General features: G+C 42.9%; 6 protein-coding genes and 2 non-coding genes across 11 annotated transcripts; 7 read left to right on the forward strand and 1 right to left on the reverse strand.

The window, feature by feature from the left end:
- The first annotated feature begins 23,536 nt into the window (after positions 1–23,536).
- LOC120066472 (lamina-associated polypeptide 2-like) lies at positions 23,537–30,533 on the forward strand. Its single transcript, XM_039017869.1, has 7 exons — positions 23,537–24,131; positions 24,554–24,671; positions 24,953–25,120; positions 25,384–25,496; positions 25,718–25,824; positions 28,198–28,611; positions 28,680–30,533. Exons 1-7 carry the CDS (start codon positions 23,898–23,900, stop codon positions 28,690–28,692), a joined length of 1,167 nt encoding a protein of 388 aa, XP_038873797.1. The 5' UTR covers positions 23,537–23,897; the 3' UTR covers positions 28,693–30,533.
- Positions 30,534–31,804: 1,271 nt separating this feature from the next.
- On the forward strand, positions 31,805–39,678 carry LOC120066474 (phosphate carrier protein, mitochondrial-like). The gene is made up of 8 exons (XM_039017872.1): positions 31,805–31,937; positions 32,311–32,474; positions 35,086–35,213; positions 35,803–35,982; positions 36,426–36,607; positions 37,738–37,910; positions 38,189–38,299; positions 38,930–39,678. Exons 2-8 carry the CDS (start codon positions 32,327–32,329, stop codon positions 39,088–39,090), a joined length of 1,083 nt encoding a protein of 360 aa, XP_038873800.1. The 5' UTR covers positions 31,805–31,937; positions 32,311–32,326; the 3' UTR covers positions 39,091–39,678.
- On the forward strand, positions 36,874–37,111 carry LOC120066881. The gene has a single exon (XR_005478860.1). It is a non-coding gene; the product is annotated as a small nucleolar RNA SNORA53 (small nucleolar RNA).
- Positions 38,552–38,784, forward strand: LOC120066880. Its single transcript, XR_005478859.1, has one exon. It is a non-coding gene; the product is annotated as a small nucleolar RNA SNORA53 (small nucleolar RNA).
- A 153-nt stretch (positions 39,679–39,831) lies between the features above and the next one.
- On the forward strand, positions 39,832–46,767 carry LOC120066473 (L-lactate dehydrogenase B-A chain-like). 2 transcript variants are annotated; one of them, XM_039017871.1, is made up of 8 exons: positions 39,832–41,428; positions 41,961–42,097; positions 43,352–43,469; positions 43,698–43,871; positions 43,979–44,152; positions 44,439–44,556; positions 44,831–44,954; positions 45,964–46,767. In XM_039017871.1, exons 1-8 carry the CDS (start codon positions 41,374–41,376, stop codon positions 46,129–46,131), a joined length of 1,068 nt encoding a protein of 355 aa, XP_038873799.1. In that variant the 5' UTR covers positions 39,832–41,373; the 3' UTR covers positions 46,132–46,767. The 2 variants fall into 2 exon arrangements, with proteins under 2 accessions (XP_038873799.1, XP_038873798.1); XM_039017870.1 differs by having other exon boundaries at positions 39,832–42,097.
- Positions 46,768–52,367: 5,600 nt separating this feature from the next.
- Positions 52,368–56,618, reverse strand: LOC120066478 (vesicle transport protein GOT1B-like). Its single transcript, XM_039017877.1, has 5 exons — positions 56,465–56,618; positions 56,055–56,146; positions 54,158–54,336; positions 53,775–53,856; positions 52,368–53,431 (listed from the first exon to the last, which is right to left on the reverse strand). Exons 1-5 carry the CDS (start codon positions 56,487–56,489, stop codon positions 53,393–53,395), a joined length of 417 nt encoding a protein of 138 aa, XP_038873805.1. The 5' UTR covers positions 56,490–56,618; the 3' UTR covers positions 52,368–53,392.
- Positions 56,619–56,666: 48 nt separating this feature from the next.
- Positions 56,667–67,332, forward strand: LOC120066477 (UDP-xylose and UDP-N-acetylglucosamine transporter). The gene is made up of 10 exons (XM_039017876.1): positions 56,667–57,053; positions 57,276–57,389; positions 57,529–57,631; positions 57,776–57,825; positions 57,986–58,067; positions 58,313–58,373; positions 59,259–59,368; positions 60,066–60,141; positions 63,957–64,032; positions 66,352–67,332. The coding sequence occupies exons 1-10, from the start codon at positions 56,977–56,979 to the stop codon at positions 66,602–66,604; spliced, it is 1,002 nt and encodes a 333-aa protein (XP_038873804.1). The 5' UTR covers positions 56,667–56,976; the 3' UTR covers positions 66,605–67,332.
- Positions 67,333–67,465: 133 nt separating this feature from the next.
- On the forward strand, positions 67,466–84,339 carry LOC120066475 (calphotin-like). 3 transcript variants are annotated; one of them, XM_039017875.1, is made up of 10 exons: positions 67,466–68,108; positions 73,390–74,136; positions 74,194–74,749; positions 75,070–75,160; positions 75,372–75,552; positions 76,393–76,407; positions 76,604–76,687; positions 81,601–81,671; positions 82,958–83,090; positions 83,206–84,339. In XM_039017875.1, the coding sequence occupies exons 1-10, from the start codon at positions 68,043–68,045 to the stop codon at positions 83,224–83,226; spliced, it is 1,965 nt and encodes a 654-aa protein (XP_038873803.1). In that variant the 5' UTR covers positions 67,466–68,042; the 3' UTR covers positions 83,227–84,339. The 3 variants fall into 3 exon arrangements, with proteins under 3 accessions (XP_038873803.1, XP_038873801.1, XP_038873802.1); XM_039017873.1 differs by having other exon boundaries at positions 73,390–74,749; XM_039017874.1 differs by lacking the exon at positions 76,393–76,407 and having other exon boundaries at positions 73,390–74,749.
- The last annotated feature ends 20,661 nt before the right edge of the window (positions 84,340–105,000 follow it).

The following is a 105,000-nucleotide window of genomic DNA, read 5'->3' on the forward strand; positions in this document are numbered from 1 at the left end:
GACAGTAGTAGTAATGGTTTAATAACATACTGTACAGTAGTAGTAGTAATGGTTTAATAACATACTGTACAGTAGTAGTAGTAATGGTTTAATAACATACTGTACAGCAGTAGTAGTAATGGTTTAATAACATACTGTACAGTAGTAGTAATGGTTTAATAACATACTGTACAGTAGTAGTAATGGTTTAATAACATACTGTACAGTAGTAGTAATGGTTTAATAACATGCTGTAACTGTACAGACAGTAGTAGTAATGGTTTAATAACATACTGTACAGTAGTAGTAATGGTTTAATAACATTCTGTAACTGTACAGACAGTAGTAGTAATGGTTTAATAACATACTGTACAGTCGTAGTAGTAATGGTTTAATAACATGCTGTAACTGTACAGACAGTAGTAGTAATGGTTTAATAACATTCTGTAACTGTACAGACAGTAGTAATGGTTTAATAACATTCTGTAACTGTACAGACAGTAGTAGTAATGGTTTAATAACATAATGTACAGTAGTAGTAGTAATGGTTTAATAACATACTGTAACTGCACAGACAGTAGTAGTGTTTTAGTAACTTGCTGTAACTGTACAGACAGTAGTAGTGTTTTAGTAACTTGCTGTAACTGTACAGACAGTAGTAGTGTTTTAGTAACTTGCTGTAACTGTACAGACAGTAGTAGTGTTTTAGTAACTTGCTGTAACTGTACAGCAGTAGTAATGTTGGTGGCACCGGTTTGATTCCAAAGGCAACCATCACCATGGCAACACCACAAGTCACAGAACATAAAACACCATGGTAGGTTTTTATGCTGTGTGTAAACTGCCACCACCAGAACCAAGAGAGCCTCCACACACACACACACACACACAAACACACAACCACCTCCTCAACCAACCTCTCACCCTCCTCCCTTCGTCCCTCAGACTTCATTGCAGAGCTATCTTTACTTGGGCACGGGGGTGGAGAGTGGGTCTAACTGTGTCTGACTGTGAGCTGTGCTGTGTGTTGCTTGGCGGTGCGGCTGAAGTTTATGGTAATGTTTTGGGTGATAGGTCGGTCGGGGGCAGTGGGTTGGCGGGTGGCAGGCCAGGCCAGAGCAGCCATTGGTGGTGGCTATGTGGTGACTGTGTGAGGTTTCAGGCCGTGTCCAGCTGGCCAGGGTTCGTTCTCTGAGGTCAGGGGAATGAGAGGAGGCAGGTAGCAGGCAGTTCGACCTGGAGCTGCTCGTGGTCAGGGTGGGCGGGCGGGGGGCGGCGAGACGGAGCCCCCCTCTCTTGTAGACCAGAGCACAGGGCCAGAGAGGGTCGCCACAGTCAGACACACAAACACAAACACACACACATAAACCCACACATAGTCAGACACACACACAGTCAGACACCCCCAATGCTCTCTCTCTTCCCACAAACAACATCTGCCAAGACTGAGCAATGCCACAGTGACCACTTCATGAGGCCAGGGCAGAAGGCTCGGACTCTGGGCTTCATTTTCTGCTTCTGAATCCCCTGAATCTATTTAAAGTACTGAGGTGTTATCACACAGGCACACACGCACATACACACACAGTTTAAAAAGGGTTAGCGACTACGGGAGCTCAACATTTTATAGATTTATCTACATAGTTTTCTCCATAGTTTTTTCTAGCAAAACTCCTTCCCCTGACCTTTAATACAAAGGCCTTTGTGAATTCACACTAAAGATTTTTTGGAATATTTACTGTAAATGCCTATTTTTAGTACCCATATATATAACATATCTGTTGCCACCCCATGTTATGAAATTTCTCTCCAGTCATCATCAGACCCACACATCTGGTCCCAAGGTGTTCCCCCTGGTTTACCTCCCTGCATCAATTCAAGCCACATTGTAGATGCTTTTGCTACAAAGAGGTGGGTGGAGAGATAAGAGCATCTGCTAAGTGACTCAAATGTTAAACATGTCAAATGCATACAAGGGGATGGGTGCGTTTTGAAGCTACAGGGTGAAAAGATACATCAAAGACTGTTGGCTAAATTTGTTCCAGGCTCTGCCCATATTTTCAATTTCAGTACAAAAGCTTCTGTGAATTCAAACTAAGAAAAAATATATATAAATAATACAACAAATAAATAATATTTATTTAAAAAATAATTTTTTAAAGAAATGAGACATAGAGAAAGGTAACAACAGTTGTTCCTCCTAGTTTCTCTCCCAGCACCACACTGAGTCTGACAAGCCGCTGAAAAATAGGACCAGCTCGAGTTTCACCCTCCAGAAAGAATGTGCTGTGAGGGGCTGTGACTGCTACCAACTACCAACCCTGTGGTCTAGCCCTGGCATGTTTGGTCTGGCTCTTCTGAAAATGATGTTGAGTGCCATTGAAGACCTAGCTAGGCTGGGTATGTACTGTACTGTACACCAAAGAGCTACTCTGAGAGTGTGTTCCAAATGGCACCCTATACCCTTTATAGTGCATTACTTTTAACCAGGGCCCATAGAGATCTTGTCAAAAAGTAGTGCACGATATGGGGAATAGGGTGCCGTTTGGGACGCACACTTATTCTGACTGAGGGTGTTTCTACTCTGGAACTCTGGAGAACAGACTTCGTCCACCAAGACCTAATAGTAGCACTGGTAATCAGTCTTAACCCGGGCCTCAACATCAAAGCATTTTCTCAGGGGCGGTTGGGGTGGTCGGTTGGTGACTTTGGCGGGAATGCGTTCTTGATCATTGGCACTGGGACATTATAAACACCTGGTATTAGATTGGCATTATATGAAGGCTGCACACTAACTGCTGAAAGAAAGAAATATCTTCAGGACAGGAGTAACACTTAGTTTAAAGTGTCAATGAAAAACAATAAAAGCTTTTAGGAGATTTAGGACCAGCAGTGTTTGTTGTACAGTGAACACTTTGTTTTGAAACAAAAGTATACTATCCCAGCAGTGCCCTTTATTAAAAGTAAAGAAAGAAGATTATACACAGACTAAGACAAAAAAATATAAAAAAATGGTCTGTGTGATGTAAATTGAAAACAATGATGTTATTGTATTATAAACATATTAATCTCCCATAAAACACAATTATACCTAATTCGGTCAATTCTGTTTTATAGTATACCAACTGTTCAGCGCTCACCTCTGGGCAGAACATCTCAAATCCTCAACCTCTCCTTTTATCAAAACCAGAAGTATTGGAAGCCGCTGGCCTAAGCAAGGCTGCGATCTGGTTCAGTTACATAGAGACATAAAGTCCCAACAGAGGAAGAAAAACACTCAAAGACAATTTGGTCAAAGCACCTGATCTCGACTGGAATGTATTAGGTGTCACCCCCCCCCCATAGATGCTTGGTACTTTACCAAATTGTATTCCTTACACCACGTCTGTCTTGCTATTGCACCTGTTCTGAATTTGCAGGAAGACAGAAAACACATACTATACACTAATGGGAGGAAGAGTATCACTCCGACTCAAATGACACCCTATCCTAATGGAAGCCCTCTGGGCCCTGGTCAAAAGTAGGGCACTATATAGGGAATAGGGTGGCATTTGGGATGTACCCTATGCCAATTAGAAAAAGGAGGTAAATCAGATCAAACCACCCAACATGCAGCATTTTCACTGTGAATTAATTCAAATTGATTTCCCCAGCAAGGCCAATATTTTTTGTCCTGCCTGCCACTAAACATTGGGCGATTTATCATCCAAACATCCTAAGCTAGGGTGAGGGGTTTTGTGTATAGGTACTCTTGGACCTCAGGACCAGTGGGTGTGATGTCCGGCCAGAGATAATATGGCTGTCTTGCCAAGAGCCCAAGCTGTGAACGCTTGTCTGAGAGTTACCGTAAATCCTTCTGCCTGCACCACTAAGAAGCTCAGAAAGCCACAGCCCTGCTATTCGCCACCCCTGTGGTCCTTTACAGGTAGCCTTGACTGACTTACAGACTGAACTATGATCTCCCTCCTCCGTTTGTAGAAGGGAGCATTGCAAGGACAGACAAAGCTCTCAATAGATATAGGATACTTTACTTATTTTGTATTATTATCCATAGGTGAAACCATGAGCAACAACTTTGCCTCATGGATAATGAAAAAATGAAATATTTCAAAAGCTTCTCTCTTAAAAAATATACAGTTCCTTCGGGAAAGTATTCAGACCCCTTGACTTTTTCCACATTTTGTTACGTTACAATCTTGTTAAAAAAAAGTATTAAACTTCCTCATCAATCTACACACAATACCCCATAATGACATCACAATACCCCATAATGACATCACAATACCCCATAATGACAAAGCAAAAACAGGTTTGTAGAATTTTTGGGACATTTCTTAAAAATGAAAATCAGAAATACCTTATTTACATAAGTATTCAGACCCTTTGCTATGAGACTCGAAATTGAGCTCATGTGCATCCTGTTTCCATTGATTATCCTTGTTTCCATTGATGTTTCTACTCCTTGATTGGAGTCCACCTGTGATAAATTCAATTGATTGGACATAATTTGGAAAGGCACACACCTGTCTATATAAGGTCCCACAGTTGACAGTGCATGTCAGAGACAAAAACCAAGCCATGAAGATGAAGGAATTGTCCGTAGAGCTCCGAGACAGGATTGTGTCGAGGCACAGATCTGGGGAAGGGTACTAAAACAATTCTGCAGCATTGAAGATCCCCCAAGAACACAGAGGCCTCCATCATTCTTAAATGGAACAAGTTTGGAACCACGAAGACACTTCCTAGAGCTGGCCGCCCGGCCAAATTGAGCAATCGGGAAGAAGGGCCTTGACAAGGCACATGACAACCCACTTGGGGTTTGCCAAAAGGCACCTAAAGGACTCTCAGACCATGAGAAACAAGATTCTCTGGTCTGATGAAACCTTTGGCTTTGGCCTGAATGCCAGCGTCACGTCTGGAGGAAACCTGGCACCGACCCTACGGTGACGCATGATGGCGGCAGCATCATGCTGTGGGGATGTTTTTCAGAGGCATTGACTTGGAGACTAGTCAGGATCGAGGCAAAGATGATCGAAGCAAAGTACAGAGAGAACCTTGATGAAGATCTGCTCCAGAGTGCTGAAGACCTCAGACTGGGCGAAGGTTCACCTTCCAACAGGAAGGACACAGACAAGACAATGCAGGAATGGCTTCGGGACAAGTCTTTGAATGTCATTGAGTGGCACAGCCAGAGCCTGGACGTGAACCCGATCAAATATCTCATGAGAGACCTGAAAATAGCTGTGCAGCAACGCTCCCCATCCAACCTGACAGAGCTTGAGAGGATCTGCAGAGAAGAATGGGAGAAACTCCCCAAATACAGGTGTGCCAAGCTTGTAGCGTCATACCCAAGAAGACTCGAGGCTGTAACCGCTGCCAAAGGTGCTTCAACAAAGTACTGAGTAAAGGGTCTGAATACTTATGTAAATGTAATATATCAGGTTTTTTTATTCTAAAAACCTGTTTTAACTGTGTCATTATGGTATATTGTGTGTATATTAATATAGCAAAAAAACTGTAATGTAACAAAATGTGGAAAAAGACAAGCGTTTTGAATACTTTCCAAATGCACAGTAAATATCTATCTATATCTTGAAGAAGTCTTGAATTGGAGGGAGCACTAGCCATGTAACAAATGATTGTATAAAGGGCATGTCACTTTCTGAAAGCCTGTCTCAGTTTTAGTACAGATGTAGGATCTTAATTTGACCAGTTTCTCACAGCAGTAATATAATCATGCAAAAGGAAACGTGAACTATTGTGTGGATTATAATTAATGGATTTGTGTCGGGATTAATTCATTTCTAGTATTAAAAATGTTAAAGTAGAAATTACAAAGTTTAGAAACCTTTTTAAACCTTGAATACACTACAAGTTTTCATTTTCTGTTATGCAGGAAATTTCCTACAACAACAGAGTGATCAAATTAAGATCCTACATCTGTAGCTGCTTGGTTCAGTCAATGGATCGTTATTTGCTTCCTCTCTCTTGCAATTGTTTCTGGAATTACCCTTTGTGTACACAAGTGCTTTCTTTGGCATTTTCGTACGATGGTCTTTATAGCATTCCTGGGTGCAAACGTTTTGTCAAGTACACCTGTTGGAAAAACCTTTTAAAAGGGGTTTGGGTATCCTGAGACCCAGCAAATATCCTTGTTTCATAGAAAGAGAGGGAAAGTAAGAAAAAACATAATAATATGAATATTAACAATAATTGTACTAGTTGATTCGAAAAGCTCAGAAAATATATCTGTATTATGAAATTGTATCTGCTGCAATTTGTCACCAAATTCTAATGCTAACTATATTTTATCAGCGTTTGCTGCTGATCATTGTACCTGCTGCTATTTGCTATTTGATTTGATTTCTATGTGATTTATGTGATTTATTTTTATTTATTTTTGTCTTTATAATTATTATAAAAACAATTACAATAATAATATTATTATTATTATTTTTCTAAGTGCACCTGTTCCCCAAGTTCATTTGACCTATTAGTTCCTTTGACATAAAGGCTTTGGAACAGCACATGACCCTTCTACGTGTTAAAAGGATACTTCGGGATTTTGGCAATGAGGCACTTTATGTACTTCATCAGAGTCAGATGAACCCGTGGATACCATTTTGGATGTCTCTGTGTCCAGTATGAAGGAAGCTAAGAGATATATTTGCAAGCCAATTCTAACTAGCACAATGGCTGGAAGTCTATGGGTATGTGCTAGTCAGCAATTGCGCTAGCGCTAGTTAACAACTTCCTTCAAACTGCACACAGAGACATAAAAATGTTATCCACAAGTTAATCTGACTCTGGGAGAAGTAGATACAATCCTGAAGTATCCCTTTAAAGTGGGATACATAGTACCCTGGAAAAAATATGCTGGACCTTCAGGTCTCGCTCAAGTGTTAGATCTATTTTAGTGTTAGAAATACAAATATTTTATACACAAGTTACGGCATGTTATGGACCAATGAAATGTGATGGTATCAGAGGACCAGGCAATCTGATTTTGCGTTGAGATATCATACTGTGACTAAGACCAGTAAAAAGGTCCTCCTGTATGCTGCAATTCCCATCTTTTCAGTCCATGAAAGTCCATTGCCTAATCTGATTGGGTTTTAAATTCAAATTCAATTCATAGTGAATTTATGAACTTCAGGAATTCAATTGTCATGGTATAATCAAGAGAGAACCTCAGATTTCAGATGCTCTCTATTTCTGTGACTTACATTAGAGATCACCCATGGCACACTGGCTCTGCATGGGAACTAAGGACGCGAAACAAGGAATTACCCAACTTTCTTTCCTTTGGATATCAAAGCCTGCCGTTTGGGAGGTAGGTTAGGAGGACAGGTAAGGTCCAACACTGCCCCCACCAGGAGTTATCATCCCAGCAGGGTCCCAGGATCGAACCCTCCATCCCGATCTGTCGCTGCCTGGTCCTCAACCCCAAGCCATAGGGACAGAGAGGGAAGGTAGACTTGGGAGGTGGCAGATTGGGAAAGCTAGGGGAGGTGGAGGTCTTAATCAGGACGAGAGAGACAGCACACCCTAGCTGCGTGTAACTAACTGCCATAACTGCACAGTGAATCCTTTCGCTCGCTGTCACGCCATCCTGCGACCACAGGATTGCAGTGTTTACTTAACAGCCGGTGCATAAGAGAAAGGCACCCTATTCCCTATGTAGTGCACTACTTTTGACCAGGGCCCATAGTTCTCCTACACCCTATTCCCTATGTAGTGCACTACTTTTGACCAGGGCCCATAGTTCTCCTACACCCTATTCCCTATGTAGTGCACTACTTTTGACCAGGGCCCATAGACCCTATTCCCTATGTAGTGCACTACTTTTGACCAGGGCCCATAGACCCTATTCCCTATGTAGTGCACTACTTTTGACCAGGGCCCATAGACCCTATTCCCTATGTAGTGCACTACTTTTGACCAGATCCCTATGGGCCCTGGTAAAAAAAAATGCCATTTTGAACGGACCTAAAAAGGGAAGACCACCGGCAGTTGCCACCCGTCGGGTGCTGGGCAAGACCTGGGGCTCATCTTTGTTGAACGTGGCTCTGGTACCTGCCTGCCTCTCACCTCCCACTGGGCAGCCCGTACTGGAGACTATATTTAGCAACAAACTGAAAAAGAAAAACCCTCTCATTCTTAAAAAAGCTTTCTGTTTATGTTTCCATTGAGGCGGGCTGGGGGTTTAAAAGAGGTGAGAGGAGAGGAGGAGAGGTGAGACACTGGGCTGCACTCTGATGCTCTGACAAAGTGGTGATTTGATTTGCACAGGGTGGTGGTGGTGATGGTGCAGATCAGTTTTTCCCCCGCAGCATTCACGTGTAGATGTTGTGTCTGTACTGCAGACAGTCACTCTCTGGTTAGAGCTAGATCCTCTCCAAGCTCATCTCCTTTCCTAAGCTAAGTACAAAAGCACAGGACCAGCCCGCACAATAAATGAAGCCATGGATAATTATTTCAAGACAATGATGGGATTCTTCATCCTGGACACATTTACATTACATTTCTTCTTCTTCTGTACATCCTGTCCAACAACATCGCATTTAAAGTGGCTGATTTTACGTTTTGTAAGGTGTTTAAAATAACAAATATAATGGAATCATTGGAGAGGAAAGTCAGGGGTTTGCAGCTCATTGAGCCACTGAGAGTCTTCAACCAAAACCACAGAAAATACCTGCTTTTAAAAGAAAGGGTTGAGGACAGCGACCAGTGTTGTCTTTCCTGCGAAACTTAAGTAACATTTTTTAAATAAAAGTATTATTCTGCTCCAACCTCCCCAACATGTGTGTACGTCTGTCTTCCAGAGGGATCGGGAGAAAGGAGATATTCGTCAGACATTCTTGGACATTGGACAATAAAGTAATCTTATTTTTCTAAGTTCCCAATCCATCTTTATAAGGATTGGACGGGATGCAGCAGGTTCTAAGGAGGACATTTCTTTAAGATATTAGTTCCATGTTCTTGTTCACCCCTACACTGGGGTGAACTAATGTATGTGCGCTCCAATCGAGAGACAATCCCTCTTTTCATGCCTCGCTTTCTTTCCATGTTTGATTCAGTGGTTCAGTGGGTGGTAAGACTCACAGCAAGAGCCTCACTGTGATTGGGGATGAGGGAGTTTGGCCTGGGAGCATGTTCCAATCCAAGGTGAGTAGGTGGCCTACCTACCGACGTAAGTTATGGGAGATGACTGGTGTGTTCTGTTCACTTACTGCCATTAGTCTAAGTGCAGTAGTGTCAGTTAACTCGCCACTGGCACCAGGAGCACCAGGACTACTTAATGCCAGATGGAGGGAGCTGTCCTTGAAGTCTTCACAAGCAAGACATAGAGAAACAAACCCTTTATTCAGTAGAGGAGAGCGTAGAAAAAAACGGATATCTTAGCAAGGTTACCACAAAGTGTAGGTTAAATCCCACATAGGAAAAGGGAGGGATAAAGGAGATGGGGGGGGGGGGTTGAACTTCCAATTCCATTCCAGAAGTGTATAAAAAAAACACAATTTGGATGTTGCTGACTGTAATTTTTTATTGCGTTCAAAATACAGGCTGAGATATAAAACAAAGCAGTGGTTGTCACGCTAAAGGGTCCTGCTGCTGAAGAGGTGTCGAATTATTGTACCTCAGCTGGATACGTGGGTGTTGGAAGCCAGGGGGGTGAGGATGGAGCCAAACCCAGTAGACTTTGGCACATCTGTCCCCTCACCGCTGGCACGGATCAACCCCGCTCGCTGTGAGGCTTCAGACCATCCATAGGCCTCTGGTGGATTGGCAACCGACTACTACCGAGAAACCATGAAAAACATGCAAGGGCTTCACTGACTGACTCCCAAATATTGATCTATGATGAAGAGGATCATTGGATTGGAAAACAAGTAAACATGACAACAACACTTGTCACTTCCTGTTGTAGGCTTATCTCCACCCAATCCCCTTGGAACTGACACTTACACTGACGTAACACTTCTTCTATGGTACAAATAGGTCAACACTAAACTAGAGAGGGGCCCGCCCAAACAGTACAAAGATGGAATGAAAAGTTTACGTTTTCAGGATTACATAAATAAAATTATAGCGGGAAAAATGCTATGCTGTTTTACCAGAGCGTGTGTTTTACCACAGGGTGTGTTTTACCACAGGGTGTGTTTTACCAGAGGGTGTGTTTTACCAGAGGGTGTGTTTTACCACAGGGTGTGTTTTACCAGAGGGTGTGTTTTACCACAGGGTGTGTTTTACCAGAGGGTGTGTTTTACCACAGGGTGTGTTTTACCAGAGGGTGTGTTTTACCACAGGGTGTGTTTTACCAGAGCGTGTGTTTTACCACAGGGTGTGTTTTACCACAGGGTGTGTTTTACCAGAGCGTGTGTTTTACCACAGGATGTGGTTTACCAGAGCGTCTGTTTTACCAGAGGGTGTGTTTTACCAGAGCGTCTGTTTTACCGTAGCGTCTGTTTTACCAGAGGGTGTGTTTTACCACAGCGTGTGTTTTACCAGAGCGTGTGTTTTACCAGAGCGTGTGTTTTACCGTAGCGTGTGTTTTACCACAGGGTGTGTTTTACCAAAGCGTCTGTTTTACCAGAGGGTGTGTTTTACCATAGCGTATGTGTTACCAGAGCGTGTGTTTTACCAGAGCGTGTGTTTTACCAGAGCGTGTGTTTTACCACAGGATGTGGTTTACCAGAACTTGTGTTTGCCTGCTTTGGCACATTGCATGAGCAGTGACAGCTCGGAACTGAATGAAAGCTAATGACTGGACCAAACCTGTTCTGATAAATTCCTTTGAGTAAGCAAGCTCTTGTTTAAGTAAGTGCATACAGTACATTTATACAATGTTTTTGTTTATTTTTGGAGGGTTTATCCATACCAACAATAAGCAAGGCAGTGACAAAACTGGCAAGACCATTGATGGCCTTGAGTGTGAGCCCCCCCCCCCCATAACCATTCAGTTAGAGCCCCCCCATAATCATTCAGTTAAAGCCCCCCCATAACCATTCAGTTAGAGCCCCCCCCCCATAACCATTCAGTTAGAGCACCCCCATAACCATTCAGTTAGAGCCCCCCCATAACCATTCAGTTAGAGCCCCCCCCATAACCATTCAGTTAGAGCCCCCCCCATAACCATTCAGTTAGAGCCCCCCCATAACCATTCAGTTAGAGCCCCCCCATAACCATTCAGTTAGAGCCCCCCCCATAACCATTCAGTTAGAGCCCCCCCCCCCATAACCATTCAGTTAGAGCCCCCCCATAATCATTCAGTTAGAGCCCCCCCATAACCATTCAGTTAGAGCCCCCCCCCCATAACCATTCAGTTAGAGCCCCCCCCCCATAACCATTCAGTTAGACTCTCCTCTTTATTTAACTTCTTTACTCAATTACAATTTCTTGTTTTGCTGAAACAGCAGTAATATTATAGTTTGTTTCATCTTTGCTGTAGTCAAAAGTATGTGTTTCTTTCTGTAGCCTATTTCAACTTCCCAATACCAGATCACCAGTGTTGGAGAGAAGAGAACAACATATCGTTTAACTGGTAATATAACTAAATATTGCAGTAGTTTGGTGGTAGTTGCACTAAATTCAAATCTTGGTAGTGTTTTTAGTAGTAGTTTAGTAGTTTAGTAGTTTAGTAGTTAATAGTCGTTTGTTAGTAGTTTTTTGCCATGTAGCGGTGTAGCTAACTACTGGAACTACACTCTACTTTTTTGGCAAAAATCAAATATGGATTTTTATGTTTAACAGGCCAAATTACACATTCTGTTAACTCAGATCTGACTCCAGAGTGACCAGTTATTGCAATTTGTAGTCAGATTTTAGATTTAAATATATTTGAATGTACTTTGGATGCAGTGAACTACTTTTTCAAAGTAACTTTAGTTAAGTAAACTATCTTTTTATCAATGGTAGCTATAGTGTAGGTTAACTTCTTCCAGTAATTGGTAGCTTGGTAAACTATATTTTCAGAGTGTCTTCCCCAAAACTGCAGACCACCAATACCAGACTTTTTTTTCCTTTCTCATGCTCTAGAGATGAATTGAAAGCATTCATGTTTCATACACGGAACCTTGGAAAAATACTTTTCAACACTGACTTCCGTTTCACTGTGAGACCTTTATTATTTCTTTAATATAGAACTGTAGACTAAAGGAACATTCTTTTAAGGTGGCGATGTCCGATTTCCTCTATAACATTCAATGCTCCGTTTCAAAGTGCTTCCTATTGCTTCTCTATGCAAACAACTCACTTCACGCTGTCCACTCTGATTGTGGGTGGGCAGTGGGCACCCATAGTTTCAACTGACTGACCAAATAAATCTGATCATTTTAAAACACATATTGAGAGTCTATGCTTGGCTTGTGATTCATGATCTGCTTTAAAATGTGAAAAAATATATATTATTGACATCTTTATTCCTTACGATCAAGATCATAATTTTTTCATATAATATCATCTCTTCAACTACATGTAGGCAAAGGTCTCCAGCCATGCATGCCTGACAATACTTTTATTATCAGCTATGGTAGACCCACTCTCCATCCACTCTCCAATTCATTTCTTAATTGAAAAGTTTAGGCTGGAGCTATGCCAAAAAGGGGAGAGTGGGGTAAGTTTAAGTGTTTTTTTTAATTCAGCATCACTCCCTCAAGGGAAATATAGTATTCTTTCCAACAAAGATGCCTACATATATTTCAGGATGTTATGTATCCCTGGAAATAATCATAATCCATGTAAATATTACAGTTTTGAAAACATAGCTTGTTCAAAAAAAGTTGTCTCTTGGCACAACTTACCCCGGGTATGAGGTAAGTTGAGACGCTGGACAGGGTAAGTTAAACCACCTACAAATGTATGTACTGAATGAAATATTACCACTACCTTTTAGCATTGACTTAACACCTAACAAAAACTTAACACAGGCCAGGCCCTGTTATTACCTCATATCCCATCGATAATGCCTTGCATTACGCCTGGGAAGAAAACACTTCCATTTGCTCAACTTGCCATTGGCTCAACTATTGGTTCAACTTACCCCATGGCCATTGTCTCTGCTTACCCCAAGGCAAACATTTTGACTAAATTAGCCCACACAGCTACAAGGATGCACTTTCATGCTAGGTTTAGGACCTAATATTGAAGCTTATAGAGACCCTAACTTATGTAGAGAACAATCTTAAAAGTATCTACTTTGGTTAAGATTACAAGCATCATGAAACCTCTAACACAATACATGAATTTGACTTGGTAACAAAATCTGTTTTTTGGACCTAACTTGCTGACTACTTTTTCCATGTAGTTTCCCACTGGGCACAGATGTCAGTTCAATGTCTAGTTTTGATTAACATTTTAAGTTGTCAACTAATGTGAATTCAATGTGAAATCAAGAAAAAATATCACCATATCATTGGATTTAGGTAAAAAGTTGGGTAAAAAAAAGACAAAATGCCCTTTCATTGATTACTTTATGCAAATCCAATCAGTTATCCACGTTCAATCAATCAATCAAGTTTATTTTATATAGCCCTTCGTACATCAGCTAATATCTCGAAGTGCTGTACAGAAACCCAGCCTAAAACCCCAAACAGCAAGCAATGCAGGTGTAGAAGCGTTGATTGAACGTCATCACATTTTTTGGGGGTTGAAATGATGTGGAAACAACGTTGAGTCAACCTGTTTTTGCCCGCTGGGTTCTTCCTTCACAGACTCCATGAAATTATGACTTCTTCCTAAATATTTGGACAAATCATAAATGTTGTTTATGGTTTCCTAGAAGCAAGGGTGTTGAGCAACTTACCCATTTGGCTCAACTTACCCCACTCTCCCCTACAGTGAAATGATAAACACATTGAGATGTTGACATCTCCCTCGATCTGGCCCGGTGTGACTGTGAGTGCTGCTTGTGTTTCTACTGAATGCTGGTTGATTAATTAGGTAGGGTTAACAGTGAGGCTCCAGACTGGTGGCCTGCTGGTGGCCTGCTCCCATGGAGGGCAGACTTGGGTTCAAATTCTATTTCAAATATTTCAAATACTTTGAGTGTTTGGCTTAGCCTGCCAGTAGTGCCAGATGGTGCCAGGGTTTGCCGTTTTGGGGCTATTCTATTGGACTGTTAAGCCAGGTGCACTCAATCTAGCCCAGCTCAATCAAGCCCAGCTCAATCAAGGCCATCTAAAGGATTTGAAATGGATTGTATTTGAACCCCAGTCTGCTGCTCCCAGAGGGCCGCTGGGCCAGGCTGGTGAGCTCAGAGTCCAGTCATCAAGGATGGAGAGGAGAGGATGGAGAGAGAGGGAAACGGACAGAGCCAGAGGGCAGGCTGATGCCATGGCTGCCACTGGCATATCACAGCACAGGAGTCTTTTGAGAAAGGTATTTTGCTCTTTGGCTTTTCCACACATCCGCCGGGGCCAGGCAGTTGGTTCGGTAACGATGTTCATTCAACCATGCGAGGCGACCGGTGGGCAGCGCAAAGAAACTGAGCAGAAGCTGGTCTGACTGCTTGCCCTGCCTGACTGAGGGTTCCTGGGCCAAGTTAAGCACAGAAATATTTATTTCCTGTAAATTCAAGAGCCTTCTAGGTTACCCTCTCTCTGTTCATCCTGAGGTACCGGCCAGCCACTCGGTTCAACCGTGTCAGTCAGCCACAGGACTGTAGGCTATGTATGGTCAACTGGGTTCGTGGCTTGGTAAAACCATGTAGCGGCAGGTAGCCAGGCAGTTAGAGAGGCGAGCCAGCAACTGGAACTGGAGGGTTTGCCAGTTTAAATCCCTGGTCCGACAGGAACAAATCTGTCAGGAAGTGAGCTGGCAGGGTTGCTGGTATCAATTCCTAGATGCCATTGCCTGCTGTTGTGTCCTTGAGCAAGACACCTACAACCCACCCTCACAACAGCTCCCCGTTGTCCCAGTGTGGCAGCCCCCCACACTGCCAAATAAAACAAACTGTATTTGTATGTGTGTCTTTCAAAGGGGTTGGGTTAAAAGCGGAAGTAACATTTTTGGTTGGACCTTGTGTGCAATTCACCAATAAAGTGATGTCAATCTTAATGTAGGTCGGCCATATTAATTTATGTTTGTTCAGTGAAGGTTTGAGACATGGTTAAACCATGTTTAGGTGAAGGGTTTAACTGTTTGTCTGAATTACCGTTGAGAATTTCAGTGATAAATTGCTTACACATCTGTTGTTCATTTTCAATAACATTTAGCATGCTCAGAATCTCCATTGAAATAACTTTATAGTCCAGGACTAGGAGTAATCTCTGTCCGGGAAACAGGCCCATAGAATTTAATCGAAGACTCTTTAGCTATGTCTATTATATCAGCTGTCGCCTATATAAGGAGACGTTCACTTAGCAGGGTGGTTTTTTGTTGGCCAGAGTAAAAGTTCCCTTAATTGTGCTGCAGGTATTGAGTTGCTGAGGGACGCTGGGAGGCTGAACGGCATAAGGTTGTCTCGGAGAGCCAGGTCTGTGCTGGGGGACACGAGATGGATTTATGTTTGGTCAGGGCTGCTGGGCTGGTGATTGTGTTTGGCGTACAGCACTGTAGCTCTCCTGGCACCGGCTATGCTTAGCTATGCACATAGGGCCCGTGATCTATTAAATTACAGCAAGGAGGATAAAAGATTTACAGGGTTGAAAGCTCCAACTCCTGTACTAATGTCTACTGGGATGTGAGCTGGGAGTCAGGGGTAACTTTAGGTCCTGTATTCAAAAAGTGTCTCAGAGTAGGAGTGCTGATCTAAGATCAGATCCCCTTTGTTCATGTAATCTTATTGATTATGATCCTTGATGGTAAAACTGATCCAATATCAGCACTCAGTGAGTCTTTTGTGAATATGGGCCTAGATATTGAATATGTATTGGGTAGTGTTGACCCTTGCATAGTATTTATTAGATATGATTCCATTACACTAGGAATAGACATTGGGTTCACACTTCAGTTTTCCTCTAAAAGGTGCTAATTTTAAAAACTCACAAAAGCTCTGACGAAGGCCGTGAGGTCGATACGTAAAGCTTATTAAAGAGCAGTGATACTATCAAGAGCAGTGATACTACCAAGAGCAGTGATACTACCAAGAGCAGTGATACTATCAAGAGCAGTGATACTATCAAGAGCAGTGATACTACCAAGAGCAGTGATACTACCAAGAGCAGTGATACTATCAAGAGCAGTGATACTACCAAGAGCAGTGATACTATCAAGAGCAGTGATACTACCAAGAGCAGTGATACTACCAAGAGCAGTGATACTATCAAGAGCAGTGATACTACCAAGAGCAGTGATACTATCAAGAGCAGTGATACTACCAAGAGCAGTGATACTATCAAGAGCAGTGATACTACCAAGAGCAGTGATACTATCAAGAGCAGTGATACTACCAAGAGCAGTGATACTACCAAGAGCAGTGATACTACCAAGAGCAGTGATACTATCAAGAGCAGTGATACTATCAAGAGCAGTGATACTACCAAGAGCAGTGATACTACCAAGAGCAGTGATACTATCAAGAGCAGTGATACTACCAAGAACAGTGATACTACCAAGAGCAGTGATACTACCAAGAGCAGTGATACTACCAAGAGCAGTGATACTATCAAGAGCAGTGATACTACCAAGAGCAGTGATACTATCAAGAGCAGTGATACTACCAAGAGCAGTGATACTACCAAGAGCAGTGATACTATCAAGAGCAGTGATACTACCAAGAACAGTGATACTACCAAGAGCAGTGATACTACCAAGAGCAGTGATACTACCAAGAGCAGTGATACTATCAAGAGCAGTGATACTACCAAGAGCAGTGATACTATCAAGAGCAGTGATACTACCAAGAGCAGTGATACTACCAAGAGCAGTGATACTATCAAGAGCAGTGATACTACCAAGAGCAGTGATACTATCAAGAGCAGTGATACTATCAAGAGCAGTGATACTACCAAGAGCAGTGATACTATCAAGAGCAGTGATACTACCAAGAGCAGTGATACTACCAAGAGCAGTGATACTATCAAGAGCAGTGATACTATCAAGAGCAGTGATACTACCAAGAGCAGTGATACTATCAAGAGCAGTGATACTATCAAGAGCAGTGATACTACCAAGAGCAGTGATACTACCAAGAGCAGTGATACTATCAAGAGCAGTGATACTACCAAGAGCAGTGATACTACCAAGAGCAGTGATACTATCAAGAGCAGTGATACTATCAAGAGCAGTGTGCGGGTTTCTTCTTTTTTCTAATTTTATTCAACTGTTACCATGCACCTGCAAAAAATATATCTCAGATGTGCCTTTTGAATTTGAATCCTCTAAATTACCTAACACGTCATGCCATACCCTGCCGGTGGCCTTGACAGGGATTTTAACAAATTAAATTAAATATTAATTTTGAGACTTGAAAGTTCACCTAACATTTGTCTGAACTGAAGCAACCCAGTGCAGTGCACACAGACATGAGCTGTGTTATCTGTATTCGACAGCCAAACAAAACTGGTATAAAACATTTTTTTAAACTATAATAACAATAATGCAAGTATATGGAGCACTTAGTTGGTATGGTGCCAATGAGTGGAGAGCCATATGAGCATCAACAGATGGGCCAAGAGAGAATCTCAGTTTCCCCTGCAGAGAGAAATGTCCACAACTAAGTGTGTGTCCTTTATGTACAGTTAGTTTGAATTGTCAACAGACGTAAATATACTGTGTGAGCAGCAGACTGAGTTGAACCACCACTGGATGGCTGGATGGCTGTTCTTAGGCCAGGACACACAAATCTCCTCTTCAGCTCCTGTGAAACGAAACACAGTCAGAGTGCCGGCGCACGCATCCTACCCTCCCTCCCTCCATCCCTCCCACCCTCCCTCCATCCTAGCTCCGTACCTCCCTCTGGAACAGGAAACGACAGGGTCTGATCTTAATTAGCTTGGCAGTTATGAATAACATCCTCAATGGATTAAGGGGATTGTTGTTGTTGTAGGTTTGTGTAGGGAGCAAGGAAAATGTCTCAACAACCAACCATTCTGATTCAGTTATTGTATAGTGATGGTACACACACATGCACACACACACCTTGAGTGTGTATCCAGTGCCACGGAACTGTTGGAACTGTTGGAACCCACCAAGGCATGATCAGGATCACACAAGGGGCCATATTCAATCAAACATCAAACCCAGTAAATGTGAGATTTGGGATACCAGAAAACAGGTTAGTAGATCACCTGTGGGTTACACACATAACGAACATAGTGTAAAGAATGTGTACTCCACTTGTAAACTCTATTCCTTGTGCAATGTACCCAGGTCCAAACCTAGCCTTTTGGGGGCCCTAAGCGATTTTTGTTTGGAGGGGCCCCACCTCACAGGTATAACATTACCGTGCCCCCACCCCTCTTGGCAGTGGATCCTTTTTTTCAGTGTTACATTTATTTCCTGCAACTCCGCACATTTTGCCATCGGGTGTAGAGAAAATGTTTCCGTTTTATAACTAATTTCATTCAATTCTACACATTTTGCCATGAGGTGTAGAGAAAATGTTTCAGTGTTATAACTAATTCCATGCAATTCTACACATTTTGCCATGAGGTGAAGAACTGCTGATGCACTACCAAATTTTGAAATTGCATCTTGTGTTTTCTACTTTTGTAACTCTCAACAATAAATTGAGACTCAGAGTGTGGTCGGCCACTGGGCCCTACGCGTAGTCTGCATATAGGCAGAGGCGGCACTGAATGTACCTGGCTGTCTCCATGCAAAATATCAAAGTGCTTTCATCAAGTTCAACCATTTACTGTAACGGCTTTCTTCCTGGGATGAAGGAGAGGACCAAAATGCAGCGCGGTTATTGTTCAACATGTTTAATAAGACGATAAACGGTGAACATTAACAAATAACAAAATAACAAACGTGAAAGCCGAGACAGTCCTATCTGGTGCAGAACACAAACACAGAGACAGGAAACAATCACCCACAAAATCCCAACACAAAACAAGCCTCCTAATATATGATTCTCAATCAGGGACAACGATTGACAGCTGCCTCTGATTGAGAACCATATTAGGCTGGACACAGAAACAGACAAACTAGACACACAACATAGAATTCCCACCCAGCTCACGTCCTGACCAACACTAAACAAGCAAAACACATAAGAACTCTGGTCAGGACGTTACAGTACCCCCCTCCTGAGGTGCGGACTCCGAACGCACCCCTAAAACTCAAGAGGAGGGTCTGGGTGGGCATCTGTCCGCGGTGGCGGCTCCGGCGCAGGACGAGGACACCACTCCACCATTGTCTTTGTCCCCCTCCTTAGCGTCCTTTGAGTGGCGACCCTCGCCCCCGACCTTGGTCTCGGAACCTTCACCAAGGCCCCCCCTAGATAGAGGAGATAGCTCAGGACAGAGAGGTAGCTCAGGACAGAGAGGTAGCTCAGGACAGAGAGGTAGCTCAAAACAGAGAGGTAGCTCAGGACAGAGGGGCAACTCAGGACAGAATGGTCGCTCCGGACGAATGGCAGCTCCGGACTGAATGGCAGCTCCGGACTGAAGGGCAGCTCATGACTGAAGGGCAGCTCATGACTGAAGGGCAGCTCATGACTGAAGGGCAGCTCATGACTGAAGGGCAGCTCATGACTGAAGGGCAGCTCATGACTGGAAGGCAGCTCATGACTGGAGGGCAGCTCATGACTGGAGGGCAGCTCATGACTGGAAGGCAGCTCATGACTGGAAGGCGGCTCTGGCAGCTCCTGACTGGCTGGCGGCTCTGGCAGCTCCTGACTGGCTGGCGGCTCTGGCAGCTCCTGACTGGCTGGCGGTTCTGGCAGCTCCTGACTGGTTGGCGGCTCTGGCAGCTCCTGACTGACGGACGGCTCTAGCGGCTCCTGACTGACGGACGGCTCTAACGGCTCGGGACAGACGGGCGGCTCTAATGGCTCGGGACAGACGGATGGCTCAGACGGCACTGGGCAGACGGATGGCTCAGACGGCACTGGGCAGACGGATGGCTCAGACGGCACTGGGCAGACGGATGGCTCAGACGGCACTGGGCAGACGGATGGCTCAGACGGCACTGGGCAGACGGATGGCTCAGACGGCACTGGGCAGACGGATGGCTCAGACGGCACTGGGCAGGCAGGCAGCTCAGACGGCGTTGAGCAGACGAGCAGTGCAGGCGACGTTGAGCAGACGGCCGACTCTGACCTGCTGAGGCGCACAGTAGGCCTGGTGCGTGGTACCAGAACTGGAGGTACTGGGTTGGAGACACGCACCATAGGGAGAGTGCGTGGAGGAGGAACAGAGTTCTGGAGACGCACTGGAAGCCTGGTGCGTGGTGTAGGCACTGGTGGTACTGGGCTGGGGCGGGAAGGTGGCGCCGGATATACCGGACCGTGAAGGAGTACACGAGCTCGTGAGCACCGAGCCTGCCCAACCTTACCTGGTTGAATGGTCACCGTAGCCCTGCCAGTGCGGCGAGGTGGAATAGCCCGCACTGGGCTATGCTGGCGAACCGGGGCCACCATTTGTAAGGCTGGTGCCATGTACACCGGCCCGAGGAGACGTACTGGAGGCCAGATATGTTGAGCCGGATTCATGGCACTTGGCTCAATGCTCACTCTAGCCCGGCTAGTGCAGGGAGGTGGAATAACCCGCACCGGGCTAAGCACACGTACAGGAGACTCCGTGCGCTCTTCCGCACAACACGGTGTCTGCCCATACTCTCGCTCTCCACGGTAAGCCCGGGAAGTTGGCGCAGGTCTCCTACCTGACTTCGCCACACTCCCCTTTAGCCCCCCCCCCCCCCCCCCCCCCCCCCCAAGACATTTTTGGGTGAGCCTCTCGGGCAACCAGCCGCTCTGCCTTGCTAGCGCCTCATAATGCCGCCTCTCCGCTTTTGATGCCTCCAGCTCCGCTTTGGGGCGGCGACACTCCTCTGGCTCTGCCCAGGGTCCTTCTCTGTCCAGAATCTCCTCCCATGTCCATTCCTCCTGGTACCACTGCTGCTGTCGCTGCTGCCCGTTTCCACGCTGCTTGGTCCGGGTTTGGTGGGTGATTCTGTAACGGCTTTCTTCCTGGGATGAAGTAGAGGACCAAAATGCAGCGCGGTTATTGTTCAACATGTTTAATAAGACGATAAACGGTGAACATTAACAAATAACAAAATAACAAACGTGAAAGCCGAGACAGTCCTATCTGGTGCAGAACACAAACACAGAGACAGGAAACAATCACCCACAAAATCCCAACACAAAACAAGCCTCCTAATATATGATTCTCAATCAGGGACAACGATTGACAGCTGCCTCTGATTGAGAACCATATTAGGCTGGACACAGAAACAGACAAACTAGACACACAACATAGAATTCCCACCCAGCTCACGTCCTGACCAACACTAAACAAGCAAAACACATAAGAACTCTGGTCAGGACGTTACATTTACATTTTACATCTTCTATCAATTTCACCAGTATTTATTTTGTTGTGTCAGTGGAATTGGATCAGACACATTCACTGGGTGGTAAAAGGTTGAGTTTTCTTATGCTCCTAACGCAGCGGCGGTTGGCTCGATTGGGATTCAGAAATGCTTAAAATCCAAGATAAACTGGACCAAGGACAGAGTCTTATGTTCAACATTTTTCCAAATGATCAAAAAATTCATTGGATCTTTGAGTTGGATTTCAGTCAAAGACCTCATCCGAGTCCCCACCCATCATGCTATTACATTCTTGAATATGGAGACTTTCTGAGTATATGAATCTTATCTGGGCTCATCTGAGACTATACAACTGTAATTATAAGGTTTATAATAATGTTATGCCTCTATGACACACTTAGTCACGATAATACTAGGATGATAATAACGTGTTGTAAGGGTGTCATAAAAGTCAAGTCTTATAATGCATTATACGTACAGGCTTTAAGTGAAATGTTACCAAACTCCACACAATAACTATATAGGTCACGGAGAGCCTAAACATCTCCCATATCTGGAGACAAACAAATTCACTGACAAAGCTAAAAGATGACAATCAAATACTTTGCATGCTCAGATGAAGGTCTTCATGACTGAAAGTTTGAACTGTATACTCATTGACTGTGCATTGATCTAAGTGCGCAGAGACTCGTCTACAATTTAATCAGGTGGGGAAATTTAAGAGAGGTTCAGTAAGTTCAGTAAGTATCTAAAAGTTAACACCATTGAAAAATCTTTATCTAGCCTCAAGAGGTTACAAACATTCATCCCAAAATATATATTATTAGCTATTCACAATCACTGTATGGTACTGTAGCCTAAGAGAGCAATGTCCTTATACAGTATTTCATTTTTACATGAACTCATTTTGAAAACGTGAACGTTGATAATTGCAGCCTCCACTTTGATCATTTTTCAGAGGGCACGACTGTTATGCTTAAGGAGGTACTTCCTGTGATTCTTGGCCCGCCGCGTATTTTCTGTGTAAATGACATACAAAGAAAACTTAAGAGGTGTTTCTCAAGGGCTCAACATTTTTTATGCTTACACCCCATTGGCAAGTCGGCTATGGAAAACCTGAACTATAAACTTCAAGCACTGTATTCTGTGTGGTTTGAGGCTGAAGGCTGAGGTGGGCTGTGGATCCATTGCTTGGTTTCTACGGTAGCAGCAGCATCCCAGAAAGGCCAGGGTTGTGTCCCAAATGGCTCTCTATTCCCGGTATAGTGCACCACATTTGACCAGGGCCCAATGGGCTCCAGTGCACTATAGGGAATAAGGTGCCATTTGGGATGCAGCCCAGGTCTAGGGGCAACACTCTGCCACCTCAAACCACTGTCACCATGGCATCATATGGCCTTCACCACCACAGAGTTTAAAGGCTTGGCAACTGGCATGCCCTGAAGACCAGAGCCAGACAGTGGTCAGAAATATTTTTCTATGACTGTGCTCTCTCTCTCTCTCTCTCTCTGTCTTTCTCTCTCTCAGCTGGTCAAATTAGTCATGGACATTTATTTCCTTGTGAGATAAGGAGGGACCTCTTATCTTACATTAATTTATAATTTATACTTCAGAACGATCTGACCAGCATGTACATAATGTTAAGAATATTCCTATGTACGCCTGTGTCAAACAATGTTTATAACGTTTAATGTAACACTGTTATAACAGCTTTCCTTTGTCTGTGAATTGTGAAGTGCTTAGGGGACTGCTCTCACAGAACACTGGTTTAAAGACTCAACCATATAGTGGATAACACTGCCATCTTCAGATGGGGATGCAGAGTTTCATCATCATCATCAGTGTTATAAAATTGTAAATTACCTCTCATGTCATTATAAAGGACTTTTGAACTATACCAAAAATCAATCTGGGCAGAAATTCAGACGACATACTATGTTGACTGCTGACTAGGCCTACTGATGTTGAAGCTCCTCTTTCTTTGTGGCAGGTGCATCTGTTATTTTCAAGACCGACCAATCACCATCTAGTTTATATTTCATTGCGGTCTACCGTCCAATAGCTCTCCTCTTTGTTGCCTTGGCTTGGTATTAACTGGTTTACGACTGCGGACAGACAGACGCAAATAGGCCGGGCTTTAATTAATAGGGCCTACAGTTCTTTAAATAGTTTTAAATCGGTATTTACTTGTTCAGTTTAAATATACAATTAAATTGCATCTGTATTTTTGCTAAATAATCGCAGCCTGAGACAAGCGATCGGAGGTGATATTATCTGAAGATAAAAAATAAGTAACTAAACCGGATAGCTAGTTCATGCTAGCTAAATTAAATCGCTGGGCGCCAGTCTTTTCATTTGCAGACATTGCTAGCTCTGCACGTTTCCTTGTTGTTGTTGTTAGCGACCGCGTTTGCTAACTGCTACATTTCAGCATTACTTGCTAGCTACAGTTTTTAGCTAGAAGAAAGCAACCAGGCATGGCGGAATTCCTCGAAGATCCGTCTGTTCTCACCAAGGATAAGCTCAAAAGTGAGCTCACGGGCAACAATGTCCCACTTCCCAGCTCCGAACAGAAGAAAGATGTTTACGTCCAGTTGTACCTGAAAAACTTGACCGTTCAGAACAAGAAATGTCCACCATCTGTAGACACGTTCTCCAGTGATGAAGAATTGCCTGCCCCTGTAGTCTCCAACAAGAGCCGATCTGGAAGAGTAAGTAATGAAATGTTTATGATATAAATGGTTATTACAGTGCTATGAGTGAATTGATATTCTAATCTTAGTCATAATGCATTAAATCACTAGATAACTGTGTTGTAAAATGAAGGTCGCTGTCCATGTGATGTTATTTACACACTTAAAAAGAACAAATGTGCTAAGAACAAATTCTTATTTTCAATGACGGCCTAGGAACAGTGGGTTAACTGCCTTGTTCAGGGACAGAACGACAGATTTTTTACCTTGTCAGCTCAGGGATTCAATCTTGCAACCTTTCGGTTTCTAGTCCAACGCTCTAACCACTAGGCTACCTGCCGCCCCAAGGTGGCAGATAACGTTAGATAGGCAAATATTTGGTCTCTATTAGATAATCTAATTAACCAGTATATGTATTGACACCCATAATCAATCCATAGAAAGCTACCAGGAAGACAGACAAGCCTCGCTCAGAAGAAGTGGAAGTCACAGACCTCACCGATGCAAGTTTGAAAGATGAGCTGTTGAAGCATGGAGTCAACGCTGGACCCATAGTTGGTGAGTCCTGCTTATATCTCTCACTTGTCTAAGGTGTTCTCCTCTCCTTTGTCTGCACTGATTGGAGAAGAGAAGTGAAAGCGAAATGGCAGAAGCCTACTGAGGAATCTGCTTTCACCTCGTCAGTTCTTTCAAACCTGTGCAGATGAAAAAAGGAGACGAGGAGAGGAAGCCACTTGAGACTATGGAGGTGTGTGCGCCAACAGACTCAGACAAACGGAGATATATTTTTAACCACAGTTCACTTCATCCCTAACTGGTTTCCTTTGCCTTTCCCTCAGGCTCCACCAGGAAGCTTTATGAGAAAAAGCTTCAGAAGCTACTGGATACACCTGCAGCTGAGACTACGCCCAGCCCACCTGAAACTGCCACAGTTAACGCTGCAGCCAAGGCAGATGGCAACCAGAACGGCAACACATACTCTGGCCAGTACAGTGACAAGGAGGAAGGTGAGAGCAATCATCTTACCACTGCACAAGAACATGCACAATTAATTAGGCAGCTCACCTATACAAATAAAGTTCATTCAGAGTTGGGATCAATTCCATTTCAATTCAGGAAGTAGGCCTAAACTGAAAAGCAATGAGGAAAATGTTAATTTCAGTCTACTTCCTGAATTGAAATGGAATGGATCTTTTTTACTTTATGATGTTTGACTGTCAGTTTAGATGCCTTGATTCTCACTGACTCATGTTGGCTTTGCCTGTGCCAGATGAGATAGGTACTGCTACGGAACCAGAGCCTGTTCCTGTTGTGGAGAAGCCTGTGAGGAGCGGAGGAAAGACTCCTGTCACTGTTAGGAACAGCAGCAGACGGAGCAGCAAGGTAAGTTTTCAAGTTCAACTTTATTTTCCATATAGAATAAATAATAAATAAATAATTATTAAAACATCTTAAAACATACAATGGAAATCAGAGCTCTCACATTAAAACCGCTTTCGTCTTCAACAGCAAGAAAGTTCAGCACAAATATGTACAAATAACATTATCTTGCCCCCATAAACTCCAGCCTCTCAATCATCTGTTGCTATTGTCAATGTTCACAGCTACAGGTGGTGGAGGTGAGCCTAGCAACTGGCGACCAGACCCCTAAGAAGACGAGGGAGAATGTTGAAGAGATTCTCGCTGAGATCCTTTCACCCACAGGCATCAGGTAAGTCTGTTGACATTTCACTTCATCAGCAAAGTAGCCTTGAAGAATGGTTGTTTTTCCCAGAAAGATTAAATCGAATTTTGGAAAAGTACTTATCTTTCCAGTAGGCCTGGCACAATTACTGTATAACCATGTAATCAACCGTTATGAATGAAGACTGTCATGAAAAAAAAATAACTGTCATAACCGCAACAACAACAAAAATGAACTAACAAACACTGACTGAAGACGGGATGGCTAGGTATTCGTGTGGTTGAGTCTAGAGGTCGACCGATTAATCGGAATGGCCGATTAATTAGGGCCGATTTCAAGTTTTCATAACAATCGTAAATCAGTAATTTTTTTTTTTTTTTTTACACCTTTATTTAACTAGGCAAGCCAGTTAAGAACACATTCTTATTTTCAATGACGGCCTAGGAACGGTGGGTTAACTGCCTTGTTAAGGGGCAGAACGACAGATTTTTACCTTGTTAGCTCAGGGATTCAATCTTGCAACCTTAGGGTTAACTAGTCCAACGCTCTAACCACCTGCCTCACGAGGAGCCCGCCTGTTATGGGAATGCAGTAAGAAGCCAAGGTAAGTTGCTAGCTAGCATTAAACTTATCTTATAAAAAACAATCAATCAATCATAATCACTAGTTATAACTACACATGGTTGATGATATTACTAGTTTATCTAGCGTGTCCTGCGTTGCATATAATCGATGCAGTGCGCAATCGCGAAAAAGGACTGTTGTTGCTCCAACGTGTACCTAACCATAAACATCAATGCCTTTCTTAAAATCAATACACAGAAGTATATATTTTTAAACCTGCATATTTATCTAAAAGAAATCCAGGTTAGCAGGCAATATTAATCAGGTGAAATTGTGTTTCTTCTCTTGCGTTCATTGCACGCAGAGTCAGGGTATATGCAACAGTTTGGGCCGCCTGGCTCATTGCGAACTAATTTGCCAGAATTTTACGTAATTATGACATAACATTGAAGGTTGTGCAATGTAACAGGAATATTTAGACTGATGGAGGCCACCCGTTAGATAAAATACGGAACGGTTCCGTATTTCACTGAAAGAATACATGTTTTGTTTTCGAGATGATAGTTTCCGGATTCGACCATATTAATGACCTAAGGGTCGTATTTCTTTGTGTTATTATGTTATAATTAAGTCTATGATTTGATAGAGCAATCTGACTGAGCGATGGTGGGCACCAGCAGGCTCGTAAGCATTCATTCAAACTGCACTTTCGTGCGTTTTGCCAGCAGCTCTGCTGTTTATGAATTCAAGCTTATCAACTCCCGAGATTAGGCTGGTGTAACCGATGTGAAATGGCTAGCTAGTTAGCGGGGTGCGCGCTAATAGCGTTTCAAACGTCACTCGTTCTGAGACTTGGAGTAGTTGTTCCCCTTGCTCTGCATGGGTAACGCTGCTTCGAGGGTGGCTGTTGTCGATGTGTTCCTGGTTCGAGCCCAGGTAGCGGCGAGGAGAGGGATGGAAGCTATACTGTTACACTGGCAATACTAAAGTGCCTATAAGAACATCCAATAGTCAAAGATATATGAAATACAAATCGTATAGAGAGAAATAGTCCTATAGTTCCTATAATAACTACAACCTAAAACTTCTTACCTGGGAATATTGAAGACTCATGTTAAAAGGAACCACCAGCTTTCATATGTTCTCATGTTCTGAACAAGGAACTTAAACGTTAGCTTTCTTACATGGCACATATTGCACTTTTACTTTCTTCTCCAACACTTTGTTTTTGCATTATTTAAACCAAATTGAACATGTTTCATTATTTATTTGAGGCTAAATTGATTTTATTGATGTATTATATTAAGTTAAAATAAGTGTTCATTCAGCATTGTTGTAATTGTCATTATTACAAATACATTTTAAAAAATCGGCCGATTAATCCGTATCAGCTTTTTTTGATCCTCCAATAATCGGTATCGGTATCGGCGCTGAAAAATCATAATAATCGGTCGACCTCTAGTTGAGTCCGTTTCTAAGGTAACATGGACTCTTAACAACGTGATGAAACTTTGTTTCTCTTTTCTGAAACAAACCAGGTGTTGTAGCAAACAAGCACACATAGAAATCTGCAAGCAAATTGCAGCAGCACACAGAAATGTAATCTATGGTAGCTCATGCAGTCAGGAGTGGAGGAGAAGAAAAAATGTGTGTAACAATAATATTTAACATTTCTTGCTATTCGAATGGTTAATGCGGAGACTTGCGGTCATTTGGCTGGCCAATTACCGTCATCCAAAATTCCATGACCTTCACAGCTCATTTCAGTGATATTTAAAGCAGTAGATTTAAATTACTTTAGTCACTCACCTCGTCCTCTAATCCCTCTCTCCCCAGCGCCAGCTGCAGGCGACCTATTCGCGGCGCGGCGGGCCGACCGGTGAAACCCAGCAACTACTGGCTGAACGAGACTCTCCTGGAGCGCTCCATCTATACAGAGTCTTATTCTGAATGCAGCTCCTTGGGCTCCAACGTGCCGGCCAGGCCCGGCTTCCTCTCTGTCCTACTAAAGCTCATGGTACTCGTCACTGTAGCTGGGTCCATCTACTTCGCCATTCAGCACCTCGATGCAGATCAGGTTCAGGCCTTCAAGGGAATGCTAACCAATGCCAAGGGTCACCTGAACAGCGCTAAGGGTCATCTGTGTAGCACGGTTGATAAGATGGTGGATGCCGTGTTCGATAATGTGATTGTGCCGCTGGGTATCGGGGGAGGCAGCAGCCAAGGTGCAGAAGCAGAGAGTGGCGGCAGGTAAGCAGTGCACCCTCTCCACCCTGCTCTCTTTTTTTATTGTATTTTTTTAACCTTTATTTTACCAGGTTGTCCAATTGAGGTCAGAACCCCGGTTATTCAACAGACCACCTGGCCACTGCTCTGCCATCCACACCTCACTAGCTCACCACACCCCCTCCATCGTCATCCTCTGGTCACCACATTGGAGGACTGACTGACTTTTAATCTGGGCTGGTAGACTATCACCCTGTCCCCTCCTTGTTCGCTTTTCCTCACCCCACGTGAGGAGAGGAGGAGGGGTATTCAACCCAACCAGGAGAGCAGGAGGGGTATTCAACCCAACCAACTCCAGCTTCCTGGAAAACCAACACTGTCTTGCCAAGACAGTCTGAAGAGACTTTGTTTTTATTATTAAGTTGTTTTTAATTGTAGTGTGAAGTCTATGTTGTGTATTCTTTGTGTGTGTATTTTTTAGAAAGGACAGACAAGTCGTATGCATGGTTGTAGTTTTTGAAGGACATGTTTGTAGTTTTTGGAGTGTCTGTGGTGCCAGGTGTTTTTCTGATGGTGAAGTGCATGCACAGTGATAGCACTTAGTGCCAGTGTAGGTGTCCATTACATTTCAATTCCAGTCAATTCAGAAAGTAAACAATTCCAAACGTTCCTCATTAAAAAGCATGGAAGAGAATTGGAATTCCAGTGTACTTCCTGAATCGACTGGAATTTACATGGAATTTACCTCAACCCTGCTTAGTGCCCTCCCACTAATTCAAGCACAAAGAAATGCTATTAATTACGGAAACATTTACAAGTATTTCTGTATTGGTTTTTGAATATACACTAGTAGTAATAATAAAGCTAGGTAGAATAATGGTGCTCAGGTCTATTCTAATCTGCTCTAAATTAATCTGATCAGTGCTGGGAGGAGTGACAGTGTCCAATAGTGTATCTTCAGGTCTCGTCACTGTATGAGGAAAAACCCTTATTTTCAAGCTATAAAGGTTATAAAACTGATTTTCTTTGGTTAAATTGCTCGTTTTTGGTATATGCTGCAGTAACTAAGTAAGTGGTCTGACCTTTGAATGGTTCATGATGGCACCTGACTTGACGGGCAGTGACCCAAATCCCAGTATAGCTTTGTGAGTTTGTGTGAGTTTACGTACATGTTTCATTTAGTAGTGATTTGTTGTGCTAAAGATTCCAGATCTTCCAGTCCCATCTCCCGGGTCATGTTCAGTAGGGCACCGTAGCAAAATGGGTATAATCCTCCCTGTTTTAATGTGTGTCCCTTTTAATGTCCCTGTTTGTTGCCTAAGGAACATGACCCAAGACTGGCTGTCTTTTTTAGTGCACCCACACTGCCCTTCTAAGCGGTTCTGCACACTACTGATCTGGGAAGAATAACGTTTTTGCAATAGGTAGTTGAGCAAATATACGAGTTAACAATGTATTCCATTTTGTTACTTGGATTATAAATTGAAATTTACTCTGCCTCATGTACACTTCATTGTCATAGAAGAGGTAACACTAAAGGGGACAGTAAAACAATTGACTGAGGAGAGACAAATGGTAATATTGATAGTAACTTAACTTATGTTGACCATTCATAGAATTTTGATGTCAAGATGTTGAAATTTTTGTCCAGTGTTGAAAATAAGTATTTTTTATTTCTGTAATTTTCTAATGTGAATTGTTAATGTTGGTCTTTTGTCTAGGTGAAAGTGATTTATTTTTATTTTTTTTAAATGCTATCCTAAAACTGAACCTCTGTTGACTTGTGGTTACACAGTGAATATATTAAAGATTCAATGTTTTTGACTTTAATCAGGCAGCTAGCTTCCCAACGATGGACAGATATGATAGGGATTGTGGGGGTAAGGATTTTGAATCTGTTTTTATTTAAAATACTATCAAGAAATAAATGTGGTAATTCAATTGTCTCCCCGTGGTTTTCTTTATTGAGATGGAGTGTGTACTCTGTTCGATGGACAGCTACTGTATTGATATCTGTAAGTGACGATTATGAGAACCCTTGTCTTGCCTGAGACTTGAAGATTTGTGTTGGCTCACTGAGGTAATGCCTAGGATTTAGTTCAGTGGGTTAACAGTCTTGTGGTAGGCGCTGTGCAGACGCCCACAGTCGAACCCAGTTGGTCACATGCATAAAAACACCTCAGAAGGATGCTCTTGTTTGAGAATATTTCAACAAAAACTGAAAACATTCATGCATGGTAAGATGAGCGTCCAACTCAAAGGTGAAAGAAGAGTGTTGAGTGGCATCCTTCAACTTGAATCAAATCAAATTTTATTGGTCACATACACATGGTTAGCAGATGTTATTGTGAGTGTAACGAAATGCTTGTGCTTCTAGTTCCGACAGTGCAGCAATATCTAACAAGTAATATCTAATAATTCCACAACAAATACCTAATTTACACAAATCTAAGGAATGGAATAAGAATATATAAATATATGGATGAGCAATGTCAGAGCGGCAGCATAGGCTAAGGTGCAATAGATAGTATAGAATACAGTATATACATATGAGATATGTAAACATTATTAAAGTGGCATTATTAAAAGTGGCCGATGATTCAAGTCTGTCTGTAGGCAGTAACCTTTCTGTGCTAGTGATGTTTTCTTTTTAACAGTGATGGCCTTGAATAGAAGCTGTTTTTCAGTCTCTCGGTCCCAGCTTTGATGCACCTGTACTGTACTGACCTCGCCTTCTAGATGGTAGCGGGGTGAACAGGCAGTGGCTCGGGTGGTTGTTGTCCTTGATTATCTTTTTGGCCTTCCTGTGACATTGGGTGCTGTAGGTGTCCTGGAGGGCGGGTAATTTGCCCCCAGTGATGCGTTGTGCAGACCGCACTACCCTCTGGAGAGCCCTGCGGTTGTGGGCAGTGCAGTTGCCGTACCAGGCAGTGATACAGCCCGACAGGATGCTCTCAATTGTGAATCTGTAAAAGTTTGTGAGGGTTTAGGTGACAAGCCACATTTCTTCAGCCTCCTGAGTTGCTGTTGCCCCTTCTTCACTACACTGTTTGAATGTGTGCCTGTCACAAAGGAAAGGGACAAATCAATGAATGAACAACACAAAAAATGACACAAATTGCCACCTGGGGCAGTCAGAAACTTCATATTGTATGCAGAAAAGCCTGGTATAGGTAGGAGGCCACAGAGCGCATCCCAAAGACACCAAAAGTGCGGAACTGACGTATCCTCTAACCTCAGGTGACGTAGTCTCTTGCACAGTTAGGACGGACACTTGCCAGACACATCGGTCTCTACGATTCGCCGGTGGTGAAGGACGGCGGCGCCATTTTGCGACTGAACGCGTGGAAGTAAAGAACATATAAAGATAACTTTTTGTGAATTTATACTTTACGTAGTAACACATTTGTTGATGTGGGATACATTTCTCAATACAAGAATATTGGTTGCTCCAGCAAGGATAATCTAAAAAATGTTCGCCGGCTAGCTAACGTTAGCTAGCCTAGCAACTAGCTAACACTCAGGCTAGCCAGCAGGCTTTTGTGTACTAACGACGTTAGCTAGATAGCTCTCTTGCTTTAAAGTAACAAGTACATGTTGAAACAACTTACATGACATGTAATTTCAGGCCAAGTTGGCCAACTATCTAACTAAATACATTTGTTTCATCCATTGTTTTTGGTAAAGCTAGCTAACCACGTTGTCTTTATCTGTTCCCCACAGCCACCCTTAAGGAACAATGTACCCCAACGCGTTAACACAGTTGGCGCGATCGAACCCGTTCAGCGCTCCCCTTTTCACTTTACAGAAAGTCGAGGAGCCATCACAAAGTCTTGTTGCCGATCATGGACCAAGAAAACGCACATTGGCTGCCGCTGCAGTGGCCGGTAAGAAGAGTGGTGTATGTTACTTAATATTAGCCAACTAACGCTAGCTAGCTTGCTAGCAAAGTCCTCAAAGAATTAGCTAGCTAAAATAGGTTTGATAGATAATTTTACCACTTATGTTTTTACTAGTCCATAGCGTTATGGATTTATGAACGAAAGCCAATTGAACCGTCTCTTATCTCTCTTTACTTATCAGTGAGTACATCAATGACTATGTTTGAACTACACCAATAAAGTTTAAATCGTCTGGGCCCAGTTTTTCTAAAATTATCTCCGGATTTCGGCTATAGGATTAAATGCGCATACATAGAATGAATAGAACAGACTAATCATTGACATGAATATGAACTAACGTTCTATTTCTATTCGTGTAATACTATCCAATAGCCGAAGTACAGATAACTTTTGAAAAACTGATCGCTGAATATTAGGCATCAGACATTTTTTAAATTTGCGTTTGGCTTCTGTACAGTCCCTTTGCACTTCCTTTTAGGCAAGGCCTTGCAGTCATGCATGGAGGACACTGTGAAGGGCAAAGTTTTGCAATAAGTAGGTCAGAAGCTATGACAACTTATTAGTAGAAGTTTGCAGAAAAATCGAGCTAGCTTGAGAATTGTTAAATAGGAATGCAGCTAATACCAAGGCCCAATCCCCTTTTTATGACGACTAAAGCTACAAGGCAAATCATATTGATAGACCTAAATTGTCTCGTGTTGTCTATAGCCCTGGCACAGGTAGCTAGCTAATTACAAAGTAAACACTAACAGCCTAGGACTGATTTTGTTGCAAATAAGTGGAATAATACATGGGGGCCTAATGTCATGGTTGAGTTGAAAGAATACTGTCATGAAGACGTGTGTGTGTGTGTGTATAGGGGCTTGCACATGGTGTGTCTGGATCTCCTTGCCACGTGAGTTTGGAAGTCTACCAATTTACTAAAGGTCTCATGCCCTTGTCCTGGGCTGTGCAACTAAAGGTCTCATTATGGCCTTGTCCTGGGCTGTGCTACTAAAGGTCTCATTATGGCCTTGTCCTAGGCTGTGCTACTTGCTTTGACAGTTTCTTCCATTAAGTCATATCAGTTAGTGATTTAATGGGAACCGTTGGGCTTCGTTATACTTGAGCCCCTATCAAATAGATTAGACGGATAGGCTACCGTTTACAACCCTCTGTTTACGTACTATGTAAGATACGGTGCCCTTTAACTACATGTACCCATATATAAATGGAATAATCCGCCGTAACGCCGTCATGAAGGTGATCTTTTTTGCCACCGTTGCTAGACTGTCGAGCTCAGGTATCGGCTTGAATAGAATGTGAGGCGCCAGTTAAAGACTCAGTACTAGAAAAAATATATGGTCTTCACTCTCGGAGTTGAACTGAACATTTGTATTCAGGTCTGCACCAACTACCCAACTAAAGAGTAGGCCTAATACTGCAGTGTACATTAAAAAAAAAATGTTTCTCCCCCCTCTTACATCTGTGAAAGAACCCCAATTCACTGTCTTTTCCTCAGAGGGAGACAGTTGTGAGTTTGGCTCATCGCATTATTTCATCATGTGTGGCATCGGTGGAATCCTGAGCTGTGGTACCACACACACAGCACTGGTGCCCCTTGACCTGGTCAAGTGCAGGTTGCAGGTCTGTGGCCCCCGACCACGGGTTGCATGAACCGTATATTGTGTTGTGGATTCCACTAAGACATTGACTTCCCAGTTAACAGTATTTTTCTGAAACAAGACTACATCCCAAATAGCTTTTATTTTCAGGAATGGTGTGTTTCCACTAATATGCAGTGGGGGGGGGGGAGAAGCAGCCAGTTATCATTTTATTTGCATGCTTGAACTAGAGATGTATTGAGGCCCTGGGAGCTAAAATGAGAGTAAAGTAAGTCACGTGAACTGGGAAGCTTTAACAGAATGCGAAGCTGGCATTCTTTAACTTTATGGTATGACCCCTAAATGGTCCTGGCAGGCCCTTGCCCTTTCTCTGTGCCGCTAACAGCAATTTGATACTGTACCCACATTCGTTCAACATCAGCGACCTTTAGCCTAGCAAAAACTGCAGTCAAATTCCTAGCCAGGACAGGACATCCTCCTTGTTAAAAACTGGACTGCCCTGCCTTGGAGTTGGGCCTATAATACTTGCAGAACAAGTTTTCAAAATGACGACTGGTGTCCTTGGCCAGTATTCACGAAGCGTAGGAGTGCTGATCTGGGATACGTTTTGACCTTTCGATCATAATGAATAAGATTACATTGATAAGAGGGGACCTGATCCTAGATCAGCACTCCAACTCTTGACACTCAATGAATAATGACCCTGGTATGGGAATAGAGGAATCACCCAAACACACCTTGCTTTTATTATTGAAGATTTGTTTTGTGGTATTACTTAACAATAAAAACATGAATGACTGTCAGTGTCGGGGAGAGAATATTCTCCACTGTGCTAGAGGGCATAATCAAGAGAAAGGCCTAGAGAGCGTATTATGATAATCCATTGCTAACGTTGTGGTGTGAGACACTCGGCATGGCTTCGAAGTGATGTTGACTAACAGCATGGTGTGTGTTGTCTGTCTCTATTCTGGATTGTGTTCGGTCTGCTCTAGATTCTGACGTTAGCTGTGAGTTTGGCTCTAAGAAATACTATGCCTTGTGCGGCTTCGGCGGCATCCTCAGCTGCGGGATCACACACACGGCGCTCGTTCCCCTTGACCTGGTCAAGTGCCGTCTGCAGGTCTGTATATCCGCTTGTCATGTGGGGTTCCGTCCCAAATGGTGCCCTATTCCCTATATAGTGCACAACTTTTGGCCAGGGTCCCATAGGGTTTGTGTCAAAGTAGTGCACAATGTAGATAATAGGTTACCATTTGGGACGCACTTCTAGTCTGTGATCAATGTGCTCTGCTGCGCTGGAAGAATGGATACATTGCAGCGTTGAAGGTCAATTCCATTTCAATCCAGGAAGTAAATTGAAATTCCTCTTATTTTTTATGATTTGAAATGGCATTGACCCCAACTTTAATAAATGTATAATAAATACATTGAGTGTGTTTTGGCCCTGTAGTATTGAGTGCATTTCTGTAGTATTGAGTGCATTTCTGTAGTATTGAGTGCATTTCTGTAGTATTGAGTGCATTTCTGTAGTATTGAGTGCATTTCTGTAGTATTGAGTGCATTTCTGTAGTATTGAGTGCATTTCTGTAGTATTGAGTGCATTTCTGTAGTATTGAGTGCATTGCCCTTACAGGAACCCTGCAGCACTATTTCCCCACTTTAATTTTTTTTTTTATCAGTTCAGTTTCTAATGTAGGTTCTGTCTCCAGGTGGACCCAGACAAGTACAAGAGCATCTTCAAGGGTTTCTCCATCACCATTAAAGAGGATGGCATGAGAGGGCTGGCTAAGGGCTGGGCACCCACCTTCATCGGTTACTCCATGCAGGGTCTCTGCAAGTTTGGCTTCTATGAGGTGTTCAAGGTCACCTACAGCGACATGATCGGAGAGGTCAGTACTGTAGTAGTGCTCATCAGTGAGACTAAGTCCACGTCCCAAATGGCACTCTTTGAACAAAAGTAGTGCTCTATACAGGGAGTAGGGGGACTTAGCCAATATGTTGATTCCTGTGTCCTTGACCCCTCAACTGTATTGGACCTTCTTCGCAAGGAGAGCGAATGCAAGGAATCAAGTAAAGTTGAATTGCGAAAGACCCAAAGAATAAGGTCGTCCTCCTCCCATTTTTATAATAATCCATCGGCTCTCTCTCAATTAATCTTTCCTTGATTCTTTGCATCCTCTCGCCTGCTTTTCAAAACGCATTGAATTATGTCTTGAAGTAAGGAATCTTGGCGCTTCTGTTCCAATGCAGGTGAGATGTGAGTCGTGGAAAGACTTAATTGAGATTGTGATTTTGCTCTTCACCTCCTACCCTGCCTGTCTGGTAAATGCAGGAAAACACCTACCTGTGGAGGACCTCTCTCTACCTGGCTGCGTCTGCCAGTGCAGAGTTCTTCGCTGACATCGCCCTGGCCCCAATGGAGGCGTGTAAAGTGCGTATTCAGACCCAGCCCGGCTACGCTAACACCCTCAGACAGTGTGCCCCTAAGATGTTCGCAGAGGAGGGACTATGGGCGTGAGTATCCCTACTGAATCAGCCGGTCACATTTTGCTACCTCCGTCTTAGCCCTATCCCTTTTGATGTTTTGTTATTCTGAAGGGTCTGGGTTGGTATGGTCAGTGAAGTGCTGGTGCTCTCAGATCTGCATCCATCGAAAGGGCTAGGGCCGAGGGTCAGGGAACACATTGGGACCAGCTGAATTAATATGGCCTTGTTTTGTAATGACTAGAATAAACTTGGCCCAGAATAAACTCCTCAATGACAAGGATGTTTCAAAGTCCAACACGCTCCTTAGATCCACCTCTGGGGGGCGCTCCTGGTCTGTTGAGTCTGCTTTCTCTCTCTCTGAGTGTTGACTGCAGCTCCAGCCCAGACGCTCCCAGCAGCTTTCTGGCTGTACAGTTGGAGGTGCTTGAGTCATTGGCGTGTGAGAACAGTCTACCTGCTCCTCAGCCCACTCCCTGCACTGGCACCCTCGCTGGAAAATGACCAGTGTAGACAGGCTGGGGAGCGGACAACTTTTCTATGTCCCTACATAACTTTTTCTTTACACAGGTCATAGACTATTTGGTTCCTGTTTCCTATACCCAGTTTAAGCCTACTCCTGGTCTTAAATACATGCTCATGGAATAATCTATTAAAACAGTTGTTTAGTCCAGAATTAGATTAAAGGTCCAACGTAGCCGTTTTTATCTCAATATTTAAACAACCTTACGTGTGATTGCTTTCATTTAAAATGGTCAAAAATAAAATAGCTTTTTTAGCAAAGAGACATTTCTCAAGCAATAATTTAGCTAGGACTATCTGGGAGTGGTCTGAGTTGAGAGGAGAAAACTAGCTGTTATTGGCAGAGTTTGGAACTTTCTTATTGGTTTATTAACTAATTTACCGACTGGTGATGTCACCAGGCTGGTCAAAACCCCATCCCACCAAAACAGGCTGAAATTTCAGGTGGTCTTTTCAAACAGCTCTTACACTAAAATGTCATTATTTTCACACTTATTTCAACCTCAGTGTGGAAATGTATATAAAACAAGAGGACAGTCACGTTTTTGACTGCACTGGGCCTTTTAATCCTGGCGAGGTAAAGGTCAATAACATGGAACAAGTCACTCACGCTCTGCCCCTTTGCTGCTGCTCTATAGTTTCTACAAGGGTTTAGTCCCTCTGTGGATGAGGCAGATCCCCTATACCATGATGAAGTTTGCCTGCTTTGAGAGGACCGTGGAGCTGCTGTACAAAAATGTGGTGCCTAAACCCCGTGCTGAGTGCTCCAAGGGTGAACAGCTGGTCGTCACCTTCGTGGCCGGATACATTGGTGAGTCCACAGTTCTAAAGAGAAGCGTATTGAAGTTGGTAGATGTTTGTTTTGGTTAGACTTCCAACCACAAATGGGTATACTGGGTATTAAATCATTTAAAGATGAGTTTTACAACTTATTTCCGTTGGTATGAGATGTAGCCTGTAACTACTCCTCCTAAGCCATAACTCATCCAAAATGGGGGGGTTTTCTTAATCGATTTAAGAATTTCAACTTATCTGATATTTTCTATGTTGTCCTGATCACATCTCTGATGGTTGTTCTGTCCCCTGCAGCTGGTGTGTTCTGTGCCATCGTCTCCCACCCTGCTGACTCCGTGGTGTCTGTGCTGAACAAGGAGAGTGGCAGCACCGCCATCGGAGTGCTCAAGAAGCTCGGGCCCAAGGGTGAGGAGTAGCACTGCATTCCTCTGTCAGAACCCTCCCTACCCCCATATCCTTTTCACTCTACTGAGACATACCAAATTGTAATGTGTTGACGCTGGTATTTCCCTTTCACCTTGTTCTGTCCAGTAACTTCTATTAACTGTGGCAGATGTGTAACCAGGCCAGCTCAGTACCGCTTGGTTTGGCTCGGTAGTGTGACTCAGCCAGTAGGATCTTTCAGATGGAAATATATTGTGTAGTAAAGAGGTTTCCAACACGCTCCTTAGATCCACCTCTGGGGGGCGCTCCTGGTCTGAGTCTGCTTTCTCTCTCTGAGTGTTGACTGCAGCTCCAGGCCAGATGCTCCCAGCAGCTTTCTGGCTGTACAGTTGGAGGTGCTTGAGTCATTGGCGTGTGAGAACAGTCTACCTGCTCCTCAGCCCACTCCCTGCACTGGCACCCTCGCTGGAAAATGACCAGTGCAGACAGGCTGGGGAGCGGACATAATTCAATATCGCTTACATCATCTGAGTACCACCATCAGACATTTTGATTGGTTGATATTTTTGATGTATATGCTGTAACATAAAGTATTACATTTTGACTTGAGTGTAAACTGTTGTGTTGCTTTCTTCCTTTCTATCTCCTCAGGTGTGTGGAAGGGTCTGGTGGCCCGTATCATCATGATCGGTACCCTGACCGCCCTGCAGTGGTTCATCTACGACTCTGTCAAGGTCTACTTCCGCCTGCCCCGTCCCCCTCCCCCAGAGATGCCCGAGTCCCTCAAGAAGAAGCTGGGGATCACAGAGTAAAGAAACAAAAAGGGCGGCCTTATCAACAAATATCTATTCAAAATGGCGGCCTTATCAACAGCAATATAAGATGGCGGCCTTCAAACAACACATCCTTAAGTTAACATCCACACTGCACACCGCTATCTGCCTGGTATAGTCATAGCTGTCCTGTTCTGTCTGTAGACCACCTACCCTGGTCTGAGCTACTTCAGCATATTACATTCAGAGCGACATATGCTATGTAGAACGGACATGCCGCTACGACGTGTAGAATAAAGAATCATGTTGACTCTATTAGTAGCGTTTCTATATGCGACGTTCCAAAACTTTTTCGTACTGAACATGGCCCTGGTCAGCATGAGTTGGGGTCCATTTCAATTAGATTCCAGAAGTAAACTGAAATTTCACTTCTAAATTATAATTTCTTAATTGGAATTTCAGTTTTTGGATTTGTTTGAAATGGAACTGAACCCAACCCTACTGGTCAAGAGGGAGGAGGGTTCGCTCCTGTGGGGGAATAGAGAGAAGACAATAGCACATGCCATCAGGTTAACACCCGACCGCAGTTGGTTAATGTTCTAATAAATAAATGAAAATGTGGAAACATTTTATGTCCTTGTTCTTCAACGGTGTGTGTGACTGATGTTGGATTGTAGTTCAGGGGATGTTTTATGCCCCTTTTTAAACAGATCATTGCTTGTTCTGTTATTGGTTGTAGTTTAGTTAGCAGGATTTTTGCACTAAAGTTATGGAACATTCTTATGATTTGTCTGATTCTTGCATTATTACCTAGAATACACATACATCCTACAGGTGAAGAAGCCTGGTGTGGAGGTCCTGGGCTGGTGGGGTTACAAGTAGACCGGTTGGGAGGCCGGTTGGATGTACTGCCAAATTCTCTAAAATGACATTGGAGGTGGCTTATGGTAGAGAAACCAAAGCGACTAATACGCCTTGCTCACAATGATTAGTGTCATATCACAAAACAGTATGCAGCATCATCTGGATGTGTGCAAGAAATGTTCAACATTCACCTTATGCTACCATTTCTGTCAAGCTGTCTACCTGTACAGTTTGACACAAATGTTTGATAAATCCAATGTACTGTACTCACTGCAACTGCCTCTGTACTGCAAATGCAGCGTTCCATTGGAAATTAATGTACTTCTAGTGTACCAAAATGCAAAGGACCTGTCGGTGTGATCGTAAACCACAAGGGATTAAAAAAAAAAAAGTATTTAACCTTTAACAAGGCAAGTCAGTTAAGAACAAATTCTTATTTACAATATCGGCCTACCAAAAGGTAAAAAGCCTGCGGGTGCTGGGATTAAAAATAAATTACATTTAAATATTGGACAAAACACGCATCACGACGGAGACAACACTACATAAAGAGAGACCTAAGACAACATAGCAACACGGTAGCAGCACAAAACGGTATAAACATTGGGCACTGACATCACAAAGGGCAAGAAGGTAGAAACAATACATCACGTAAAGCAGCCACAACTGTCAGAAAGAGTCCATGATTGAGTCTTTGAATGAAGAGATAAAACTGTCCAGTTTGAGTGTTTGTTGCAGCTCGTTACAGTCGCTAGTTGCAGCGAACCGTAAAGACGAGCGACACAGGGATGTTGCTATTCAAAATTGCTATTTGTCATTTTATTTAGAAGTGGCCATCCTAAAAGGACATATCACTCTTGAAATGTTTATGGACACAGTAATGCCTTGTTAGGATGAATAAATTTCACTACCCATTTATGCTTATGTGCAGATTTTAATATGAAGTCCGTTTAAAAAAAACAGATTGTCTTAATCTGTATCGGATGAATTGAGAGATGTGTCACCACTCAATGTCTTTTGTTTTACTCTTCCTGTTAAATTGATATCCCAAGTATACACAAAGGGTGAAAAAGTTTTTTTGCTTTGGGGGCTTTTAACAGAATGTGACTGCCAGAACGGGTGTTGTATGTGGAGGATACACAGTGTAGATCGCCATCTGAGGTGCACCAGATGGAGCCTGTGTCATTACAGACATTTGGCATCCGATTAGTAAACCTAGAGCGTTGTCCGGTCGGAGTAAAGCAGGAGGAGGAGCCGATTCTAGAGCTTTGTGCTGCTGTCACTGTCACATTCTGTGGTACACACTCGTTTTGGGCCTGCGTCACATGCTCCGACTCTAGCGCTGCAGCTCATCTACAGTATTCCTCCTGACCTGACTGGATAGAGGATACGGTCGTTGTGTGAGGTCCTGTGGTTGCAGGGAGAACGCACCTTAGCTCTCTTCTGGTCTAGTCAGACATGTTGATTACATGGTGGTATTTATATCTTACAGCTCGGGGCATCCTCCAACAAAGCAAGTATTTGTTTGTTATTGTTTGTGCCTAAAGTAGTTAAGGGTTTCCTGCTAGGATCGACAAGCTCTGCACGGTGATATGGTGTTTCTGTTGATTGAATGGTTGGTTGTGTGTGTGTGTTTAAGAATCGGGTGTAGGTGGTAGTAGGCGAAAGTCATGCAGGACTAAAGACTAGAATCAAATGTCTAAAACCTTAATCTCTAATCTCTGGGCAGTGCTGTCAGCCTGCCATTTTAAAGCGACGCAGGTTATTTTTTGAGTGCATCAATTATTTAATGAAACCCAAATGAATCCTAGCTGGGTCAGGAAAAGTGTTTGTCCTGCTTGTGTCTGATGGTTCACTATTGTGTCTCTTTGGACATGTAAAAGACTTACATTTTATGTGTCTGACCAGGTACATTCTCTCTCCCCCCTTTCTCTCCCTCTACCCTTCCCTCCTCTCACTCCCCTCTTTTCCTTTCCTATGTCTGCCCTCCCCTTGCATCTCTCTCTTCCTCTCTCTCCCCTCTTTTCCCATCTCCTTCCCCCCAGCTTTGAACATGGCCTCTATCCTTCAGAAGCTCATGACCCCCCTGGTCAGTGGGAACCCGGAGCCACCCAGGAACAAGGTGACGGTGGTGGGGGTCGGCCAGGTGGGGATGGCCTGTGCTGTCAGCATCCTGCTGAGGGTAAGACCCGACCTGCTCTCTGTTGTTGACTGACTCGTGTCAAAGACATTGCTACAGTATTATGTCTAGTCTAACCCCCACCCTGAGTTACAGTATAACCTGTCTAGTCTAACCCCCACCCTGTGTTACAGTATAACCTGTCTAGTCTAACCCCCACCCTGAGTTACAGTATAACCTGTCTAGTCTAACCCCCACCCTGTGTTACAGTATAACCTGTCTAGACTAACCCCCACCCTGAGTTACAGTATAACCTGTCTAGTCTAACCCCCACCCTGTGTTACAGTATAACCTGTCTAATCTAACCCCCACCCTGTGTTACAGTATAACCTGTCTAGTCTAACCCCCACCGTGTGTTACAGTATAACCTGTCTAGTCTAACCCCCACCGTGTGTTACAGTATAAACTGTCTAGTCTAACCCCCACCCTGTGTTACAGTATAACCTGTCTAGTCTAACCCCCACCCTGTGTTACAGTATAACCTGTCTAGTCTAACCCCCACCCTGTGTTACAGTATAACCTGTCTAGTCTAACCCCCACCGTGTGTTACAGTATAACCTGTCTAGACTAACCCCCACCCTGGGTTACAGTATAACCTGTCTAGTCTAACCCCCACCGTGTGTTACAGTATAACCTGTCTAGTCTAACCCCCACCCTGTGTTACAGTATAACCTGTCTAGTCTAACCCCCACCCTGTGTTACAGTATAACCTGTCTAGTCTAACCCCCACCGTGTGTTACAGTATAACCTGTCTAGACTAACCCCCACCCTGTGTTACAGTATAACCTGTCTAGTCTAACCCCCACCGTGTGTTACAGTATAACCTGTCTAGACTAACCCCCACCCTGGGTTACAGTATAACCTGTCTAGTCTAACCCCCACCCTGTGTTACAGTATAACCTGTCGAGTCTAACCCCCACCCTGAGTTACAGTATAACCTGTCTAGTCTAACCCCCACCCTGTGTTACAGTATAACCTGTCTAGTCTAACCCCCACCCTGTGTTACAGTATAACCTGTTACTACTCATCTCTCAGTAGTCTGTATTACACAAACATTCCCTCTTTATTAGTGTCATAACAAGGTTCTTGCTATGCTTTTGTGCTGTGTTATTGCTCATGTAGGAACACCTCGTTCATTGTGTGTTCAACTAATTTATAAAACATTGGTTTTTAGAAGCATACATGCAAATGATATGTAATCAATAATATTACCATTTACTTATATGAATGACCTGAATTGGGGCTATCTCTCTGCAGGAGCTAGCTGATGAGCTGGCCTTGGTGGACGTGATGGAAGACAAGCTGAAGGGAGAGATTATGGATCTGCAGCACGGCAGCCTCTTCCTTAAAACATCCAAGATAGTCGCAGGCAAAGGTGAGTCTATAGCAATGGGACACTAGGTAACCAGAGAGCCAAGATGGCCACCCTCTACGTGTCAAATGTCTTTGTGATATTCAGTACCCTTACTGACTGAGGGGACCACGATATAAATAAGTGTTTTGACTTTTTAGTATAATTCTCAATTTTATTGGTCACGTTGTCTTTTGATATGTTATACATGTCCTAATAAACTGAACTTGTTCATTTGTCTCCCGCGGCCAGACTACTCTGTGACGGCTAACTCTCGCATCGTCGTGGTAACGGCGGGCGTACGTCAACAGGAAGGAGAGAGCAGGTTGAATCTGGTTCAGAGGAATGTCAACATCTTTAAACACATCGTCCCTCAGATCATCAAACACTCCCCCAACTGCATCATCATTGTGGTTTCCAACCCAGGTACTCACTACACACACACACACACACACACACATACTAGTGTTAGTGACTCCAATTATTTGTTAAAGCAGTGTAGTCTAAGCCCAGAAGTCTCTCCCTGGCCATAGTTGATGTGCTGACCTATGTGACCTGGAAGTTAAGTGGCCTGCCCAAGCACCGCGTCATCGGCAGTGGCACCAACCTGGACTCCGCCCGATTCCGTTACCTGATGGCAGACAAACTGGGCATCCACACTACCAGCTTCAACGGATGGATCCTGGGAGAACACGGAGACACCAGCGGTAAGTGTCCGGTGTGTGTGTGTGGTGTGAGCGTGTGGTGCATAATTAGGACAAATTAAAGAACACACACTCAGGAAGTCAAGACAAGTGTGTGTTTTTATTCCATTCAAATATGCTTTAGAATTCTTCTACTATAAATAGTAGCAACCCCCTCCTTTAGGGTTACTGTGATAAAGGTGAGACGTGAGAGCCCTGCTAATCTATCTGGGCCTTAAGGAGTTAAGTGTTAATTAGGTTAACTGTGTGTGTGTGTGTGTGTGTGTGTGTGTGTGTGTGTGTGTTTTAGTGCCTGTGTGGAGCGGTGCTAACGTAGCAGGCATTAACCTGCAGACGCTGAACCCTGACATCGGTACTGATGCTGACCAGGAGAACTGGAAGGAGACGCACAAGCAGGTGGTCGACAGGTAATGTCGGCCTACACAGTCTTATTCAAGCAACCTGTTATCTCTATTGCTGTTGGTGTAAATCGATGTCATTTGAAGTTGACATTTCTGTAGTTCTGCTCTCTCATTGTTCTGGAGTTGTGCTCAAGGTCACAACTGCAATCTGGTTGCCTGCTCACTTCCACAATCATTTTTACTGTCACCCCTGGGATTCGAACCGGCAACCCACCGGTTACTCCCCTACTTCTCGAACTGCAAGGCTACTGAGATTTAAAAATGTGACTGTGAGTTTCAGTGCCTATGAAGTGATCACGCTGAAGGGCTATACTAACTGGGCCATTGGCCTGAGTGTGGCTGACCTGACAGAGAGTCTGATCAGGAACATGAACAGAATCCACCCTGTCTCCACCATGGTCAAGGTAAGGAGGACACACACAGTACTGTATGTGTGTGTGTGTGTGAGAGTGTAGAATGTGTGTTAGTGTGTAGACACTTATCTAATGTACAAGCACACACCTACACCCACATATTACAGCATACCCATAATGCACAACACACATACTACCGTTCAGAAGTTTGGGGTCACTTAGAAATGCCCTTGTTTTTGAAAGGAAAGCAAATGTGTTGTCCATTAAAATAACATCAAATTGATCAGAAATACAGTGTAGACATTGTTAATGTTGTAAATGACTATTGTAGCTGGAAACGGCAGATTGTTTAATGGAATATCTATGTAGGCGTACAGAGGCCCATTATCAGCAACCATCACTCCTGTGTTCCAATGGCACGTTGTGTTAGCTAATCCAAGTTTATCAATTTAAAAGGCTAATTGATCATTAGAAAACCATTTTGCAATTGTTAGCACAGCTGAAAACTGTTGTTCTGATTTAAAGAAGCAATAAAACTGGCCTTCTTTAGACTAGTTGAGTATCTGGAGCATCAGCATTTGTGTGTTCGATTACAGGCTCAAAATGGCCAGAAACAAATAACTTTCTTCTGAAACTCGTCAGTCTATTCTTGTTCTGAGAAATGAAGGCTATTCCATGCGAGAAACTGAAGATCTCGTACAACGCTGTGTACAACTCCCTTCACAGAACAGCGCAAACTGTCTCTAACCAGAATAGAAAGAGGAGTGGGAGGCCCCGGTGCACAACTGAGCAAGAGGACAAGTACATTAGTGTCTAGTTTGAGAAACAGACACCTCACAAGTCTTCAACTTCAACTGGCAGCAAAACACTAGTCTCAACATCAACAGTGAAGAGGCGACTCTGGGATACTGGCCTTCAAAAACAAGGACATTTCTAAGTGACCCCAAACTGAACAGTAGTGTGTGTGTGTTACATACAGTAGATATAAATACATCCACACAAATAACTACACACACACATACCTACACTGCTCTAAAGTGTCCGTGCTGTTGATCTTCAGGGCATGTACGGTGTCAAGGACGAGGTGTACCTGAGTCTGCCGTGCGTCCTGAACGCTGGGGGCGTGGCCAGCGTGATCAACATGACCCTGACGGATAATGAGATCGGCCAATTAAAACAGAGTGCTGACACACTGTGGGGCATACAGAAGGACCTGACGGATGTGTAACAGAACAACAGGGGGCGCCACACTCCACTCACCACCAGGTTGCGTCCCAATAATATCTCCTTTGTCCTGAAGTGTGGACTCCTTCACAATTTTCGAATCTACAAAATGTATCTAATCTTATAATCTAGATTCACACAATCCAAAAGCATTGGATCGCTGGAGGCATGGGCCAGTGCGAGTTTACATCAGTAATTTCCTTTCAAATCAATGAAGGGAAGGGAACTAGTGCACACCTTTGGAGGAAGGATCGATAATTGGGACAGAGCCCCACTCTCTTGATCACCTATAACTCAACGTTTGCTACTTAGCAGACAGTCGCTTTTATCCAAAACGACTTTCAGTACAGGGAATGCATATATTTTCAATGTGTATTTGTTCCCTGCGGTAATTCCCTTCATTCATTTTAAATGTTTGAATTCACTACTGTAAGTCGTTCTGGATAAGAGTGTCTGCTAAATGACGTAAATGTAAAATGTAATTGAACCTGAAACTTTCCCATTGCTAGCACTGCACTACGCTCTTAACTGGGCTACACAGTAAAGAAATTACTCAACTTCCAAAAATACACTGTCGGTGTCACTGCTCCCATTTTACACTCTAGTACTGTTCTTAGCTTCCCTGTCATCTGGGGGGGGGGGGGGGGGGGGGGGGGTTACCATAGAAATAGGATCTAGTCGTTCTATTTCTATGTTGGTCTCATGGGCACTTGGTGTATGGGTTACTTTGTACATGACTGCTTTACTGGAAAAGGGGCCAATTACAGCGTCTTTGGGTTGGTGAACAGCACTATAAAAATAACATTTATTCAGGTGTGGGATCAGCAAAAGCCTCAGTCATTTGTCCTTGTCAGAATGAAGGGAAATACAATCTGTCAGTCATGTTGTTTGATGTGTAAATGAATAAAGCAAGATTATTTATTGGTCCTGCCTCATTTCTTTAGTTTTCAGGGACAGAATCATTCTTAATCAATGGTAATTTATTTGTTTCAGATTTATAAACATGTCTTCTGTAAAAGAAAATCGCGAGTCCCATATGGTGGCGCACAATTGGCCAGGCGTCGTCCGGGTTTGGCCGGGGGCGGGGTCTACTTAGCTCATCGCGCTCTAGTGACTCCTTGTGGTGGGCTGGGTGCCTGCAGGTTGACTTCGGTTGTCAGTTGAACGGTGTTTCCTCCGACTCATTGGTGCGGTTGGCTTCCTGGTTAAGCGGGCAGGTGTTAAGAAGCGCAGTTTGGCAGGTCATGTTTCGGAGGACGCATGACTCAACCTTCGCCTCCCGAGCCCAATGGGGAGTTGCAGCGATGAGACAAGATCAAAAAAGGGGGGTTGTGGCCTACTTATTTGAACTGTATTTTTTTTTTTTTATAATGATTTAAAGGGCCAATCAGCAGTTGAAACAATAACAAAGCATCATCCCCACCACTGTTTCACTAAAAAGCTGAGAGATGGGGCTAGAGAAATGTAATTACTCTGAACTTCATAGACCGCTATGGATGCAAGAACTGACAATCCATTATATCAAATTACAGTTTGAATCACGTTTTGAGGCTATTCAGTGTTTGTTTACAAACATTGGAGTAAAAAAAGCGTATATTTTGGGTTCTGATTGGATATGACACTTGAACTATACTCTTCGAAAATCAATGGGAGTACAATATCATGAATTTTAAAGGGTTTGGCCCTTTAAGGCATGCATTAACACTTGTTAACACTGACCTTTTATAAGGGGTGTTTTCAGTTATGCTCAGATTGGGCCCCAAGCCTAGGGTGGAGTGTCACCGTACTGTTTTCTATTAGACAGATTGTGCCTCTAGGTGCAACCTAGAAAAGGTTAAATAAAAATTCTGTATGAGGCAGTGTGGTGCAGGACAACAACCTCTCAATGTGAGCAAGACAAAGGAGCTGATGGTGGACTATAGGAAAAGGAGGGCCGAACAGGTGTAACAGTATAACTTTACGTCTGTCCCCTTGCCCCGACACGGGCGCGAACCAGGGACCCTCTGCACACATCAACAACTGACACCCACGAAGCGTCGTTACCCATCGCTCCACAAAAGCCGCGGCCCTTGCAGAGCAAGGGGCAACACTACTAATAGGTTTCAGAGCAAGTGACGTAACTGATTGAAACGCTACTAGCGCGTATCCGCTAACTAGCTAGCCATTTCACATCCGTTACACTCACCCCCCTTTCAACCTCCTCCTTTTCTGCAGCAACCAGTGATCCGGGTCAACAGCATCAATGTAACAGTATAACTTTAAACCGTCCCCTCGCCCCGACACGGGCGCGAACCAGGAACCCTCTGCACACATCAACAACGGTCGCCCACGAAGCATCGTTACCCATCGCTCCACAAAGGCCTCGGCCCTTGCAGAGCAAGGGGCAACACTACTAATAGGTTTCAGAGCAAGTGACGTAACTGATTGAAACGCTACTAGCGCGTATCCGCTAACTAGCTAGCCATTTCACATCCGTTACACAGGCCCCCCATTAATATCGATGGGACAGAAGTGGAGCGGGTCGAGAGTTTCAAGTTCCTTCGTGTCCTTATCACCAACAAACTATCATGGTCCATACACACCAAGACAGTTGTGAAGAGGGCACGACAACACCTTTTCCCCCTCAGGAGACTGAAAAGATTCGTCATGGGTCCCCAGATCCTCAAATAGTTCTACAGCTGCACCATTGAGAGCATCCTGACCAGTTTCATCACCATCTGGTATGGCGACTGCTTGGCATCCGACCGTAAGGCGCTACAGAGGGTAATGCGAATGGTCCAGTACATCACTGGGGCTAAGCTTCCTGCCATCCAGGACCTATATACTAGGTGGTGTCAGAGGAAGGCCCAAAAAATTGTCAAAGACTGCCAGTCACCCAAGTCATAGACTGTTCTCTCTGCTACCGCACGGCAAGCGGTACCGGAGCGCCAAGTCTAGGACCAGAAGGCTCCTTAAAAAGCTTCTACCTCCAAGCAATAAGACTGCTGAACAACGAATCAAATGGCCACCTGGACTATCTACATTGACCCCCCCCCCCTTTGTTTTTGCACTGCTGCTTATCGCTGTTTATTATCTATGCATAGTCACTTTACAAATTACCTAGACTATCCGGTACCCCAGCACATTGACTCGGTACCGGTACCTCCTGTATATAGCCTCCTATTGTTATGTACATTTATTGTGTTACTTTTTTATTGATTTGATTTTAGTTTATTTAGTAAATATTTTATCAACTCTTTCTTGAACTGCATTGTTGGTTAAGGGCTTGTAAGCATTTCACTGTAACCCTAACCTGTTGCATGTGACAAATACACTTTGATTTGATGGATGGTGTTCAGAGTGGTGTGATGGCAGTGTCCAAAATGGTACCCTATTCAGGGGTCAAAAAAGTGTATTTTATAGGTAATAGGGAGCCATTTTGGCCACAGGCCATGTTAAGTATGGTGGACTGTCAGTTAAGTTAGACTACTTTTGTTTTTTATCACCTCAGAGTTTATGAATGAAAGTCCAGCACAGAACAAAGCAAAATAGTTGTTCAGGAAAACAGCTCAAGTGACATTGGAGAGCTTTAAACATTTAAAATAAAATATTTGATTTACTGCATTAATAATATAATTATAATAGTTTTATTCAATGAAATACCAAATTGGTATTACATTAACAGTACATTATATTTCACAACATGAAAAATGTATCGTTTAACATTGTAGTTGATATTCCACATTGGTTGGTCTTGAAAATATAAATCATTTTCCCTGGCTGCAAAGAAAAAAATCTACTGCATGTCATTATGTGAAACTGGGACAAGCTAAAGAGAGATGATGCTAAAGAGACCTTTTCAGACAAATCAGCGTTCTCCCTGCGGGTCACTGTCAAGACACCACACATATCAAACACTAGAATGTATAGACACATACAATATACAAACCCATATTCAGCTGATTTGATATTGTGAGAAAAATTAGCTATGGAGGGAGATATATACAGGAGAGAGAATCATGCTCATGTAAAGTGTAAAGGAGAGAGAATCATTATATTGATAGGTACTTGAATTGGACCATATTGCTGTCCTGCCAGTGCATTTCTAAATGTAATGAGTACTTTTGGGTGTCAGGGAAATTGTACGGGAGTAAAAAGTACACATTGTCTTTAGGAATGTAGTAGAATAAAAGTTGTCAAAAATATAAATAGTAATGGAAGTACAGATACCCCAAAAAACTACGAAAGTAGTACTTCAAAGTATTTTTACTTAGTTACTTTACACCACTGAATGTAATAACATATATACATACTAATTACACATTCACATAATGTAACAAAATGCATAAATAGTTGTATTGCCGAACGACTATTTGGGCAACCATAGACGTTACACAATCACTTTACTCAAGAAAAAAGAAGGATCTTTGTGTGCCTTTTTAAGTAGAGCATGGCCTGAGAAGAACAGTTTCTCCGCTGAAATCAAGGACAAAAGGTATGTTACTGTAACTTATTTTCAATACCCATTCAATCTCAACCAAAATTCTAGTTTTGAGCAGTCTGTAGGCTGTGCCTAAAATGCTGTTACCTTGGGGCACGCTCCGAGAAGGAGACACCAATGTCACCAAGAGTAGCGCGAGGGAGTCGTTGAGGTGTGAACACTTTGTAACAAGAAAATGTTTTTGTCTTTATATCATTCATTATTTTGTGAGGAAAATATTTGTAGGCTACTGTAAAAGCACCCTGACATACCAATATGGGTGCATACATTTTTGGGGGGGGAACATGTCCCCACAAAACAGAATAAGAATACAATTGAAAACTCTTTCAGCCACCAGTTGTCAATGAAAAGTACTATTATTCAAAATGCATTTTTTTAGCCCAGAAGAGAGCTCAGATTCTGATAGAGTATATCAAAGCACATCAGTATCGAGCCAAATAGTCTACTCACTTTCATTTCTATAGGAGGTTTTTATTCAGTTGCTCTCCACTAAATATGGTAGTTGCATCTATAACAAAAGCCGTTGGCTTCTTAACCGTCTTCACTAGTCCCTCATTAGCTTCTTAACTGTCTTCACTGGTCCTTTATTAGCTTCTTAACTGTCTTCACTGGTCCCTCATTAGCTTCTTAACTGTCTTCACTGGTCCTTCATTAGCTTCTTAACTGTCTTCACTGGTCCCTCATTAGCTTCTAAACTGTCTTGGCTGTCCCTGGTCCCTCATTAGCTTCTTAACTGTCTTCACTGGTCCCTCATTAGCTTCTTAACTGTCTTCACTGGTCCCTCATTAGCTTCTTAACAGTCTTCACTGGTCCTTCATTAGCTTCTTAAATGTCTTCACTGGTCCTTCATTAGCTTCTTAACCGTCCCTGGTCCTTCATTAGCTTCTTAACCGTCCCTGGTCCCTCATCAGCTTCTTAAATGTCTTCACTGGTCCCTCATTAGCTTCTTAACCGTCCCTGGTCCTTCATTAGCTTCTTAACCGTCCCTGGTCCCTCATCAGCTTCTTAAATGTCTTCACTGGTCCCTCATTAGCTTCTTAACCGTCCCTGGTCCTTCATTAGCTTCTTAACCGTCCCTGGTCCCTCATCAGCTTCTTAAATGTCTTCACTGGTCCCTCATTAGCTTCTTAACCGTCCCTGGTCCCTCATTAGCTTCTTAACCGTCCCTGGTCCTTCATTAGCTTCTTAACTGTCTTGACTGTCCCTGGTCCCTCATTAGCTGTGAACTGGGTATTATTATAACCCATTGTACGCTAACTGTGAACTGTCATTACTCCTGAGACAGAAAGTTCATCCACAGGTTGGAGATATCCGATTCAGATTTAAAAGCTTGTAATTGTTTGGTTTTTTTGGAGGGGGGGGGGGGGGGGGGGGGGGGGGGGGGGAACTCTTTCCTGCGTTATGGACAGTATCCATGCAGTTATGGGGAGCATTAACATTTGATCTTTGAACTTTCATTAGGGCATACATAGAAAACAGAGTATGTATAACCTGTGTTCACTGGATTATCCCGTTTATTGTTCCTAATTATACATGTTACGAATGAAAGGGGGATACCTAGTCAGTTGTACAACTGAATGCATTCAACTGAAATGTGTCTTCCGCATTTAACCCAACCCCTCTGAAACAGAGAGGTGCGGCGAGCTGCCATAATCGACAATCCAATTTAAAGCAGAATTTCCGGTTATTTTAATCTACATTACTGTCATCTGAATTTCATGTGTCATTAAAACAAATTTGTCTGACAAACAGAATTTTAAAAACATACTTTATTTCAAGCATGTATTTACAAAAGATACTATACATTGAGTAAAACATCTCTCTGACAACAAGCCTCTTAATACATTAAATAGCAGTATCTGGGCTGTAGAGACACATTTGTAGTATTGGAGGCATTTGTTTTAGCTCGCGCAGTGTCCCGGGTGGGTGGAGATTTCCTGTAGGACCAATGGAATAGTCTCAAATTTGAAAATTCAGCTCACAAGGTGCCCTGGACGCGCTAAAACAAATGTACCCGTTGTGCGCTCAGGGCTATTTATCTACAACAGCTCCAGATACCATTCATGGGCAGGTGTAGCAGGTGTGTATTCAGTGACGCTGAACATTCTGAACATTGCAGATAGAAATAGAATAAACAGAGCTGACATAATTCTCTGACAATCATATCTGTTCTACTCTATACATTTCTATCTGAGCGTTCTGTAATGCTACAGCCTCCAGAATAGGCCCCAGGTGTAAAACAAGCTGTGTTCTCAACAGCCGTACAAAATCTTCAGAAACGCTTCTTCATCATCAAGGTAACCCAAAAAACATTTTCTTCGTGACGCTACAGGCACAACATTCCAATCTAGAACATATCTATCAATGTAGAAGGCATCTGTAACAGATTCCAAACTCCTCCATAGAGATGTCCATTCCAGTGGTTGGTCCAGTCACATGTGAATCATCATCATCATCAGTCGATCAGGAACGGACAGTAACACAAAAAGGGCCCAATTCACCCATTGGGCTTCGAAATAAAGTAGTCCTTTAGTAACAATGTCCATCAATGGCAACCAGGTTACGAAGCCGTTTCCTTATTGTCAAAATAAACTTTACGATGCCAGTCGTATTCATACACCTGCCCAAAAGAACATTATATTTCTTTGAACAGAAAGAGGTTTTTGATTCACAGCTTTGACCTTTAACTTGTGTTGACCAATAGTAGTTGACCAGTAGGGAACAAAGTCCCCATTATCAATAGAGTTAAGCGATGTAATATCCTCCAATCCAAAGGTTGTCACTGTTATACCATATTGTTGCTGTCGCTGACTTTGTCCACCAACTGAAGAAGAGAGAATTTGATTATCAGTAAACCACAATCTTACCAATTCAGGGGCTGGTTTCCCGGGCACAGATTAAGCCTAGTCGTAAACTAAAAATCAAGCTCAATGGAGAATCTCCATTTAAGCACTTTTTAGTCAAGGACTAGGCTTAATGTGCATCTGGAACCCCCCCCCCCCCCCCCCCCCCCCCCCCCCCCCCCCCCCCCCCCCCCCCCCCCCCCCCCCCCCCCCCCCCCCCGAAAACAGGCACAGTGATGAAAAAAAGCAAGGAGACAAAAACATCTGACTGGCAATTCTATGAACTTTGCCACATTACACACAGCAAATAAACGTGATACTTACTCCACTAATCCCTGGGAGGTTGAGTATGGACCCGAGGACAGGCACCCTCCTGATGAAGCCTACTGCCACTGGGAAAAAGCCCCTGGAAAGAGAAGAGAGTGGCATAGAGAGGTGAGAGACTGAGGAGGACTATCATTTAGGGTGAAATTCAAAAGTATTTTTCTTGATTCATCACATCCTTGATACATCACCCCCCCCCCCTTCCCAAAATATCAGAGGGAAGCAAACGGGAGAGCACTGGAGGAGAATATATAAGGTTGTTTCTCCTCCAAAGCTCTCATCGCTTCCCTCTGATATTTTGATTAGACAAGGAGAGAGGAAGCAAGGAAAAAAACTTGAGATTAGCCCATTTTTTGACCAACTTTCATTTCAGACCAACTCACCTGAATAAGAGGAAAAATCCATAGATCTCCAGCACCACTCCAATGATGGGCCAGCCAATCAGAACCACGACCACCCCCCCCAGGAAGAAACTGGTGGCTTTAAATTTGTGTCTCTGGAAGAAGAATTTGAAGGTACGCTCCAAGCCGATGACAAAGGCTAGGCCTGCTACAAACAATATCTGACACACAAACACAGGGAAAATAAATGAACAGAGGATTGGCAGTACTAGCCTGGCTGCATCCAAACTGATTTATACTGAACTAAAATATAAATTCAACATGCTACAATTTCAAAGATTTTATCGAGTTACAGTTCATATATGGAAATCAGTAAATTGAAAAACATTCATTAGGCCCTAATCTATGGATTTCACATGACTGGGAATACAGATATGTATATGTCGGTCACAGATCCCTTAAAGAAAATAGGTAGAGGCGTGGATCAGAAAACCAGTCAGTATCTGGTGTGACCACCATTTATTTGCCTCATGCAGCGCAACACCTCCTTCGCATAGAGTTGACCAGTTGACCAGAGTTGATTGTGGCCTGTGGAATGTTAACCCACTCCTCTTCAATGGCTGTGCGAAGTTGCTGCATATTGGCTGGAACTGGAACATGCTGTCGTACACGTTGATCCAGAGCATCCCAAACATGCTCAATGGAAGACATGACTGGTGAGTATGCAGGCCATGGAAGAATGGGGACATTTTCAGCTTCCAGGAATTGTGTACAGATCCTCACGACATGGGCTGTGCATTATCATGCTGAAACATGAGGTGATGGCGGCGGATGAATGGCACGACAATGGGCCTTAAAATCTCGTCAAGGTATCTGCATTCAAAATTGCCATTGATAAAATGCAATTGTGTTTGTTGTCAGTAGCTTATGCCTACCCATACCATAACCCCACCGCCAGCATGGGGCACTATGTTCACAACGTTGACATCAGCAAAACGACACCATACACATGGTCTGCGGGTGTGAGGCCAGTTGGACTTACGGCCAAATTCTCTAAAACAACGTTGGAGGTGGGTTATAGTCGAGAAATTAACATTATATTCTCTGGAACCAGCTCTGGTGGACATTCCTGCAGTCAGCATGCAAATTGCACACACCCTCAACTTGAGACATCTGTGGCATTGTGGTGTGTGACAAAACTGCACATTTTAGAGTGGCCTTTTATTGTCCCCAGCACAAGGTGCACCTGTGTAATGATCATGCTGTTTAATCAGCTTCTTCATATGTCACAACTGTCAGGTGGACGGACGGATTATCTTGTCAAAATATAAATGCTCACTAACAGGGATATAAACACATTTTTGCCAAACATTTGAGAGAAATAAGCTTAATGTGCATATGGAACATTTCCGGGATATTTTATTTCAGCTCATGAAACCTGGGACCGACACTTTACATTTTGCGTTTATATTTTTGTTCAGTGTAGCTACAGTTCACTGTTATTTCACTTCAGGTGAAAGGTAGTGGTGAGGTAGTGAAATCATTTTGGATGCAAAGCTAGTGCAGTACAGTATGTCATATCACTAAATTTAGCTATACAAACTGCTGGAGGTCACATACCAATAATACCAGCTAGACAGGTCCTGACACGTGGTTTGATCAGAAACCCTGATAATAGTGTCACTAAGGAAGTGTCGCCATGCATTACAACAGAGAATCATCAAAGGCCTCCACAACAATAGCTGAAAGTGTTTCTTCCAGAGAAAGGAGTATAGCAGCAGAAATACGTCATTATTGTTACTTTACCATAAAGAAAGTTGGTGCACATACACACAGAGGGGCATCTATGGCATACGTCATACCATTATGATTATGTAGGCTTGGGCTGTAACTCACATTTCATACCATTATGATTATGTAGGCTTGGGCTGTAACTCACATTTCCAATGGCAAGAAGAACTTTGTCAAAAAACAGGACCATACCGAAGAAGAGGAAGAACACGCCAAAGCCTGTCAACCCCATCCCGATCTCTGTGGAGCCAAAATAGATGTCAATACATAGTGAACTTACGCTTTCCATTGACATTGACACCTTCATTCATCCATCCATTCATTCATTCATATGGGCACTCAGTCTGCAGATCTGGGAACTCATGAGTACGAACTACAGTACAGATTCTTCTAACTAGCGATGCCTAGCTGCAATGATATGACTAGCATTGAAACTCATAAAATAGGGCGATAGGCCCAACTGGTCCCATTCATTAAATTATGGCTAGCTAGAAGAAGTAGTACACAAAGCGAAGAAACAAGCTTAAAACATTTAATTTATAAATTAAATGGTCTTACTTTGTGAATCCGTTAGAGAGATCATTTTGGCTGCAGTGTAGCAATTGGCCAATAACTACTGCTCATTCAATAATCGTTAGATAGCTAACTAGCAGTCTCTGTTGTGTGAAGCTTGTTGACAGCAGAGGAGAGAAGCTGGCGCCACGTCTTCTGGAATCACGTACGTACGCTCAAATGATACGTTCGCAGGAATCAGTTATGCGCAGTGCTGCGTAGATGCAATTTTGTTGTTCCTTGTTGTAGAAAATGGGGATCTATTTGTAAATATTTAAGCTACTACCACTTGGACGTTCTTTCTATCAAGGCTTTCTGCAGTCCAGATTTCTTTGAACAAGACTATCTCTATGGGAAATGTGGTTATCCTTGTGAAAACTACAACACCCATGCGTACCAACTTATTTATCTAGCTTTATCTCGGGCAGGAACCTGTGTTTACACAATGTCCTCGTTAGAAATACTCTTGAACAAGTAACGTATATAATTTTCGACAGTTTTTACCGATAACTGCAAACATGAACACCATTTTTGCAGTACTTCTTGTTTTTGTTGGGTGCTGCAGCAATGTTGTGTTTCTGGAACTACTTGTAAGGTCAGTTATTAACTGAACGAATGAACTATTGACAGCGCTAGACTAGGCTACTAGCTTCCATGGTTAAATTAGGTTAAATCTTTCCAGTATTTCTGCATTCTTTGGTTGTATAGTTAAGATGATGTTTCGCTTACATTACAGTAATCTATTATGTAGGCTAGCATATTTCCTACTAATTTATACTATTCATGCACACTTTTAATGCATTCTGCCTACTCCCAGAACGTTTCCAGGATGTGGCAACATTGTGACCTTTGCTCAATTTGCCTTCATTGCATTGGAGGGGTTCATCTTCGAGACGAACTTTGGAAGAAAGGAACCAGCTATTCCAATGAGGTAGCCAAACGTCTGTATGTCTAGTTATCGTTTTGTTGTCTGCTTGTCTGTCTGCGTGTGGGTCCGTCTGTATGTCTATTAAGAATGGGATGAGAAGCACAGTTTTCATTCAAACTTTGTGTTTATTTCTTCTTTATAGCAACTATGTGATCATGGTGACCATGTTCTTCACTGTCAGTGTGATCAACAACTATGCCCTCAACTTCAATATCGCTATGCCTCTGCACATGATCTTCAGATCTGTAAGTATATCAATTTCCTTAGTCCAAATCAATTTCCTTATAGCCTAACTTTAACTCAATGTCTGATGCCTCATACCACCTATTACCATCTAAAATCTCTTATTGGTTGACTAAGCGTGTGCTTTGTGTGTTATATCTCCACAGGGATCATTAATAGCTAATATGATCCTGGGTATAATAATTCTGAAGAAAAGGTATACATCCCTGCCTAATATCTTTTGCATGCTCAGACTGCTGTTTATAATTGTGATCTTATGAGCTTAACTATATTTTTTATAGATCGTATAGCTTATCTGGTTATCCAAACTCTGATAGGAAGGTTCTAAAACCAGGTACTGCATCTTTCCCCTGCAGGTATTCAATGAGTAAATATCTCTCCATAGCGATGGTGTCTCTGGGTATCTTCATATGCACCATTATGTCCGCCAGACAAGTGGTGAGGTCCTCATTAACATGTTTCTGTTCAACCACACACTTTTCTTCCATATAAAGTGCATTGTGGGTTGCAGCTTCACAGTTGTGTTGTAGCAGAGTTGTTAATAACATTGTTACACAGTTGCAACACTTTGTTACACACCTACAGTACATGTTCATAGTGTACAGTGAGATCTTTAACTTAACACAGAACAACATAATACGTTACGCTGTGGTATTTAGTGACCTCTGTTTTTCCTTGTGCAGAACACAGGGGCCGAGGGCTCAGAGGAGCAAGATGTTTATGCCTTCCTGCACTGGCTGCTAGGTAAGTTTGCCATGGACTGTTGGGTGTGTACAGGATTGATTTGAGTGAGTCATCACTCCCACTCAGCCAGAAGTCTTTGTTGACTTGCATTTTTGATATTGAGATCGTTACCTGAGCCCAGACAAGTTGGGACTGACTACATTTTAACTGAGAACTGGCCACTTATTGTTTCAGTTGACAGTTTTTATTTTTTTATTTAACCTTTATTTAACCAGGCAAGTCAGTTAAGAACAAATTCTTATTTACAATGACGGTCGACCCCAGCCAAACCCGGACGATGCTGGGCCAATTGTGCGCCGCCCTATGGGACTCCCAATCAGCCTGGATTCGAACCAGGGACTGTAGTGAATCCTCTTGCACTGCGATGCAGTGCCTTAGACCGCTGCGACACTCGGGCGGAAAAATGCTTGAGATACGCATGCACAACACTAACAATCACATAAATAAACCACAAATTCATGTGAAATGACTTGATTTGCATAAATTCTATTTACGCCTGCAGATCTCAACTCAGAATTCCTCCCCTGGTGCATTACCTATCCAATTCCCTATTTAATGTTTACATACTAGCTGATCCCAAAGACTTCCAGGCATTGTGCTAACGCTTGATAAGCAGTGGTTCGTGAAACTACCTCTAACTACCTTCATACAGGGCGCAGATATAATGTGGTATCCACAAGTTCATCTGACTCTGGGGAGTCAAGCTAAACAAAACAAACTTCCTTCAGTGTTTGAAAAGTGTGTGTGTGTGTGTGTGTGTGTGTGTGTGTGTGTGTGTGTGTGTGTGTGTGTGTGTGTGTGTGTGTGTGTGTGTGTGTGTGTGTGTGATCAGTATCTCAACCATGATCCACTTCATTTTCTGACCTAGCTTTGTTGTTATTCTAGGGATCGCCATGTTGACCTTTGCTCTGCTCATGTCTGCGAGAATGGGCATTTTCCAGGAGACCCTGTACAAGCAGTATGGCAAACACTCCAAGGAGGCTCTCTTCTACAATGTGAGTGTCAACCAGGGCTTAGACGATACCATCAACGCGATACTCTTTAGTAACGTGGCAAGCAAACAGAACACAAAGTGGAAATTATCCCTAATGTTGTCATCCAGAGTCACATTTATTCATTTTATCAAGCTATAGCACACAATATTTTACATACAGCAGGTTAAAAAAAGGACCAAGAGTTTTGTCTGCTTTGTGTTTTCATTTTTTGCCTTGGAAAAAATATCGCAGTAGTGGTATCATCACAGCCCTAGTGTCAACCCCAAACTCCTGTATGCAATGCATTTCATACCTGACAGATGCCGTACACTTCTTCAAGCAAATTAACTAACAAAAGTGATTGTCGTGTATCCCCTGGCAAGGGAGATTAAAAAGCTTTGCTTCTCTCACCAAACATAATGCTCCACCATACAATAGTACAGAGCCTAATCCTTAACATTTGCTGCAAACAGAGTTGCTGAATTGTCAGTGTTTTGTGTGCATTGCTTGATTTGTACTGTACCTCTATGAATGTATGTCTCTTCTCTGCACATTTAGTTTCCTTGACGCAGATTAAGTTTAGTCCTGGACCAAAAAACCATTTCAATGGAGATTCTCAATTGAGGATGTTTTCTAGTTTAGGACTAGGCTTCATCTATGTCTGGGAAATGTACCCATATCTCTGACATTGTAATATGTTTTGTTGTTGCCATCTCAGCACTGCTTGCCTCTTCCTGGGTTCCTGCTTCTGTTCTCAGATATCTACAACCACTGTGTCCTCTTCAGTCAAAGCAGTGAGTTAAAACACAGTCAAATATTTGAATGAAACATGTCAAAGTAACCTCATTGAGTAGAGTTGCAAAGTTCCTGTCATGCCCTGACCTTAGAGAGCCTTTTTATGTCTCTATTTGGTTTGGCCAGGGTGTGATTTGGGGTGGGCATTCTATGTTCTTTATTTCTATGATTTGTGATTCTAGGTTTTGGCCGGGTATGGTTCTCAATCAGGGACAGCTTTCTATCGTTGTCTCTGATTGGGAATCATACTTAGGCAGCCTGTTTTGCCACTTTAGGTTGTGGGATGTTGTTTTTGTTCGCTCTGGTGAGCCTTCAAGACGTTACGTTCGGTGTTCTTTTGTTTGGTGTTTTTTTTTTTTTATAAAGAAGCATGAACACGTATCACGCTGCACCTTGGTCTTCTTCCGACGAGCGTGACAGTTCCCAAGTTTATTATTTTATTTTTTTTGCCCAGTTGGAGGATTCTCTTCCTGCTTATTTCTTCATGATTCCAAAAAACCTCCGGGATTTCTGAACAACCTGGACAATTTGAAAATTAACCGAATTTTACAACTCGAATCCTCATTCAGTGTAGTAAAAGAACTTCAAACCTCAATCTAAGGTTAAGTTTGTTGTTGTTGTTGTCTTTGCTGACTGAAGTCATTTATGCTTTGTTGAATCTACACTGAACAAAAATATGAATGCAACTTGTAAAGTGTTGGTCCAATGTTTTATGAGCTGAAATAAAAGATTCCAGAAATTTTCCAAATGCACAAAAACGTATTTCTCTCAAATTTTGTGCACGAAGTTGTTTACATCCCTCTTAGTGAGCATTTCTCCTTTGCCAAGATAATCCATCCACCTGACTGGTGTGGCATATCAAGAAGCTGATTAAACAGCATGATCATTACACAGGTGCACCTTGTGCTGGGGACAATAAAAGGAATGTCCAACAGAGCTGGTGCCAGATCATTTAATGTTCCTTTCTCTATCATAAGCGGCCTCCAATGTCCTTTAAGAAAATTTGGCAGTACGTCCAACCGGCCTCACAACCGCAGACCACGTTTAGCCACACCAGCCCAGGACCTCCACACCAGGCTTCTTCACCTGCGGGATCACCTGGACAGCTGATGAAACTGTGGGTTTGTACAATTGAAGAATTTCTCAATAAACTGTCAGAAACCATCTCAGGGAAACTCATCTGCGTGCTCGTCGTCCTCACCAGGGTCTTGACCGGACTGCAGTTCGACTTCAGTGGGCAAAGGCTCACCTTCAATGGACACTGGCACGCTGGAGAAGTGTGCTCTTCAAGGATGAATCCCAGTTTCAACTGTACCGGGAAGATGACAGACAGCATGTATGGCGTCATGTGGGCGAGCTGTTTGCTCCATGGTGGGGTTATGGTTTGGGCAGGCATAAGCTACGGACAATGAACATAATTGCATTTTATCTATGGCAATTTGAATGTACAGAGATATCGTGACGAGATCCTAAAGCACATTGTCGTGCCATTCATCCGTGGCCGTCACCTCATGTTTCAGCATGATAATCCACAGCCCCATGTCGCAAGGATCTGTAAACAATTCCTGGAAGTAGAAAATGTCCCAGTTCTTCCATGGCCTGCATACTCACCAAACATGTCACCCATTTAGCATGTTTGGGATGCTCTGGATCAACGTGTACGACAGCGTATTCCAGTTCCCGCCAAAATCCAGCAACTTCGCACGGCCATTGAAGAGGAGTGGGACAACATTCCACAGGCCACAGTCAACAGCCTGATCAACAGGCCTTGTTAAAACAAAGCAGCCAACAAGTGCTCAGCATATGTGGGAACTCCTTCAAGACTGTTGGAAAAGCATTCCAGGTGAAGCTGGTTGAGAGAATGCCAAGAGTGTGCAAAGCTGTCATCAAGCCAAAGGGTGGCTACTTTAAAGAATCTCAAATATAAAATATATTTTGATTTGTTTAACACTTTTGGTTACTACATGATTCCATATGTGTTATTTCATATGTCTTCACTATTATTCTACAATGCAGAGAATAGTACAAATAAAGAAAAACCCTTGAATGAGTAGGTGTGTCCAAACTTTTGACTGGTTCTGTGTCTATGTTTTTTATATACAGTCGTGGCCAAAAGTTTTGAGAACGACACAAATATGAATTTCCACAAAGTTTGCTGCTTCAGTGTCTTTAGATATTTTTGTCAGATATTAATATGGAATACTGAAGTATAATTACAAGTATTTCATAAGCGTCAAAAGATTTTATTGACAATTACATGAAGTTGATGCAAAGAGTCAATATTTGCAGTGTTGACCCTTCTTTTTCAAGACCTCTGCAATCCGCCCTGGCATGCTGTCAATTAACTTCTGGGCCACATCCTGACTTATGGCAGCCCATTCTTGCTTGGAGTTTGTCAGAATTTGTGGGGTTTTGTTTGTCCACCCGCCTCTTGAGGATTGACCACAAGTTCTCAATGGGATTAAGGTCTAGGGAGTTTCCTGGCCATGTACCTAAAATATCGATCTTTTGTTCCCCGAGCCACTTAGTTATCACTTTGCCTTATGGCAAGGTGCTCCATCATGCTGGAAAAGGCATTGTTCATCACCAAACTGTTCCTGGATGGTTGGGAGAAGTTGCTCTCGGAGGATGTGTTGGTACCATTCTTTATTCATGGCTGTGTTCTTAGGCAAAATTGTGAGTGAGCCCACTCCCTTGGCTGAGAAGCAACCCCACACATGAATGGTCTCAGGATGCTTTACTGTTGGCATGACACAGGACTGATGGTAGCGCTCACCTTGTCTTCTCCGGACAAGCTTTTTTCCGGATGCCCCAAACAATCGGAAAGGGGATTTAGAGAAAATGACTTTATCCCAGTCCTCAGCAGTCCAATCCCTGTAGCTTTTGCAGAATATCAGTCTGTCCCTGATGTTTTTCCTAGAGAGAAGTGGCTTCTTTGCTGCCCTTCTTGACACTAGGCCATCCTCCAAAAGTCTTCGCCTCAGTGTGCGTGCAGATGCACTCACACCTGCCTGCTGCCATTCCTGAGCAAGCTCTATACTGGTGGTGCCCCGATCCCGCAGCTGAATCAACTTTAGGAGACGGTCCTGGCGCTTGCTGGACTTTCTTGGGCGCCCTGAAGCCTTTTTCACAACAATTGAACCGCTCTCCTTGAAGTTCTTGATGATCCGATAAATGGTTGATTTAGGTGCAATCTTGCTGGTAGCAATATCCTTGCCTGTGAAGCCTTTTTTGTGCAAAGCAATGATGACGGCACGTGTTTCCTTGAAGGTAACCATGGTTGACAGAGGAAGAACAATGATTCCAAGGACCACCCTCCTTTTGAAGCTTCCAGCCTGTTTTTCGAACTCAAACAGCATGACAGAGTGATCTCCAGCCTTGTCCTCGTCAACACTCACACCTGTGTTAACGAGAGAATCACTGACATGATGTCAGCTGGTCCTTTTGTGGCAGGGCTGAAATGCAGTGGAAATGTTTTTTGGGGAGTCAGTTCATTTGCATGGCAAAGAGGGACTTTGCAATTAATTGCAATTCATCTGATCACTCTTCATAACATTCTGGAGTATATGCAAATTGCCATCATACAAACTGAGGTACCAGACTTTGTGAAAATGTATATATGTGCCATTCTCAAAACCTTTGGCCACGACTGTGTGTGTGTGTATGTGTATATATATATATATGATAGTAAAGAAGTGACTTTACATGTTATGTCTGTTGGAGTCTTTCTTGTAATATTATTTTGAGTTCTTGTCCTGTTGTCTTCTTGTTGTCCTCTTGTTGTGCTGTAGCCTAAATGTAATTTGTCTTCCAGCTCCTGTAGAGGTTCCTGTGATTGGCCAGGCTGTTCCAGTGATGTGGCTCTACCTGCTGATTAACGTAATCACACAGTATCCTTGATCAAATCAAATTGTATTTGTCACATGCGCAGAATACCGTGAAAAGTAACACAAAGTAACAATAACGAGGCTATGTACAGGGGGTACAGGTTAGTCGAGGTAATTTGAACATTTTGGTAGAGGTAAAGTGACTATGCGTAGATGATTAACAGCGAGTACCAGCAATGTCAAATCAAAGGAGGAGCTGGGGGGGGGGGGGGGGGGGGGTGTCGATGTAAATAGTCCGGGTGGCCATTTGATTAGTTGTTCAGCAGTCTTATGGCTTTGGGGTAGAAGCTGTTAAGGAGCCTTTTGGACCTAGACTTGCCGCTCCAGTACCACTTGCCGTGCAGTAGCAGAGAGAACAGTCTATGACTTGGGTGACTGGAGTCTTTGACAATTTTTTGGGCCTTCCTCTGACACAGTTGGTCCTGGATTGCAGGAAGCTTGGCCCCAGTGATGTACTGGGCCATATGCACTACCTTCTGTAGCGCCTTACGGTCGGATTCCAAGCAGTTGTCATACCAAGCGGTGATGCAACCTGTCAGGATGCTCTCGATGGTGCAGCTGTAGAACTTTTTGAGGATCTGGGGACCCATGCCAAATCTTTTCAGTCTCCTGAGGGGAAAAGGTGTTGTCATGCCTTTGTTGGTGATGTGGACACCAAGGAACTTGAAACTTCTGGTTGGGATATGTAAGTATGGTCACTGTGGGGATGACGTCGTTGATGCACTTATTGATGAAGCCGGTGACGGAAGTGGTATACTGCTCAATGCCATTGGATGAATCCCGGAACATATTCCAGTCTGTGCTAGTGAAACAGTCCTGTAGGATCCGCATCATCTGACCACTTCCGTATTGAGCGAGTCACTGGTACTTCCTGCCTTATTTTTTGCTTGTAAGCAGGAATCAGGAGGATATAATTATGGTCAGATTTGCCTAATTGAGGGCAAGGAGAGCTTTGTATGTGTCTCTGTGTGTGGGAGTAAAGGTGGTCTAGAGTTTTTTCCCCCCTTTTGGTTGCACATGTGACATGCTGGTAGAAATGATGTAAAACCGATTTAAGTTTGCCTTCATTAAAGTCCCCGGCTACTAGGAGCGCCACTTCAGGATGAGCATTTTCTTGTTTGCTTATGGCCTTATACAGCTCGTTGAGTGCGGTCTTTGTGCCAGCATCGGTTTGTGGTGGTAAATAGATGGCTATGAAAAATATAGATAAACTCTCTTGGTAGATAGTGTGGTCTACAGTTTATCATTAGGTACTCTACCTCAGGCGAGCAATACCTCGAGACTTCCTTAATATTAGACATTGTGCACCAGCTGTTAATGACAATTAGACACACACCCCCACCCCTCGTCTTACCAGATGTAGCTGTTCTGTGCTGCCATTGCTAGGAAAACCCAGCCAAATGTATATTATCCGTGTCTTCGTTCAGCCACGACTCGGTGAAACATAAGATATTACAGTTTTTAATGTCCCGTTGGTGGAATAGTCTTGAACAGAGATCATCCAGTTTATTCTCCAGTGATTGCACGTCAGACAATAGAACGGGTGGTAGAGGCGGATAACCCACTCGCCGACAAATTCTAACAAGGCACCGCGATCTCCGCACCCTCTATTTCCCTCTTTTCTTCACGCGAATATCTAGGATTTGTGCCTGGTCTCGGAGAAGCAGTATATCCTTCGTGTCAGAATAATTAAAGAAAATATCTTCGTCCAGTTCGAGGTGAGTAATCGCTGTTCAGATATCCAGAAGCTCTTTTTGGTCATAAGAGACGGTAGCAGCAAAATTATGTACAAAATAAGTTACAAACAATGTGAAAAAACATACAAAATGGCTAAGTTGGTTTGGAGCATGTAAAACGGCAGCCATCCCCTCCGGTGTCATTCTTTTACAGTATTATTGCAATTGTTTTATTTGTTTTTAAAGTACACCTAAAGACGAAACATAATCGACAATAACAAAACATTAAGGACAAAAACCTCAGAAAAGTGTCCTCACAGGGCTTCACTCACGTCACGTAACTCTTACTTGAAACACTTTGTGTGTAGTCACTGAACACAAATGGGCATAATTGGTGGGGAATTCATCGCACTGTAAACTAATTAGATGAATGTAGAGATTGTTTTTATACAGCTGTAAGAACGGCACACTATTGCTCTCTGCATACTAGAAGACTATGAACATTCACCTTAAACATGTATGACTGTACATAGTACTCATGCAAGGATATAGAAGAGCCCCCCCCCAAAAAAGCATAACATTTTTATTAATGAACATTTATTAAATATCATCATCACCCTCTTGCAGTCCTTCACCATCTCCTCAGATACGTGTGTATCCGCGGCGTGTTCATCCTGACCACAGAGTGTGCCTCTCTCACTGTGACCCTGGTGGTCACACTGAGGAAGTTCATCAGCCTCATCTTCTCCATCCTCTACTTCAAGAACCCCTTCACCGCCTGGCACTGGGTGGGCACTGCCGTCGTCTTCCTGGGCACCCTGATTTACACGGAGGTCTGGACTAGCGTCCGCATGGCACTGAGGGGAAAAGAAGAGCTGAAAGAGAAGAAGGCGGAGTGATACGCAGCATTAAAGGCGGAGTAATACACAGCACTGACGTATCACTCAATGACTGTTTTTCACTTAATCTTTACTCAATTCCTTGCATCCTCTCTCCTTACCTCATTCTCAAAACACATTGGAGAAGAAGGTCTAGGGAGGGACCTGAGACATTCTCTTCCAATATGACTGTAAAGTAGTAGAGGAGAGAGGATGCGAGGAAATAGAGCCAATGTCACGAGAGTGCCTCTGGCAGCACTGTTGTGTGTGTGTGTACTGTATTTGTTGTAGGTGTGCTCCCCCCTTCTCTCTCTGCTGAAGTCGCAGTGGGACCACGTCCGTTTTTAATATGATCATAATTATGTATTTTTAGTAAGGATTTTCCTATTTCCTTAGAAAAGATGGCTTCCTAATAGGCTTCCCGCCTAACCCATTTTTAAGGACATCACCTAACAGTGGAGGCTGCTGAGGGGAGGACGGCTCATAATAGCTCGAATGGCGTGAATGAACAGGCATCAAACGCATGGAAACCAGACCATTCCACTATTCCTTTCCAGCCATTACCACGAGCCCGTTCTCCCCAATTAAGGTGACACCAACCCCCTGTGCTAGACAAACACTACAGTACCTATTGACCGAATAAGCCAAGGCAAGCTAAAAAAGAAAACACCTATATTATAATTATAATAAAAAACATATTTGTCCTCTGAAGACAAAGGGGTTAATAAAAAATAAAATAAGGCAAGCTATTGTGAAACTGATACCGTACTGTTATGTTAATTTTGTTTTGTGAAAACAGTATTTATTTAACTAAATATGAGGTTGGGGATATTCTGATCTATGTGTTAGTGAGTTGACAAACCACTTCATCAACAGATATTGATGGGACACGAGTGAAAAGCATTATGTTAATGTATTGTGATACTTGTTCGTTTTATTTTAGAAATATTTCATTAGGAAGCTGTTTGTCCTATCAAAGTAGTACTTGGCAGGACCAGTAACTTTGTCATGAAAAACACCAATGTGAAAAACCATGCAAATGCATTTTTGGCATTTTCCTACATTCTAGAATCATTACACCATCCATTCTCTATCTACTGAAATTGCATTGTATTATATAGTTTCCATATATTACATTTCTCTGTACGTATATTTCCATAACATCAGACCCTGATAATGGGACATACTGTACTTCTTACGTCATAGTTTCCGTGAAAATGAAGACCAATGGAAAGGGGTCTTGTTCAAGACGCTTTTTCTCAGCCAATAGAAATGACCAATAAACATTACTCAGAAGTGGGAAGGGCAGGCACTTGCGGTTGTGTTTGTATCGGAGTTGTGAGATTAAACTGGGTCCCATGTTCTCGGTCCAACGACCCACTTTGTGGTACAAGATCTACACCAAACTTACCTACACATTTCTCAATAACATTTTAGGCACTCTGTCTGTACGAAAAGGATGGGAGGCAACAGCAGCCACGTCTCGTATGAAGACGACCACGTTACTTTTGTGAAGGGCATTAGGGTGAGTGAGCAACGAGATACAAAGTTTATGTAACCCAAAAACATGCAACAATGTTACGCGCCCTTAGTCATTGATTACAGAAAACCGTATAATTTCAGTTATGTTGCATTTGTTTTTGTCGAATGTCGATATTATGCCAAAATACTGAAACGCACCACATTCGTGAAAAGCATCGATGCATAGGCTTCTTCCAACAGCCTCATCAGCACGTTCACTTTCCAAGTAAATCAAAATCGATGTATTTTCATAAGCGGGCAAACAGCCAGTTTTTACACATTGCACAACCATTTAATTTGAAAACAATATGCTGCTACGCCCCCCAAATTGCCCAGGCCTTTTCTCATTTGGGGAAAAGTCCGTCCCCGCCCTCCATCCTCTCTCCTCCGTGACCCCCCCGTCCCTTTTAAATCGTTTGCAGTACTGCAGTAATTTTGAAATGTAACTGCAGGTACAATTTGATTTTGGACTGTATTTGTCACATGCACAGAATACAACAGGCGAAGACATTACCGTGAAATGCTTACTTAGGAGCCCTTAACCAACAATGCAGAGTGTTTTTTGTGTGTTTTTTTTAAGTAAGAAAAATGTACTAAATAAACTAGAGAAAATAGTAACAGAATAAGATAACAATAACGAGGTTATATACCGAGTCAATGTGCAGTGGTACTAGTTAGTCAAGGTAATTGAGGTAATATTTAGGTAGGAGTGAAGTGACTAAGCATAGAGAATAGCAGCAGCATATGTGAAGGAATGTGTGTGTGTGTGTGGTTGGAGTCCAGTGAGTTGACATCAAGTCTGTGCAAGAGAGTCGGTGCAAAAAATTATAATAAAATAAGGGGGGCAATGCAAATAGTCCGGGTGTCTATCTGATTAACTATTCAGCAGTCTTATGGCTTGGGGGGTAGAAGCTGTTAAGGAACTTTTTGGTCCCAGACTTGGCGCTCCGGTACCGCTTGCCGTGCGGTAGCAGAGAAAACAGTCTGACTTGGGTGGCTGGAGTTTTTGAACATTTTTAGGGCCTTCCTCTGACACCGCCTGGAAGCTCAGCCCCAGTGATGTACTGGGCCGTACGCACTACCATCTGTATCGTCTTGTGGTCAGATGCCGAGCAGTTGCCATACCAAGCGGTGATGCAACCAGTCAGGATGCTCTCGATGGTGCAGCTGTATAACTTTTTGAGGAGTTGATGTCCCGCCATGCCTAATATTTTCAGCCTCCTGAGAGGGAATAGACGTCGCTGTGCCCTCTTCACGACTGTGTTGGTGTGTTTGGACTATAGGTCGACTGACAATGATTTTTCAACGCCGATACCGATTTATTGGAGGACAAAAAAAGACGATACTGATTTAATCGGACAATGAACATTTTTATTTTATTTATTTATATAGTTGTAATAATGACAATTACAACAATACTGAATAAACAATGAACACTTATTTTAACTTAAAATAATGCATAAATAAAATCAATTTAGTCTCAAATAAATAATTAAACATAATGAAATAATGAGATAAACTTAAATAATGAAAAACACAGTGTTGGAGAAGAAAGTAAAAGTGCAATATGTGCCATGTAAAAAACCTAACGTTAAGTTCCTTGCTCAGAACATGAGAACATATGACAGCTGGTGGTTCCTTTTAACATGAGTCTTCAATATTCCCAGTTAAGAAGTTTTAGGTTGTAGTTATTATAGGACTATTTCTCTCTATACCATTTGTATTTCATAGACCTTTGACTTTTGGATGTTCTTATAGGCACTATAGTATTGCCAGCCTAATCCTGGGAGTTGATAGGCTTGAAGTCATAAACAGAAGATCTCTTTGTTTCTTGGGACCTAGAACAAGCATCTCTGTTTTGTCCGAGTTTAAAAGTAGAACGTTTTCAGCCATCCACTTCCTTATGTCTGAAACACAGGCTTCTAGCGAGGGCAATTTTGGGGATTCACCATGTTTCATTGAAATGTACAGCTGTGTGTCATCTGCATAGCAGTGAAAGTTAACATTATGTTTTCGAATGACATCCCCAAGAGGTAAAATATATAGTGAAAACAATAGTGGTCCTAAAACGGAACCTTGAGGAACACCGAAATTTACAGTTGATTTGTCAGAGAGACAAACTGATATCTTTCCGACAGATAAGATCTAAACCAGGCCAGAACTTGTCCGTGTAGACCAATTTGGGTTTCCAGTCTCTCCAAAAGAATGTGGTGATCGATGGTATCAAAGGCAGCACTAAGGTCTAGTAGCACGAGGACAGATGCAGAGCCTCGGTCTGACGCCATTAAAAGGTAATTTACCACCTTCACAAGGGCAGTCTCAGTGCTATGATGGGGTCTAAAACCAGACTGAAGCATTTCGTATACATTGTTTGTCTTCAGGAAGGCAGTGAGTTGCTGCGCAACAGCTTTTTCTAAAATTTTTGAGAGGAATGGAAGATTTGATATAGGCCGATAGTTTTTTATATTTTCTGGGTCAAGGTTTGGCTTTTTCAAGAGAGGCTTTATTACTGCCACTTTTAGTGAGTTTGGTACACATCCGGTGGATAGAGAGCCGTTTATTATGTTCAACATAGGAGGGCCAAGCACATGAAGCAGCTCTTTCAGTAGTTTAGTTGGAATAGGATCCAGTATGCAGCTTGAAGGTTTAGAGGCCATCATCTTGAGGTTTACAGCTTATCATGAGGTATTCTACCTCAGGCTAGCAAAACCTAGAGTCTTCCTTAATATTAGAGATTGAGCACCAGCTGTTGTTGACAAAGAGATACACACCACCCTCCCTGCTGTGGCCTGCTGTTCTGTCTTGCCAATGCACAGGAAACCCAGCTAACTGTATATTATCCATGTCCTTGTACAGCCACGACTTGGTGAAACAGGATATTAGTTCTTAATTCTCCAGTGATTTTTTTGTTTGTTGTATTTTTAATTTTATTTAACCTATTATTTAACTAGGCAAGTCAGTTAAGAACAAATTCTTATTTACAATGACGGCTTACCCTGGCCAAACCCGGACAACGCTGGGCCAATTGTGCACCGACCCTATGACTACCAATCACGGCTGGATTTGATGCAGCCTGGATTCAAACCAGGTACTGCAGTGAGATGCAGTGTCTTAGACCACTGCGCCACTCGGGAGCCCCCTGATTGATTGCACGTTCACCAGTAGAATGGAGGGTTAAGGTGGATTTTCCGCTCTCCGACGCAGTCTTGCCAGGCATCCGGTTCATCGACCTCTGTAACATCGTCTCCTCTTCATATGAATGATGGTGATTTGGGCCAGGTCCATGAAGAGCAGTATATCCTTCACGTCCGACCCAATTAAGATAAATTGTCCAGTTTGAGGTGAGTAATTCACTGTTCCGATGTCCAGAAGCTCTTTTTGGTCGTAGGAAACGATGGCGAAAACATTATGTATCTAAGAAGTGGGGAAAAACACTAGAAAGAAAACACACAAAATAATCCAATTGGTCAGGAGCCTGTAAAATGGTGGCCATCCCCTCCGGCGCCATTCTGTAAAAGACCCAGTGGCAGTTTATTCTGCAATCAATGCGTCCAAAATACCACAGTTGACTGCAGTTTTTTAAAACTGATTTTTTTTTTTGTAAGGGCCGGAAACCGAAAAGTCGGATCATCAACTAGATTCAGCCACGAGACGTTTTTTTCTTGAGCGGATGGTCAGGAACATAATTATAAGTAATTTGTAGACTACAAGAAGCCCAAAAAGAGAGAATCTTTGACTAAAACATAATAATTTCAAACTTTGCATACATTTGTATACGATATCACATATATCTCTCTATTATGCATGGGAATACTTTGGACCAAAGATTTCCAAAATTAAAATCACTTGATTTGCTGGTGTTTTTAGGCTTTTATGCCCCCCCCCCCCCCCCAAAAAAAATATAGTTTTTCGCAGAGAACTTGGGGGTCCAAATAAAAATCGCCCGCAGGCCGCCAGTTGGGGAACCCTGCGGTAAGTGGTTGAGAAGAGTGTTAGCAGAGAGGAAGAGGCAAAGCGAGAGGTTTTACTCCGCCCAAAGTCTGACCACGAAAATAAGCACACTAAGTGAGGAGTGTCAAATATGGGGGAGCAAAATGTTTTATTGCTTATTTGCTACGTCGGGATTATTTGATCAAATAGAAGTTTGGTAATAGTTAGGTTGTTACGAATGCACTGATATAAGTGGACGCACGTAATATTTCGTCAACTTTGGGAAAAAATGACTTTATTGGAGTTGTGCCTGTTGACATAGATAGATGACTCATGGATATAACCTGTTTTAGAATGGACATTGCCATTGAGGCCTTCAGACATTTTTAAAGTAGTCAACTGGGTGGGGATTGCTCCCAACTCATAGGAATCAGCCAATGAAGAAGAAGAAGAAAGCACGAGCAGCGTCATTGAGGCTGTCAGAGACACTATGATGGCACAGACATAAAGATGAGTGCTCTATCTCTGTGGCCTGTTTACACGCGTATCTGCCCTCGCATTGACTAGAATGGTCCAACCTGATATCGCTTTCTCCCGTCAGCCTTCTATCTTTGAGGACATGTATTTCCATTGTTGGAGCGGTCACTCAACTATCTTGTCAATATAAAGACAATCTTTGGTGTCAATTCATTAGTAGGCAAACGGAAGACTGTCCTCCCCTCCTCGATAGCCTCCTTTTGGCGAGGAAGCACAAGTCTATCCTACTTGAGTCCTTCGCAGAAGAGTTTTGCTATCTGCAACACACCCCTTGAATTAGCTATTGTTTTCTCAAAGGAGAAAAGCATGCAAACATTTAAAAACAACGTATCCTTTTATCTGCTAAATGTCTTGCACAACTAGCTACATTTTGTTTTTATCACTTTATACATTTTATTTTGGAAATCTATCCTGTAAAGAAAATTTGCCGGAGGACGCGCAATTGGAGAAGGAGTTTCATACAAGCGTATTTTCGTCCACTTTCCCTCTCCTTGCCTCCTCTCCTTGCCTCCTCTCCTTGATTACCTTTTGACCTTTCTCTCAAAAGGAGGCTAGAGAGAATGGAGGAACGAGGACCCAAGAGTTGAGCAAATCTAATTGAGAAAGTTCCCAGTCTTTACAGGGTGTAAGCTTGTGCACGTCTTTGCAGGAGCTGGTGGGAGGGGGGGGGGGTGCTACGCCAATATAAGCTATCAGTGTTAGTTGATTTACATGGCACACAAATCTAATTGTATTATCTTTAGTACAGTCTAGTGCTGTGTTTCTAGAAACATCTTATGCCTGATGATTATTGACCTTTTGCCTTCTTTCCCTGACAGCTGACCGACAAAGTCATCAATCGAATGAGAGAGGAGTGCCAGGCCCAGAAGGTTGTCCATCCTCGCTCACAGCAGAATGGCCCTGCTTCCACGGTCTCAACAGAACCTGTGGTCCCTCTGTCCACACCGGCCCCCACAGTCGATCATTTGGTCCCCCTTCTGGTCTCCCCTTCCCTGTTTATCCCCACAGCCCCTCCACCTGTGGTCCTACCCACACCTCCGTCTCCCCCTGTTCAGCCAGTAAAGCTTACTCCTCCACCTCCTGTCACATTTGTTTCTGCTCCCTGTCCACCTGCGGCCCTACCCACACCTCCCTCTCCACCTAAGGAACCGATAGTCCGAGCTCCAGCTGTTGAACCTATTGTTCCACCTCTAGATACAAAAGTGCTTCCTCAAGGGGCAGAACCCATACTTCCTCTGGTGCCTTTAGAACCTATAGTGCCATCTTTGGCCCCATCTCCACCAATAGAAGAACCAGTACCTGTACTCCTATGTACCCCTACCACCGAGGAACCTGTAGTTCTGCCGACACTGGCTGAAGCTATTATCCCACTTGTCCCTATAGAACCCGCCGTACCACCTAAGCCTGTGAAACCTGTGGTTCTAGCTCCTCCAGCTGTGGAACCAATTGTGCTGCCTCCAGTGGTTGAATCTGTTGTCCTACATCACCCTGTAGAACAGGTAGACCCACTTACCCCTGACCCTTCACCTGTTGAAGCTTTTGTCCTGCCACCTGCTGTGGTTGTGGAAGTAGCAACACCTACCCTCGTAGAACCGGTAGTCCTGCCACCTGTTGTGGTTGAGGAAGTAGCAACACCTACCCTCGTAGAACCGGTAGTCCTGCCACCTGCTGTGGTTGTGGAAGTAGCAACACCTACCCTCGTAGAACCGGTAGTCCTGCCACCTGCTGTGGTTGAGGAAGTAGCAACACCTACCCTCGTAGAACCGGTAGTCCTGCCACCTGCTGTGGAATCTGTCACCATTACGACACCACTTGTTGTTGAAGAGGTTGTCCTACCCACACGTCCACCTGTAGAGCCCCTACCTGTCTCTACTCCTCCGCCTGTTGCAGATCCTCCACCTCCCCCAGTCCTAGCACCTATCCCAGAGCCTATTATGGAGGAACTTCCTCCAGCACCATGTCCCTACATGGAGCTGGCCACCCTGTCTACTGCATCGGCTGCTAGCAAACCAACTGATATCCCTCCCCCTGTAGAAGAGCCCATAGCTCCCCCTCCTCTCTCTGCCCCAGTAGAACCCATGGTCAGCATTCCACCATTCCCTCTCATTGAAAACGTGGCTGTTCCAGTCGTGGCTCCTGTTGTGACCCCCACTGTGATCCCACTGCAACCTCCATTAGGTGAGTCTGCTTTCTCTCATTCAAGTTGTATTGATTTGTGTTATTGGTTTGTAATCATGTAGGCATGATGTATTCCTTATTGGCTGCAATAATTCAAGCGTATATGGTTGTTGACCATGTGTACCCGATTGCAACGGTGACGTAAATGAAGACACAGAGACCTGTCATGATGCATAAGTGTGTGCTTTGTTTGACTCCTACACTACAGAATTCAATATAGACCTTTCAGATGTCTCGGATGATTTGATAAGTCGAGCATTGTTAATTTTAACACAAAACCTTCGCATGAAACGTGTCCATCTTTTCTGGTTTGGTGATAGATGAAGAAGTGCTGAGGAGGCAGATCCAAGCTGAGCTAACGAAGGGCCTGGAAGAGGAGATGAAAGTGAAGCGGCAGGAGTTTGAAAAACAGTGAGGAGACCAACATAAATAATAAAGGGCTGTTTAAGCACAGGTTAAGCCGAGTACTGGACTTAAACACAAGCTCAATGGAATATCTCATTTGAAAATGCCTTTTTAGTAAAATACTTAGTAAAATACACTTTTTCAAAGTGGTCCTAGGAATAGCCTTTTTAGGGACATGGTCAGGTCTGAACTTCTGTGTCTCTCTGTCTATCTATAGGTTGTATGAGGTGAAGGTCCAGGCCAGAGCCCAGGCGCAGGCTGTAGCCCAGGCCCAGATCCAGGAGGAGGTTAAGAAAATCCTGGATCTGGAGAAGGCAGCGCAGGGAGAGAACCTGATGGCGGCCCTCGCGAAGGAACGCATGACCGCAGAGGATGAGAGACTCATGGCCCAGCTCTACGTAAGACACAGCACTAGATACAGTGGTGGATGTGCAAGCTTGAATATAAGCAATGCCTGAAATGCTAACTAAGTACAGTCAGACTGGTCTATCAACTTAACCAGAGCTACCTAGCCATTTGCCACTAATTGTGTTCACTAAGAGGTATTTGCTCTTCTGTAGTTTGAATATTTGAATATATTTGTATATTTTAATATTTGTTTGAGGTTTGTCTGTTTATACTTTCTGTCTGATAATGACTAATGTTACAGAGTACTTGGATTTATTTATCTATTGTTTCATTCTGTCTAAAATGCTTGCGAAGGCCTTGCAAGTAAGTGTTTTAGCTGTTTCCATAAAAAGTCTGACTGATGTTGGTAATATTTTGTGCATGACTGCTTGTGGCTTGTTTGGCATGCTGGATTGCTCCTATTCTTTTGGCACGAGATCACCTCTTAGGGTGAGCCAGGTGATTTGCCCAGGAAAACAGGCAAAGGTACCACTCCTTACCCCCTGCCACCAATAATGAGCTTGGCTGCAGCTGGCCGATACAGCTCACCCAGATTTGTGGACAGAGCACTGGTCAGTTGACTGCCAGGCTGGCAAGTTGAGTTCAGAACAGAGCTGCTTCCTCAACCCTGACTGCCAGGCTGGCAAGTTGAGTTCAGAGCAGAGCTGCTTCCTCAATCCTGACTGCCAGGCTGGCAAGTTGAGTTCAGAGCAGATCCCAAGGGATGGCTTGTTGTTTGCTTCTGCATGACGCTGCATCTTGGATGTCTGCGTTTCCCCTTAGACCTGTAAAGATCCTAGTTCTCACCAATCCGTCTTCATCTTCCTTCCTGTTCTGCTATCTTGTTTCAGTGGATAGAGCTTAAGGTAAGACAAGGGAGTGATCCTACGTCATGCATGCCTTGAAGATTATCTATTCACTTCCTTAAAAACAAAAGTTCTATATGAATTTCGTGTTGAATATTTGATTTTCATTGTCATCTCACTCAGGCTGTCATTTAGTAGGAAAGAATAAATTACTTTATGTTCCATTATACAAATATATTCTCTCTGTCCTTCTCAGGCCCACAAACTGCAGGAGAAAGAGAACCAGGTGAAGAAACAAGATGCACTCTTCAGGGAACAGGTCGCCAAGCTGGAAGAAAAGGTACACGACACACGGACTCTGACATACAAACGTCTCACACACACACACACGGCCACAGCCTCTTATTATTCCTGTCACATTGTGTTATTACTGTAGGCACTGTAGAAAGGTTTGTGGTCATACGCACATCCTTAAAGGTAGGTGCTGGACTAAGGAAGAATACTAGAAAATAAAAAAGGCCCGCACACTGAATCTGCTCCCAATTGCCACCGTTATTGACAATGTTTAGATCCAAAAGGATCTTATTCAGGTCAAAATGACTGTGCACACTGCGTTGCAGCATTGCATCTACAGTTGAAGTCGGAAGTTTACATACACTTAGGTTGGAGTCAGTAAAACTCGTTTTTCAACCACTCCACAAATTTCTTGTTAACAAACTATAGTTTTGGCAAGTTGGTTAGGACATCTACAGTGGGGCAAAAAAGTATTTAGTTAGCCACCAATTGTGCAAGTGCTCCCACTTAAAAATATGAGAGAGGCCTGTAATTTTCATCACTTCAACTATGACAGACAAAATGAGAAAAAAAATCCAGAAAATCACATTGTAGGATGATTTTTAATGAATTTATTTGCAAATTATGGTGGAAAATAAGTATTTGGTCAATAACAAAAGTTTCTCAATACTTTGTTATATAGCCTTTTTTGGCAATGACAGAGGTCAAACGTTTTCTGTAAGTCTTCACAAGGTTTTCACACACTGTTGCTGGTATTTTGGCCCATTCCTCCATGCAGATCTCCTCTAGAGCAGTGATGTTTTGGGGCTGTTGCTGGGCAACACGGACTTTCAACTCCCTCCAAGGATTTTCTATGGGGTTGAGATCTGGAGACTGGCTAGGCCACTCCAGGACCTTGAAATGCTTCTTACGCAGCCACTCCTTCGTTGCCCGGGCGGTGTGTTTGGGATCATTGTCATGCTGAAAGACCCAGCCACGTTTCATCTTCAATGCCCTTGCTGATGGAAGGAGGTTTTCACTCAAAATCTCACGATACATGGCCCCATTCATTCTTTCCTTTACACGGATCAGTTGTCCTGGTCCCTTTGCAGAAAAACAGACCCAAAGCATGATGTTTCCACCCCCATGCTTCACAGTAGGTATGGTGTTCTTTGGATGCAACTCAGCATTCTTTGTCCTCCAAACACGACGAGTTGAGTTTTTACCAAAAAGTTATATTTTGGTTTCATCTGACCATATGACATTCTCCCAATCTTCTTCTGGATCATCCAAATGCTCTCTAGCAAACTTCAGACGGGCCTGGACATGTACTGGCTTAAGCAGGGGGACACGTCTGGCACTGCAGGATTTGAGTCCCTGGCGGCATAGTGTGTTACTGATGGTAGGCTTTGTTACTTTGGTCCCAGCTCTCTGCAGGTCATTCACTAGGTCCCCCCGTGTGGTTCTGGGATTTTTGCTCACCGTTCTTGTGATCATTTTGACCCCACGGGGTGAGATCTTGCGTGGAGCCCCAGATCGAGGGAGATTATCAGTGGTCTTGTATGTCTTCCATTTCCTAATAATTGCTCCCACAGTTGATTTCTTCAAACCAAGCTGCTTACCTATTGCAGATTCAGTCTTCCCAGCCTGGTGCAGGTCTACAATTTTGTTTCTGGTGTCCTTTGACAGCTCTTTGGTCTTGGCCATAGTGGAGTTTGGAGTGTGACTGTTTGAGGTTGTGGACAGGTGTCTTTTATACTGATAACAAGTTCAAACAGGTGCCATTAATACAGGTAACGAGTGGAGGACAGAGGAGCCTCTTAAAGAAGAAGTTACAGGTCTGTGAGAGCCAGAAATCTTGCTTGTTTGTAGGTGACCTTACTTATTTTCCACCATAATTTGCAAATAAATTCATTAAAAATCCTACAATGTGATTTTCTGGATTTTTTTCCCTCATTTTGTCTGTCATAGTTGAAGTGTACCTATGATGAAAATTACAGGCCTCTCTCATCTTTTTAAGTGGGAGAACTTGCACAATTGGTGGCTGACTAAATACTTTTTTGCCCCACTGTACTTTGTGCATGACTCAAGTAATTTTTCCAACAATTGTTTACAGACAGATTATTTCACTTATAATTCACTGTATCACAATTCCAGTGGGTCAGAAGTAAACATACACTAAGTTGACTGTTCCTTTAAACAGCTTGGAAAATTCCAGAAAATGATGTCATGGCTTTAGAAGCTTCTGATAGGCTAATTGACATAATTTGAGTCAATTGGAGTTGTACCTGTGGATGTATTTCAAAGCCTACCTTAAAACTCAGTGCCTCTTTGCTTGACATCATGGGAATATCAAAAGAAATCAGCCAAGACTTCAGAAAGAAAATTGTAGACCTCCACAAGTCTGGTTCATCCTTGGGAGCAATTTCCAAACGCCTGAAGGTACCACGTTCATCTGTACAAACAATAGTACGCAAGCATAAACACCATAGGACCACGCAGCCATCATACCGCTCAGGAAGGAGATGCGTTCTGTCTCCTAGAGATGAATGTACTTTGGTGTGAAAAGTGCAACTCAATCCCAGAACAACAGCAAATTACCTTGTGAAGATGCTGGAGGAAACGGGTACAAAAGTATCTATATCCACAGTAAAACAAGTCCTATATATCGACATAACCTGAAAGGCCGCTCAGCAAGGAAGAAGCCACTGCTCCAAAACGGCCATAAAAAAGTCAGACTACGGTTTGCAGCTGCACAAAGATCGTACTTTTTGGAGAAATGTTCGATGAAACTAAAATAGAACTGTTTGGCCATAATGACCATCGTTATGTTTGGAGGAAAAAGGGGTAGGCTTGCAAGCCGAAGAACACCATCCCAACCATGAAGCACAGGGGTGGCAGAATCATGTTGTGGGGGTGGTACACTTCACAAAATAGATGGCATCATGAGGCAGGAAAATTATGTGGATATATTGAAGAAACATCTCAAGACATCAGTCAGGAAGTTAAAGCCTGGTCGCAAATGGCTCTTCCAAATGGGCAATGACCCCAAGCATACTTCCAAAGTTGTGGCAAAATGGCTTAAGGAAAACAAAGTCAAGTTATTGGAGTGGACATCACAAAGCCCTGACCTCAATCCTATAGAAAATTTGTGTGCAAAACTGAAAAAGTGTGTGCGAGCAACGAGGCCTACAAACCTGACTCAGTTACATCAGCTCCGTCAGGAGTGGGCCAAAATTCACCCAACTTATTGTGGGAAGCTTGTGGAAGGCTACCCAAGCTTCTGTCGTGTCTTTGACTATGCCAGATTAATTGCTATGACATGCTATTCTATAAAATAATTTCTCCGTAATTAATATTACCTGATTGAACTAATCATGTAAATATGAATTAACTAGAGAGAGACACCACGAAAGAATATTTATAGAGCTGTTATCTTTCGAATAAACTCTTAAAGATTTAGTAATATTTTACTAAATAGCAGTCACATTAATCGTCATTTTATTCAGTCTCATCTGAAAGTTGTAAGTCCTTGATTATCTGCAAGAATCCTGGCTAACAAGTTGAATCAGCAATACAAAATTGGGTTTAATTATTTATTTACTAAATACCTAACTAAACACACATACACCATTAAATCATAACTTGATCACAAATTACGTCATACAGAAAAATGTCCCTAGCGGGCGGAATAGGTATGACAGCTTGTTACACAAAGGAAAGGGGCTGAGTCCTAGTGAAAGAGCGGGAGACTTGAACATAGGCGAGCTGTACTATCGTAAATACAGTATCTTATGCATTCTAAATTACCGCCCATTTGAAGAGGAAAATGCAATACATATTTACTCTGAGCTGCGCTTCAGTAGGTTGGTGGTAGATGGCCCGTGTCGCCAACCTGAGTCCTCTGTCCTTTGAAGAATGTCTCTGGTAGTCACGAGACACGTTGTGTATATTAGACGGGATACTTGGACTGTCCTTCCGAACCTGCGTTTAGCTGTTGCTAACTCAAAGGCTAGGAGATATCACTTCTGTAGTGAATACGAGTTCAAAGTTCATACCATTCACAATCAAAGTCCATGCTGATGTTGGCTTCATCTATAGTGATTATCTGAACCATTCTGACACTGGATCGTCATCCTAGCGTACCCGGAACAGAAAGTTATATTTTTGTTCGTGGCTTTTATAGTGGAGGGAGAGGGGTGTGTCTGAAAAGTCTATTAACCCATGCCTCTTCACAGGGGCGGACCACTGTGAGCAGAGGAAAACTTATGACAGCACAGATCTCTCATTTGGAAGCTAAAATTACATTTCACCTCTTCACAAATAATGTCATATTCAAACATTTGAATTAAACAATAATTCCATGTGAATCCGATACCTCTGACGTTTAGACTTTCCACAGTAGAGTTTATGTCATTCTATCATTGATGAGAATGTGTCAGAGGGCAACCGAACTGACATAATATACCTTAAGTACCACCGCATATGTTCAGTTGGTCGGGTTACCAGAATATAGTTCATTTCCCCCAACTTCTGATGTTACCCAGAATCTCTATGTTAACCAAGGGGTTTTCTTATGTCACATCAGTTATAGTAGGGAGAGAGAAAAAGGGGGAAAGAGGTATTTATGACTGTCATAAACCTACCCCCAACCCAACGTCATGACACTTCCCACAATTTAAAGGCAATGCTACCAAATACTAATTGAATGTATGTTAACTTCTGACCCACTGAGAATGTGATGAAAGAAATAAAAGCTGAAATAAATCATTTTTGCTAGGATTAAATGTCAGGAATTGTGAAACTGAGTTTAAATGTATTTGACTATGGTGTGTCTAAACTTCCAACTTCAACTGTAAATGCTGACACACCCACCTTACTTTCCCTACAATGCATGACAGCTCAGTAGGCACAGTCATACCAGTGTCCTACAGCTTGTCAACAGTCCAACAGCTGTTGTGTTGTTCACCTCGTTAACAGAGTGCTCAGTTCTTCAAAGTCACCACAGAGAACTTCAAGAAGGGCAGAGAGGACGCTCACAACACCTTCAAGTGAGTATCATCGTTATTGGGGCTGGGATTTTCCAGGGACCTCCCAATATGATTGTTTCACTATACTTAGGTGCCGGTTCGATACTTTGATTTTATTGCAATTTGATGTTCCAAACATTGCTAGGGCTGGCACAATAACCATGTAACTGACAGTTGTGGATGAAGAAATAAAATGACCGCTATAACCGAACGAACAGGTGACTGAAGACGGGATGGCTAGGTATTCGTGTGGTTGAGTCCGTTTCTAAGGTAACATGGACTCTTAACAACGTGATGAAACTGTGTTACCCCTTGCTGAAACAAGCCAGGTGTGGTAGCAAACAATGAATAGAATGGGCTTGGAACCTCTAACCCTGGCAATTTGATAGGTAAACTCATGGGTACAATGACTGCCTGGTATTGTGATGCAATAATTTCCATGGTAATGGAGAATGTTCATTCAAATGATGTTAACTGATGTGGCTCATGCAATAGAATGTGTTTTTATTTTTTATGTCAGTTGAGTTGAATCAACAAATCACAGCACATATTGATGGGTGCACTTCCTGCTTTTACGTCCTCCTTTGTTCCTATGGATACACTCGCAATGGCCGCCAGTCCACCCATTATGCCATCATTGACTTGAATTCGGACACCCGTTCTATTCATTCTATTTCTATGGCATCACATGCAGTCAGGAGAGGAGAAAATGTGCATCCATTTTTTTAAATATTTTATATATATATATATATATATATAAATAAAATATTCAAACTGTTATTACCATGGTAATTTGGCTGGTCAATTACTGTCATCCAAAATTCCATGACCTTCAGCCCTACATATTGCTCACCATATGTCTGCTACAGAGGGACAAGAGACAGCATGACAAAATTAGTTCTGATCAGTCGTGGAAGTAAAAGTGCTGAAAACATGTTGGATTACTATTTAAAAAGATGGAGAACAAGCTATAGGATGAAAAATACCAGCGTTTTGTCGGAGATACAGCTGACTAGCTCTATCTAACGCTACCTAACAACATTTATTTTATTAAATCAATACTTGGAGTCAAGTATGTTTATAATATCATCCAAAAATCATATCGCGATATGTAACTATCTGTTTTTGTCCCCCCCCCATTGCTCGTCATTACACTGGGCCGTAGGCTAAAGGTTTTAACTTCCTTTACTATTTAACCAGGTAGGTTATTGAGGACACATTCTGTTTGACAAAAACAAACTGTCTTGACTGGGCAGACTATGGTATAGTAGGATGTGTCTATCATCTCTCTCTCTCTCTATTGCCAGGCGTGTTGACATCAAGCCAGTGTGTGGTGACCTGCAGAGTCAGATCCTGAAGTGCTACAGGGAGAACACTGGACAGACCCTCACCTGCTCTGGCATCGCCAACTTGTACATGCAGTGTGTGGACAACCACAAGGTCTCACACACATCTTTATTTCTCTCTCTGACACACAGACTGAAAGTGAAACATACACAACGCTATTGTGAACTGACATTTTAGTCAAGCCCCGTTCTTCTTCTTTGTTTTTCAGACTAAGAGCATTGGAGGTTAGACGAGCCTCATTTTTCACCAATGGCGTTACTGTTTAACCAGAGAAACAGGAGCAGGACGCCATCAGCCATCGAGACACACCAAAACCAGTTGAACTGTTGAACCACCACAGCTGAAGACACTCCTGCTCCACCATCCCTTCCTCCCATCCATGGTATCTGTATTAACACCCCCCCCCCCCCCCCCACCGAGAGGGTCAGAGGTAGAATGAGGAGACCATGTCCTGACCCAGTACAGGCTAGAGACTGGTACTGATGTGAGAGAGAGCGCACAATATGGTTCTTGGGTACACAACTGAACAGTGCTACTAGCACTACACTGACAGAAAATGGACATTGTTACCATGACTACACTATGACAGAAAATGGACATTGTTACCATGACTACACTATGACAGGAAATTGACATTGTTACCATGACTACACTGACAGGAAATTACATTGTTACCATGACTACACTATGACAGGAAATGGACACTGTTACCATGAATACACTATGACAGGAAATGGACACTGTTACCATGAATACACTATGACATGAAATGGACATTGTTACTATGAATACACTATGATAGGAAATGCGAGACATCTCATCCCTGACTGTATATAAAATGCTTTATACATCTCCACCAATGGAAATATTGGGATTACGGTTTTGCCGTTGACAGCAGTATGAAACATAATGGAATAGCCAAGTTGTGAAAGATATTGTGCATTGTTTGTTTGTTGAGTTAATATGCACCTATGCCTTAATGTTCTATCAAAACACAAATGTTGCCTATGCAAAAAAAATAATGTAATTTTGATCTTTATTGTTATAAAATACAAACACATATGGGGGTGGGAACTGTTGTGTGTCCCAAATGACATCCTATTCCCTATGAAGTGCACTACTTCATAGTGCATTTCACCACTTCATAGTGCACTACGATCAAGTGTGAGGTCTGGCCCATAGGGCTCTGGCCAAAACTAGTGCAAAAGTAGTACATAGTGTGTAATTTGGGCCAGACCTCACACTTGGTCGCCACAGACCAAGACAAATTTGGCCCTTTGTTCACGGAGGGTGTAAACGGGAGTTGTTCTGATCTCAATAAATTGTTGTGAAACACCCTTCAGATTGGAATTTATATTGGTTCAGCTATAAGAATGTTTATTGGAAATAAAAATTGTTGCTTTGTTTGTGGCACTGCCCTCCTGTGGACATGGTTAGAATTACACAATTGTTATTTATTTTTAATTCAACCTTTATTTAACTAGGCGAGTCAGTTAAGAACAAATTCTTATTTACAATGATGGCCTTCCCTGGCCAAACGCAGACGACGCTGGGCCAATTGTGCGCTACCCTATGGTACTCCCAATCACGGCCGGATGTGATATAGCCTGGATTCGAACCAGGGACTGTATTGACGCCTCTTGCACTGAAGATGCAGTGCCTTAGACCGCTGCGCCACTCGGGAGAGGATAACAAGTAAACAATTGACCCAAAATGTCACTCTTTAAAGGGTTGTTGTTTTAACTTAATCACATCCAGTGTAGCCTACTTGTGTGGAAATGTATCGTCTTCCGATACCTGTCTCTGCGTATAGTCTACTGCGCTCGTGTTTTGGCCATTAGATTGCGCACCTTTTATCGCATACTGCAGCATGCGGAGATCGGACGACCCGGGTACATACTCAACTGTAGGTCTACCTATCTGTTGCATGTCGGATTTCTAATCTACCACTTCGGAGTTCCCTTACATTTCCAAAGAGAGAAGACGCACATTATGGCATGGGTACGATGACAGAATAGATAGGGAAAAGCAAAGTGCGCAACGGACCACAAAAACATCGGTCAAAGCGAGCGCACGGAACGTCCCACCTCCATCAATTCCACTCCGAACGACATAGGTGCGGTGGACCACACCATCCACGACTCGCGCTTCGTCTACAGGGCGGGGAGACGGACACCTGCACGGAAGCTTCGCCATTTGCTTGTACATGCAAGTTTGACATTTTATTTTATCTTAATTTCAATTATGTAAGTCCAATTATTTACTGTATCCCAGTTGGTTTATTTGATGCTGAAGTGTTGTGTTTTATTATGCCGATTCTAAGTATGCTAGGCTAATATATTTAATTGTAGCTACAATAACGGTGGCCAACGACGTTAATTTGTTTGTTTTATTAAATAGTCTATAGAAATGTTTTTATAGACTAGTGTGACTAGAGGAATTGATGCTGCCCAATGTTTTTGTAGACTAGTGTGACTAGAGGAATTGATGCTGCGCAATGTTTTTGTTGCCAAAGGGAGGATGTTTTCGTCAGCCGCCACATGTGTCTTACACTTGGGGCATTGCCCAACGTCCGCATTCCGCATCATGTTGCGCAGATACAAATCCAGTGCTGAAGTATTCGGAATAACCAGGAGGTGAATGTCTTTTTATCTATCAATACAAGAAAGTGAAACCGTAATTAAAGCGTAAATAACTTGTGAATCCCTCTGCTATTTAATGCACGTAACTCCTCAGTGGATGACCTGATAAATATATAATCCTCAAACACTGTTTTCTACTCGAGATCTGCAGGAGACTGCCATGATTCTAGGAGATCCCAAAGTATTGGCTTCTATAGGCTGTATGATAATTGTTCCTTCAGGTGAACCTGACGTGTGGTAAATGTATAGCAGCTTGCTTTATAGATGTATTCAATGTCCACCCCGTTTTTACCGATTTAAAACAAATGTGCTGTGGTACTTGGCTGCACCATGCTCTGTCACCAGGAGAGGGCCCTCTTTCTTAGACCTTTTTCAAACCTAGTGAGCCGAGCTGTACTGCATTGGCCTGGTTACAACAACTAAAAGACTGAGTCAGTTTGACTCGTTCCTCAGTCAACTCTAGCTCACCTCATCTGCTGCCTTAAAAAGCTGTGAACTCACCGGTTATATTTTGCATCCATTGACTGATGCTTTGCCATGCCTCCTACAGAGTGAGAGTCTTGGCAGTTCTCCTGTGCGCCAGACATCAGGGCATGTCTCTGTCTCGCCATTATGCTTATGGGAGAGTGTCTGACAGTGCATATTTATGCCAGCAAATCTGGGTGAGTGTTTTTTAGGCTTGTGTGTTTGAGTGGGACTGGTAGTCAATGTCCCATTATAGTACATGAAGCAGGTACGGGAAAAAAAGAATCACATCCAAACCCATTAACCATTGCAGAATATATTATAACTGGATGTTGTGTTGGGGGCCATCACACTGGTGCCATTTGTGTTTACAAGTGTGTGTGTGAGATGACAGGAATTAGACAGAGAAGGTGGGTGGTCCAAGTGAGTTGTACCGTAGCCTAGTAGGGGTAGTGAGAGCAGGAGGAAGAGGAAGTGGCTTCCACACAACACATTTTAGAACACATTTTCAGTCCTTTCACTTTTAGCATCTCTTGGCAACGAGTTCAGTTGCTGAGGTGTGAAGTCGTCACTCTGCAGGACCAGTCAGTGCATCTCTGACAAGAAGATCATGTGGTAGTTCATTGTTAGGGATCCAATGCCAGAATATTTCAAGGGGGAACTGTATTGACCACAGTAATAGTTCTGTTTGTCTTAATAGAGAAAGTGTGCGTGCGTGTTTTTTTTTTTTTGTCTTCTGCCTCAAACACTCCCACAGCTGCTTATGGGCTAACCCACCTAATAGCAGACTGGGAAAACAAAACACTAAACCAAACTGTGGTCTGCGTCTCCAAAACCAGACTTGGCGTCTGTCTGCTCCCTACTCCATTATCCAGAGAGGATGCTGTGGTCAGAATAACATGGTGGTTTTCTGTGGCTTGTTCTGTTTGTGCATCATGATTCTGACTGGTGTGAGTTTGACGTAACTGTGTTAGTGCACACCCATATTCTCTGTGTGTGTGTGTGTGTGTGTGTGTGTGTGTGTGTGTGTGCATGAGCGAGTAGTACAGTACCTTCTCTTTGTATACTAGCTTATAAAGACCAGAGCATACAGCTGTCACTATTAGAGATTGTAAATCCCCCCCCCCCCCCCCCCCTCCCTGTTGACCTGATTGCTCACTCAGAGGTACAGGAATTCACACATTTTAGATGCATGTTGTAAGATGTATGCAATAGCTAAATGTTGTACTGACTCGTACTATTACATCAGTGTCCATAGCAACATAATCTGGGCAATGTTATGTCTTCAGATTTAAGATTTTGGTAAAAACGTTCTAGCGAATGTGTTCCTACAGCCTTGTTTCAGTATCCCAATACCCTATGTAAATGTATAGCAGCTCCAGCTGTATAGCTGTGTTTTATAAGGGATACAATTGGCTATTATATTTGGTATTGTTGGTATTTTATTAGGATCCCCATTAGCTGTTGCAAAAGCAGTAGCTACTCTTCCTGGGGTCCACACAAAACATGAAACATGACATAATACAGAATGTAAATAGACAAGAACAGCTCAAAGACAGAACGGCCTCATTTCATAGACTCAGGTGGCAGGGCATGCCATAGTGATTGTTACCAAGGATGTGTCTGTTTGCAGTCTGGAGACCAATCAGGGGTAGTATTTATTTTATATATCTACACTACCGTTCAAAAGTTTTGGGTCACTTAGAAACATCCTTGTTTTTGAAAGAAAAGCCTTTTTTTTGTCCATTAAATAACATCAAATTGATCAGAAATACAGTGTAGACATTGTTAATGTTGTAAATGACTATTGTAGGTCCAAACGGCAGATTTTTTATGGAATATCTACATATGCATACAGAGGCCCATTATCAGCAACCATCACTCCTGTGTTCCAATGGCACGTTGTGTTAGCTAATCCAAGTTTATAATTTTAAAAGGGTAATTGATCATTAGAAAACCCTTTTGCAATTATGTTAGCATAGCTGAAAACTGTTGTTCTAAATAAAGAAGCAAATAAACTGGCCTTAGACTAGTTGAGTATCTGGAGCATCATCATTTGTGGGTTCGATTACAGGCTCAAAATGGCCAGAATCAAAGAACTGTCTTCTGAAACTCGTGAGTCTATTCTTGTTCTGAGAAATGAAGGCTATTCCATGCGAGAAATTTCCAAGAAACTGAAGATCTCGTACAACGCTGTGTACTACTCCCTTCACAGAACAGCGCAAACTGTCTCTAACCAGAATAGAAAGAGGAGTGGGAGGCCCCGGTGCACAAATGAGCAAGAGGACAAGTACGTTAGTCTAGTTTGAGAAACATACATCTCACAAGTCCTCAACTGGCAGCTTCATTAAATAGTACCCGCCAAACACTAGTCTCAACTAAAGGTCGACCGATTATGATTTTTCAAAGCCGATACCGGTTACTGGAGGACCAAAAAGGCCGATACCGATTAATCAGCCGATTTTTATTTATTAATTTGTAATAATGACAATTGCAACAATACTGAATGAGCACTTATTTTAACTTAATATAATACATCAATAAAATCAATTTAGCCTCAAATAAATAATGAAACATGTTCAATTCGGTTTAAATAATGCAAAAACAAAGTGTTGGAGAAGAAAGTAAAAGTGCAATATGTGCCATGTAAGAAAGCTAACGTTTAAGTTCCTTGCTCAGAACATGAGAACATATGAAAGCTGGGGGTTCCTTTTAACATGAGTATTCAATATTCCCAGGTAAGAAGTTTTAGGTTGTAGTTATTATAGGAATTATAGGACTATTTCTTTCTATACGATTTGTATTTCATATACCTTTGACTATTGGATGTTCTTATAGGCACTTTAGTATTGCCAGTGTAACAGTATAGCTTCCATCCCTTTCCTCGCCGCTACCTGGGCTCGAACCAGGAACACATCGACAACAGCCACCCTCGAAGCAGCGTTACCCATGCAGAGCAAGGGGAACGACTACTCCAAGTCTCAGAGCGAGTGACGTTTGAAACGCTATTAGCGCGCAACCCGCTAACTAGCTAGCTATTCACATCGGTTACACCAGCCTAATCTCGGGAGTTGATAGGCTTGAAGTCATAAACAGCGTGTAACGGATGTGAAATGGCTAGCTAGTTAGCGGGTACGCGCTACTAGCGTTTCAATCAGTTACGTCACTTGCTCTGAAACCTAGAAGTAGTGTTGCACCTTGCTCTGCAAGGGCCGCGGCTTTTGTGGAGCGATGGGTAACGACGCTTCGTGGGTGACTGTTGTTGATGTGTGCAGAGGGTCCCTGGTTCGCGCCCGTGTCGGGGCGAGGGGACGGTTTAAAGTTATACTGTTACAAGCGCAATGCTTGAAGCACGAAAACGCACGAAAGTGCTGTTTGAATGAATGCTTACGAGCCTGCTGGTGCCTACCATCGCTCAGTCAGACTGCTCTGTCAAATCATAGACAGACTTAATTATAACATAATAACACACAGAAATACGAGCATTAGGTCATTAATATGGTAGAATCCGGAAACTATCATCTCGAAAACAAAATGTTTATTCTTTCAGTGAAATACGGAACCGTTCCGTATTTTATCTAACGGGTGGCATCCATAAGTCTAAATATTCCTGTTACATTGCACAACCTTCAATGTTATGTCATAATTACGTAAAATTCTGGCAAATTAGTTCGCAATGAGCCAGGCGGCCCAAACTGTTGCAAATGCCCTGACTCTGCGTGCAATGAACTCAAGAGAAGTGACACAATTTCACCTGGTTAACATTGCCTGCTAACCTGGATTTCTTTTAGCTAAATATGCAGGTTTAAAAATATATACTTCTGTGTATTGATTTTAAGAAAGTCATTGATGTTTATGTTTAGGTACACGTTGGAGCAACAACAGTCCTTTTTCGCGATTGCGCACTGCATCGATTATATGCAACGCAGGACACGCTAGATAAACTAGTAATATCATCAACCATGTGTAGTTATAACTAGTGATTATGATTGATTGATTGATTGTTTTTTATAAGATAAGTTTAATGCTAGCTAGCAACTTACCTTGGCTTCTTACTGCATTCGCGTAACAGGCGGGCTCCTCGTGAGGCAGGTGGTTAGAGCGTTGGACTAGTTAACCGTAAGGTTGCAAGATTGAATCCCTGAGCTGACAAGGTAAAAATCTGTCGTTTTGCCCCTGAACAAGGCAGTTAACCCACCGTTCCAAGGCCGTCATTGAAAATAAGAATGTGTTCTTAACTGACTTGTCTAGTTAAATAAAGGTGTAAAAAAAATCAAAGAAATCGGCGTCCAAAATTACCGATTTCCGATTGTTGTGAAAACTTGAAATCGGCCCTAATTAATCGGCCATTCCGATTAATCGGTCGACCTCTAGTCTCAACGTCAACAGTGAAGAGGCGACTCTGGGATGCTGGCCTTCTAGGCAGAGTTGCAAAGAGTTCCTCTGTCAAGTGTCTGCTCTTTTTCCCCATCTTAATCTTTTCTTTTTATTGGCCAGTCTGAGATATGGCTTTTTCTTTGCAACTCTGCCTAGAAGGCAGGACAATGACTCTAAACACACGGCCAAGACAATGCAGGAGGGGCTTTAGGACAAGTCTCGGAATGTCCTTGAGTGGCCCAACCAGAGCCCGGACTTGAATCCGATCTAACATTTCTGTAGAGACCTGAAAATAGCTGTGCAGCGACGCTCCCCATCCAACCTGACCAAGCTTGAGAGGATCTGCAGAGAAGAATGGGAGAAACTCTCCAAATACAGGTGTGCCAAGCTTGTAGCATCATACCCAAGAAGACTCGAGGCTGTAATCGCTGCCAAATGTGCTTCCACAAAGTACTGAGTAAAAGTATGAATACTTATGTACATGTGATATTTCTGTTTTTACATTTGCAGATTTTTTTTTTTTTAACGGATATTGCTTTGTGATTATGGTGTATTGTTTGTAGATTGAAGAGGTAAAAAAAACAATTTAATCCATTTTAGAATAAGGCTGTAATGTAACAAAATGTGGAAAAAGTCAAGGGGTCTGAATACTTTCCGAATGCACTGTATATCTTGTTTTTTAGCATATTGTATTAAACTGAAACACCATTCTATGGATTATGACCTTTATTATTTTGTCACATTTTATTAAAGGTATGGGCCTGTAATCAGCAGGGGACTCTCCAGATTTTCCTGTTTTTAATATCACTGAAATAACTATTTGATACATGGAATGTAAGGCCCAGTACATCCCTGGGGCCAAGCTTCCTGCCATCCAGGAACTCTATACCAGGCGGTGTCAGAGGAAAGTCCTAAAAAGTGTCATACTCCAGCCACCCTAGTCATAGATTGTTCTCCCTGCTACCGCACGGCAAGCGGTGCCGGAGCACCAAGTCTAGATCCAAGAGGCTCCTAAACAGCTTCTACCCCCAAGCCATAAGACTGCTGAACGTCTAATCTAATGGCTACCCAGACTATTTGCATTACTCCCCCCCCCCCCCTTTCTACACTGCTGCTACTCTCTGTTGTTATTATCTATGCATAATCACTTCAATAACTCTACCTTCATGTACATATTACCTCAATTACCTCGACTAACCGGTGCCCCCTGTATATAGCCTCACTAGTGTTCTTTTACTGCTGCTCTTTAATATTTGTTACTTTTATTTTATTTTTTTAATGTATTTTCTTGGAACTGCATTGTTGGTTAAGGGCTTGTAAGTAAGTATTTCACTGTTGTATTCGGCGCATGTGACAAATACAATTTGATTTGAAATAGGAAGTGCGGAATTGAATGACATTTGTGTAAATAAGGGCGCTGCTTTGTACCAAAATGTTAACCGTGTCCAATATTTATATTTGGGTGATCTCTGTTTTTACATTTTTTGTCTGCTGATAATTGTTTCAGGGTTGTTGAGTCTAAGAAGGCTGTAGGTTGTTAAATTCTGATTTTATATTGATTTTCATAGAAGCTTTTAAAATAGTCCTTAATTGCGTTATTGTTTCTAATTAACACATTTGTATGTTTTCAAATTATAACTGGTTTGGGGATTATTTGTTTTGTGAGAGCTGCGAGATGTTTACCAGGTGTATTTGCCATTAAACGTATGCTTTATTTGAGTTCAACCTGTAGTTGTTGGCTCTCTTCAAACGTAAAAGATAATATTCCTGCTTAAGTTCAGAATTTAAATATTCTTACCTTGTAAAGATTTTAGATGGTCTTTTTTTATTTAATTTTCATTTCTAACTCAGATTTAATTTTTGCCTAGTATGAGATTATCATTCACCTAATGTACGCCTTAAAAGCATCCTAAATTATATTGGGGGTCGGCTTTTCTCTGTCCTCAATGTGTACATTTGTAATGGTAAAGGTTTTCATTATTTCATTTACGTATTTAATACATTTCATTGAAGATGCGCTCTGTTCATATTCTGTCGCTAAATGTATTTTCTGTTGTAATTTAGCATGAAAGTGGAGAATGATCCAATATCACTGTCATGGATTTTTTTAACCAAGTAAATTGCTGAGAGCATTTTTTTGAGAAGAATAAAATGTCAATACTTAAATAGCTTTTCTTACGTTAAGAAAAAAATAGTAGTCTTTTGTAGTTGGGAATAGTAAACTTCAGGTATCCTGTAAATTATTTGTAGAGATTTTTCAGCCTCTTTGGAGTTTCCTTGAATTTGCCTTTTTTTGTTGCTACTTTTCAATCTTATCAAATGTATGATTTAGGTTGCATGCTAAAATAATAGTTTCTGTCTGGATTTGATCTAATATAGTTTGAATTCTATCTAAAAACACACCAGATTTGCCCCTGGTAGGATGTAAAGTCAGCAAAAAAAGAAACATCCCTTTTTCAGGACCTTGTCTTTCAAAGATAATTCCTAAAAATCCAAATAACTCCACAGATCTTCATTGTAAAGGGTTTAAACACCGTTTCCCATGCTTGTTCAATGAACCATAAACAATTAATGAACATGCACCGGTGGAACGGTCGTTAAGACACTAACAGCTTACAGACGGTAGGCAATTAAGGTCACAGGTATGAAAACTTAGGACACTAAAGAGGTCTTTCTACTGACTCTGAAAAACACCAAAAGAAAGATGCCCAGGGTCCCTGCTCATCTGTGTGAATGTGCCTTAAGCATGCTGCAAGGAGGCATGAGGACTGCAGATGTGGCCAGGGCAATAAATTGCAATGGCCGTACTGTGAGACGCCAAAGACGGCACTACAGGAAGACAGGACCGACAGCTGATCGTCCTCGCAGTGGCATACCATGTGTAACAACACCTGCACAGGATCGGTACATCTGAACATCACACCTGTGAGACAGGTACAGGATGGCAACAACAACTGCCCGAGTTACACCAGGAACGCACAATCCCTCCGTCAGTGCTCAGACTGTCCGCAATAGGCTGAGAGAGGCTGGACTGAGGGTTTGTAGGCCTGTTGTAAGGCAGGTCCTCACCAGACATCACCGGCAACAACGTCGCCTATGGGCACAAACCCACTGTCGCTGGACCAGACAGGACTGGCAAAAAGTGCTCTTCACTGACGAGTCATGGTTTTGTCTCACCAGAGGTGATGGTCGGATTCGGGTTTATCGTCGAAGGAATGAGCGTTACACCGAGGCCTGTACTCTGGAGCGGGATCGATTTGGAGGTGGAGGGTCCGTCATGGTCTGGGGCGGTGTCACAGCATCTCACCGCTGTGCATTACAGGGAAGACATCCTCTTCCCTCATGTGGTACCCTTACTGCAGGCTCATCCTGACATGACCCTCCAGCATGACAATGCCACCAGCCATACTGTTCATTCTGTGTGTGATTTCCTGCAAGACAGGAATGTCAGTGTTCTGCCAGGGCCAGCGAAAAGCCTACATCTCAATCCCATTGAGCATGTCTGGGACCTGTTGGATCGGAGGGTGAGGGCTAAGGCCATTCCCCCCAAGAAATGTCCGGGAACTTGAATGTGCCCCGGTGGAAGAGTGGGGTAACATCTCACAGCAAGAACCGGCAAATCTGGTGCAGTCCATGTATGAGATGCACTGCAGTACTTAAAGCAGCTGGTGGCCACACCAGATACTGAATGTTACTTTTGATTTTGACCCCCCCCCCCCCCCCCCCCTTTTTGTTCAGGGACACATTATTTCATTTATATTAGTCACATGTCTGTGGAACTTGTTCAGTTTGTCTCAGGTGTTGAATATTGTGTTCATACAAATATTTACACATGTTAAGTTCGCTGAAAATAAACGCAGTTGACGCTGTTTTTTTTTTAGTTTACAATGAAATCAATGTGTATTTTTCACCATGTAAGGTACAATTCAAAATTAGAAAATGTCCTTCTTGGTCCATGTGCTGGGATATAAGGGAATAGGGTGTATTCTTATTTATCTGGATGCCTATACCTCTGTTGTTACCACAGTAGGTGGAAGCATAGGCCTCTCCAACCCAGCTCCTCTTTAAATATTACATTTCTCATTTTTTGAAGTGTAACTCTTGCAGGAAACCACATCTGCTGACAATCTCTTTAAGTGTTCAAGAACCATATACTCCCCCCCCCCCCCCCCCCCCCGTCACGGAGCCCGGACAGATTCCATGTAATAAATTGGATTTTCTTGGTCTTGTACAAAATCAAGTTAACCTTTTCTGTTCTGTCTATCATTGAAGAACTAGATAAAAAAATGTATCAGACATATGAGGGCAGTGGACATTCTATGGAATGGAGAAGTTATAGTATGAATACATAGTTATTATGTAATTACATACAGTTGAAGTTGGAAGTTTACATACACTTATGTTGGAGTCATTAAAACTCGGTTTTTCAACCACTCCACAAATTTCTTGTTAAACTATAGTTTTGGCAAGTCGGTTAGGACATCTACTTTGTGCATGACACAAATAATTTTTCCAACAATTGTTTACAGACAGATTATTTAACTTATAATTCACTGTATCACAATTCGAGTGGGTCAGAAGTTTACATACACTAAGTTGACTGTGCCTTTAAACAGCTTGGAAAATTACTGAAAATGATGTCATGTCTTTAGAAGCTTCTGATAGGCTAATTGACATAATTTGAGTCAATTGGAGGTGTACCCGTGGATGTATTTCAAGGCCTACCTTCAAACTCAGTGCCTCTTTGCTTGACATCATGGGAAAATCAAAAGAAATCAGCCAAGACCTCAGAAAAACAATTGTAGACCTCCACAAGTCTGGTTCATCCTTGGGAGCAATTTCCAAACCCATGAAGGTACCACGTTCATCTGTACAAACAACAGTACGCAAGTATAAACATCATGGGACCATGCAGCCGCCATACCGCTCAGGAAGGAGACGTGTTCTGTCTCCTAGAGATGAACGTACTTTGGTGCGAAAAGTGCAAATCAATCCCAGAACAACAGCAAAGGACCTTGTGAAGATGCTGGAGGAAACGGGTACAAAAGTATCTATATCCGTAGTAAAACAAGTCCTATATCGACATAACCTGAAAGGCCGCTCAGCAAGGAAGAAGACACTGCTCCAAAACGGCCATAAAAAAGCCAGACCACGGTTTGGAACTGCACATGAGGACAAAGAGCATACTTTTTGGAGCAATGTCCTCTGGTCTGATGAAACAAAAATAGAACTGGTTGGCCATAATGACCATTGTTATGTTTGGAGGAAAAAGGGGGAGAATTGCAATCCAAAGAACACCATCCCAACCGTGAAGCACGGTGGTGGCAGCATCATGTTCTGGGGGTGCTTTGCTGCAGGAGGGACTGGTGCACTTCACAAAATATATGGCATCATGAGGCAGGAAAATTATGTGGATATATTGAAGCAACATCTCAAGACATCCGTCAGGAAGTTAAAGCTTGGTATCAAATGGGTCTTCCAAATGGACAATCACCCCAAGCATACTTCCAAAGTTGTGGCAAAATGGTTTAAGGACAACAAAGTAAAGGTATTGGAGTGGCCATCAAAAATCCCTGACCTCAATCCTATAAAACATTTGTGGGCAGAACTGTAAAAGCATGTGCGAGCAAGGAGGCCTACAAACCTGACTCAGTTACACCAGCCCTGTCAGAAGGAATGGGCCAAAATTCACCCAACTTATTGTGGGAAGCTTGTGGAAGGCTACCCAAAACGTTTGACCCAAGTTAAACAATTTAAAGGCAATGCTACTAAATACTAATTGAGTGTATATAAACTTCTGACCCACTGGGAATGTGATGAAAGAAATAAAAGCTGAAATAAATCATTCTCTCTACTATTATTCTGATATTTCACATTCTTACAATAAAGTGGGGATCCTAACTGACCTAAAACAGGGAATTTGTACTAGGATTAAATGTCAGGAATTGTGAAAAACTGAGTTTAAATGTATTTGGCTAAGGTGTATGTAAACTTCCGATTTCAACTGTATGTAGAGCGTGTGTGCTGACATAAAACACAGAAAAAACATAAAGCAAAGTACTTCGCACTCGGGAAGTGTCACGTTCCTGACCTGTTTTCTGTTAGTTTTTGTATGTGTTAGTTGGTCAGGACGTGAGTTTGGGTGGGCAGTCTATGTTTTCTGTTTCTATGTTGGTTAATGGGTACCTAATATGGCTCTCAATTAGAGGCAGGTGGTTTTCATTTCCTCTGATTGAGAGTCATATTAAGGTAGGTGTTTTCACACTGTTTGTTGTGGGTGGTTGTCTCCTGTGTCAGTGTCTGGATGTTACGCCACACGGGACTGTTCTCGGTATGTTTGTTCGTTCGGTTTTTGTGTAGTCAGTTTTCCTGTTATTGCGTTCTTCGTGTTTCATGTAAGTTCGTCGTCCAGGTCTGTCTACATCGTTTATTTGTTTTGTTAATTATTCAAGTGTAGTTCGTTTTTTCGTCTTGTTTAATAAATCATGTCATTTCACAACGCTGCGCCTTGGTTCAATCCATGCTCCTCCTCTTCGGATGAAGAGGAGGAGGAACACCGTTACAGGAAGTCTGATGTAACACCAGTGTTTATGTGGCCTCAGAGTCTCGGCTCTCAGTGGCAGGTTAAACATTATGGAAACTGATTGCACTGTTGATTATACAGTGAATGTTCATTGTAATTATGTGCATTTTATATGTAATTGGTTTTGACAGATTAATGAAGATGCCTGTGTAAAGTGCTTCTGTGAAACTGTGTGTGAGCGTTCGTGTGAAAAGAGAGAGAAAGTTCCACTTGCTAGGTGCCAGATAATACAGCTGGTTTGTATTTTAAACAGACAGAGAAATAGAGGGGTGGTCAGGATTTCTGGTAAAAGGCTAGGGTGGGGACTGTTTGTGGGACAGCAGACGTCCAAACAGACATTCCACACGATGCTGTGGCAGCATGCAGCTCAGCTGGTCAGCTGGTCAGAGCACAAACAGAGGGAGAGGCGAGAGTAGAGGAGCAGCAGGTGCACACACACAATGGACTAGTATTATTTTTATTTAAAAAAAATCTATATCCAAGAAACCATCCCTGAAACATGATGATTCTGTCACTTGTTAGTGGTGTGTGGAGGGGATGAGTGGTGGTGATGGAGGCTGATCTGGGTGAGGGGTTATGGGTAGCTGTGACTCAGCCCCCGCAGAGATGGAAGATGAAAGGAGAGGAAGGAGAGCGGGAGTGACTCAGCATGTGGTCAGCTGACTCTGACCACAGGGAACGACGGGGAGCATGTGCAGCTGGAGGGGCAAGTGTGTGTGTGTGTGTGTCTGTCTCTGTCTCTGTCTCTGTGTATGTGAGTGTGTGTGGTCTTTGACAGCCAGGGCTTCCATTAGTTCTGTTTCCTGTCACTTGATTGGAATGTTGGAGCAGGATTCCTGTCCTGTTAGTCTCTCCCACTCACCTGCCCAACCTTCACCACCTGGATACCAATACTTCCTCTTGTCTATGCGGGACTTTCCCATTCTGTGTGGTCTGGACATGGTGAATGTCACTGGGGTTGTAGTGCGTGCACATGTGGATGTTTGGATCTCAAGTGTCCCTGATTTTAGGGATTTATCATTTATGATGAGTCTGTCTCATCAAAACAATATTATTTTTTAAATGTGTTAAGTATTATTTTAAAAGGGGCTCTGAGGAGAAAAAGCAAACAATGTCACCATGTGGTGAATACTGGAGCTGCACTGTGGGTGTGTCGCACTCGGTTTCAAGTGTACGGGAAGTGATTCTAAAAGTGTGTTTGTACAGTTGTGATTCTAAAAGTGTGTGAGAGTACAGTTTGTGTGTGTGTTTTAAAAGGAGAGCAAGAGTGTGTCATAAAGCCTGTTGACTCACAGCATAAGAATGACTTAATCTGCTTCAGTTCTGGATGAACAGATCACAGCCTCACCCTTAGAGTAAATAGGAGAGGAGAGAGGGAGGAAGGCAGAGAGGAGAGAGAGGAAGGCAGAGAAGAGAGAGTGAGAGGAAGGCAGAGAGAGGGGAAGGCAGAGAAGAGAGAGCGAGAGGAAGGCAGAGAGGAAGAGAGGTAGTAGCTGTACAGTCTCTCTGGAACCTACCCTTCAGAGCATCTATTCTTCACTCTCTTTGGGCTTGTTTAGAGACAGACATGAGGGCTTGGAGAGCTACATAATGTTTCTATAGACTGGCTGGGTGGATGGACTCCTCTCCTTTCAACCAAACAGTTTAATGTTTCTATAGACTGGCTGGGTGGATGGACTCCTCTCCTTTCAACCAAACAGCACAGCAACACAGGCAACATGGAGATGGCTCCTGGACCTCATGTGGCTCACAGGGGGAGTTTTCTAACAGGTTAGTGTGTCTTTGTGTACATGGTACTTATTCTAGAGTATAAATGCAACTGCAATTCACTGTTACAACAACTATGTTAAATTATGTTCAATGGCATTTAGATGGTGTAATTGGAAAAGTAACTCATGTTTTCAGTAAGATTCGGCATTTATAGTGTATCCATTTATAATAACGGTTTGTCTTTATTTTTGTCATAGACGTGGTAACTGTTCATGTAGTAGTGGTGTGTGTTTGTGTAGTTGAGTACGTTTTTGAAAACATGTAGTGCATCTAGCAGTCAAACCGGGAGACAGTTGAATCAATCTCCTATTCTCTGGCACGCGCTGACAAGACAGTTGAATCAATCTCCTATTCTCTGGCACGCGCTGACAAGACAGTTGAATCAATCTCCTATTCTCTGGCACGCGCTGACAAGACTGTTGAATCAATCTCCTATTCTCTGGCACGCGCTGACAAGACAGTTGAATCAATCTCCTATTCTCTGGCACGCGCTGACAAGACAGTTGAATCAATCTCCTATTCTCTGGCACGCGCTGACAAGACAGTTGAATCAATCTCCTATTCTCTGGCACGCGCTGACAAGACAGTTGCTAACAAACTGGGCGTCTGAGGTTTCACTAACATCTGTCATGCACTGTACTGTAGACACCAGGGTCCCCAAACACTCATAGACATCAATAGAATGCTGTGCTGTCGTGTAATGCAGTATGTAGCTACTCCCTCACGCCAAACGTCTCACAGATGCTAAGGCTTAGCCACAGAGAGACTGGCTGGAAGACGTTACCCTCACAGATGCTAAGGCTTAGCCACAGAGAGACTGGCTGGAAGACGTTACCCTCACAGATGCTAAGGCTTAGCCACAGAGACTGGCTGGAAGACGTTACCCTCACAGATGCTAAGGCTTAGCCACAGAGAGACTGGCTGGAAGACGTTACCCTCACAGATGCTAAGGCTTAGCCACAGAGAGACTGGCTGGAAGACATTACCCACTCAAGACCAGAAAGAGTAAATGATCTCATATTCAGTTGTAACCTCACACACGCATGTATGCACACACACACACACACACATACACACACACACACACACACACACACACACTGTCATGTTTTTAGCTGTGTGTGTGTGTGTGTGTGTGTGTTTGTTTCACTATCGTTCTCTTTCTCTCTCTTGTATGAGACTGTGTGTGTATGTTTCACTATCTTTCTCTTTCTCTCGTATGAGACTGTGTGTGTGTGTGTGTCTGTGCCTTTTTTGTGTGTAAGTTTCACTTTGACTCTGCTTAGCTTTCTCATTCTCTCTCGTATCCACATAGCCCATGTTAGTTCCGGGTGATCACACCTGGATTTTGTCCTACATTGGCTGTGCATGTATATAGCTACGTCTCTTCCTGAGTGGCGAGCCTCATTCTGTCAGTTCTATCCTGTCTGTTCAGTCCCTGATCTGTAGAGACGGTCCCTCTGTCTGTACAGTCCCTGATCTGTAGAGTCGGTCCCTCTGTCTGTACAGTCCCTGAACTGTAGAAATGGTCCCTCTGTCTGTACAGTCCCTGATCTGTAGCGCGGGTGACAAAGGTTCAGCCTAATTAACTACAAACTTTTGCTTCTCTCAGTGTAAAGTGTAGCTTAACTGTAGCAACGCTGTCTAGTTAGATGAGGACTCTCATCCATACATTACTATCCATACATTACTATCCATACATTACTATCCATACATTACTGTACTGGTGAGGACTCATGGCTGGCCCATACATCAAATCTTGTACTAGGAAATGCACTTTGACCATTTCCTCCATTATTTATGTGGATATTTAGCATATTTTTGCATCTCATAATGGCAAGGATTCTATATGTAGATGGCTAATATTTTCATTTATGGGCTTTACAATCTGGTTTACCTGGTTTCAGACGATCTCCTTTAAAGCTGTCTATTGAAATGAAAATCTACTGAGTGAAAATCCATGTTATTATGACTGATCAATGATAGGCCAGTAGAATGGGTCGAGCGCGTCGTTGCCATGTTGCGCACGCTGCTCTGACGTCTCAGTTGAAGTGTTGACATTGGTAGGAGGAAGCAAGGCGGAGCTGGTTGGAGGAGTACATTATAACATCCTGGTTAGAAGGATGATGGGAAGGGATGGGTTTCTCCTGTCTGGCCCACTGCCCAGTCCCAGAACCTTACTGGGTTCCTGTACTGAAAGCCCCACTCAGTAACTTGAAAAAACAACAGAACGGCAGCCCCGCCCCGCTTTGTTTTCTCTAAAAGAGAAACGACACAGAACACACTCCCTGAAGTCTCTCACTGTGAGTCAGTATCCCTTAGGGAAGTAGCGCTGGGAAATTGTGCTGACATTTGTATCCATAATAAACGATAAGAGGACATGAAGTGGTGTTTTGAAATGATTATAAGGTAAAGTGTCCATTCTGGGAAAGTACAAGGATGAGGTCATGGTTTTAGACACATTTGAAAGGAGTTTGGATAAGAGCTTGTTCTTAGCTTTTTTGACTAACTGCCATTAGAATGCTGTTTGGATTTGAAATTGACTAACTGCCATTAGAATGCTGTTTGGATTTGAAATTGACTAACTGCCATTAGAATGCTGTTTGGATTTGAAATTGACTAACTGCCATTAGAATGCTGTTTGGATGTGAAGTCCAGGTTACGACCTTGTTAGTCACAGCCAGGGTGTGATTTGAGCACGTTGTGTCCTGGAGCTTTTTTTGGTTGTCAATCCAGAAAGCAGAGTCAAGTAATTTACTCCTTAATCCCTCTTCAATCCCCTGTATTACATTTGAAAGGAAAATGCTTACCCATGTTAGGAAGGAAAGTTTGCGTGTGCATTTAAACCGGGAGTGTTGATGTAAGTACACTGTGTTGTATAATGTCCTAGTAGCTCATGGCATGATGAATATCAGACCGCTTCTCTGGGGCGGTTCCCTGGAATACGCTTCTGTCAGCAGATTCACACAGCTATAGCCTAGCTTGTGCTATTAAGGATAATTGCTCTGTGTGTGTGTGTGTGTGTGTGGTGTGTGTGTGTGTGTGTATACCCCAAGCGTGAACCCACTGCGGTATGCTAAGGGACATTAACTCAGACGTGAACCTGGAGAGGCACAGCAAGCCACTTTAACTTCGACATGAACTATGGTAGTGTACAGACACAGCTCCCTGTCCTCCCTAGGCACAGGGGATAACTCACTGTCATATCCTCATCTTTAGGGTACAGCATAATACTGTATATGGCACTTGACAGACTATTTTATCCAATGTGACCTACAGTATAGGGAATGCAGACATTTTGAGTCTTTTGTATGTGATCACTGTGGGAATTGAACCCACAACCTTGGTGTTTAGCGCCATGCTGTTACAAACTGAGCCTCTCAGTAGGACCACTCCTTATGGTCCAATAAGGAGCTGATGTGACTCACTTAGACTGTATCAGGTTACGGACCAAGCCCCGATTTCCAGGATATGTTAAATGACGTGGTGATGGGAGAACTACTGATGTGATGAGTAACAAATTGGTGACTCAAAACACAAGTGCCACTCTCTCAGATTCCTGTCTGCATTAGTCAGTCATTGCTCCTGGAAATACGATCCTTTAAGTTGATGCAGAGACAAAACCCTTTCACACAATGGGTCACAGACAGACCTACTAATGTGTTGTGATGTCTGCAGATGATTGCAGAGTAATGAATGTGTTCTTTCCTCTTTCCTGGACATGTACTTGTTTTGCTTTAACAGTCTCTCTGCATGGCAGTTTGAACTGCTTTGCTTAGCCTAGGAGCTCTGACACGTACAGTTGAAGTCAGAAGTTTACATACACCTTAGCCAAATACCTTTAAACTCAGTTTTTCACAATTTCTGACATTTAATCCGAGTAAAAAGTCCCTGTCTTAGGTCAGTTAGGATCACCACTTTATTTTAAGAATGTGAAATGTCAGAATAATAGCAGAGAATTATTTATTTTAGGTTTTATTTCTTTCATCACATTCTCAGTGGGTCAGAAGTTTACATACACTCAATTAGTATTTGGTTGCATTGCCTTTAAATTGTTTAACTTGGGTCAAACGTTTCAGGTAGCCTTCCACAAGCTTCCCACAATAAGTTGGATGAATTTTGGCCCATTCCTCCCAACAGAGCTGGTGTGATTGAGTCAGGTTTGTAGGCCTCCTTGCTCACACACGCTTTTCAGTTCTGACCACAAATGTTCTATAGGATTGAGGTCTGGGCTTTGTGATGGCCACTCCAATACCTTGACTTTGTTGTCCTTAAGCCATTTTGCCACAACTTTGGAAGTATGCTTGGGGTGATTGTCCATTTGGAAGACCCATTTGATACCAAGCTTTAACTTCCTGACTGATGTCTTGAGATATTGCTTCAATATATCCACATAATTTTCCTGCCTCATGATGCCATATATTTTGTGAAGTGCACCAGTCCCTCCTGCAGCAAAGCACCCCCAGAACATGATGCTGCCACCACCGTGCTTCACGGTTGGGATGGTGTTCTTTGGATTGCAATTCTCCCCCTTTTTCCTCCAAACATAACGATGGTCATTATGGCCAAATAGTTCTATTTTTGTTTCATTAGACCAGAGGACATTGCTCCAAAAAGTATGCTCTTTGTCCTCATGTGCAGTTGCAAACCATAGTCTGGCTTTTTTATGGCAGTTTTGGAGCAGTGGCTTCTTCCTTGCTGAGCGGCCTTTCAGATTATGTTGATATAGGACTCGTTTTACTGTTGATATAGATACTTTTATACCTGTTTCCTCCAGCATCTTCACAAGGTCCTTTGCTGTTGTTCTGGGATTGATTTGCACTTTTCGCACCAAAGTACGTTCATCTCTAGGAGACAGAACACGTCTCCTTCCTGAGCGGTATGGCGGCTGCATGGTCCCATGATGTTTATACTTGCGTACTGTTGTTTGTACAGATGAACGTGGTACCTTCATGGGTTTGGAAATTGCTCCCAAGGATGAACCAGACTTGTGGAGGTCTACAATTTATTTCTGAGGTCTTGGCTGATTTCTTTTGATTTTCCCATGATATCAAGAAAAGAGGCACTGAGTTTGAAGGTAGGCCTTGAAATACATCCACAGGTACACCTCCAATTGACTCAAATTATGTCAATTAGCCTATCAGAAGCTTTTAACATGATATCATTTTCAGTAATTTTCCAAGCTGTTTAAAGGCACAGTCAACTTAGTGTATGTAAACTTCTGACCCACTGGAATTGTGATACAGTGAATTAATCTGTCTGTAAACAATTGTTGGAAAAATTATTTGTGTCTTGCCAAAATTAATATTTTGTTTTTTTCCAGGTAAGTTGACTGAGAACACATTCTCATTTACAGCAACAACCTGGGGAATAGTTACAGGGGAGAGGGATGAATTAGCCAATTGTAAACTGGGGATTATTAGGTGACCGTGATGGTTTTGAGGGCCAGATTGGGAATTTAGCCAGGACACCAGGGTTAACACACCTACTCTTACAATAAGTGCCATGGGATCTTTAATGACCTCAGAGTCAGGACACCTGTTTAACGTCCCACCCGAAAGACAGCACCCTACACAGGGCAATGTCCCCAATCACTGCCCTTGGGCATTGGGATATTATTTTTTATTTTAGACCAGAGGAAAGAGTACCTCCTGCTGGCCCTCCAACACCACTTCCAGCAGCATCTGGTCTCCCATCCAGGGACTGACCAGGACCAACCTTGCTTAGCTTCAGAAGCAAGCCAGCAGTGGTATGCAGGGTGGTATGCTGCTGGCTTGTTAACAAGACATTTGTGGAGTGGTTGAAAAACGAGTTTTATGTAAACTTCTGACTTCAGCTGCAGAGCCTATAGTGGACATATGGTGTGTGTGTGTGTCCGTGCAACATGGTGAACTCGCCATGCCAAATGACACCGGGTGACACCCGGGGGTGGTGGTGTGTGGACCATCTGAGAACAGCCCACGCTCTCAACACAACCGTTATGTACATGGTTGCATTGAGATTCGTAGACTCTCACTATAACACACAACTCCTCTCTATATTACAAGCTAAGTCTATTTTCTTCTCCCTCTTTACTCTCAGGAGGAGACCTCCCAACCACCCGGGAGCGTCCTGCCGTGCTTTGCTGATGCTGCACAACGGTACTGTACTGAACCTCTGTCCTCTT

Source organism: Salvelinus namaycush, chromosome 21 (assembly GCF_016432855.1).
Source record: "Salvelinus namaycush isolate Seneca chromosome 21, SaNama_1.0, whole genome shotgun sequence".
Taxonomy (NCBI): Eukaryota; Metazoa; Chordata; class Actinopteri; order Salmoniformes; family Salmonidae; genus Salvelinus; species Salvelinus namaycush.

Coding starts and splice junctions, on each gene's coding strand:
- LOC120066472 (XM_039017869.1), top strand. CDS start 23,898: ATGGCGGAATTCCTCGAAGATCCGTCTGTTCTCACCAAGGATAAGCTC. Junction 24,672..24,952: donor CAACGCTGGACCCATAGTTG/GTGAGTCCTGCT, acceptor CCTTTCCCTCAG/GCTCCACCAGGAAGCTTTAT. Junction 25,121..25,383: donor GTACAGTGACAAGGAGGAAG/GTGAGAGCAATC, acceptor TGCCTGTGCCAG/ATGAGATAGGTACTGCTACG.
- LOC120066474 (XM_039017872.1), top strand. CDS start 32,327: ATGTACCCCAACGCGTTAACACAGTTGGCGCGATCGAACCCGTTCAGC. Junction 36,608..37,737: donor GCAGAGGAGGGACTATGGGC/GTGAGTATCCCT, acceptor GCTGCTCTATAG/TTTCTACAAGGGTTTAGTCC. Junction 38,300..38,929: donor CAAGAAGCTCGGGCCCAAGG/GTGAGGAGTAGC, acceptor CTATCTCCTCAG/GTGTGTGGAAGGGTCTGGTG.
- LOC120066473 (XM_039017870.1), top strand. CDS start 41,810: ATGTGTCTGACCAGGTACATTCTCTCTCCCCCCTTTCTCTCCCTCTAC. Junction 43,872..43,978: donor CATTGTGGTTTCCAACCCAG/GTACTCACTACA, acceptor CCCTGGCCATAG/TTGATGTGCTGACCTATGTG. Junction 44,557..44,830: donor CACAAGCAGGTGGTCGACAG/GTAATGTCGGCC, acceptor TGTGAGTTTCAG/TGCCTATGAAGTGATCACGC.
- LOC120066478 (XM_039017877.1), bottom strand. CDS start 56,489: ATGATCTCTCTAACGGATTCACAAA. Junction 56,147..56,464: donor CTCTCTAACGGATTCACAAA/GTAAGACCATTT, acceptor TTGGCTCCACAG/AGATCGGGATGGGGTTGACA. Junction 54,337..56,054: donor TTCTTCTTGCCATTGGAAAT/GTGAGTTACAGC, acceptor TTTGTGTGTCAG/ATATTGTTTGTAGCAGGCCT.
- LOC120066477 (XM_039017876.1), top strand. CDS start 56,977: ATGAACACCATTTTTGCAGTACTTCTTGTTTTTGTTGGGTGCTGCAGC. Junction 58,068..58,312: donor TTATGTCCGCCAGACAAGTG/GTGAGGTCCTCA, acceptor TTCCTTGTGCAG/AACACAGGGGCCGAGGGCTC. Junction 60,142..63,956: donor TGTCCTCTTCAGTCAAAGCA/GTGAGTTAAAAC, acceptor TTTGTCTTCCAG/CTCCTGTAGAGGTTCCTGTG.
- LOC120066475 (XM_039017873.1), top strand. CDS start 68,043: ATGGGAGGCAACAGCAGCCACGTCTCGTATGAAGACGACCACGTTACT. Junction 74,750..75,069: donor CCCACTGCAACCTCCATTAG/GTGAGTCTGCTT, acceptor GTTTGGTGATAG/ATGAAGAAGTGCTGAGGAGG. Junction 81,672..82,957: donor GACGCTCACAACACCTTCAA/GTGAGTATCATC, acceptor CTCTATTGCCAG/GCGTGTTGACATCAAGCCAG.